A 144,179-nucleotide genomic window follows, 5' to 3' on the forward strand; every position below is an offset into this window, starting at 1 on the left:
TTCTATATCCACCAGCCATCTGCTAAAATGTAATGGCCCCTCCTAGAAATCTTTTGGGGGAATTTGTGGTGGCAAATATTTCTGTGGCTCTTTATTACAGTTTAGTCATTTAGCAGATGCTCTTATCCAGAGTGACTTACAGTAGTGAGTACCTACATTTTTTTCGTACAGGTCCCACGTGGGAATCGAACCCAAAATCCTGGCATTGCAAGTACCAAGTACTACCAACTGAACCACACTACACTGATATTGTAGGCATCATCTAATTTGTCCTTTAAAGACACAGACTGTTAAGTATGATACCCAGTGAAAAGTGTCACCTTGAAAGTAAGGGAGACGGTTTTGCAAATGTGCCTTACTGCAGGCAAGAAGAAGAGATACAGACAGGGGAAACATGCATCCTCTGGTTGATCAGTTATAGAAGATATTGCCATGCATTGTTCACACAGAGTTATTTCTCCAATAGGCTTTAACAATCACAACTACAACCATTTCTCTTTTATCTCATAAAGCACCATGATCTAAAAACAATACTTACATCACTCACCTAATATTCTTTTTCCATTCAATATATATATATCTACCCAGATTTCTCAATTTTGCATCTGCCCAGATTGAATTCTACACTGTAATTGACAATAAAACCAAAGCACTCGTCAATAAATCACATCAAAACTGTAGTAAGCAAAAACGCAAAGATGATCTATTACACAGATGATCCATATCTGAATTGATTACTATGGCCAGCCAACAGGTTTCTTATTTCTCCCATACCTGCAGTTGTGTGTGCTACGGTGAGGCAGTAGAGGGCGTCATATCCATGCTAGTCCACCGCTGTCTTGCTCTCGCTACAGCGGAGACGTCACAAGATACAACACCAACCTATGGTGTCATAAGACACAAGAAAACATAGGTTTTTCATCATGAATACAAGAAAACATCATGAATACTCAACTACCCTGGTCAACACACTATGCATGCTGATTTTTGTGTGAGAAATATAACAATCCAATATTCGGTAATGCTTTACAATAACTTTCACGAATTAGCCATTATAGGCCAAAGTTAAAGTACATGTTACTAATGCTTATGAAATGTAATGCTTTCTATGCTTATAAAAACGTATACATGTTTATAAATGTTTACAAATAATGAAATACTTATTTACTAATAGATTATAAATAGTTTATTAATGCGTAGTCATGAAAGTCGTTATAACATGTTACACTATATTCATTCTTAATTTTTCATATAAAATTAGTGTTTATATTTTTGTATTAGTATTAGTATTGAACAATTGATTAAATCTACAATTGATTAAATCCTAGCCTAAATATGTTGGTATCAGTTTCCATGCACAAGATGCCCAAACAAGAAAGAGATGCTACCAATTCTAGGAGTCATAATTACAGCAGGATTCAGCAGAGAGAGAGAGAATATACAGAGCATATACCTTTTGGTGTGTGTGACATGTTCTAAGAAATGATGTTCTAAGATTAAAGTCCTTCAGTCGTTACATTTTTTTTTTTACATCTATCTTCTAATTGCTATCTGCTATTGAATAACATTGAGTAGTGTGCTACTCATACACAAATCAAGTAGGTAACTGCATAAGTTGTGTTCTCTTTTTTTTTATCACAAAACCCTAAAAGAAATGCAGGCAAAATAAAAATGCTATTCCAGTTGTAAACGTTCAAATATTTATTTCATTTTCAGTCATATATACTTAAGTACATTTCTTCATACAGTAAGTGTTCTTCAAAATATGTTCAAGTTGCTGTGAAAAGGGTAATTATCTCAGTCGACAACATGGTCATACAAATCCATATCTGACTTAACCACAATACCACTTTATATATCTAACACAAAATACAGCCATGGCTGACCACAACTGACTTATCATTAGGACACAGAGAAAGGCAGGTGAAATGGACTGAGTCGTGCCACACCGTTTATGCGGCCTCAAACATCTTCTTTCTGCCGTCCATGCCTGCCTTGTCATCAATGTTCTTACGCCAGTCACCAACTGCATCTTTGTCCTGTAAGGGTAGAGTGGGTGTTACAGCAGAGAGATCCGGTCAAGAGAGAATCTAAGCCATTTGTTTAGGTTATTTAAAATTTGAGCTTTAAGGGTTTTGTAAAAAGGAAAGAAAGTACATTCATAGAGTGATTTTAGTCAATATGGAGTGATATTAGTCAATAAAATAATTTAATATGACAAAAATTATTGACTTCAAATGTAATGTGCTGTACAGTCGTGGCCAAACGTTTTGAGAATGACACAAATATTCATTTTCTCAAAGTCTGCTACCTCAGTTTGTATGATTGCAACTACCTAAGTAGTTTTTTGGGTATCTGTACATTACTCAACTATCTATATTTTTGACAACTTTTACTTTTACTTCACTACATTCCTAAAGAAAAGAATGTACTTTTTACTCCACACATTTTCGCTGACACCCAAAAGTATTCGTTACATTTGGAATGCTTAGCAGGACAGAAAATGTTTCAATTCACACACTTATCAAGAGAACATCCCTGGTCATCCCAACTGCCTCTGATCTGTCGGACTCACTAAACATAAATGCTTCATTTGTAAAATATGTCTGAGTTTTGCCGTTTGGTTTGTAAATATATGAGGAATTTTTTATTATTCATATTTAGATGATTTTTACTTTTGATACTTAAGTATATTTAAAACCAAATACTTTTAGACTTTTACTCAAGTAGAATTTTACTGGGTGACTTTCACTTTTACTTGAGTCATTTTCTATTAAGGTATCTTTACTTTTACTCAAGTTTGACAATTGGGTACTTTATCCACTACTGATATTTGATCAACTCCCAATATTGAGCGAACAGCATTGTTTTACAAAGTATCTTTGAGGGATAGGTTATTGGCACGAGTGCATCTGCCATCACCGCTGAGCGCACATACAGTGCATTTGGAAAGTATTCAGACCCTTTGACTTCTTCCACATTTTGTTACATTACAGCCTTATTCTAAAAAAGATTAAACAAAATAAATTAAACAAAAATATAGATTAAACAAAATAAAATCCTCAGCAATATACACACAATACCCCATAATGACAAAGCGAAAACGGATTTTTAGATTTTTATAAACGTATTAAAAAAAAAAACAGAAATGCCTTATTTACATAAGTATTCAGACCCTTTCCTATGAGACTCAAAATTGGGCTCAGGTGCATCCTGTTTCCATTGATCATCCTTGAGATGTTTCTACAACTTGATTGGAGTCCACCTGTGGTAAATTCAATTGATTGGACATGATGTGGAAAGGTACACACCTGTCTATATAAGGTCCCACAGTTGACAGTGCATATCAGAGCAAAAACCAAGCCATGAGGTTGAAGGAATTGTCCATAGAGCTCCGAGACAGGGTTGTATCGAGGCACAGATTTGGGGAAGGGTACCAAAAAATTTCTGTAACATTGAAGGTCCTCAAGAACACAGTGGCCTCCATCATTCTTAAATGGAAGAAATTCGGAACCACCAAGACTCTTCGTTGAGCTGGCTGCCCAGCCAAACTGAGCAATCAGGGGAGAAGGGCCTTGGTCAGGAAGGTGACCAAAAACCCAATGGTCTCTCTGACAGAGCTCTAGAGTTCCTCTGTGGAGATGGGAGAACATTCCAGAAGGACAACCATCTCTGCAGCACTCCAACAATCAGGCCTTTATGGTAGAGTGGCCAGACAGAAGCCACTCTTCAGTAAAAGGCACTTTCACACCGCTTGAAGTTTGCCAAAAGGCACCCAAAGACTCTCAGACCATGAGAAACAAGATTCTCTGGTCAGATGAAACCAAGATTGAACTCTTTGGACTGAATGCCAAGCGTCACATTTGGAGTAAATCTGGCACCAACCCCACAGTGAAGCATGGTGGTGGCAGAATCATGCTGTGGGGATATTTTTCAGCGGCAGGGACTGAGAGACTTTTTATAGTCCCGTACCCCGTTAAACATTCAACCTCCAGCTGCGTACCTCCTCTAGCACCAGGGTTTGCACACTCTTAAATCTTTTTTTTCTCCCATCGTTGTAAGCCTGCCACACACACATTTATTAAACATTTGTCACAACCCATCTCATGGGAAGTGACAAAGAGCTCTTATAGGACCAGGGAACAAATAACAATATAATAATAATCAATAATTTTGCTCTATATTTAGCCATCTTACATATAAAACCTTATTTGTTCATCAAAAAATGGTGAATAACTCGCCACAGGTTAATGAGAAGGGTATGCGGTTCTGTGAAAATGTAAGGATGCACATAACTCTGCAATGTTGGGTTGTATTGGAGAGAGTCTCAGTCTTTTTCCACACAGTCTGTGCCTGTATTTAGTTTTCATGCTAGTGGGGGCCAAGAATCCACTCTCACATAGGTAAGTGTTTGCAAAGGGAATCAGTGTCTTAACAGAGCGATTTGCCAAGGCAGGATACTCTGAGCGCAGCCCAATCCAAAATCTGGCAGTGGCTTCTGACTAAATTACATTTTCACAGAACCGCTTGTTGCAATTTTGATGAGACTCTCTTGTTCAGATATCAGTAAGTGGACTGGAGGCAGGGCAAGAAAGGGACAACGAATCCAGTTGTTTGTGTCATACATTTCGAGAAAGTACCTGCGTAATTGCACACCCAACTCACTCAGGTGCTTCGCTATATCACATTTGAAATTGTCCGAAAGCTTGAGTTAATTTGCACACAAAAAATCATACAATGATGGAAAGACCTGTGTGTTGTCCTTGTTAATGCAGACAGAGGTGAGCTCCACCTTCTTAATCATAGCCTCAATTTTGTACCCGTACATTGAATATAGTTGCGGAGAGTCCCAGTCATCCTAGATTCAGATCATTCAGGCGAGAAAAAACATCACCCAGATAGGCCAGTCTGTGAGAAACTCGTCACCATGCGGTCAGACAAATGAAAATTATGGTCAGTAAAGAAAACTTTAAGATCGTCTCTCAATTCAAGAAACGTGTCAGTACTTTGCCCCTTGATAACCAGCGCACTTACATGGTTGCTGCGCATATCATTGCACAGTGCAGAAAATACCCAAGTGGGGTCAGGAGCAACTGCTTGCACTCACATTACCACTCCACTATGTTTCCCTGTCATGGATTTTGCACCAATCAGTACAGATACCAGCACATCTTGACCACCAAAGTCCATTTGATGTCACAAAGCTGTCCAGTACTTTAAAAAGTTCCTCTCCTGTTGTCCTGGTTTCCAGAAGAGGATGTCTTCCTTAATGACCACCTATAAACGTAACTGATATTTATCAGGAGCTGTGCCAGGTCCGCCACGTCTGTTGACTCATCCAGCTGTAATGCATAGAATTCATTGGCTTGTATGTGAAGCAGTAATTGTTTCAAGACATCTCCTGCCATGTCACTGATGCGTCGTGAAACAGTGTTGTTTGATGAAGGCATTGTCTGTATAGTTTTTGGAGGCCTTTTCCCCCAGCATTGTCCCAGCCATATCTGCAGCAGCAGGAAGAATTAAGTCCTCCACAATAGCATCGGGCTTGCCTGTCCTAGCCACTCGGTAGCTCACCATATAAGACACTTCTAGCCTGTTCTTATTAATGGAACTATTGCTTTTATACATGTCTTACTACTCGAAAGTCGTCTTAATTCTCGCTCAAAAAACTGTGGCTTATTTTTCAAATTGGCATGTTTTGTTTCTAAATGTCTGCACAAGAGTGAAGGATTCATCGAGTTGTGAGATAGTACTTTTGCACATAACACACTGTGGCTGAGGAAAGGCCCTACTCCCAATATAAGTGAACCCCAAATCAATGTAGTTCTCATCATATTTGCGCCTCTTCGATGGTCCAACGTCCCTGTCTGTTGTTCGGTGCTTTCCCGGGTAAGGGGGCAGTAGCTCTTCGGCTGCATCAGATTCAAAACTGTCAGTGTCCATGCTAGCTAGGCTAACAACAAATGTAGAATTACTGATGCTAGCATTGGATGAATTGAACAACTTGTGTCATCGACAGGTGCAAGTGTAGTACTGCTGATTGTAGCAGTACTACCAGTAGATCTGGTATGTGTCTCCATGGACGCAGGCCTTACTTTCTTTAACCATTTATCAATTTTCGAGCAAACAGAATGAGCAGCAGCTACATCTGACTACTTACGGTCCGTTAGTGGAATTCCCGCAAGAGAGTAACGGTTAATGTGATTGGATGTAAATTATTTGACTAGGCTACCTGTATTTGACATTGTGTTGTTATTATGCTGAACACTAGATGGTTTCATTTCATTTTTGCCAGTGAAACAAGGCTACTCAGGCGAGAAAAAAACCTCACCCAAATGTATAGCCCCGTTGGAAAATATAAATGGACTGTTTGAAAATGTGAAGGAAAAAAATATATACATATATTGATTTTTAAAAATGTTTTTTTTGACGTACCCTCGACGGCATTTCGCGTACCCCAGTTTGGGAATACTTGGCCTAGGCTATTGGTTGCATTCAAGACTAGGTTGTTTCTATTGACCTCAGTTTGTCAGGGTCAGAGTACCCTGTCATTACGGTTGTTTCAAGGTCAGAGTACCCTGTCATTACGGTTGTTTCAGGGTCAGAGTACCCTGTCATTACGATTGTTTCAGGGTCAGAGTACCCTGTCATTACGGTTGTTTCAGGGTCAGAGTACCCTGTCATTACGGTTGTTTCAGGGTCAGAGTACACTGTCATTACGGTTGTTTCAGGGTCAGAGTACACTGTAGTTACGGTTATTTCAGGGTCAGAGTACCCTGTCATTACGGTTGTTTCAGAGTCAGAGTACCCTGTCATTACGATTGTTTCAGGGTCAGAGTACACTGTAGTTACGGTTGTTTCAGGGTCAGAGTACACTGTAGTTACGGTTGTTTCAGGGTCAGAGTACCCTGTCATTACGGTTGTTTCAGGGTCAGAGTACCCTGTCATTACGGTTGTTTCAGGGTCAGAGTATCCTGTCATTACGGTTGTTTCAGGGTCAGAGTACCCTGTCATTACGGTTGTTTCAGGGTCAGAGTATCCTGTCATTACGGTTGTTTCAGGGTCAGAGTACCCTGTCATTTTGGTTATTTGTTTGGTATTAAAAAATATTTTGCAAATGTCTCCCTTCATGTAAAATTATGTAGAATTGCATGAAATGCTTTTGCTAAATCATAAAATGTCTTCTGCTTCTGTCTGCTGCGCCACTATACACAAATTCGATGATAGAGACAGGCAACGCTTTCTTATAAAGGTGACCCCCCCAACTCAAAACATCTTACATCTTCCCATGGGTATGCACTGATATCCTTCCATAGTATTATACCAATTCTCTGCTTTGTAGGTTTCCACACAAATACCCACCTCCTCTTTGACTTCCTTCTTCACTTCTTTCAGGTTGGCTCTAAAATCCATAGACACCTTGTTCTTGGAGCCCAGCAGTGCCTGGAGCATGGAGTCAGCAGACATACGTACTTTCTTCAGAGCTGGCTTCTTCATGCCTTGGAACTCAATCACTTTAATCCTCAAATCCTCAGTCTGTGAAGAGAGGAAGTCAGGAAAAAGACTAGATCTGCACTCTTAACAAGAGAGAAAATCAACAAACATAATCAACCTCAAATGGCTACAATAGGATTTCACTTGACAGATTAATTATGGTTTCTGTACCTCTTTGTCACACTTGCCCACTTTGCCTGCCAGGTCATATCTCTCTTCATCCACTTTATCAGTCTGGTGATGAATTGTCTTGCACAGTTCCTGCAGGAGGTTATTAACAAAAGGAACCTTGAACAACTAAAGATTGAAATTAAGAACTGAATGTAATAAAAACAACCCACCTGCACTGTGGCGCGACGAAAGTGAATTTCCTGACAGTGTAGATTGAACATGTAGTTTAAGCATTTGATACTGTACCTGCAGTTCCGCCAATGACCCAGGCATGTTCAATGCAGCGCAGTTCTCATCCATGTACATTTTCTTCTCTTCCACTGCCTCTATGGCCTCTGCATCTAGCAAGCCCTTAGCAATCTGGAGCATCAAGCTCTGGAGAAGGAGAGAGAAGCAGGAATAGTGACACAACTGGATGAAGGTTAACAGTGGAATACACATCACAACACACAAAGACTTTCAGTATAATGTAATATTATAATATATTGTGCTCAAGATAAAGCTTATTTACAAAAAAGAATTCTTCAATTTTACTTGTGACAAATGACCTTCAGATGATGCTTGCGACTCGATGCCATTTTTTTCCTAAAAGAGTTGATCAAAAGATGTGTGAATTTCCTAGAAATGTTTACATTTTTTATTTAAAAAAAAAATGGGACATGGGGCACTGGAGAGGTAAAGATGAGTTTCCAACCATTAATAAAAAAGGCAATTTATTGATACTGTATACATGGATGTCCAAGATCATAAAGTATACATCATAGAGTGAATGCTATATTTATTTTTCCATATTGAGCATATAGAAAATGTCCCATCTTACCCCACTCGCCCCTAATGGGAGGCTATTCCATTGATGAACACCAATATACACTGCTCAAAAAAATAAAGGGAACACTTAAACAACACAATGTAACTCCAAGTCAATCACACTTCTGTGAAATCAAACTGTCCACTTAGGAAGCAACACTGATTGACAATAAATTTCACATGCTGTTGTGCAAATGGAATAGACAAAAGGTGGAAATTATAGGCAATTAGCAAGACACCCCCCAAAACAGGAGTGATTCTGCAGGTGGTGACCACAGACCACTTCTCAGTTCCTATGCTTCCTGGCTGATGTTTTGGTCACTTTTGAATGCTGGCGGTGCTCTCACTCTAGTGGTAGCATGAGACGGAGTCTACAACCCACACAAGTGGCTCAGGTAGTGCAGTTCATCCAGGATGGCACATCAACGCAAACTGTGGCAAAATTGTTTGCTGTGTCTGTCAGCGTAGTGTCCAGAGCATGCAGGCGCTGCCAGGAGACAGGCCAGTACATCAGGAGACGTGGAGGAGGCCGTAGGAGGGCAACAGCCCAGCAGCAGGACCGCTACCTCCGCCTTTGTGCAAGGAGGTGCACTGCCAGCGCCTGGCAAAATGACCTCCAGCAGGCCACAAATGTGCATGTGTCAGCATATGGTCTCACAAGGGGTCTGAGGATCTCATCTCGGTACCTAATGGCAGTCAGGCTACCTCTGGCGAGCACATGGAGGGCTGTGCGGCCCCACAAAGAAATGCCACCCCACACCATGACTGACCCATCTCCAAACCGGTCATGCTGGAGGATGTTGCAGGCAGCAGAACGTTCTCCACGGCGTCTCCAGACTCTGTCACATGTGCTCATGTGCTCAGTGTGAACCTGCTTTCATCTGTGAAGAGCACAGGGCGCCAGTGGCGAATTTGCCAATCTTGGTGTTCTCTGGCAAATGCCAAATGTCCTGCACGGTGTTGGGCTGTAAGCACAACCCCCACCTGTGGACGTCGGGCCCTCATACCACCCTCATGGAGTCTGTTTCTGACCGTTTGAGCAGACACATGCACATTTGTGGCCTGCTGGAGGTCATTTTGCAGGGCGCTGGCAGTGCACCTCCTTGCACAAAGGCGGAGGTAGCGGTCCTGCTGCTGGGCTTTTGCCCTCCTACGGCCTCCTCCACGTCTCCTGATGTACTGGCCTGTCTCCTGGTAGTGCCTGCATGCTCTGGACACTACGCTGACAGACACAGCAAACAATTTTGCCACAGTTTGCGTTGATGTGCCATCCTGGATGAACTGCACTACCTGAGCCACTTGTGTGGGTTGTAGACTCCGTCTCATGCTACCACTAGAGTGAGAGCACCGCCAGCATTCAAAAGTGACCAAAACATCAGCCAGGAAGCATAGGAACTGAGAAGTGGTCTGTGGTCACCACCTGCAGAATCACTCCTGTTTTGGGGGGTGTCTTGCTAATTGCCTATAATTTCCACCTTTTGTCTATTCCATTTGCACAACAGCATGTGAAATTTATTGTCAATCAGTGTTGCTTCCTAAGTGGACAGTTTGATTTCACAGAAGTGTGATTGACTTGGAGTTACATTGTGTTGTTTAAGTGTTCCCTTTATTTTTTTGAGCAGTGTAGTAGTGAAGTTAATATTATTCACACAGGGCAGACAAATATAGTCACTGATATCATAAGAACATATTGGAACTTACTCAGACATCTTGGCCTCTTGTTTGCTTCAGACCCCTTTGGAAAGAAACGACAATACAACAATGTAATTAACTCAACACAGAGAATATACAATACAATACAAATATTTATGCACTCTGACAACTTTTTTTCATTTGAACAGCATTTGAATACCAATAGCAATACTTTCCCAAACAGAATTGACTTCGATGAATGAGAGGTAACATTGTGCTTCCTCATGTAACAATTTAAAATGTGCCGTAAGCTCACTCCACAGCTAGCTTGAAATGGCGCCAATGGCGCTATCGAATTGGATCCTTTTCTACAGCACAACTGGTTTGGCGGTCACGTGTGTTTGCGACCAGAGGACCACTAGTTCAAGCCCAGCAAGGGGACAGGGACAGCACTGTTAGCAGCACACGCCAGTTTCACTCAGAGGGTTAGGATAGTTATTTCCCTGCTGTGTTCAGGGAAAGGAGCTCATTTCTAAAATTGTGTCTAAGGAAGGAGCCAGCTGTCTTCTTGGGATTCTCTTCTGATACTGTCAGTTGTCATCAGCAGGTCAATTATAACCTAACACTTTCTCATGTGCCTCCAAACCGTACTGTAGCACAGGACACTACAGAGACGGCCAAGGACGATTTGAAGGAGCTTCATCCCCAACATACAGAATAATCAATAGATTCACAAGCACGCAACCTTCTCCCCCTAAAAAACAATGATTGGACAAAATGATGAAACATGCTACATGTACTTTACAATATTTGTAAGAATCTGCCAGTGACTGAGGATGTGGTCTTGAAGGACAGAGGTGATTATCTGTGATGTATGTGACGACCCAAAACATATTCGCATTCCAAATTAAAACGATTTCAAACTAATCTTTGAAGATCCAACAACAATCAAAATGGAAATGCTAGTAATTATAAACTTACAAAAAATCATTCCATTTGTAAACAAAACCAAATGTACTTTGGCATGATGCACATGACATAAATACATGACAACTGACAAAATCGAATTAAATGTATGTCCACTGACGTCAATGGAGACTGACGAGTATAGCTTTCTAAATGAATTGCTCATGTAGGAGTCTGGTTTCAAAATATCAAGTAGCTGGCAATGTTCCCAGGAATTGGCTACACCTCATTGAACATCAACGTTCGCCAGAATTTGCCACGTCTGATTCGGTCACGTCAGTTACAAAATTAGATATATTTAACACTACATTACAGACTATATTGAACTCAAACAAACGTATTAAACAAGATAAACATGTTTACCCTGCACATTCTTATTTCTTGTGATATTAATTTTATGACAATTTTATGACTAAAAGACAAGTGAGCAAAGTTGTTAAATAAGTGATAATGCTCGAGGAGCCGGTGTTTGCGCTTTTAACCAATCAGCATTCAGGATTAGACCGTTGTACAACTGTTGTAAAATGCTCTATAATATGAGTGTTTTGACAGGACTATATCCCCCATCAACATTAAAGGTTTATCACTAGTTTCTTTATCATCAAAGCTTTATCTTAACCAATTTAAACAGTACTTTTGCACACAGAGAGACACCTGGTCTGATCTGACGTGTGCAGCTGATCGCAGGGTTTCCAAACTGAAGGAGGAGTGCTAATCCAGAACAGTAAAGCCAGTGGAGTTGCTGAAATCCTGTGAGGCTTAACCAAGCTGAAAACAGGGAGCAGATAGAGAGTCAGGATAGACAGGTGAGAGGTTCTCACCTGTTAGAGAAAGCTGGCGATTGAGCAGTACACACATTTGGGACTGTGACAGGCAACTGAAATGTTATGAGGGTTTGAATGGCATACTGTGATCGCAAAACTTTGCATTTCTCTTTATGGAATTGGATTGAAGTCCCGCTCCAGACCAATGGTTCAGCAAGCTGCTGTAACTTTAGCCACAACCCAACCTCCATGCTGCCTTCATATAAATAAGCAACTCTTCAAGATTGTTATTCTAGTTGTATTGCTTATTTATTTAACCGCCTGTCAATTGTAAAATGAGTTACAAACGTACAGTGAAGATCAAGACTGTATAGCAGAATTTTTCAGCCTATTTGTCCTTGCGTTGATGCTGGACAATTAGTTCTGGTTTCGGAGGACTCTGCAAGTACTGTCTCCCATTCTCTGTGGTAGGAGATTATGTGGAGATGTAGGATCTTAATTTGAGGCAGTTTGCTACAGCAGGAAAATAATCTTGCAGCAAGCAACAGGAAATGGGAAGTATTGTGTGTATTAAAATTAACGGACATATTTGTAGGGGTTGATACATTTTTCGTAAGGGAAAATCAAGTCTGAAATTTCAAAGTGGGAATTACAAACTTCAGAAGCCTTTTTAAACCTCAAATACACTAGAAGTTTTACATTTCCTGCATTACAGGAAAGTTATCCTGCAACAGGGTGAAGAGTCAGTGGGATGTCTCTATTTTTTGTTATTATCATGCTTGTCCTTTTCTGTACCATGTCCAGTGCAGCTTGCTGATTCTTTGTGGAACCCACCAGCAACACATTGGCGTACTCAAGGCATGGTGGGATCAGTGTGGTGAATATTTCCACAAGGTCATCCGTGGGAAGACTGTTTCTTGCCATCACAGTCAGGAAGGGTAGATGCTTTGAAGCCCTTTTCACTGCCTGGTCAATATGTTGGTTACCCCTGAGTTGGTTGTCCAAGTGGAAGCCAAGGTATTTTGTTCCAACTGGAACAACCTGTCTACACAGGATCATTGGAGCCTGCTGGGGAGGATTTCTAGAGAAACAAATTCTTAGTTGGACAGAAGTATGTTGTTGTCTGCCGCCCATTCATCCAGTTACTTCACCTCCTCTTCCATTGAGGTGTCATTTTCAATGTTTTCTAGCCTTAAAGAACAGGACAAATCAAAGATGACTCTCCGAGTGCACATGTGGAGCAGAAAGAGGTAAGGCGAGACAACCCCACCCTGTGGGACCCCAGATGTTACCTCTATCCATGAGCTGTACATTCCATTTGCCATCCCCCTCTGTGTTCTCCCTGTTGTGTAGCTGTGAAGCCAGGTGAGTAGCCTTGGACACAGACCCAGACTGGCCAGATGCTGGAGGAGTTTAGCATGGTCGACGCGATCAAAAGCTTTTGACATGTCCGCCAGCAGAACCTGAACCACCGTGGATTGCTTTAAGTCTCTGTAAGCCAGGTGTGTGTGACTCTGACCAGCACATTTGCGGTGCTGGTCAGTTTAGCCAAGTATGCAAACTGGCTTTTGCATTATTAAAGAGCAACTAGGTAGAAGCTCTTCACAATGAACTTTTCCTGGAATTTGCCCAGACAGGATAGAGTAGAGATTGGTCTCCAGTCACTTTTCTTTCTAGGACTGGGGACCACACTGAAGGTACATAACCCAATAGGTGTTTACTAAGTGTGTGACCACCAGAGATTGCCACCCCCCAGTCCTCCCTGATACACGTGTACATATTGGACTATAAATTGTGCCTTCATGTATTATACTTATGCTCAAATGCCATTTACTTTATGATCTTATCTTTTATTAATTCTTCTTGTTTTGCATTGTTGAGTAGGAACCTGCAAGTAAGCATTTTGTTGGACTTTGTATACTACGTGTTTTTTTACATACGACTAATAGAACTTGAAACTAAACTGAAACTAGCTAGATCCTCTGCAAATTCCTTTATTAACCGAGGGGGACATCTGGACAAAATGCTTTCTATATAATAAGAATCATTTGGTGGGTGCTTATATTTGTCCTATAGTGTACAAAACATTAAGGACACTTGCTATTTCCATGACACATACTGACCAGGTGAATCAAGGTGAAAGCTATGATCCCTTATTGATGTCACTTGGTAAATCAACTTCAATCGGTGTAGATGAAGGGGAGGAGACAGGTTAAAGAAAGATTTTTAAGTCTTGAGACAATTGAGACATGGATTGTGTATGTGTGCCATTCAGAGGGTGAATCGGCAAGACAAAATATTTAAGTGCCTTAGAAAGAGGTATGTTTGTAGGTACCAGGCAGACCGGTTTGTGTCAAGAACTACAATGCTGCTGGGTTGTTCATTCTCATATCCCGCTGCTGGGTTTTTTGCATATCCCAACACCCCCTTTCACGGTCACTGTGTCTTAAAATAACTTGTTACATTTGTCAGAATATGCATGTAAACTGTGCTACTGGAAGAATAAATACAAAGCCTCAAATCCGCATTCGGAAAGTATTCAGAGCCCTTGACATTTTCCACATTATGTTACAGTATAGCCCTATTTTAAAATTGTTAAATCGTTTTTTCCCCTCATCAATCTACACACATTACCCTATAATGACAAAGCGAAATATCTTATTTACATAAGTATTCAGACCCTTTACTCAGTACTTTGTTGAAGCACATTTGGCAGCGATTACAGTCTTGAGTCTTCTTGGGTATGACGCTATAAGCTTGGCACCTCTATTTGGGGAGTTTCTCCCATTCTTCTCTGCAGATCCTCTCAAGCTCTGTCAGTTTGGATGGGTTGCTGACCAGCTATTTTCAGGTCTCTCCAGAGATGTTAGATTGGGTTCAAGTCCGGGCTCTGGTTGGGCCACTCAAGGACATTCAGAGACTTGTCCCGAAGCCAATCCTGCATTATCTTGGCTGTGTGCTTAGAGTTGTTTTCTTGTTGGAAGGTGAACCTTCACCCCAATCTGAGGTCCTGAGCGCTCTGAAGCAGGTTCTCATCAATGATCTCTCTCTACTTTGCTCATCTTTCCCTCGATCCTGACTAGTCTCCCAGTCCCTGCCGCTGAAAAACATCCCCACAGCATGATGCTGCCACCACCATGCTTCACTGTAGGGATGGTGCTAGGTTTCATCCAGACGTGACGCTTGGCATTCAGGCCAAAGAGTTCAATCTCTGTTTCATCAGACCAGAGAATCTTGTTTCTCATGGTCTGAGAGTCCTTTAGGAGCCTTTTGGCAAACTCCAAGCGGGCTGTCATGTGCCTCTTACTGAAGTGGGGCTCCTGTCTGGCCACTTTACCATAAAGGCCTGATTGGTGGAGTGCTGCAGAGATGGTTGTCCTTCTAGAAGGTTCTCCCATCTCCACAGAGGAATCCTGGAGCTCTGTCAGAGTGACCATCGGGTTCTTGGTCACCTCCCTGACCAAGGCCCTTCTCCCCCCGATTGCTTAGTTTGGCCGCGCAGCCAGCTCCAGGAAGAGCTTGGTGGATTCAAACTTCTTCCATTTAAGAATGATGGAGGCCACTGTGTTCTTCGGGACCTTCAATGCTGCAGACATTTTTTGGTGCTGTTCCCCGGATCTGTGCCTCGACACAATTATGTCTCAGTGCTCTACGGACAATTCCTTCAACCTCATGGCTTGGTTTTTGCTCTGACATGCACTGTCAACTGTGGGACCTTATATAGACAGGAGTGTGTCTTTCCAAATCATGTCCAATCAAAGGAAACAGGATGAACCTGAGATAGATTTTGAGTCTCATAACTAAGGGTCTGAATACTTATGTAAATAAGGTATTTCAGCTTTTTTTATTTGATAAATTTGCACCAAAAAAAATCTGTTTGTCATTATGAGGTATTGTGTGTAGATTGATGAGGGAAGAAATATATTTCATCCATTTTAGAATAAGGCTGTAACATAACAAAATATGGAAAAAGTCAAGGGGTCTGAATACTTTCCGGATGCACTGTAAAGACACTTACCACTGAAGCATCAATAAGATTCCATCTGATGTTTAAGTGAGTATTTATCTGTTGAGAGTAGGAAAATAATAAAATACAGTAAATGCAAATTGTAGACAGGAAACATTTAACTACAATTTTGAAAACATGAAATTGCTTAGTCAATTTGTTTCAATTGTAAGAAGTGAACAATGAAATAATATACTTGCTTTTACTATGTAATACAAAAGGGAAAAATGCAAAATAATGAAGTAACTCACCTTAATTTCAGTGACAATGACAAAGACCTCAAAAAGACTGCAGAAAAAATTGCTGAACCCAATTGTTGACGTTTTTTTTCATTTCATATTAGCCTGAACTGTTGAATGAATAACTCTTAAAAACAAATATAAAATCTATAAAACAAATATCATGATTTTACTTAACATTAAGTTTTCTTTATCCAACAGTTACTGAATAATGTTCCAGATAACGTGGTACATGACAGAAAGCATTGATTTCAAAACCTCAAGAAACGTGTTACTGTACCTGCTGCTCAAATTAGACTAGAAAATCGGAGAGGAGTATTAAAGAGATTGAAAGGGATTTTAAGATTATTCTTTTTTTTTATTTGGAGGATGTAACGTATCATACAAAATGGGTGACGTTGCACACAATTGTGCACTATTTTCAGGAGCCCGTTTTGACTTTTGAGCATTTTAGTTCTCTTTGTGTATCAAAATGACAAAATATAAATAATATAAATTTTGAATGATTTCCTTAAGACAATTTATTTGAAAAGTTTGTCACTGTACAGTAGGCTACTCTACTACAGGGAGTAAAGCAGTAAATCAACAGACAGACCATTACACACATCTTCCGAAGACCTTCTTACTCTCTGTTTCTGTTTCCTCTATTTATTTAGTGTCTTCAAAAGAAACAAAGATGTGTCATATAGTTACAATACTGGTTGTAATGGGTATCAATCAGTATGTGGTTGACAGTAAGACATTACAGGACAGTAGTCAGTCACATCAAACAAACACAGCCCAACGATCTAATTATCTCCCTGAAACATCTTCTTCCTGCCGTCCATACCAGCCTTGTCGTCAATGTTCTTACGCCAGTCACCAACGTCACGCAATTCCTTATCCTGTGATAGTAGAAAGGGTGAGAAGACAATGAAGTGTAGAATATCAAGGCCTAAAGTTCGTTCAACATTGACAATGTCTCCCGATGCGATATCCAACCTAATGGACCCACCTCTTTCTTCTCATCTTTCTTCACTTGTTTCAGGTTGGATCTCAGATCCATGGTCACCTTGTGCTTGGAGCCCAGCAGAGCCTGGAGCATAGCATCAGCAGACATACGCACTTTCTTCAGAGCTGGCTTCTTGAACTTGCCCCTCAGGTCAACTATTTTTATGTTTAGGTCTAAAACCTAGTGGGTGGAATTTTGGAACAGGAAAATCAGTGTTTCAGGTGGGCTCAACAGAGGAACTGTATACATATAAAATATATTTATTATATACCATATATACTGTTATATATATATATTGTATATACAGTGCCTTCAGAAAGTATTCACACCCCTTGACTTTTTCAAAATGTTATTTTGTTACAGCCTGAATTTAACATTCATAAACTTTCTTCTACACACCATACCCCATAATGTCAAAGTGGAATTATTTTTAGAATTTTTTTCAAAGCAATTAGAAAATGAAAAGCTAAAATGTCTCGAGTCAATAAGTATTCAACCCCTTGGTTATGGCAAGCCTTAACAAGTCACATAATAAGTTGCATGGTCTCACTCTGTGTGCAGTAATAGTGTTTAACATGATTTGTGAATGACTACCTCATCTCTATAGCCCTCTGTCGAGCAGTGAATTTCAAACACAAATTCAGCCACAAAGACCCTTTCAAGCAGGACAATAACCTAAAACACAAAGCCAAATCAATACTGGAGTTGCTTACCAAGAAGACAGTGAATATTACTGAGTGGTTGAGTTACAGTTTAGACTTAAATCTACATTAAAATCAATGGCAAGACCTGAAACTGGTTGTCTAGCAATGATCAACTAATTTGACAGAGAATGAAGAATTTTGAAAAGAATAATAGGCAAATGTTTCACAAGACAGGTGTGGAAAGCTCTTAGAGAATTATTCACAAAGACTCACAGCTGTCATCACAGCCAAAGGTTATTTTACTCAGAGATGTCTCTGTATTTCATTTTTAATACATTTGCAAAAATATCTAAAAACATGTTTTCAATTTGTGATTGTGGGGTATTGTGTGTAGATAGGTGAGAATCAAAATCTATTTGAACCATTTTTAATGCAAGCTGTAACACAACAAAATGTGTAATACGTCTTTCTGAAGGCACTGAATATTTATATTGAAACATTAAAAAAAGGAGCAGACAAGACAGTTGCTTACCTCATTGCAAACCATGATCACTTTATATTCTAAGTTGTATCTCTCCTCATCAATCACATTAATTTTGTCGTACAACTTTTTGCAAAGCTCCTAATGAAAGAATGCAACAAAGGAAAATGTGTCGTCATATAATACCTATTTTTACGCTTGAACTTAGTACAGCTGATCCGGATAGAAGCACAATTCATGCAACACACTGTATCAAGCAGGTATGATATGTTTTCATAATGTCTGTCTTTGAATATCTGAATATCATACCATCAAATCATCCTTGGAGTGGGACATCTCCAGAGGAGGGCAGTTCTCTGCCATGTATCTCTCCCTCTCTTTAACTTTCTCTAATGCTTCAGCTTCAAGCCAATCCTTAGCAAGTGCCAGCATACAACTCTGGAGACAAATTATGACAGTTGACAGATAATTTACCTATATCTCACTTTGTTTTACTACTTTTTAAAAGTATGTTATATTATGATTTTTATACATTATTAAATGTTTTATTCTACGTAAAACATTAAAATGGCTGTGTGGGATTCCTTACCTTCAGAGTGTGCTTACGGCTTGAGGACACGTTGCCTTTCTTGCTATTGGACCAAGGAAAGAAAGTCAGGTTAAGTACAACTACCTAAACACTTGAAACACAACATGTAGACAATGTATTGGCCTATACTTACTCAGCCATCTTGGCTGTTTTGTGTCTTCACTTCCTAGAAATACAAAACAACAGTAATCATGAATGATGTACTCATAACAGCCAACATTTTACCAACAATACTGGTATATACTCAGCTATACCAATTACAAAACTACACCAGTAGGATTACTGATACTATTATATAGGATAAGGTACATGGAGAATGCTAGACCGGTCAATACAAAAAGTAGTCAAAGCATGAAAAAAGTATCTATTTTTTAAGCACATTGAATAAGAGTACTCTAGGCTATTTCTAATTTGTGTTATTGACTCTGTCCCTTTTTACAATTATCCCTGTTCAGCCCTACTTCCAACGGGGGCCGTGGCATGCAGCTATGATTTACAACGGTCTTCTTACTTGCTTTTGTAATTGAGACAAGTGATAAGAATACATTCCGAATTCCTTAAACTCAGTCGACTCCAAATCTTTGGTCTGGGCTCTGGGTATCGTTTCCCTGGAGATGGGGAAGTTATCTTGTGTTGAGGAGATCTAAATTGGGCCCAGATCTTGTCTAAAATGGCTCTGTGTTATTGTAGGCTTGTCTCCGAGAGGTCACAGTAACCCAACACCGCAGCTGGTGGTGCCAGCCCTGCCACCAGCCCTGCCATTGCCTTCTAGAACATCCCTTAGATGACCAAGACGTTAGGCCTTGTCTCAAAAATAACTACTGCTGTTCCATCAGGTCAGTTCATTGTACTCACTCAACTGTCTCCATTCTCCATGATTAACTACACTGAATATACACTACCGTTCAAATGTTTGGGGTCACTTGGAAATGTCCTTGTTTTTGAAAGAAAAGCAAATTTCCATTAAAATAACATAAAATTCATCAGAAATAACGTGTAGACATTGATAATGTTGTAAATGACTATTGTAGCTGGAAACAGCTAATTTCTTTATGGAATAGCTACATAGGCGTACAGAGCCCCATTATCAGCAACCATCACTCCTGTGTTCCAATGTCACGTTGTGTTAGTTAATCCAAGTTTATAATTTTAAAAGGATAATTGATCGTTGGAAAACACTTTTGCAATTATTTTAGCACAGCTGAAAACTGTTGTTCTGATTAAAGAAGCAATGAAACAGGGCTTCTTTAGACTAGTTGAGTATCTGGAGCATCGGCATTTGTGGGTTCGATTACAGGCTCAAAATCGCCAGAAACAAAGCACTTTCTTCTGGAACTCGTCAGTCTATGCTTGTTCTGAGAAATGAAGGCTATTCCATGTGAGAAATTGCCAAGAAGCTGAAGATCTCGTACAACGCTGTGTACTACTCCCTTTACAGAACAGCGCAAACTGGCTCTAACCAGAATAGAAAGAGGAGTGGGAGGCCCCGGTGCACTTTCCATTCTGCTTAGAGCCAGTGTGCACTGTTCTGTGAAGGGAGTAGTACACAGCTTTTCTTTCAAAAACAAGGACATTTCTACGTGACCCCAAACTTTAGAACGACAGTGTATGTATTATAAAAATGTGTTTCTTAGCATATCTCTTTTTCTATCCGGGGTAGTTGTTGTTCAGATTCAAATTCAGATTAGTTTATTGTGCAATTAACCAAAGCCATGCATGTCCAATAATACTGTTTAAAGCAGTACCGTTCTGAAAAACTCTCGTCCTTCATACTTGCAGAAGAGAGGGATAGTATCACTCCAGCTTCAATAAGCTCAACTAAACAGGCATATATGTATTTACAGTACAGCAACTCTTGTGAGCTGACATGCAGGGATAGAAATTATGGTTGACGATGGCTAGAACTTTTCACACCGGGTTAGTTGAAAATGTACCCAACTAGCCCGCCGGCTAGTGAAATGTTGTCTTTTCAAACATCACATAGCACAGATTTTGGACCGGGTCTAGTAAAAATGTCAGTCTATTGTAGATGTAGAAAATAATACAAATAATTTTTACTATTTTCTACACTGTAGAATAATAGTGACGACATCAAACCTATGAAATAACACATATGGAATCATACAGTAACGAAAAAAGTGTTAAACAAATCAAAATATATTTTATAATTGAGATTCTTCAAAGTAGCCACCCTTTGCCTATGATGGCAGCTTTGCACACTCTTTGCATTCTCTCAACCAGCTTCATGAGGAATACATGTCAATTAACAGGTGTGCCTAGTTGAAAGTTAAATAGTGGAATTTATTTCCTTCTTAATGCATTTGAACCAAACAGTTGTGTTGTGATAAGGTATAGGTGATATACAGAAGATAACCTATTTGGTAAAAGACCAAGTCCATATTATGGCAAGAACAGCTCAAATAAGCAAAAGGAAACGACAGTCCATCGTTATTTTAAGAAATTAAGGTCAGTCATTACTGAACATTTCAAGAACTTTGAAAGTCTCTTCAAGTGCAGTTGCAAAAACCATCAAGCTCTATGATGAAACTAGCTCTCATGAGGACTGCCACAGGAAAGGAAGACCCAGAGTTACCTCTGCTGCAGAGGATATGTTCATTAGAGTTAACTGCACCTCAGATTGCATCCCAAATAAATTCAAGTTCAAGTAACAGACACTTCTCAACATCAACTGTTCAGAGGAGACTGCGTGAATCAGGCATTCATGGTCTAATTGCTGCAAAGAAACCACTACTAAAGGACACCAATAATAAGAAGAGACTTGCTTGGGCCAAGAAACACGAGCAATGGACATTAGACTGGTGGAATCTGTCCTTTGGTCTGATCAGTCCAAATTTGAGATTTTTGCCTTCAACCGCCGTGTCTTTGTGAGACGCAGAGTAGGCGAACGAATGATCTGTGTGGCTCCCACCGTGAAGCATGGAGGAGGACGTGGGATGGTGTGGGTGTGCTTTGCTGGTGACACTTATTTAGAATTCAAGGCACACTTAACCAGCATGGCTACCACGGCATTCTGCAGCGATATGCCATCCCATCTGGTTTGCGTTTAGTGAGACTATCATTTGTTTTTCCACAGGACAATGACCCAACACACATCCAGGCTGTGTAAGGGCTATTTGACCAAGAAGGAGAGTGATGGAGTGCTGCATCAGATGACCTGGCCTCCACAGTCACCCCACCTCAACCTAATTGAGATGGTTTGGGATGAGCTGGACCGCAGAGTGAAGGATAAGCAGACAACAAGTGCTTAGCATATGTGGGAACTCCTTCCAGACTGTTGGAAAAGCATTCCAGGTGAAGCTGGTTGAGAGAATGCCAAGAGTGTGCAAAGCTGTCATCAAGGCAAAGGGTGGCTACTTTGAAGAATCTAAAATATAACATATATTTTGATATGTTTAACACTTTTTTGGTTACTACATGATTCCATGTGTGTTATTTCATAGTTTTGATGTCTTCACTATTATTATACAATGTAAATAGTCTAAATAAATAAAAACACTTGAATGAGTAGGTGTGTCCAAATTTTTCACTGGTACTGTATATATATATACATATACATATATTTATTTATATATATATTTGTCCAGGTGGCCAATTAGGTGATGTATCAGAGATGTCTATAACGTTGTAACAGGCTGTGTAGGTATGTCTAAAATATGGTGTTGAGAGGAAGGAAAACATTTGACGATCGCTTTCAGATTTATGTCTTGTGGTGGTGTACCATTTCTGCATGTCACATCATCAGTCCATTTACATCTATCATTTACCACCCCATAGATAATTATACGGTCTGCTCACTAAAACACATTCAATACACTACTGGTACCTGAGAACATTTTCTTATGCAAATACAACTATTGAAAGTTTACAAATTAAGATACACCGACAAAATAAATCATGAAATACTGTACAAAACAAATAAAATATCTATAAAATGTATTGAAATAAACCAAGTAATTGAGTAATTGAGTTATGATTTTGAAAACTTTGGTGTCAGTATTTTTCGAATTATATATCATTTGAGTCATTTAAACATTAGTGACAGATATTAAATATATTTGAATAAGAATAAGATGTCATATAGAAAGAGCATTACTACATAAAGCAACAATCCAAACGCATCAGTTTATGACTACAGAAAAGACATTTAACACTCTTGGACTAGAGCCAACAATAACAACCAAATACAAATGAATAATTAGCTACAGTGCAATACAATTGCAATACACAATACAATTCACATTCATTTCACAAACTAAAATGCATTTCACATGCTAAAATCTTTATAAAACAATCTTATTTTCCTCAACCAACAGCCAAGTATTGACATTAAATAGGCATATCACTATAATTCTGCAATTTCTCATTAATAAGTTAGCGCAAAGACCACAATGCTTCTGTATATCATAGCTAGAAAAATGTCGTTTCTCCGAAAACTAAAACCTGAGTAAAATGTTAATAAATCTTCTCTCCTTCAGATAGTGTCTAACTAGTTAGAAGTACTAGAAATACTGTAAGCATTGATTCTCACCTCGGGACTAAAGAGAGCAGCACAGGCTTGTTAAGGGATCCCCAACTGACTGACTGATCGCAGGCAGCTCAAGTGTTAAGAAGGTATATATTGCATTTTCTGATCCCTCGCTATAATCCTCCATTTCTCTTTATGGAAGCGGATTACAGACCAAACCAATGGGCTGACAAGGTCATGAAATACAGTACGGTGTTTCCCTGTTCCTTCCCCTCCCCCAGCGGCTCTAGTATAAATAACACGTCCTTCAAGATGGTTGTTCTTATTTCATCATCTTTTATTTAGCATATGCCATCACCCATAAGGAGCATGCATGGCCAGTACTCAGAACTTTAAAGGCCACTCACACCAACAGTAATAGAGAATGCTATAATTCACACATTATCAGAAGGCCAGACGTGCAACTGGCACCCATGATGTTTATCGTAAAAGGATGCCAAACTATTGAACTGGTCGTACCTCGGAGGCATCATGTGTCTGAGATTTATGTCCGTGGCTTCTGAGGCGCCCAAAGGACCTGATGACAGTTCTGTCACTTTCAGATCTCCCACTGAAAGACAAGTAAGATGGACAAGGATGGTTCATGGATATCTTTTTCTCTACTAACTCATTTTTTCACTGTGGATGAAAGAATGAAACTGGAAACATCTTGAGTGCTACTTGAAACCATCCATCAATGCTACCTAATTACTAACATTTATAATCAGTTCTCACATATTTAATCAATTAACAGAGCCATGGCCAGGCAGTAGACCTGCCTCGCGGCTCGCCTCACTTACCCCACTTCCCAAGAAGAGTTCTTCTCCTCTTCACTCACACCCTCCACAGCTGCACCACCTGATAACATCTCTTTATATCCAGTAAGTGGTTACCCAAGCAACAACCAATAGTGCTCTGCTTGTTTCTTAACTACTGTTTACTATCAACTGATACTGTACCTCTAGCAAACCAGAACATACAATTAGCCAAACTTCTACCCACTGGGCACACACTGGTTGAATCAACAATGTTTCAATGAAATTACGTTGAACCAACGTGGAATAGACGTTGAATTGACGTCCATGCCCAGTGGGTAAGGTCAGAATGTGCTATTACTGAGGGTTTAATATGGTCAGGTCACATTATATCTGTCAGTCAGGTTGTAAATCACTGGCTGGCAATTCCTCTAGAGGACTTGTGAATATGATTCTAGAGTGATAGACATTGGTGGCACTTCACTCCATATCACGTGATAACACTGTGCCTATCATACTGCACAGTCTAGTCAGGCTGTGTACTGTAAGGCAATTGTGTCTGTTGTTACAACAGATGTTACATCAGGAAAAACAAAAGAAGATAAAAACTGGCAGAAAATATGTTTGTCATATATATTTGAACTAACAAACATATCACATGTTCTAGACTAGAGGTACATTTAGACAAGACAGAGACAAAACATAGATCTGATCACACAGGTACAAGAAATTGTGGCAATATGAAAAGCATTTATTAACGCACGTTTCTGTTCCACTCGAAACATTTAATAGTCCTTTCGTTTTACAGACACATACACTGGTTCAAATGATACCATAGTGCTCAATAAGAGAAATGTTCAAACAAGTGAGAGTTTTGTGTTGCTTTGCGGGATCTATACAGGGAAATGATAGACCAAATTAACCCTCGGACTCAAACATCTTCTTCCTCCCGTCCATTCCGGACTTGTCTTCAATGTTCTGACGCCAGTCTCCAACATTACGCAGTTCCTTATCCTGCAATAGCAACATAGTCAAAGGTTCAGGGTTAAAAATTCAGTAAATTATAACCTTGAGATATTTGAGTGCTGAAGCCAAACAACATGTCGTCATGTCGGAGTGGAGCAGTTGTTTGGCAGAAGTTGTACAGCTGTAGATGACCCATGAACCCAATGCTATGAAAATATATCTGACCCTGTATCAGTGGTTTGGCAACTCTATACAACATCAAATCAAACAGCCTTATAACATGGGTGCGCTCTGCTGAGCTTATCTATGTGTGAACTCATTTCAGTATGCTGAACCTCTTAGTGTAGATTAACAAGGCCTCAGGTTGGACAATAACAATGTCTGCCAATGGCTAATCTCGGACACTCAGAACAAAAATCTTGTGAAATTGATGCTCGATTAAGTCCTGGGGGGAGACGTGTTATAAAATGTACTTTGTACTAACGAGACTCGTGAAGTCTCTACCCCTCTAAACAGAAACTCTCAGCCAGTTTTGTACAAGTCTATGGGCCAAATGTCCCCTCCCCTTCTGAAATTTGAAATATGCGAGCACCTGCGAAATTGTGATTTGTCCAGATGATCAATGATGAAAAATTTGAGTCTTGCAACAAAGTTGTTAGTCGTCGCATCCCACAGTCTGTCACCAGATGCTACCACCATTTATGTTACGCGCATCTATCCACGAGAGATTACCCATAGTGACATCTCTACAATATTCTGTTATCTTACTGAACAGTTACCCACCTCCTCTTTGACCTCCTTCTTCACTTGTTTCAGGTTGGATCTCAGATCCATAGACACCTTGTGCTTGGAGCCCAGCAGAGCCTGGAGCATAGCATCAGCAGACATACGCACTTTCCTCAAAGTTGGCTTCTTGAACTTGCCCTTCAAGTCAATAACTTTAATGTTCAAATCTTCAATCTGACCAATGGAAGAAGAGGAGAACAACAACATTGATCTAACTGGCAGCACATAATTACTCATGGAATGCATTCCAAGTTTTAGTAGGTGTGAGGTAAAGTGAATACAGTATACCTCCTTAGTGGCTTTGTTCACTTTGCTCTCCAGGTCATATCTCTCCTCATCTATCACGTCAATCTTATGATGCAGCTCTTTCAAGAACTCCTGAGGTGATATCAACAAAAATCAAGCATTAATAATAATAATCACCATCATCATCATTATACTAATAAAACAAATATATACTACCATCACTACTACTGCTGCTACTACTATTGCAACTACTATTGCTACTACTGCTAGTATTACTGCTACTACTACTACTACTACTGCTACTACTACTACTGCTACTACTACTACTGCTACTACTACTGCTACTACTACTACTACTACTACTACTACTACTACTACTACTACTACTACTACTACTACTACTACTACTACTACTGTTACTACTACTGCAGTACTTCTGCTACTTCTATTAGTTCTACTACTACTGCTACTGGTACTATGACTACTACAACTAGTGCTACTACTACTATTCATAATAATAATCATAATAACAATAGTGAACACTTTATTCAATACATTTGAATACAGTAACTAATTATGTAATCATCTTATATATGAAGGCATATATTTTACATTGATTTGGGGTTTGACCAAATTTTGATTGTTGAGTTTGATTGATTTGATTGATTGTTTGTTTGGTTTACCTGTAACTGTTGAGTACCCCCTGGCAGGGACAGGGGAGGGCAGTTCTCCGCCATCCATCTTATTCTCTCCTGCTCATTCTCCTTTGCCTCGTCTTCCAGTAAGCCTTTAGCGATGGAGAGCATCAAGCTCTGGAGACAATGAGGCATGCAGGTTACACGTATGAAAAGCTCAGCCATACCAGAATTAGGACATTTCGTGTAAAACATGAACCTTGAGATATTGTATACTTGTGTTCCCCTCAATTCTCCTTGTATTGATAGTTGTTGACAAGTATCAAATTCAGATCAGATATTTGAAAGTGTTTACCTTCAGGTAATGCCGCCGACTCGAAGACATCTTTTTCCTGAAGAGATAAAATTATGAAAAGGTGAGAGAAAATATCATGTTCATTTTCGTGTATTACACATCCACATCCAAAAATATGAGATGTGATCAATGTATAAGTTACTCACTCCGACATCTTGGCGTTTGTTTGATTTCACACCCTGTGAAAAAAAATAGGTCATTATTTCATATACATTTCAAACTAATTCAAAGCAATACAATTACTGCATTTCCAGTCACCTGTCATGTCAGTTAAATATATCTGCAAAAATTTGTCAGATTTACAAATTGCAAGTGGAAAACATATTTATTTTTATGTGTACTTTCTGTTATCAACTGCATGGCTTTGTTTAACAGTGGCAAAGAATAAGAATACAATTCACAACTATGTACATTTATGTGATATATACTGTAACTACAATGGTCAAATGTCCTAACTTTGACATGTTCTAATGTTGAGTATGTTGATTATCAAACTATCAAATTGTTGATGTATTTTCAATTTCTTTTTCAGATGAACATTGATGGAATTTAGGTGGAGATAATTAGATATTATTTTGTTCACCTAATCTAAACAGATGTACCAATTAATCTCTCCAGGAATCTCTCAAGGAGGATCAATCAGAAGTCACGCTGAGTTTAATCACTATGGAAGTTCTTTATACAGGGCAGTCATGCATAATTGTTCCACTGAGGGGAAACACTATAGCCTACCAACACAAGTGAGGGCTGAGGGGAAACACTATAGCCTACCAACACAAGTGAGGGCTGAGGGGAAACACTATAGCCCCCCAACACAAGTGAGGGCCATTTGGCCCTGGAAAAGCAGCAGGGTCTAAATTAGTCTAAGAATATGAAGGCCAGCTGTTCTCCTTGAGTAGCTCCATAATGGAAGGCTGGGAGATTATCAACAACCTGATACCACCTCTGTTGATGCCCAGCCTACCCTCTAGAATATCCCTGAGATGGCAGAGATGTTACACCATCACATCTGAAATAAGGGCTCACCTGCCTGGAAAAGTCCACTTGATCCAGCACTTCAATAGAGCTTTGACTGTTTAAAGGGGCAATCGGGGATTCAAACATTAATAAAGTGGCCACCCTAACACTGTTTTGGTAAACAGCGGTAGGATGGGGCTGGAGAAATGTAATCACTTTCAAATTCAAAAACAGCTATATATCTTTAATTTAAAAGTAAAAAAATGGATGTACCAATCACAGATTGCCCTTTTATGGTTAGAAGACCTGTCAAACACCAAAATAAAAGCCTCTGGATAAATCTGCTGAACCTAAATCTCTTGTAAAAAATGTATTGTAAATTGATAATCCCAGTGCTTTCATAAAGGATGAGATGTGGCTTTGAATCTGGATCTTTGGCAGATAGTACCATGGACACTGACTATCCTCAGTAAAAAAAAAAAAACACAGTGTTAAATTGAACACCTTCTTAGTCATTATACGTGGCCCACCAAAATAGTGTTAAACTAACACTTTTCAAAGTGTTGATAAACTAACACCTCAAGAGTTTAGGGTCCCTAACGCTATAGGTATTGCAAATTCCAACTTAAATTAACACTTTATAACAGTTGATGCTTTCTCAGCGTTAGGGAATTAGCACCTGTGGTGTTACAGTAACTGGTTTTTGGGTGTTGTTTTAACACTGTAGGCAGGGTGTATAGTCTTATTTGCATATGTGTTTCCCAGCGTGCCTTTCAAGTAAATTTTAGAGGTACCACCCATGACTATGTTTGCTAGTGACATTTCTGTTAAATCTCTGATTGCAATGGAAGTTAGAGGGGTACTTGTTATCATATTTCCTAACAAGCTTTGTTCCAGATTGATTGTTAGAAATAGTTTGTTTTAATATCTGTGTCTGCATGCACATTGATTAATTTATCTTAAACTTTATCAAAGATAAATGACTTACATTTTCTAAACTAATCCAATCTGTAAAGGGTTGGACTTATTGCACCCGTTACTGAGATGGTAATTCCAGTTTACATGGTTTAGGTAGTGTTGTTTGTCAAGTTGTTCACCATAGCAATCATTCTGAATACAGGTTGTGAGTGATAAAATATTCAAATTGTTGGATTTCCTCCATCTGGCTGGATTACGATAGGAATTACTAATCACTTCACAAACCAGTGTATTGTAAGACTTGCAGGTCTGATGTGCAAAGATTTTCATACCACAATGTCGAGGATAACTAGGCATAACTAAAGGCTTTATGAAATGTATAATATATGGTCATAAAGGGTTTACTTTAAATGTAAACACATTCACTTAGGAGGTCATTTCAGGGCTAAATGTTATTGAATGCAACTACCATGTCTCTGTCACTTACAAACACAGTCATGGGTAGGTATCGCTCACATTCAATTGAAATCAGTAGTTTATGTGTCGGGGGGCTAGGGTCAGCCTGTTATATCTGGAGTATTTCTCCTGTCTTATCCGGTGTCCTGTGTGAATTTAAGTATGCTCTCTCTAATTCTTTCTTTCTCTCTCTCGGAGGACCTGAGCCCTAGGACCATGCCTCAGGACTACCTGGCCTGATGACTCCTTGCTGTCCCCAGTCCACCTGGCCGTGCTGCTGCTCCAGTTTCAACTGTTCTGCCTGCGGCTATTGAACCCTGACCTGTTCACCGGATGTGCTAGCTGTCCCAGACCTGCTGTTTTCAACTCTCTAGAGACAGCAGGAGCGGTAGAGATACTCTGAATGATCGGCTATGAAAAGCCAACTGACATTTACTCCTGAGGTGCTGACCTGTTGCACCCTCGACAACCACTGTGATTATTATTATTTGACCCTGCTCGTCATCTATGAACATTTGAACATCTTGGCCATGTTCTGTTATAATCTCCACCCTGCACAGCCAGAAGAGGACTGGCCACCCCTCATAGCCTGGTTCCTCTCTAGGTTTCTTCCTAGGTTCTGGCCTTTCTAGGGAGTTTTTCCTAGCCACCGTGCTTCTACACCTGCATTGCCTGCTGTTTGGGGTTTTAGGCTGGGTTTCTGTACAGCACTTTGAGATATCAGCTAATGTAAGAAGGGCTATATAAATACATTTGATTTGGAAGGCATGCTGGAAAATATGCAAACATGCCTTTACACCCTTTACACAGTGTTAAAACAACCCCCTCCCCTAAATACTGTAACACTACATGTGTTATTCCCTAACACAGAGAAAGTATAACAGCATCAACTCTAATAAATGGTGTTAGGGAACCAAGTGTTAGTTTTACACTATTTTGGTGGGTCACATATAATTTATAAGTGTTACATTTGACACTGTGAGTATTAAATTCTGATCTAAAATTTAATGTGTAATGCCACACTTCATTCAACATTGATATAAAATGTAAGATTACCTTCAACACACAAAGAAAGACACGTTTAGAAACCCTGACAATCACTTCATCACATTACCCTTGCAGGACGAAGGTAAAAACTGATATTACCTCAGTGATAACCTGGTATAATCTTCTGTGATCTACTTTATTATCCAATTCGGCAACCTGCGTTAGCTTCTTTATGCCTTCCCATCTCCACAACCAACATAACATCCTCCGGGTTTGAGATTATATTCCAGCCAAATCCTCATCTGTGTTATATAGTGAAAAATTGTTTGCGTTGACACCAAGATAAACACTGGGGGTATCGCATTTCACATTCATCAGTTAAAGGTGTCTAGTAATGTCAAACAGCCCACATAAACAGCATCTAGGTCTAGAACAACCTAGACTGTCCTCTTGTAATGTAGAAAGGGCTGGATAATGTCTCCTTCACAAATGTTTGCATTGTACTTCCATAAAAACCTACACTAATCTTCAACGGATTGACAATATCTCATTGAAACTGCATGAAACCAGGCAAAATGCTTTAATAGGCAACACCCACCACAGAAACCACCACATCCAAACAAAGAAGCAATAAGTCCCAAAGCCTTAAAATAGAGCCTGTACATAAACCGGCACAAACTCATTTGAAACCAGATGGACCACTGAATAAATCCAAACAATTCACCAATAGCACAGAGCAGTCAAGCTATAGCCGGCTAAAAGAAGAGCAGTTCTCACCTAGGAGCTGAGCAGGAATAGGAGCGCGACAGATTTTGGAGGAAGGATGGGTGAGACCGGCTAGTGGCTACAGCAGCAGATGGAATCATAAGATGGTATATATTGCAATTCCCAATGGCCAAGGAAATCCCATCTTTCTGTTTATGGAAGTAGATTCATCCACAGACCAATAGGCAAGCACCTGAAATGCTATATCTGACTCCCACCTCCTCCGTTATAAATAACCTTACTCTGATGATATTGTGATTGTTATGTGATAATTCCTTTAGACAACAGCCTTATTTAGTACAGAAGAAAGTGGTGGCTGATGCTTCCTTTCTGATTAGTTGTGGGTAGCTTGGTTTACTGCTGCGAGTCAGATAGTCACTTTAGCTTCAGAAAGTGTGAAGAATTGAGAGACAGGGCTAGGGTTGTTAGTGCGTTTGATAGGGAGATCACCATTCAGAAAGAGTTCTACAGAGAAGTGGCAGTGTGATACCACCACCATCAGTTTGAGCAGGCTGAAGAAAAGGAGGCAATGCTCAGTGATGAAAGTTAAGGAGACAGCAGGTGTGAGAATGGTCCAGGGAATTTGTTTTGGCTGCACAGTGAAGAGTATTCAGGAAGCTGTACATGAAATGACCAATAGACTTGTATAATTAACCAGAAGCAGCAACAGCACAGCGCAAGCTACTTTAGAGAAACAGTGAGCAGTTAATGGTGATGTGTTAGAGGAGAATCAATATATACCAGCATCATGCTTGGGCATTTCTTCCAGAACATACCAGGTTGAGGTGGCGGTCACCATAGCACTGAGAAAAAGTGTTTATACTAAACAGAAGAACGTTTGTTTTAGTAATAATATATGTAATATCTGCCATTGAATATGAATGTTTAATTTAGTGCCATATTCAGTATGGTATGACGTTAGCTGAAGAGCTGTTTCTTCCAGACAGCCGGACTACATTGAATCTAACACTGTGTTACAATGGGCAAAGGGTTGGAATGATATCAAATGCCCGATCGCATGTAAAAAGGCTCTTTGCAGACGTCACATCACTAATGGGTTGGACAGGTGGGTAAGTGAATACAGCAGCCTCAACATGAAGCCTGAGAATGGGGGAGATGGGAGGGGAGGAGAGAGGTAAACTGTGGGGATATATAGCACTTAAGGACCAGTGAGAGCCAGAAGAGGGGCAAGGCGATGGAATAAAGGGAAAGCTGAAGTCGTGCAGGTCATAGAAGTCATGGAGGCTGGTGACAGACAGACCACAGCAGCAGTGTTAGCCCTGTGTGTGGGATAAGGCTAATAATACTGTGATGGGGTCACGGTCAGCAAGCCCCCCTTCACCCTCTGCATGAATGATTGACGTTGTGAAGATGAATTTCTTCAAAAATGTAAATGTTTAAAGCTGATTATTTTAAAACTGGTGCCTGGCTCCTTATTCTGCAGAGGGTATTTTGTGTGTGTGTCTCCTCTTCAGATAGCAGAATAATAGTTTCCTGATGCTCGACCTCAAACCTTGAAGCCCCCATTTTCCTATGATTCTCTACCCTTTCCGCCCTCCTTGAGAGTGCACTTGTTCACATCACGACTGATATTAAATTGGGGGAATACAAGATTAGCCTCGTGTAAATTCACTAGACATCAAACTGAAGAAAACAGAGAGAAATGGGGATGGACTACCTGAACTGATAAGAAACTTGTTTTTGTGGCAAAACGTTTTGCAACATTTGCTATGGTATACACTAATGAATAGAACCCCGAGAACACTAAGACTCAACTTTGTTTACGTTTCTATACAGAATAATCCGGTCAAACAATATACATATGGCTATGATGTAATGTCTTTTTTTAATATGTACACCTACCAAAAACTCGACACAGGAAATGCGTAGCTTCACATATTCTGGTTTCATATACAGTTCAGTCAAAACATTCTGGGCCATTATACAGCTCACCTGAGAAGTTGTAAAACCAAACCAAAGTTGAGAGACGACCCAAAGACACCATCACAAGGGTCAAAAAACCCTTCTATAACCATTTATTTTTTTAAATATAGTATATTCACCATGAAAATGTTAAAACATCCGTCTATGGCCTAAATTGTATGGCGTGCAGAAGTGCACAAAATGTTGAATCATCACATTTAGGGTCACAAAATTCCCAGGTTTTCCAGAAATCCCAGTTGGTAGATTCCAGGAATCAGGTGGAAATACACAGAAAACGCTGAATCCTCCAACCAGGATTTCTGGAACACCTGGGAATTCTGGGAAAGTTAGGGTCATTCTGTAACCCTGATCACATCATGGATGAATGGTCACAGCCACATTTCGCATAGTACATAAGACTGTGCACCCACTGACCACCAAAACATGTTACAGCAATAACCAATTCACATAACTGTATTCTTTCATAAAATCCTTACGTCATGTATTCCAATTAAAAACATTGACAGCATCAATAGGCAACATTTTAAAGTAGAAAAATGTTTATCAACGCCCAACAACTGCATACAAAGTGTGCAAGTGTCACTGTACAGTCGCACAAGACAAATTCAAGCAAAGGCACCATACTCATATACTGAAGCTTCCATTCCACCCATACTGGTCACAGAACAACAAAAATGTACTATAACCACTGACAAAAATAAGCAATTCTAATATTAAATCTGTCAGATAAAAGAATAGTGGTTTATGATCATAATCATACTACAATAACATTGAATCAGTGGCATTTTATGAATATGATAAATTACTGTAGCAAGCCATTTTTTTTTTTTTTTTTACAGAAATGTAACTATTTTCTAAATCATATGAGCCTCTACACAACTCCCTGGAGAGAAAGTTTTGCTTTCCAATGTTATGTTAATTTGAGTTGATTTTGCAATTCAGACAGTTCTAAAGTGGGCAACATTCAACCCTTGTGTTGAGGTAGAGAATGCTAACATTTAGCCTGTTGTGGCTGAAGCAAAGTAATAAAACCCTAATCCTAGACGTAGTCACTACTGGTCTATGACTACTTCCAAGATAAGTCAAATAATGAAAATATTACTTTTGAACAAAATATTGGGATCAAATTAACTAAATCGAACACTAGAGCACAAAGTCTTCAAAACAATAATATTAAAAAGACATTTCCATACCACAGAACAATGATAATAAAAAAGTTATAACTGGTGTTTAAATTCATGTCAGCTTACTAATACCCATCAAACTGTGCATTTCTGGAGAACCTTTTTAGGTAGTGCAATAGAATTTCTCGCAGTACAACACTGAATCACCATTCAGTCGGATTTATAATATACTAATACTGACATTCCAGAGAGATAGATACTGACCATCCATTTTCATTGCATACACAACAGCTGAAATTACAAAGCCACAGTTTCCAAGAAGTACCACAGCAAATGTTTACAACGGTGAGTTAAAGTGATAGGGAACGTCATGTAAGTTAGTTTTCCTCATAGAGGATGATCTATGATAATTCAATGTCTTCCACCTGGTCTTCTGTACCATAGTGGAAAATGTCTGAGGAGGATACCACATTGTTATGTCTGTCTGTCTGTGGCAGGAGGGTCACAGACCAATTGAGGTGTGAGGGAGGGATTTACAACAACAAATCGGCATCCATGTGCAAAGTCCCCTGCATGTCGCTGATATAGTACAGTAATGATCTGCTCCTGTGATTGGCCAATGTAGATCCAAGAGAGCAGTGACGTCCTCCATTATTCACACAGAGCTTTCAGCAGTGTTTGCAGCTATATTGGAATGACATCATCATTACTTCTCCTGAGAACTCCCATTCAAATTCCCCTGAAATAAAAACACAGCCACAATAAAACCAACGTGGCACAGGGCTTATTCAGCCTGAAGTCACAGTCTAGAATGAAACATTTTCCATATCTAGCAGACGTAAAGAGTAAAACATCTAATCGCTTATGGAGAAACATCAAAGTCAAATTCACGGGCTCAGAAGAGGACAAATACATCAACTTGCATTTACATTTTCACAAGCATTTTGATGCGTCGCAAGTACAGTGAGCTTCAAAAGTATTGGGACTGACACATGTTGTTGTTTTGGCTCTGTACTCCAGCACTTTGGATTTGTAATGATACGATGACTGAGGTTAAAGTGCAGACTGTCAGCTTTCATTTTAGGGTAATTTCATCCATATCGGGTGAACCGTTAAGAATGTACACCACTTTTTGCACATACCAAAAATATTGGGACATTCACTTATATTTGTATTAAACTGGTCAAAAGTTTAGTATTTGGTCCCATATTCCTAGCACGCAAAGATTACATCAAGCTTGTGAGACTCTACAAACTTGTTGGAGGCATTTGCTGTTTGTTTTGGTGGTGTTTCAGATTATTTTCTGCCCAATAGAAATTAATGGTAAATAATGTGTAGTGTCATTTTGGAGTCACTTTTATTGTAAATAAGAATAGAATATGGTTTCTATACACTTCTACAATGGTTCACCAGATATGGATGAAAATACCCTAAAATTAAAGCTGACAGTCCGCACTTTAACCTCAGTCATCGTATCATTTCAAATCCAAAGTGCTGGAGTACAGAGCCAAAACATAAAAAATGTGTCACTGTCCCAATACTTTTGAAGCTCACTGTTAGTGGCAACATCTCCATATCCAGTTGATGACAGAAAGTAAAGCTGCCTTTCAAAAATTGTCCATAGAAAAATATCCATTGAATGCCACGGTTAGATTAGAAAAATAAAGAGGGCCAAACTACAGGGGGAGTGGAGGGGGAGGAGCCAGGTCAGGTCCAGGCCACTTTCCTTGAGATGGCCTGCTTGAAGCACTCTGGGTCCACGTTCCCTCCAGGCCGCAGAGCTCTCTCCAGGCTCACCAGCACATTCTGGTGACACTCCCTGATGTTAACGGGGTACTTGGCCCTCAGCAGCTCGTAGGCCGAGATCAGCCGCATATTCTGCTTCACCATGAGGTACTGGATGATACAGGTCGGAGCCAGGGAGTACCCGTCACGGCAGTGGACTAGCACTCGTTTCCTTTTTTCCGTGGAAGCCTCGATGCACTCGTTGATGTCCTCGAAGCAGTGCTGCTTCAGGGCGGGGCTTCCCTCGCCCAGCGCGTCTGGGACATCGCGGATGTCCACCTTGAGGCGGGACCAGCTGTGGCGGGCTCCTCGGGAGCAGGTGCAGGGGATAAGGCTGAGACTTGGGCCGGGGTCCCCCGGCATGCTGCTCATGTCGATGATGCTGTCAATGTTGTTGCGACACAGCGTGCGCCCGTTATACGCTGCGTTCAGGTTGCCCACGAAGATGTAGTCCGTCACCTTGGAGATGACGGGCTCAGAGTACTGGAAGTGTTCCGGGACGTTCTGTTTGGGCGTGTCTGGCGTGTCTGGTGGACCCGCCCTGCCCACTGACCCCACCCCGGCCGGACCTGTGGCAGCTCTCATGCTGTAGTTACGCAGCTTCTTGGAGCCGGAGCGGGAGGGGGGGTTGGAGTCGGACTCTGAGCTGCTGTTCCAGGGAGGGGAAAATAGGGAGAAGCGGCTGGAGGACTTGCTCTTGGTGAGGTTCTCCACGGGGCTAGATAGGCCAGAGCTGGAGGCCGTGGTGGAACCAGAGGCACAAAACAATGAGGCCCTCTCCAGGGAGCCTGTGCTGCTGGCTGCTCCTGCACTGTGGGCCTGCTCCATCTGCAGGGAGACACAAATGACATCAAACACACACACAAAGCATACTGAAGTAGGGCACCATACCAGAAGATCAAATCTGTGTCCTTTCAAAGAAATACATTTTGGGATGTCAGCAATACATTGAAATACTAGTAACAATCAGGGGTTGGAACCAAAACGTTTTGTTTTTTGTTTTTTTAGAGGAACAGAACCAGAACTGACAATGAATGTGATCTATATTGTTCTGGAACAGAGGCATTCTTTTAAAAAGCATGAGAACAGGTTAACGTTATTTTACATTCCGGACATTTTTTTCCAGTCCCACAAAAAATAAAAAAAAATAAAGCGCCTATGCAAAGCCCTCACTGTCAACTCAGAAACTAATTCCAGTGTCTGCCTGCCAGCTGGAAATCTTTGCCAGTGTGTGTGCATGTGTAGGGTATCTGCCCCTCCCCCCGAAGCATAGTCTACTGTAGCTACTAACATTACAGGCGTCATTCAGAAATTAGGGAGAGATTTTACACTGAACAAAAACACAACAATTTCAAAGATTTTACTGAGTTACAGTACATAAGGAAATCAGTCAATTTAAATAAATTCATTAGGCCCTAATCTAAGGATTTCACATGACTGGAATACAGGCACTCTGCCACCATGGGGCACTCTGTTCACAACGTTGTCATCAGCAAACCGCTCGCCAACACGATGCTATATAGACGCTGTCTGCCATCTTCCCAGTACAGTTGAAACCAGAATTGATCTGTGAAGAGCACACTTCTTTAGTGTGCCAGAGGCCATTGAAGGTGAGCATTTGCCCACTGAAGTCGGTTACGACGCCCAACTGCAGTCAGGTCAAGACCTTGGTGAGGACGACGAGCACACAGATGAGTTTCCCTAAGACGGTTTCAGACCGTTTGTGCAGAAATTATTTGATTGTGCAAACCCACAGTTTCATCAGCTGTTCGGATGGCTGGTTTCAGACGATCCTGCAGGTGAAGAAGCCCGATGTGGAGGTCCACGGCTGGCATGGTTACACGTGGGTTATGAGGCCGGTTGGACGTACTGACAAATTCTCTAAAATGACACTATGGTAGAGAAAAGAAAATTATATTCTCTGGCAACAGCTCTGGTGGACATTCCTGCAGTCAGCACGCCAATTATACACTCCCTCAAAACTTGAGACATCTGTGGCATTGTGTTGTCTGACAAAACAGCACATCTTAGAGTGGTCTTTTATTGTCCCCAGCACAAGGTGCACTTGTGTAATGATCATGCTATTTAATCAGCTTCTTGATATGCCACAACTGTCAGGTGGATGGATTACCTTAGCAAAGGAGAAATGCTCACTAAAATGGTTGTAAACAAATTTGTGCACAAAATTTGAGAGAAATAAGCACTGTATGGAACATTTCTGGGATCTTTTATTTCAGCCCATTAAACATGGGACCAACACTTTTCATGTTGGATTTATATGTTTGTTTAGTGTAGAGAACAATGGATTACCTTTTTTAATGCTAGTTAAGGACACTATAGATTTCATATTTCACATTGGATTTATTAGCTAAAAAAATGTAAGATGTGTTTTTATTTTATTTCTGGTTTTGCTCTACACACAAGCTTGTTAGCTACAGTGCATTCGGGAAGTATTCAGACCCATTGACTTTTTCCACATCTTGTTACATTAAAGCCTTGCTCTAAAATTGATTAAATAATAGTTTTTCCTCATCAATCTACACACAATACACCATAAATTCAAAGCGAAAACAGGTTTGTGGAAATTTTTGTAAATGTATTACAAATAAAAAACAGAAATAACTTATTTACATAAGTATTCAGACCCTTTGCTATGAGACTCAAAATTGAGCTCAGCTGCATCCTGTTTCCACTGATCATCCTTGAGATGTTTCTACAACTTGGAGTCCACCTGAGGTACATTCAATTGATTGGAGTCCACCTGAGGTACATTCAATTGATTGGATATAATTTGTAAAGGCACACACCTGTCTATATAAGGTCCATCAGTTGACAGTGCATGTCAAAGCAAAAACCAAGCCATGAGGTCGAAGGAATTGTCCGTAGAGCTCCAAGACAGGATTGTGTCGAGGCACAGATCTGAGGAAGGGTACCAAAACATGTCTGCAGCATTGAAGGTCCCCAAGAACACAGTGGCCTCCATCATTCTTAAATGGAAGAAGTTTGGAGCCACCAAGACTCTTAGAGCTGGCCGCCAAACTTAGCAATCGGGGGAGAAGGGCCTTGGTCAGGGAGATGACCAAGGCCCTTCTGAGGCTCTAGAGTTCCTCTGTGGAGATAGTTGTCCTTCTGGAAGGTTCTCCCATCTCTGCAGCACTCCACCAATCAGGCCTTTATCGTAGAGCCGCCAGACAGAAGCCACTCCTCAGTAAAAGGCAGGACAGACCGCTTGGAGTTTGTCAAAAGGCTAAGAAATGACTCAAGGTGCTCTGGTCAAAGATGGAACTCTTTGGCCTGAATGCCAAGCGTCACATCTGGAGGAAACCTTGCACTCTCCCTACAGTGAAGCATGGTGGTGGCAGCATCATGCTGTGGGGTTGTTTTTCAGTGGCAGGAACTGGGAGACTAGTCATGATCGAGGGAAAGATGAACAGTGCAAAGTACAGAGAGATCCTTGATGAAAACCTGCCCCAGAGTGCTCAGGACCTCAGACTGGGCGAAGGTTCACCTTCCAACAGGACAACTACCCTAAGCACACAGCCAAGACAATGCTGGAGTGGCTTCGGGACAAGTCTCTAAATGTCCTTGAGTGGCCCAGCCAGAGCCCGGACTTTAACCCGATCCAACATCTCTAGAACTGAAAATAGCTGTGCAGCGACACTCCCCATCCAGCCTGACAGAGCTTGAGACGATCTGCAGAGAAGAATGGAAGAAACTCCCCAAATACAGGTGTGCCAAGTTTGTAACGTCATATCCAAGAAGACTCTAGGCTGTAATCGCTGCCAAAGGTGCTTCAACAAAGTACTGACTAAAGGGTCTGAATACTTATGTAAATGTGATATTATTTTCATTATTGTTTTTATTAATTTGCAAAAATGTATAAAAAACTATTTTGCTTTGTCATTATGGGGTATTGTGTGTAGATTGATAAGGGAAAAAAACTATTTACTCATTTTTAGAATAAGGCTGTAACGTAACAAAATGTGGAAAAAGTCAAGGGGTCTGAATACTTTCCGAATGCACTATAGCTAGCTCTGGTCTAGCTCTCTAAAAAACTCATAATCAAGGGCTAACTCTGGTCCAACGTTAGTTAAGCCAACTCTCTGAAGTTCAAAGAAATTCCAATGTCAGTCACATGTCACACCCTTTGCTACACTTGTCTGTCCAATGCCTGTACATAGCTTGCCAGCTCCATAGCAAGCAGCTCTATTCATTGGTGAAGTAATTTGATTTCAGAGGTTTAAAAAGGGAACAAAAAGGAACGATAAACAGTTTATTTTTTGGTGTTCGAACCAGTTCAGGACTTTATTTTGCTAGTCGGAATAGTGGAACAGAAAGAAAGAAATTGTGGCTCTGGGGAAATTGTGGCTCTGGGGACCAGTTTAGGCCTAGTAGACAGACATACCTGGGCTTTGAGATTGTTCTTCCACTCTTGGGTCTCCAGAGCTTTGAAGCGGCCATTGCTATCTGAGGAGACGGAGAGGCAGAGGGGCCGGTGGGCCCTTGGGACAAGCTGGGGGGTGAGGGCAACAGGGACAGGCCGAGGCTCGTGGTGCTCATTCCTACTCATCATCAAATTTGGACAGGAGCCTGAATTACATATACAGGTAGGAAAACATCCAGAGATTAGGCCTTGCCAAGTTCTGTAACTCCGCAGTTCTAATGTTTCTTGAAAACTACGAGAAAGGCCTCAACAGCATAGTGCCTCATACAAGCAAAAGGATAGTCACAGATGCAACATCTGTGGTTTTATAAATAGCTCAACCACTCTGTGAATGTTGCCATTTCTGTTCTACTAGTACAGGGTTTCACAAACCCTGTACTGGTCCCAAACCCTCAGTCCTGGTCCCATTTTGGTTTTTGCACTAGCACTGCACAGCTGATTCAAATAACAAACTCATCATCAAGCTTGGATTATTTGAAGCAGCTGTGTAGTGATCGGGCAAAAACCAAAATGTTTACCCGGGGAGGGGGCCGAGATCGAGTTTGGGAAACCCTGTACTAGACAATGGAGCCTTTTATATTAGACCAATTGTTGCTTGTTGAGGGGCTAAACATTAACACTGAGATATCCCTGATTGACAAAAGCAGTGTGAATATTTACCTGTGTTACAATGTGATTAGTTATGATAAGAATGAACCCTCTGTATATGCTGTATCTAATGCATAGTGCTAAAACAGATTGTTATCAAAAACCCAACCCCAACAATAAGAATGCAATGCTCAAAAAATAGTCAACATTGAAATATTATCAGGATAAAAAAGGGCACTAGGTTTTAGGACAAATATTTTCTTACCAGTGGCACATTCTGAGCGACTGATGGACTGTATCTGCAAACTATGTTGAAGTCTGAATGTGTTGTGAAGATGCTTCACAATCATGCCTGTGAATGAAAGAACATTAATATTTTCAGTTCTGTATTTTCATTTACCATTCATTCATACACGATGACTTGTTAAGCAACATTGTTTTATGTGTACATTACTAAAAGTGCAACCCATGAAGAACAAGTACCTGTCTTGCCATTTTGTTTGGGAAATACTTTTCTATCCAATAACTTAGGTGATATTAGGCATTTGTTCCATTTTTCCACGGTTTCCATTTTCTGCCTCCTGAAACAGACAGATTAATTGAGGATTCTGATGATCAACATTGGTTTCAACATTTTCCAAAGCTATCCGATATCAGTGTTGATAATGGCTGCTGACAATCTGTAACTATCAATCAACACTGCCTAGGTAACTAAATATACCAATTGTCAAAGTAGAGAATCTCCCTCCGCCGCCGTAAAACTGAAATGAATGATAAGTAGCAGCAGCAGCAGAGAGTATTCAAAGAGTCCGACATCTAACGTTAATCTGACTCATGTTGTGGTGGTGGCCGTCGGCTCGCTGCTGCTTTTACCAGCCAGTTAATCAGCTAGCGGTAGGATTCCTGGGGACGTGTGCCAAGCCGTGCATTGACTAACCGAGCCTAATCAAATCATTTTTAGCGTAGCATATTTCTGCTAAATTAATGTATTGCATTATAATATTGTTGCCTGCTATGGTATGCCGTATGCACACAGCTTGCTAACGTTAGTTAGCTAGCTACTGTTAGCAAATGTAGCTAGCTAGAACAGGTTGGTGCAGTGTCGCTGTTTAATGAATGCTCGCCAATCAGCAAGAGACACACACACAATAAATGCGCATTCGAAATAATGTAGACAAACAGTACACTATTGCATAGATGTCCATACAACAAGAATGAAATGGATAGAAATTCCAGTTAGCACAAACCCCCATCCACTCGCTCTTTGCAGCTCTCAGCTGAATGAACAGTACGGAAGCTCACGTGGACAAATCACCTCAATAACGAGATTAGGAATTCTACTGAGGTGTAACCATTACGCCGATTCTGTTGCAAAACGTTTCGTCTGTTATTTTTTTTGTTGCAAAAACCGTCCATTCCAAGAGGAAAAAGCAAACGAGAGTTCCTATTGGACACAATCAGGTAGGTCCTGCCCCATTTCGTTCAATTTTCTCTGTGTTTGTTGTTAAACGGTAAACGGTTTCCGTAATAAATACACCCTCGGTAAATGTGGTCCGTTGTGGCCCCTGTGTTGACAACTCTGTCAAGGAAAAATTGTATTGAATATACAAATAACAAAATTGAACAAAATATTGCCTCCATTAGACGTATCAAATGTCATCAATTGATTTGATGGAATATTAAAATATAAATCTTGACATCTTGGTCTGATAGTGATCCAATCCCATAGGTTTGGTATAAATGGGCTGGGGAAATGCAACTCTCAAATTCTTCTGGGCAATCGATTCAAGGGACTGACAGTCCATGACAGTTTTTTTTAAAGAATTCAGATAACAAAAAAATATTAGAAAACAACCTTATATGTTGTGTAACAATAGAGTAGGCTCATATAATTATTATATTCTTCAATAATCAAATGGTTATATCATTAGATTAAATTACCATTGAACATCATATTATCCCACATTGTTCCTTAATCATTTGTAGGCTAACAATCTGGGATACTAAGCTGCCTATGCCTAATTCACATTCAAAAAGGTTTAAACACTCACCTTGTGTAGTGATAGGCTATGATTTTATTGGATTTTCTCTCGTCGTCTCTCAATTGACAAATAAACCTTCTTTTCATGCCCTGGTTGCAATCTGCATGAAGCAAACCCTCATTGAGAGCAATCACTTAAACTGTATGAGGCAATGGTTTTCAAGACGAGCCTTAATTGGGCAGCTTAGCCGCACTCCAGGTATCCTGGAAACGCTAGTCACATGATGCCACCCTGCTGCATACAGAGCAGCTGAGCACATAGTCCATAGAGATAGAATAGTTTTATCTCTATGACATAGGCCCATAGTAATAGAATAGTTGTATCTCTATGACATAGGCCCATAGTAATAGAATAGTTGTATCTCTATGACATAGGCCCATAGTCATAGAATAGTTTTATCTCTATGACATAGGCCCATAGTGATAGAATAGTTTTATCTCTATGACATAGGCCCATAGTGATATAATAGTTTTATCTCTATGACATAGGCCCATAGTCATAGAATAGTTTTATCTCTATGACATAGGCCCATAGTCATAGAATAGTTGTAACTCTATGACATAGGCCCATAGAGATAGAATAGTTTTATCTCTATGACATAGGCCCATAGTGATAGAATAGTTTTATCTCTATGACATAGGCCCATAGTGATAGAATAGTTGTATCTCTATGACATAGGCCCATAGTGATAGAATAGTTTTTTCTTTATGACATAGGCCCATAGTCATAGAATAGTTGTAACTCTATGACATAGGCCCATAGAGATAGAATAGTTTTATCTCTATGACATAGGCCCATAGTGATAGAATAGTTTTATCTCTATGACATAGGCCCATAGTGATAGAATAGTTGTATCTCTATGACATAGGCCCATAGTGATAGAATAGTTTTTTCTTTATGACATAGGCCCATAGTCATAGAATAGTTGTAACTCTATGACATAGGCCCATAGAGATAGAATAGTTTAATCTCAATGACATAGGCCCATCTGACTATGGAGGACCTAGGGAACTCACTAGATAGGGTGGTGCATAGGGAGATAGTAGGCCAGATGTTGTAACTGTGTCCTTGAAAACATTACAATAGCAATGTCTATATCAGCATTGTAAGCTGCACAAGCCTCTTTCTATTTAATATGCATCATGCAATAGGTAACATCAAAATGTTTATAATTTAAGGTGAATATCTCATAGTCATGATGACATAGGAGTCAGTCCAGCAGTGTGTCAAACTGCACATTTACTGACAAACATCATGACTGAGGTGCCATTGTGAAATGTCCAGGGCATTTGTGGTGTCGGTGTGAATGAAGTGTTGGTGTAGTGTTGGACACTTGCAAATGCATGGATTTACAGACACACAATGTCCAGAGAGTGGGTGGGTAGGTGTGTAGGTGGGGGATAGGTGTGTAGGTGGGGGGTAGATGTGTAGGTGGGTGGGCGTCATTTACATTTCAAAGAACCCCTCAAGCTTCTCAGCTCTTATTTTTCAGGTGCAAGGTATGCTTCGATAAGAACCCCGCGAGACGGCAAGGGAAGGCCCTGCCTGCCTGTTGCCAAGACACCTGCCTCTCCGAGGCCTTTCTCTCTCCTCTGTGCCTATTATTCAACACCTGCTTGTGACGCTTGGGTCTTTACGCAAACAATGACTCCAGAAGCACTTCAAACAATATGCTTAGAGAGAACTAACAACCACATTATGAATTAGATGGAGCCCCATTGACAGATCATCTGCTTGTTTTCTGCCCATTTGCCTCATGCTAAATGACTCTTGGTGTCATGTGATGTGTCTGGTACCAGGGAGTGGGCTTACTAACTTTATCAGGGTGTGGGCATAATTAACTCTACCAGGATGTGGGCTAACTAACTCTACCAGGATGTGGGCTTACTAACTCTACCAGGGAGTGGGCTTACTAACTCTACCAGGGAGTGGGCTTACTAACTTTATCAGGGAGTGGGCTTACTAACTCTACCAGGGAGTGGGCTTACTAACTCTACCAGGGAGTGGGCTTACTAACTCTACCAGGGAGTGGGCTTACTAACTTTATCAGGGAGTGGGCTTACTAACTCTACCAGGGAGTGGGCTTACTAACTCTACCAGGGAGTGGGCTTACTAACTCTACCAGGGAGTGGGCTTACTAACTCTACCAGGGAGTGTGCTTACTAACTCTACCAGGGAGTATGCTATCCGTGGTTTATTGATCAGGCCTGTAGTCAGGATCAGAACAGGCATGTTCCATGGTTCCCAGGGGATCTTTGATGTTACTGTGCCCAGCGTTGGGAGGCTCACCACAGGCCAGGTCACCCAGCGGGAGAGCCTGTGTCACAGGACAGAGTGGGTGGAAAACACAGCAGTGTGAGCCATGACCTTTGGTTTGGCTCTGCTGCTGGATCATCACTCAGATCCTTATGTTCTGGTAACACGCGCAGTTCTGCTCTCACACACACTGGTCATCCATTCATCTCTTTCCAGGAAGTAACAATTCACCAGAATAATGAAGAGGATTCTGAGAAAATCTATTTGATTTCCATTGAAACATTATAATTGGAAATGAGAAAAGGTCTATTTAATTTCCAATACAACCATTTAAAAATACTATTTAATTGGAGATTGAAGAAATGTTCTTTGAATCCTTCTAATTTCCTCTTATAGGCATAGCCCCTTCTTTGAATTTCACTCTATGATAACTGACCTAGCATGGTTAGAACCCAGTTTAATCAAAGTCTAAACCTTTCCAAGTTATACTCAAACGTCCATATTTGTTGCAATATTGCTAAATGTGTTGCAATATTATTGTATTAAGGGTATGTGTGACTCATGCACTCAATCTATGAAAAACTCCTTTACTTATTTCATACCATTCAATATATTACACCTGACCACCTGTGAGAGCAGTAAGCAACATCCCCTATTGTAGTGGCCACAGTGCTTCCAGTGCTCTGTCCAAAACATAGCTCCTCATTAGGTAGCTGTAATGAGCATGTGTACAGTAGGTGCTGACAAGACTCCAAGCCCTGCTTCTGCTGTTTTATCCCTCCCATCGGGATCCATGTTAATCTAAAGGTGTTATAGGCTGACACTGCTGTGGCTCCCTGATTTCCCACTGTACCAACCCTGTGTCAATTGGGAGAGAGGAGGCTGCTGAACTCAGGTTAATTGACCCAAGGTAGAGCACATTATATTATCATCTGAGATTCAATCAGACACATTCAATCAGATGCTTTGGGGAAATTAGAAGCCATACATGGATTTATTGCATATTACCATCAAGTAAGAGATTTAGAATATTTCCATATAGGGGCAGTGTATGTTGAATAACTTGAGGTAGACACTATGATAATTGTTCTACAACTGAGACAAATTGTAATTACTTTTTTATGACCATGCCAGTCATGTGTGCAGTGTTGAAGTTTGCCTGTAAGGTTATTCAATCTGAGGATAAAACCAATAAACAATGGCCTACATAGAAAATAATTGAGCTTCTATAATTGTATTATTCCTAAATTAACATGTGTTTATCATGAAATGTCTATAAAAATGGCAGCATAGACATTGCCTTCAGAAAGTATTCATATCCCTTGACTTATTCCACAGTTTGTTGTGTTACAACCTACATTCAAAAATGGATTACATAGATTTTGTTTTGCAACCATCTACACAAAAACCTCAAAATAACAAAGTGAAAACATGTTTTTAGCAAATTTATTGAAAATGAAATGCAGAAATATCTCATTTACATAAGTATTCACACCCCTGAGTCAATACATGTTATAATCACATTTGGCTGAGATTACAAATGTGAGTCTTTCTGGGGAAATCTCTAAGAGCTTTTCACAGCTGGATTGTACGATATTTGCACATTATTATTTTTTAAATTTTTCAAGCTTTGTCAAGTTTGTTGTTGATCATTGCTAGACAGCCTTTACTTAGATTTTCAAGCCTGATTTAAGTCAAAACAGTAACTAGACCACTCAGGAATATTCAATGTTGGCTTGGTAAGTAACTGTGTTTTAGGTTATTGTGCTGCTGAAAGGTGAATTTGTCTCCCAGTGTCTGTTGGAAAGCAGACTGAACCAGGTTTTCATCTAGGCTTTTGCCTGTGCTTAGCTCTATTCCATTTATTTTTATCCCCCCAAAAACTCCCTAGTCCTTGCCGATGATAAGCATACCCATAACATGATGCAGCCACCACCATGCTTGAAAATATGAAGAGTGGTACTCAGTGATGTGTTATGTTGGATTTGCCCTAAAACGTAACGCTTTTATATTCAGAACATTAAGTTAATTTCTTTGCCACAATTTTTGCAGTTTTACTTTAGTGCCTTATTGCCTTATTTTGTACAGGTTTGCTTATTTTCACTCTGTCATTTAGGTTAGTATTGTGGAGTAACTACAATGTTGTTGATCCATCCTCAGTTTTCTCCTATCACAGCCATTGAACTCTGTAACTGTTTTAAAATCACCATTGTCCTCATGGTGATATCCCAGAGTGTTTTTCTTCCTTAGTTAGGAAGGACGCCTGTATCCTTGTAGTGACTAGGTGTATAGATACACCAACCAAAGTGTAACTTCACCATGCTCAAAAGGATATTCAATGTCTGCTTTTTTTTCTTTTTTTTTACTCATCTACAAATAGGTGCCCTTCTTTGAGAAGAATTGGAAAACCTCCCTGGTCTTTGTGGTTAAATCTGTGTTTGAAATTCACTAATCAACTGAGGGACCTTACAGATAATTGTATGTGTGGGGTACAGTGATGATGTAGTCATTCAAAAATTATGTTAAACACTATAATTGCACAAAGAGTCCATGCAACTTATTATGTGACTTGTTAAGCATATTTTTACTCCTGAACTTATTTAGGCTCGCCATAACAAAGAGGTTCAATACTTATTGACTCAAAACATTTCAGCTTTTCATAAAAATATATTTTTTGTAAATATTTCTAAAAACATAATTCCACTTTGAAATTATAGGGTATTGTGTGTAGGACAGTGACATAAAAATCTCAATATAATCAATTTTAAATTCAGGCTGTAACACAACAAAATGTTGAAAAAGTCAAGGGGTGTGAATACTTTCTGAAGGCACTGTATTTTGCAGCGTTTAAAAGTGCTAGGGCCTCCAAGCTGCTATTAGCTTAGTGAAGTAGAAGGAGGAATCTGGTTATGTCGAGCCATGGAGGAGGATTTTCTCTAACATCTTCCCACAGCCACTTGAGTGCCATGAGTCTGGCAAGTCTAACATTTCTCAAAAGTTCTTATTGATGAAGGGGATCCTGACTGTGTGCTTGAGGTCGAGGGTGGAGTCCACTTGTTCGTTGGAAAGCAGGTTGTGCCACTGAGCCACAGGCCTACGGGGATTGGACAGCATGTCTGCCCAGTGCCTCAGCTGGTTCCCTGCAGCATCACAACCCAGGAAAATCTTCCCTATGGCGTCGTTCCTGGTCAACTTGTCATGGTCCCACACGGAAATCATTAGGTGAACCCTCTATAGGGAGCAACAGCAGAGAACAGTCACTGCAAACTGTGCTTTTACAGAGAATGTTCCATAATCGTTTTGTTTAAATGATTTTGCCAACAAAATAACATTATAATGTAAAGAGATGGCCTATTTTCTGAAGCTCCATAGCATGCAGGCTGTTGAGCTTGTAACTGGCCTCATCTTAGCCATATTCTGAGATAAGATCATACTTACTTGAATTTGTTCAAACGACACATCAAACGTAAAGGATTCGTTGAAGTAGGGATTCAGTGTGCACTTTTTAACAGACGTCTTCTTTCTCTTCCACTTCTTCTTGTCCAGAGCTAGCTGCACTTTTACATAGGGATCTACAGTGTACATGAATACAGTAGAGAGTAGTTTGAGCATCCACTGCCTCACAAATAATGCAGTATTATTTGTGATAATCGAAACTGGCCTCAATAACAACAGAATATTATTTGTTTAATTAATAACTTAGGCTGGAATCCAGACCTGTTTGTAGTAACATTCCTCTCCTTGTTTCTCCATGTTACATGTTTGTTGCATGACACTGACTGAGAACAAGGAGTGGAATGTCAGCACAAAACAGGTCTGGATTCCAGGCTAATCATAACTAGCCTCTTCAGAAAAACAACCACTCAGTCTTCCTCTCAGAGAGCCAGGCTTCCACCTACCTGATGAGCCCCCTTTGTCCATACTCTTTAAGTTCTTGGCTTCCAGGATGACAACAGTCAGCTTGTTAGTGGTGGGGACGTAACGCAACGAGAAGCAGATCTCCCCCAGAATTTCATCCTGTAATCACATGTGGAAATTCAGTATGTGGGCCTATAGATGTCAAGGCAAAGTAGGCCTATGGCTAGATTTGAGAACTTTGTGATATTCAAATGCTGTTTGAAAAAAACCTTTTGACCTGCACTATTTTGTTCCTGAAATCAAGTAAATCTCCTGACCTCAAACTTGGAGGGTTCTCTCAGGTCTTCCCACTCTTCGATCACATGGTTCCAGTCGATGATTCCGAGCTGCAGCCTCAGCTCCCCGATGATGTCGTGTTTGGAGAATCTATCGAAGTCGAACACTTTCATGACTATGGTGGACTCATTGAGCTCAGCCTTGTCAATCTGGACACAAGATAGTCAGGCACGAGTCAAGAGTGGTGCAGAAACACAGACTCACACTGTGTATAGTATGTAAAACAGTTTACAAACCTCTCAAATTGGTATACTGTCTGGTAATATTGCTATAATAACATGTGTATAATACCCTTCAAATACCTTAAATGTGAAGTGTTCATTGAACACAGGGTTGAGGGTTTTCCTGTAGACTTTAGTCTCAAATGTCTTTGACTTGTTGGGAGTGATGTAGACTTTAACATAGGGGTCAGAGGTGCCACTCCGGTCCATGGCTGTCAGAGCTGCAGCCTCTTTGAGCCCCACTGTCAGCTGCAGGGTATGAGAGATGGCAGGATAGTCAAAGATAGTAGGGGAAGATAAGGGTGCCAGAAAAACGCGATATCACTGTATGGTAGAAAAATAAATACACACTGAATTCTACTTCAGTGATATTTTGAAAAAGCAGACATTTCTCTTTATACGTGTGATAATTAATATCTTGTTTAATCTGTGATCAAAGGGGAACTTTAGTTCTATGTCTTGTGGTGGCTACAGTATTTTGATCAAGTTACAAGTTCAAAAGACTAATTAAGTTAATTCTAACCTCTTGTGCCTTGTATTCCAGAGAATAGAGTAGTCTTCCCCGGTTTTTAGCTGAGCCGTAGCCTGCATCATCCGAGCCATGTTGGACCTGCCCATCAAGAACACTGTCATAGCTTGAACCAGCCAATCACATTCATCGGCCAGCCAACCAATCCCTCAATCAGCGGCCCATCCTAACAGACATAAGGAGCTAAAGCTGCACCTCTACCTCACTCCTTCTTCACAACGGCGACCAGTCTAAACAAAAATAAATGGATAGAATGGAGCAGACGCTCTGCGCTAACCCACCAAGATCTAGCTACGACGACTACTACTCCCAGTACTTACTAGCGATGTAGTCGAGGAACCAATCACCCCTTGTAGATTGATTTGATTGTCCGGCTTCTTTTTTGTCTTTTTCTTGCTCTTGCAGCAGCATTTCGCACAGATGCAGATAATACACACCAAAAACATCAAGACAATGACAGCAAAGATGGTGTAAATGGCCCATCTTGGCACTGAGTGAGACAAAAAAAAAGACAGCAGTTTGTCTCATTGTGACACACATCTGAAGCATGAGGCAAGAGCACAGCCAACAGGATTAAGAAGAGATGAACTTGTAACAAGTAGAAATGGAGAGCTATTCGAAAAGACATTTGCCTTGTATTTATGTGAGAGCAGCAGCCCCTAGCTGCCGAGTCTTGAGAGAGTCAGTGTAGTCAACTTGTCTCACTATGACACACATCTGAAGCATGCAGCAAGACCACAGCCAGCAAGATTCAGGAGATATAAACTTGTATAATAAGTGAAAATGGAGAGCTAAGAAATGTGTGTTGGGAGTGGAATTAGATATGACACATGGAGACAGGTGTCCAGGCAAGCAGGCAGCTCTCCCCTGCCATGTCTGTTGAAAGTGGGACAGAAGGGGGGCAGCATAGTGGTGCCCACTCAGGAGAGGGTAGGGGTGGGGGGGGGGCAGAGGGGGGAAGGGAGGGGGGGGTAGAGCAAGAGGCGGGGGGATTTAGAGGGTTACTCACAGGGAATCTTGTTCAGTAGTTGGTCTATAAACCCGGGAGCGGCGGTGGTGTGGCTGGCTGTAGTGTTAGGGGTTACGGTGCCCTTAGCTAATGGGATTTTAGATAACATGGTGTAGCTGTGACCTAGAATCGAGCGCAAACAGCAAACACAGACAATGAGGAAAAGCAATTTGGTTAGTTCATAGCTCAGGTTGCTACTGTGTTTATTGACACCGACTTCTACTTTAACACAGTTACTGTACTGTTGCTCCTCAGCAGTCTACTCTGGTAAGATAAAGCACTAATCATTTTCTTTGCCTTAAACCATTTTTGTTAAGTTTACAGATAATTGTTTGGAGATCATAGCTTTGATGTTGAAACCTAAACCAGTGGTGGAAAAAGTGCCAAATTGTCATACTTGAGTAAAAGTAAAGATACCTTAATAGAAAATGACTCAAGTAAAAGTGAAAGTCACCTAGCAAAATACAACTTGAGTAAAAGTCTAAAAGTATTTGGTTTTAAATATACTTAAGTATATTAAAATTATAAATCATTTCACATTCTTTATATTAAGCAAACCAGATGAAATTATTTTCTTGTTTTTTAAATTTACGGATAGCCAGGTGCACACTCCAACACTCAGACAAAATTTACAAATGAAGCATTTGTGTTTAGTGAGTCCGCCAGATCAGAGGCAGCAGGGATGACCGGGGATGTTCTCTTGATAAGTGTGTGAATTGGACCATTTTCTATCCTGCTAAGCATTAAACATGTAACGAGTACTTTTGGATGTCAGAGAAAATGTATGGTATAAAATGTACATTATTTACTTCAGGAATGTAGTGGAGGAAAAGTAAAACTTGTCAATTTTTTTATAGTAAAGTACAGATACCTAAAGAACTACTTAAGTAGTACTTGAAAGTATTTCTACTTAAGTACTTTACACCACTGGTTTAAACTCAAGTTGTAGCCAACACCCATTCTTTCTTACACACAAAATATTGTGCCTCTGCTTCCAAAAACTTGGTTGCAATGACAGAGGAGAGTGGATACTTAGCCACCACCATTGTTAAACAACTGCATGGTTGAGCGCTGACAGCTCCACACAGGCAAATTAAAACAGGGTGTGCTGTACTCTCTGATAACATCACTTTCTAAATGACCACAGCACGGCGGATTACTTTTCTTTGCTTTACATGACGTAAATACATTCATACATAGGTGCTTTCCAATTGGAATGTGTCGAAAGTAAGGAAAAGTCAATACAAAGAAATTCACACCCAATGGACATTGTCCCTAAAACCCAATACAAGGTGTTTTATACAGTAGCTGCTAGTTCGAAGACACAGTATTTGAGCGTTAGAACAAAGGTAATTAAAAAACAGAGTATCACAAGAGCTTGAAAGAGCTCTTTGTTCACATGAACACAACCAACAACCATACAACAGCCCAAACATTATTTTATTAATAGATACCTATATTCTGAGAGAATCAGGTTTTACTTACAATATAGGGAAACGTATATGTAAAAACTAAAGTAGTACTCACTGTTTCAGTACCAGCGTAGTTTGTATCCTTATTACTGTAGCCTACTTTTATCATTCACCCATGCAGTTCTCCAGAAAAAGGGAGTTACAGGATTATAACAAATGAGGGGAAGGAAGTCACTTGGCCCTGAAAGCCTGAAAGTGGCTGGATCGGGCCATAAACATTCTGTATAAAGTGTTTGATCAAGAAGTGGTCTCATGTGGAAGATAAATACCATTCTTCTGCTTAGACCAATCCATGTATTTCACATAGTTCATTGCTAAGCAAAGAAAGGTAATCTCAGTTAGGGCGTAGCCTTCAATATTGTCCTGCAGTATCACACTTTAATTTACAATAAAATGTATGAGTAAATTATGTTACCGATGCTTTTTACTAGTATTAAACAGCTCAATAAACGGTGTATTCTGGTTTACAATTTTTTTTCTGTAATGGCGATTGAGTGGGTTACTTCTAAATGTGTAAATATCACACTGGTAAATTGATTTACTCACCTTTTCTCCAATGATAATTGACACGTTTGTTTCCAGAAATGTGAAATCCAATGATGTGTCTAGTCTATTTCTTGATCCCAATCATCCCTTCCTTCCATTTTGTTACAACTTGTAGATGATAGGGAGCTCTGATGTATTTCCTCAACACACTATCACGCCTCATGTACACACAGTGACACCACACATGTGTGTGTGTGTGTGTGTGTGTGTGTGTGTGTGTGTGTGTGTGTGTGTGCGTGTGCGTGTGCGTGTGCGTGTGCGTGTGCGTGTGCGTGTGTGTGTGTGTGTGTGTCAGGGAACACGTACAGCATTGGAATGTTTGGCTCCACCTCAGGATTAGAGAAGAGAACAGTAGAACAGTAGAACAGTAGAACAGTAGTCTGGATATGTTGTATAAACATGTGATGAACCAATACTACAGTAAGGTATCATATTTCATCTTGAAAGGAAACCAAGGTTAAAAACACAAACATTTGCATTAACATAGGAAGATGCCTAGACTAAACCGGTTCAGTTACAACAAAGTAACATCGGTCCCTCCATGAGTCAATAGTCAACCCCTCCATCGTCTGTTCATTGAGCAAATAACTATTGATATTTATCTCCAATCATATTCAATCTACATGTGCACTATAGATGGAGCTCTCTGACTTTTATTCATGTTGAAAGTTGTCTTGCATTTATAAAAATACATATTTAAATAATTGCTAACAATAATCATAGCTTCCGCTGTGGCTATATGGTTTCCATAACAAATCCAATCAAATATTAAGAATCTTATCAATAAGGTTTAGCTATAGTTTTTCTTAATATTCATTTTGGAGTACAAATATGACCTTGATTATAATAATATTCGTTTTTAGGGGATAACTTGTGTAGTTTTGTTTGTCCTACTACTCCTGTGCAGCAGATGGCAGTATTGGTTCAGTATCTTTTTCTCTCAGTACGGAAAAACACAACAACAAGGCAGGGCAATCTGATGTGGGATATACAGTGTATAAAGGGATCCAAGCACTGTTCCAAATGATTCCTTACTCTGCATAATTTGTTCCTCACATGTTGAAGTTTGTTATTATAGCCTATTCAAAAAGACCATTGTGCACAAATGCCTATTTGTAAGTCTATTGACATTTTACTTTTGTTTACATAAAAAAACTTGGAGTATGACATTGTTTGGGTTATTTTTTCATTTTTTTTCACTCTCTTCCGCATTATCAAGATGGATGGTTTCAATGGTGTGCAATCCCGATTAGGGTTGAATGGCAGAACCTAGTTACCGAGATTTATCGCCCAAAACCACTCCCTTTTCCCAATATAAATAACTGCAAGAAACCGGTAAATTATCATAAATTATTCATATGAACAGCATGACGTGAAATGAAACTGTTAAATTCCATGTGATGGCTAAATCTGGATTCTCATTGACCAGATGCTTTTCAACTTCATCTGAAAAAATCATACACATAATATTAGGAAATGTGTCGTTATGAAATCATGGAAATAGTGGTCTCAATTTTTGGGGGATTTTTCAACATTGAATAAGACTTTTAAGATAAATTGGGCTAAACATTTCTGTCAGGTTTTGGCCAGGACTATTCAGGTTTTGGTCACTAGATGCCCCCATTGCGCCTTTTTGAACCTTTTGTTTTTCCCTTGTTCTAGTTATTGTTTTCACCTGTGCCTCATTTCATTGTAGGTATTTAAACCCATAGTGTTCCTCAGTTCTTTGCGCTGTGTTTGTATGTTAGCACCCAGCCATGCTGTGACCATTGGTGTCTCTAGTTGGATTTTCCTGAGGTACTCTGGTTTTGTTCTTGTTAATTTTTTATTATTCTTTTGAGGTTTGTTTTTCCCCTGCTGTTCTTACCACTTTGCTCTTTCAAGAAATACATTCCATGCCGTATTAGCCTTATATTTAACTAATGAATGAAGGGCTATGCATAATAAGCTTCTAACTTATAGCCTCTGTGTAACGTCCTGACCAGAGTTCTTATGTGTTTTGCTTGTTTAGTGTTGGTCAGGACGTGAGCTGGGTGGGAATTCTATGTTGTGTGTCTAGTTTGTCTTTTTTTGTGTCCAGCCTAATATGGTTCTCAATCAGAGGCAGCTGTCAATCGTTGTCCCTGATTGAGAATCATATATAGGAGGCTTGTTTTGTGTTGGGATTTTGTGGGTGATTGTTTCCTGTCTCTGTGTTTTGTCTGCACCAGATAGGGCTGTCTCGGTTTTCACATTTGTTATTTTGTTACTTGTATTAGTGTTACCATTTATTCGTCTAATTAACCATGTTGAACACTAGCCGTGCTGCATTTTGGTCCTCTCCTTCACCTATGGAAGAAAACCGTGACAGAATCACCCACCAAACTCGGACCAAGCAGCGTGGAAACAGGCAGCAGCGACAGCAGCAGCGGTACCAGGAGGAATGAACATGAAAGGAAATTCTGGATGGAAAAGGACCCTGGGCAGAGCCAGAGGAGTGGCTCCGCCCCAAAGCGGAGCTGGAGGCAGCAAAAGCGGAGAGGCGGCATTATGAGGCGCTAGCAAGGCAGAGCGGCTGGAAGCCCGAGAGGCTCACCCAAAAATGTATTGGGGGGGGGGGGGGGGTGGCGAAGTCAGGTAGAAGACCTGCGCCAACTTCCCGGGCTTACCGTGGAGTGAGAGGGCGTCGTACTGGTCAGACACCGGGTTATGCGGTGGAGCGCACAGTGTCCCCAGTACGCGTGCTTAGCCCAGTGCGGGCTATTCCACCTCGCCGCACTGGCCGGGCTAGAGTGGGCATCGAGCCAGGTGCCATGAAGCCGGCTCAACACATCTGGCCTCCAGTACGTCTCCTCGGGCCGGTGTACATGGCACCAGCCTTACAAATGGTGTCCCCGGTTCGCCAGCATAGCCCAGTGCGGGCTATTCCACCTCGCCGCACTGGCAAGGCTATGGGGACCATTCAACCAGGTAAGGTTGGGCAGGCTCGGTGCTCAAGGGAGCAAGTACGCCTGCACGGTCCGGTATATCCGGCGCCACCTTTCCGCCCCAGCCCAGTACCATCAGTGCCGACACCACGCACCAGGCTTCCAGCGCGTCTCCAGAGCCCTGTTCCTCCTCCACGCACTCTCCCTATGGTGCGTGTCTCCAGCCCAGTGCCTCCAGTTCCGGCACCACGCACCAAGCCTCCTGTGCGTCTCCAGAGCCTTGTACGCACTGTTCCTTCTCCCCGCACTCGCCCTGAGGTGAGTGCACTCATCCCGGTACCACCAGTGCCGGTACCACGCACCAGGCCTATAGTGCGCTTTGAGAGTCCAGTGTGCCATGTTCCTGCTCCACGCACTCTTCCTATGGTGCGTGTCTCCAGCCCAGTACCTCCAGTTCCGGTACCACGCACCAGGCCTACTGTGCGCCTCAGCAGGTCAGAGTCGGCCGTCTGCCCAACGCCGCCTGCACTGCTCGTCTGCCCAACGCCGCCTGCACTGCTCGTCTGCCCAGTGCCGTCTGAGCCATCCGTCTGCCCAGTGCCGTCTGAGCCGTCCGTCTGCCCAGCGCCGTCTGAGCCGTCCGTCTGCCCAGCGCCGTCTGAGCCGTCTGTCTGCCCAGCGCCGTCTGAGCCGTCCGTCTGCCCAGCGCCGTCTGAGCCGTCCGTCTGCCCAGCGCCGTCTGAGCCGTCCGTCTGCCCAGCTCCGTCTGAGCCGTCCGTCTGCCCAGCTCCGTCTGAGCCGTCCGTCTGCTCAGCTCCGTCTGAGCTGTCCATCTGCCCAGCTCCGTCTGAGCCGTCCGTCTGTCCCAAGCCGTCTGAGCCGCCCGTCAGTCAGGAGCCGCCAGAGCCGCCAGCCAGTCAGGAGCCGCCAGAGCCGCCAGCCAGTCAGGAGCCGCCAGAGCCGCCAGCCAGCCAGGAGCCGCCAGAGCCGCCAGCCAGTCAGGAGCCGCCAGAGTCGCCAGCCAGTCAGGAGCCGCCAGAGCCGCCAACCAGTCAGGAGCCGCCAGAGCCGCCAACCAGTCAGGAGCTGCCAGAGCCGCCAGCCAGTCAGGAGCTGCCAGATCCGCCAGCCAGTCAGGAGCTGCCAGAGCCGCCAGCCAGTCAGGAGCTGCCAGAGCCGCCAGCCAGTCAGGAGCTGCCAGAGCCGCCAGCCAGTCAGGAGCTGCCAGAGCCGCCAGCCAGTCATGAGCTGCCAGAGCCGCCAGTCATGAGCTGCCACTCAGTCATGAGCTGCCACTCAGTCATGAGCTGCCACTCAGTCATGAGCTGCCACTCAGTCCGGAGCTGCCACTCAGTCCGGAGCTGCCACTCAGTCCGGAGCTGCCTCTCTGTCCGGAGCAGCCTCTCTGTCCGGAGCTGCCTCTCTGTCCGGAGCTGCCTCTCTGTCCGGAGCTGCCTCTCTGTCCGGAGTTGCCCCTCTGTCCGGAGTTGCCCCTCTGTCGTGAGCAACCTCTCTGTCGTGAGCTACCTCTCTGTCTTGAGCAACCTCTCTGTCCTGAGCTACCTCTCTGTCCTGAGCTACCTCTCTGTCCTGAGCTACTTCTCTGTCCTGAGCTATCTCCTCTATCTAGGGGGGGCCTTGGTGAAGGTTCCTAGACCAAGGTCGGGGGCGAGAGTCGCCACTCAAAGGACGCTAAGGAGGGGGACAAAGACAGTGGTAGAGTGGTGTCCTCGTCCTGCGCCGGAGCCGCCACCACGGACAGATGCCCACCCAGACCCTCCTCTTGAGTTTTAGGGGTGCGTTCGGAGTCCGCACCTCAGGAGGGGGGTACTGTAACGTCCTGACCAGAGTTTTTATGTGTTTTGCTTGTTTAGTGTTGGTCAGGACGTGAGCTGGGTGGGAATTCTATGTTGTGTGTCTAGTTTGTCTGTTTCGGTGTCCAGCCTAATATGGTTCTCAGTCAGAGGCAGCTGTCAATCGTTGTCCCTGATTGAGAATCATATATAGGAGGCTTGTTTTGTGTTGGGATTTTGTGGGTAATTGTTTCCTGTCTCTGTGTTTTGTCTGCACCAGATAGGGCTGTCTCGGTTTTCATTTGTTATTTTGTTACTTGTATTAGTGTTACCGTTTATTCATCTAATTAAACATGTTGAACACTAACCGCGCTGCATTTTGGTCCTCTCCTTCACCTATGGAAGAAAACCGTGACACTCTGTCTCTTGCGCAATACGCAAGCACCTGTGCTCCGCTGGCCTCTCTCCTTAAAAAATAGCTCCTCAGCTCTGAGTCCCATGCAAGAAAAGCTAGACTAGAATAGCTTGCTGGTCACTTTTTTGTGTGCATTTATTATACCAATAGACTATTCAAAGAGGGATGCAAGCTCTTGTTTGCTGAATGTTCAATAAAGCAGCCAATAGAACTCATGGGTAGTTTGAAAGAAGGGCAAACGCGCGATGGCCCGTAGGCTATAGCATTTATTTATTCAGACCCATAATCATGCAATCTTTGTGAAGAGATGTGGAAGCTGTCTGCATCTAATTTTAGTTTTATATTATGCAAGCATGTCGTTAGAATTATGAAGATAAGGATAACGAAACTTATTTAATTTAACTGTTGAAAGCGAGGAACAAATGAAGCAACAATAGAGAAAGAGGACGTAGGCTATAATATTAGGGGAAATATTGTATATATAATTCAAAATGTAAATCAAATTCGCATGTGCTGCACCAGAATTGCATGTTCTCTCCCAACTTGATCATGGTTTGAACGAGGAGCATAATTCCAGTCCATATAATACAGTATAAAACAATACACTAGGCCTACAGTAATGCAGTTCACACTCAGAAAGATTAGCCTACTGGAGTTTGTGTCATTTATTTACCCAAGAGAGCATATACAGTTGAAGTTGGAAGTTTACATACCCTTAGGTTGGAGTCATTAAAACTCGTTTTTCAACCACTCCACAAATTTCTTCGGTTAGGACATCTACTTTGTGCATGACACAAGTCATTTTTCCAACAATTGTTTACAGACAGATTATTTCACTTAGAATTCACTGTATCACAATTCCAGTGGGTCAGATGTGTATATACTCTAAGTTGTCTGTGCCTTCAAACAGCTTGGAGAATTCCAGAAAAAGTCAAGGCTTTAGAAGCTTCTGATAGGCTCATTTACACAATTTGAGTCAATTGGAGGTGTACCTGTGATGTATTTCAAGGCCTACCTTCAAACTCCGTGCCTCTCTGCTTGACATCATGGGAAAATCAAAATAAATCAGCCAAGACCTCAGAAAAAAATTGTGGACAAGTCTGGTTCATCCTTGGGAGCACTTTCCAAACGCCTGAAGGTACCACGTTCAACTGTACAAACAATAGTATGCAAGTATAAACATCATGGGTCCACGCAGCCGTCATACCGCTCAGGAAGGAGAAGCGTTCTGTCTCCTAGACATGAACATACTTTGGTCTGAAAAGTGCAAATCAATCCCAGAACAACAGCAAAGGACCTGGAGGAAACAGTTAGAAAAGTATCTATATCCACAGTAAAACGAGTCCTATATCGACATAACCTGAAAGGCCGCTCAGCAAGGAAGAAGCCACTTCTCCAAAACCGCCATAAAAAAATCCAGTTTGCAACTGCACATGGGGACAAAGATCGTACATTTTGGAGAAATGTCCTCTGGTCTGATGAAACAAAAATAGAACTGTTTCGCCATAAGGACCATCGTTATGTTTGGAGGAAAAAGGGGAGGCTTGCAAGCTGAAGAACACCATCCCAACCGTGAAGCACTGGGGTGGCAGCATCATGTTGTGGGGGTGCTTTGCTGCAGGAGCAACTGGTGCACTTCACAAAATAGATGGCATGATGAGGTAGGACAATAATGTGGATATATTGAAGCAACATCTCAAGACATCAGTCAGGAAGTTAAAGCTTGGACGCAAATGGGTATTCCAAATGGACAATGACCCCAAGCAGACTTCCAAAGTTGTGGCAAAATGGCTTAAAGACAACAAAGTCAAGGTATACGAGTGGCCATCACAATGCCCTGACCTCAAGCCTATAGAAAATTTGTGAACAGAACTGAAAAAGCGTGTGCGAGCAAGGAGGCCTACAAACCTGACTCAGTTACACCAGCTCTGTCACAGGAGGAATGGAAAACCCCACTTATTGTGTGAAGCTTGTGGAAGGGTACCCGAAACGTTTGACCCAAGTTAAACAATTTAAAAGCAATGCTACCAAATAATAATTTAGTGTATGTAAACTTCTGACCCACTGGGAATGTGATGAAAGAAATAAAAACTGAAATAAACTATACTCTCTACTATTATTCTGACATTTCACATTCTTAAAATAAAGTGGTGATCCTAACTGACCTAAGACAGGGAATTTTTACTAGGATTAAATGTCAGGAATTGTGAAAAACTGAGTTTAAATGTATTTGGCTAAGGTGTATGTAAACTCCCGACTTCAACTGTAGCTAGCTACATCTATGGGCTTTTATGTTTTTATGTAGTCCGTAATGTGCAGTAGCCTGTATACTGTATCATATATGTATTGGATAAAGGCACAATCATTTGGGCTTTTTTGGGCTTGGGCTCATAAAATTTCTTTAATGTATGGCTCATCGGGCTCAGGTAGCATCATGCTTGAATTTTCAATCAAATCTGTAATTTGAATTCCATTTCCGGTTTTGGCGGGAAACACCGAGTTACCCGGGAAAAAAGTGATTTATTCCCGGGTTGGAACATTTGTAAAATACCTGGAAAATATTCAACCCTAATCTGCAAAACTGTCTGGTCGGTGAGACAAAGACAAATATCCTGCGGCAAAACCGTCTAGTTGCAGTTTCTCATAATAGTCAACAGAACAACTACTTGAATGCTATGGGGTATTGTCAATGTTTTAACTATATTATTTCATGTTTATTTCTGTCTCTAGAGAGACTCAACTCAGGCTGTGGTTGTTGGAATCTAATCAGACGCAATTGTTTGCACCAGCAGCTGAAGCTGAGCAAGTCCATGGAGAAACAGAAAGGGAGATGCTTTTTCGTTCATCAAGGTGAACATTCACAATTTTAAGCATCCATTCTGTATGCACAGTTAGTAAAATACACAGATGTAGCAATTCATTTATTCATGAATACATGAATACTTTGAATACATCTTTCTTCAGAAAGGAAGTTTGTTTTGCATGCTTTCATCCTCCTCAGACCATCCAGGTAGTGAATGAAAGACTGCTGACTATGAACCCTGATGATATATTGCTGTTTGATGTGATTCTGCTGGCCAATGACAGTAAAGAAAAACACTCAAAGATAATTGCCAGTGCAAAACATTATGGTATGGCATAAACGTTGAGCTACAATAGGGGTATGGAAGAGAATCACAACAACATATGTAAGACGAATACTTATTTTCAAGAACAGTGTTCTTACTTTATTTTTAGGTAGTCATTTTTAGGTCATCCTTGTGTAGGCCTAGGTAACATGTAATTATCACAAACTGGTTGTTGTATTTCTTGTATTCCCCAAAAGTTGTTGATATTAGCAGATTTTACTTCTGCGACAAGGAGGATTCCATTTAGAGCCTGCAACCAAACAATCTGAAGCTGTACCTGTCAACAGATATCAATGATGATTGCAAAGCCTTACAAAATGTATGGTGATTAAATCCCCCCCACCCCCCACCACTCTCTCTCAATTCAATTTACTGTGAGGGCTTTATTGGCATGAGAAACATATGTTAACATTGTCAAAGCAAGTGAAGTAGATAATAAACAAATGTGAAATAAAATGACAGTAAAATTACACTCACAAACGTTTCAAAAGAATAAAGACATTTCAAATGTCATATTATGTGCAACTAGTTAAAATACAAAAGGGAAAATAAATAAACATAAATATGGGTTGTATTTACAATTGTGTTTGTTCTTCACTGGTTGCCCTTTTCTTGTGGCAATGGGTCACAAATTTTGCTGCTGTGATGGCACACTGGTATTTCACCCAATAGATATGGGAGTTTATCAAAATTGGGTTTGTTTTTGAATTCTTTGTAGGTCTGTGTAATCTCAGGCAGGGGCGAAAATCTGAGATCAACCTTGGAGGGGACAATTACATTAAATTTTCTCAAGAGCAATTCCTGAGGGGGACACCAAAAGTAGTGCTGTAACACATAGCATACGTTGTTAAATGTATATTGAGGAACCATAATTCCTACAACTGGATAATTGATAGGTACAGTAGTTAACTGAAGGGTTTTCCCAACTTGTTCAAATGTTTAAATCATTATAATTCTACTACTAATAATAGTTATAGCAGTGCTCCTTACCAGTCCAGTATGTATGCAGGTATTCGTACTTACAACCAGCAATATCAAGAAAGGTCAGTAGGTGACAATGGTACTGTACACTGTATGGGTGTAGTTTTCATAAATACAATGAACATGGTGTGATCACATCTAAAAGAATCTCCATTGAGAGCCATCACAAAGTTGGTCTCCGTATTGAATTGACCTTTTAATTTGACTTTTTCTGACACATTTATATAGTCATTAAATATGTGCACCTGGCCTGAGTCTACAATATCTTTGCAAGAACAAAAAGCTTAAAATAAGTACAGTTCTAAAAGCAAAATAACTACTTCAATGAAAAACCCAAATAAATCAAACAAAATATCCTTCAGTGTCTCAACTCTTCAAACAGCAGCTATGGACAAGTATGTCGCACAAAGTATGCCATTTTAAATAAAATAACATGAAATAAATCATTTGTAAGTGTACTGAAAACTACTAAACAAAAGAACAACTATCAATTACACCATGGGTTCTCAAACAGGGGTCCATGGACTAATTGCAAGGGGTCCGTGAAATAAAAAAGTGTAATGAATGTAGTCAGTACCACAAGGTTTCCAGTAAGTTTACATATAATATAGAGGGGGTGGAGGTCCCTGAGGACCGCTCAAAACCTTGCCTGCCTTGCCTCAAAATATGCAGGGGTTCCAGTACCCCAAAAAGGTTGAGAACCACTGCTATACACACTACTGAACAAAAGAACCGAGCATATGTTTGCAGGTTTCCTCAACAACACATCAGTTGGCACTTTCGCAATGCCCTCGCCTGTTGTCTCCGACACCCTGTATAGCCCAATAAACTCCTCGTGAGGGACAAGGTCATGGTCAACATAACGCAGACAGACATTCTCCTGTTCAGCACCAGAGACATCTTGAGTACCATCAACAATTAATGAAAATTGTACAATCGGAAGAGACCTAATCTCAGCTGCAATGCCTCGAATGACTATTGGCCATGATGTTCAGAATTTCATTCTGTGCTTTTGGGCCTGTGTACATTGTGGTACGCTCTGTTAACCACTTCAGTAAAATGGGATCATCCTCTTCTGCCCTAAGTTTCAAAATCTGGTATAAATTCCCACTGTCATCCGTGTGGCCTCTAAAGGCTTGTCCCTGTCTTACTACATGCCGCACCGAACTAACAATTTTCATCAAGCAATGCCTTGCGTCATCCTGCTGTTTACCCCACGCGCTGGACATAACTGGACACTGATTGGATTTAGCTGGTGTGCTGTTACAATTACAAAGTGGCGGTGGGTTTGGCAATTTTGATGTGCTGTGAATTTTTCAATGCCTTTTCTCCAGTTCCTAAATCCTGCACTAATGAAGGCAGCATCAGCTCTTTGGCCAAAAGATGGCTGGCTTGAAAACCCTTGGCTACAGTGAAAACACAACACTCCTTTTATTGATGGGTTATAATGTAGCCAGGGGATATCGCGAAACCATCTCTCTTGAAACGTCAACACTCTGTTGGCAAGAGTTTGCGGTTCTATAAATTGTGGGTGTGGCTGATATGGTTTTGTGCCATCACTGTGGTAACTGGACAATGCTGTGCCACTGTCCCCTATACTGGTGCAGCTGGCAACAAGGGTGACACTTGGTCCTGCCGTTGCTGTGACACTGTCCTCTGAAGTCTCTCTCCCTGGCTCTTTCCCTTTCACCACCCTAACTGACTCAGTCTGTCTCCTAGAAAATAAATAAGGTGTTTGCCGTACTCCTAACTACCGGTACCCAAAACTACACAATTAATCACAACAGCAATACCATTGCCGTAAACAAATCTTAGTTTAGTCACCAGTTTAAGTTGAGAGTGGGGGTATCCATGGCATTTTCCAATTATGTCCCTATTTTACAAGTCAAAAAAATTGAGAACCTTTCATAATGTTGCCAAACAAAGACTCAACAAACTTACCTGAGTCTCTGCCAATCTGTCCCTGCATATCTGTCCCCAGCTCTGCTGTCTGTGTGCCATCTGTTGCCTGCTCTGCCTAATGACATCATTGTGAAACATTTCCATTAGCATTTCACTTCTTTCTTATGAACATTTTATCAACTAGTCTTTGAGATATTAGGATACTAGAGTTCTTACTATGCGTTTTGGTGTACTGACAAATACTCTGATGTCCGTCTTCTTACTTTTTTCTGCCATTTTTCTACCTGGCTGGCTGGCTGGCCTAGCTGCACACACACACATTTACACAACACATGCTGCAACCTTTTGTAATTTAAATAGTTTGTTTCATATTGGCTGGCTTCCAACAATAGCTGAATTTGTAAAGCTAGCGAGCACCAATTCCGTTTCTGTGTGTTTGCTATAATCTTTGCTACCTGGTTAAATAAAGGTGAAATAAAATAAAATAAAAAAAGTTCACTAGCGACAATTTATCTTTTGCAACGAGACCATTATATATATTTAAGACAATGGTAGAAGAGAGTGTAGTTCTGTTCTGTTCAGTTTGGACTTCAGTTTATTGCTAACCTTATCACAGGGACGTCGAAGCACTACAGCTGCATGCTGATCTTGGAATAAACTGACGATAGCAAAGATTCCATATTTGACGACGCCACATAAATGGAATAGGTACTAGCTAGCTTGATAGTTAATGTTTGCTTTACTTTGCGCGCTAGCTCTGCAAATTCAACTAGTGTGTGAACCCTGCCAACATAAAAATAAATAAATAACATTGCTATGGACCTGCTATGGATTGACTGAATGAACCTCACGTCAGTTACGTACATGTCCCTTTCGGACAGTAGATACGAACCCTTTATTACCTTGCCAGCTAAAGAACTGGCAGTGGATCAAACCATTGTGAGGCAAAGGGCGGGGGGGGGGGGGTCGCAATCTTTTGAAATTTAAATGCGCTATTAAGTGTCTATAATCAGCACAAGTGCTTTCATTGCGTATTATTAATATTATTGAAATTACATAGTTATGTTTACAGTGATATATTGGGGGGGACAAATCATATTTTTCCCAAGATGGGGGGGTCGTGTCCCCCCCGTCCCCCCTGGGATTTCCGCCTATGATCTCAGGGAAATATGAGTCTCTAATATGGTCATCAATTTGTCAGGAGGTTAGGAAGTGCAGCTCAGTTTCCACCTCATTTTATGGCCAATGTGCACATAGCCTGTCTTCTCTTGAGAGCCAGGTCTGCCTACGGCAGCCTTTCTCAATAGCAAGTCAAAGATTTCCTTAATTTTGGGTCAGTCACAGTGGCAGGTATTCTGCTACTGTGTACTCTCTGTTTAGGGCCAAATAGCATTCTAGTTCTCTCAGTTTTTTTGTAAAACTTTCCAATGTGTCTAGTAATTATCTATGTTTTCTCATGATTTGGTTGGGTCTAACTGTGTTGCTGTCCTGGGGGTCTGTTTGTGTTTGTGAACAGAGCCCCAGGACCAGCTTGCTTATGGAGTTCTTCTCCAGGTTAATCTCTCTGTAGGTGATGGCTTTGTTATGGAAGGTTTGGGAATCGCTTCCTTTTTGGTGGTTGTAGAATTTAACAGCTCTTTCCTGGATTTTGATAATTAGCTGGCATTGGCCTAATTTTGCTCTGCATGCATTATTTGGTGTTTTACATTGTACACAGAGGATATTTTTGCAGAATTCTGCATGCAGAGTCTCAATTCGGTGTTTGTTCCATTTTGTGAATTCTTGGTTGGTGAGCGGACCCCAGACCTCACAACCATGAAGGGCAATGGGTGCTATACCTGATTGAAGTATTTTTTTAGCCAGATCGTAATTGGTATGTGAAATTTTATACTCCTTTTGATGGCATGGAAGCCACTTCTTCCCTTGTCTCTCAGATTGTTCACAGCTTTTTTGGAAGTTACCTGTGGCGCTGATGTTTGGGACGAGGTATGTATAGTTTTTTGTGTGCTCTAGGGCAACGGTGTCTAGATGGAATTTGTATTTGTGGTCCTGGCAACTGGTACTTTTTTGGAACACCATTATTTTTGTCTTACTGAGATTTACTGTCAGGGCCCAGGTGTAACAGAATCTGTGCAGAAGATCTAGGTGCTGCTGTAGGCCCTCCTTGGTTGGGGACAGAAGTGCCAGATCATCAGCAAACAGTAGACATTTGACTTCAGATTCTAGTAGGGTGAGGCCGGGTGCTGCAGACTGTTCTAGTGCCCTTGCCAATTCGTTGATATATATGTTGAAGAGGGTGGGGCTTAGGCTGCCCTGTGTAAAGAAATGTGTGTGTTTTTTGGCAATTTTAACCGCACATTTGTTGTTTGTGTACATGGATTTTATAATGTTGTATTTGTTTTTCCCACAACACCTCTTTCCATATAGAAGACCCTCATGCCAAATTGAGTCGAAAGCTTTTGAAATCAACAAAGCATGAGAAGACTTTGCCTTTGTTTTGGTTTGTTTGTTTGTCAATTAGGGTGTGCAGGGTGACTACGTGGTCTGTTGTATGGTCATTTGGTAAAAAGCCAATACATTTTTTTCTCTGTACATTGTTTTCACTGAGGAAATGTACGAGTCTTCTGTTAATGATAATGCAGATGATTTTCCCAAGGTTGCTGTTGACCCCCGGTAGTTATTGGGGTCAAATTTGTCTCCACTTTTGTGGATTGGGGAGATCAGTCTTTGGTTCCGAATATTGGAGAAGATGCCAGAGCTGAGGATGATGTTAAAGAGTTTAAGTATAGCCAATTGGAATTTGTAGTCTGTATATTTTATCATTTAATTTAAGATACCATCAACCCCACATGCCTTTTTGGGTTGGAGGGTTTGTATTTTGTCCTGTAGTTCACTCAATGTAATTGGAGAATTCAGTGGGTTATGGTAGTCTTTGATAGTTGATTCTAATATTTGTATTTGATCTTGTATATGTTTTTATTGTTTGTTCTTTGTTATAGAGCCAAAAATATTGGAGAAGTGGTTTATCCATACAGCTCCGTTTTGGATAGATAGCTCTTCATGTTGTTGTTTGTTTAGAGTTTTCAAATTGTTCGACGGCCTGTATAACATGGAGGGGGTCACCACGATGTCATGATTGATGGCAGACCGATGGGGAGAAGATACTGCATATTTTGTGATATTTTTCTGTTAGAATTTCAGATCAACTTTTTTTTGCAAGCTTTTTGGATCCAGTTTTACATATTTCACTGGCGCGTTTATCATTCATCATTCATACAACAGCTGCCACCTTCAGTATATCATTGAAGTAACTGCTTAAACAGATTGTACAAATCAAACAATCAAGATTAACATAATATTTCAATATTAATTTACACAACGACAAAATATTGAATAAACTCCAAGAGCAGAAGCACAAAATGCATTCTGAATGACACACATTCTTCCTCAGGTGGAGCGGTGCATGATAATAATTAGGTGGGTGCTTATATTTGTCCAGTTTCACACAAGTGTGTTTTATATGCATGCGTGAATTGGAAATGTGATTTTTGCATATCCCAACTCCCCCTGAGAGTGAGGTCGCAGGGAGGGATCAGCCATTATTGATGGCGACCCTGGAGCAATTAAGGTTAAATGCCTTGCTCAAGGGCACATTGGCAGATGTTTCACCTAGTCTGCTTGGGGATTTGAACCAGCAACATTTTGGTTGCTGTCCCAACACTCTTAACTGCTAGACTGCCTGCAGCCGGCATAGTCTAACATCAATAAGAATTAGCTCAGCTCCAATATTTGAACCTGTGAATTAGCCTCAGGTAGGTGATGCGTTGGATGACAGGAGTGACAAGTACACAGAAACAAGCAAACAATGATTTGTATAAACTGCTCTCAGGAGAGACGCTATCCAGTGTATGGATCCTTACTCTACTGTCCAACGCCACAGCAGTGGTAGAGAAGCCATCAGAATTTGCATTGACAACAACCACAAGAAAGCCTCAAAATGAAGATTTTATATCTCTGTGTGTTAGCAGCATGTGCGTGGACGTCCGAGTCACTCATACGGTATGATACACAGCAGATGTGTTTTTAATAGCATTTCTAGTTCATTTATAAAACTACATTATTAACTGCATTAGTAATGTGTGGTTTGCAACTGGACATTACCTAAATTATGCATTAATTCTATATGAATTATGTAGTGATAAAAATAGATTGCTGCAGATCTATATAAAAGTATACTGCTTAAAACATTATTACCAGTCTGCTTTTTCGTTCATACTTAGTGAAGGCTCGACAAAGGTCCTAGAGGCACTGAAAATATCCTTATGTCCTGTGTACCTTTTTTGTTGTTTTTGCTATCCAGTATACCCCTCACAAAGTGTAACTCCTTGAGACAATCTATGTCTGACTCAGAGAGGGATTTCAGTCGTTTATTCCATGATTCCTACTCCGACAACTTTGACGACGATGACGCCAGTGGGTCCAGCAAAGTGGCTCTGAGGAACTATGTTGATGTAAGTGTCTGCCCGCCTTATGCACAGTATAAGTCATATAAAAGTCCGATTTAATTTGCACAGTAAGTGGCCTTATGCACAGTAACTCAAGTCATACTTCACCGATTATGCATTACTCATTATGCATTGGTTTTGATATGTCTTCTTCATCATTGATGTGATTGTGTCTTCAGGCTCAGTTCTATGGAGAGATTCGTTTAGGAACCCCACCTCAAATGTTCAGGGTGACCTTTGACACTGGATCCAACAATCTCTGGGTGCCTTCTTCCAAGTGTTCCGTCACTGACATCACATGCTGTAAGTCTCTCATCATGTACTGTGCACATGGGTAGCATTTTCTCAGACTATTCCCTGTAGAATATACACTTAAAGTACAAAACATTTTTACTTTAGGAATATCATGTATATCATATGTTTCTGCAATGTAATGTTAGCACAGCCAGAGTATAGGAAAGTTAAAGGCTTATGGAAATATACACTGAGTGTACAAAACATTAAGAACACTGCTCTTTCCATGACAGACTGACCAGGTGTATGCAGGTGAAAACTATGATCCCTTATTGATGTCATATTTTAAAACCACTTCAATCAGTGCAGATGAAGGGGAGGAGACAGGCTAAAGAAGGACTTTTAAGCCTTGAGACAATTTAGATATAGGTTGTGTATGTGTGCCATTCAAATGGTGAATGGGCAAGACAAAATATTTAAGTGCCTTAGAACAGAGCATGGTAGTAGGTGCCAGGTGCATTGGTTTGAGTGTGTCAAGAACTGCAATGCTGCTGGGTTTTTCATGCTCAACAGTTTCCTGTGTGTATCAAAAATGGTCCACCACCCAAAGGACATCCAGCCAACTTGACATAACTATGGGAAGCATTGGCCAGCATCCCTGTGGAATGCTTTCGACAACTTGTAGAGTTCATGCCCTGATGAATTGAGGCTGTTCTGAGGGCAAAAGGGGGTGCAACTCAATAATAGGAAGGTGTTTCTAATGTTTTGCACATTCATTGTAAATTTGAAGTAAATGGATATAAGGTTTAAAAATAAAGATAGAGAGTTAAGAGTTAAAATCCAAGGCTGATTTCATGTCTGAGTGACATCATTTATGTCAATACTAGGAATAAACATGAGAATTGTGACTTCCTGTCTTAGCTAGTTTTTTGTTCAGAAAACACCATATCAAACTGACAATGTATGTTTAACATTGTATTGCAGTGATTCACTGGAAATACAATGATACCCAGTCCAGCACATATGTCAAGGGTGGAAGAAAGTTTTCAATGCATTATGGACTGGGAAGTGTAACTGGGTACCTCAGCCAGGATACGTGCATAGTAAGTTTGGAGAGGGGAAATTAATGGCTGCCACTGACAGATTATATAGTTTTAAATAATCTGCTTTGCTCTTCTGTCAGATTGGAAGTGTATCCGTAAAAGATCAGGTATTTGGTGAGGCCGTCAAGATATATGGAGCGAACTTCGTTGGTGCTAAGTTCGATGGAGTTCTGGGAATGTCTTACCCAACAAATGATGCCATGAGCCCTGTCTTTGACAACATAATGAAAGAGAAGCTGTTGGCGGAGAATGTTTTCTCCTTCTACCTCAACCACAAGTGAGTGGCGATAGTGAAGTGGAACGCAGATCATTATTGTATTTTATACCTATTTATCCAGAAAGTCCCATTGAGAAGAACTCTTTCCCAAGGGAGATCTGAATGAGCTGTAAGTTAACATGACAGTTTTAGAAATCTACTTGTGCCACTGGAAATGTACTGCAGATGCTGTCTTCTGATGGGCGCTACTGTTCTGTGACAGGATCTCCTCCAACCAGCCAGGGGGACAGCTAATGCTGGGAGGGACTGACCCTGCATACTACACCGGGGACTTCCACTATGTCAACATCACCACAAAGGACCTCTGGAACATCCACATGGACGGGTTAGTGCTGCTAACCACTGTATTTATTATAACCAGTGTATTTAATATAGCCAGTGTTTTATTACAGCCCGTGTATTTATTACATCCAGTGTATTTATTACAACCAGTGTATTTTATTTTAAAGTAACTGTCCATTGTTTTCAGATTTCTATGAAATTACAATATGTGTGAAATAGTTTTTTCCCAAAAAATATTTTAATTAACTATGTTAAAAATCTACTTTTCTGTTTAGTAAGGGTATCGGCATATCCCAACAACAGAATAATGTGGGTGTATACCGGTCTGTTGTGTTTAGTAATTTGTGTCGTAGCTCAGTTGTGTATTGAATACTGTTGCTTTAAGAATGTATCAGGCAAATTGTGCGTGTATGGAGGTGTGAGGATAGGATGGGTGAGTTGGTACTAGTTGTTAACATGTTGATCTGAAGTAAAGACGTTCAGTTTAATTGCACAACAAGCCTCCGTGCATTTGTAACATTTGGCGACTAGGATGGCTGAGTTTAGCTTACCTCCACCATCTCTATTTCTCCCGGTCCTTGGAGATCCACCTGTTCCATGGAATCACTGGTTTCAATCCTTTCAGATGTATAGGGTAGCTATCAATCTGCATGGAGCTGCCAACGCACACAAACGGGCGATTCTCCTCCGCTATCTCGGCGCTGAGGGACAATGTGTCTCCTCCACTTTGCAGCCAGTTGAGAACAAGTTTACATCGGCTGCCCAAGCTCTGGAGGAACACTACAGTAGCTCAGTGTGATCATGGATTGTTTTCTCTTCAGACAACGAGCCCAACTGCCGGGTGAGTCTGTAGCACAGTACCTAGTGGGACCATGCAGATTGGGACCACTAGAAAACTAATTTGTACATGATCAGATCATTGAAAAAACGTCATGTTCTCCACTGAGGGAGAAATTGTTGTTAAAGACTGATGATCTGACACTGGAGAAAGCACTTACTGTTGGAAAACAAATGGAAGTTGTTCTCACTGACCTACAGAGTGCATCTCAAGGGGCAGGGCTTCACACACTGGCTGAGGCACCAGTCCAAAATGTGCAGGAAACCACTGGGGGGCGACGTTGTTCTAATTGTGGAACAGTCTACATGTCCAGCAAAAGAGCAACGCTGCAAGAACTGCAAAAATACAATCATTTTGCCCGTTGTTATAATTCAGCAGTGGCAGGACAGCATCGAGAAGATCAATCAATCAATTAAATGTATTCATAAATCCCCTTTTACATCAGCAGATATCACAAAGTGCTGTAGAGAAACCCAGCCTAACAAACAACAAGCAATGCAGATGTCGAAGTTCACCAGTCTCCATTAACTCTGTACATGATGACTCAGTTGCGGCCAAGCAATGTGACTGCTACATCGAGGGTGTTAAAACCTCACTGGTGACTGACACTGAAGCAAATATGTCACTTTTGAACAAAGCCACTTATGACTAATTCTTCTCACATGTTCCACTGCAGAGACCAGCAGTATCCCTCTACAGCTACAACCACACACCGATCTCAATCATTGGAACTGTCTCACTGCCAGTCTGTTACAACAACAAAACCACACCGGCCAGCCAGTTTTACGTTGCCTGCACCAGTGCCTATGGAGTACTCACAACTGTTTGAGGGGCCAGGTCACCTCAGAGGTTTTGTCCACAGTCAACAAAGAGGTCAAGCCAGTAATCCAGCCATTGTGGAGGGTTCCGCTGACCCTTCGGGAGCCCATTGACAAGGGACTTGACAACCTCCTTGACACCTCGCCATGGGTCTCAAACCTGGTCGTTGTGGCCAAGAAAAATGGCGATCTTTGGATCTGTATGTGTAACCGATGTGAAATGGCTAGCTAGTTAGCGGTGGTGCACACTAATAGCGTTTCAATCAATGACGTCACTCGCTCTGAGAACCTTGAAGTAGTTGTTCCCCTCGCTCCACAAAAGCCGCGGCCCTTGCAGAGCAAGGGGAACAACTACTTCAAGGTCCTCATTAGCGAGTGACATCACCGATTGAAACGCTATTAGCGCGCGCCACCGCTAACTAGCTAGCCATTTCACATCGATCACACATGGACCTCAGGGCCGTGAACAACTGCTCCTCTTTGACGGCTTCTGAAAAAAAATGCACCATAGACATGGACTCAGGACTGTCGGGATGCTGTGCAGGAGCTCAAGGTGCAGCTTACATCGACACCAACACTGGCCCACTGTGACACATCAACACAAACGATTGTCCCCTGTAATGCCTCGGCAGTAAATAAAGCAAAGCAGTGCGACACAAACAACAACACATAGTTACACATGGAATAACAAACATACAGTCAATAATACAAAAATACATTAAAAAAAAAGTCTATATGCAGTGTGTGCAAAAGAGGTAGGATAAGGGAGGTAAGACAATGAATAGGCCATAGTGGCTAAAACAATACAAAATAGCAATTAAACTGGAGTGATAAATGTGCAGAAGATGAGTGTGCAAGTAAAGATACTGGAGTGCAAAGGAGCAAAATAAATCAAATAAATACAGTATGGAGATGAGGTAGTTGGATGGGCTTTTTACAGATGGGCTATGTACAGGTGCAGTGATCTGTGAGCTACTCTGACAGCTGGTGCTTGAAGCTAGTGAGGGAGATATGTCTCCGGCTTCAGTGATTTTGCAGTTCGTTCCAGTCATTGGCAGCAGAGAACTGGAAGGAGAGGCTGCCGAAGGGGGAATTGGCTTTGGGGGTGACCAGTGAAATATACCTTCTGGAGCACGTGCTACGGGTGGGTGCTGCTATGGTGACCAGTGAGCTGAGATAAGGCGGGGCTTTACCTAGCAAAGACTTATAGATGACCTGGAGCCAGTGGGTTTGGCGACGAATATGAAGCGAGGGCCAGCCAACCAAAGCGTACAGGTCGCAGTGGTGGGTAGTATATTTTGGTGACAAATCGGTGACAAATCGGATGCCACTGTGATAGACTGCATCCAATTTGTAGAGTAGAGTGTTGGAGGCTATTTTGTAAATGATATTGCCGAAGTCGAGGATCGGTAGGATGGTCAGTTTTACGAGGGTATGTTTGGCAGCATGAGTGAAGGATGCTTTGTTGCAAAATAGGAAGCCGATTCTAGATTTAATTTTGTATTGGAGATGCTTAATGTGAGTCTGGAAGGAGAGTCTAACCAGACACCTAGGTATTTGTAGTTTTCCACATATTCTATGTCAGAACCGTCCAGAGTAGTGATGCTGGATGGGCGGGCAGGTGTGCCTTATACTACTCCACATCAGGGTTACCAAGCACTCCACCACTGGGGTGTCTCCTGCCTCCCTGATGATTGGTAGGGAACTGAAACTCCCTTTGGACTGTCTCTGCCCAAAACAAAAGAACAAGCCTGCTGCAGCAAGGCAAGCCTATGTTGGAGCAGCACAGCAACGGATGAAACAACGTTATGACACGTCTCACAGAGTGATAAAACTAAGCCTGAAGGCCCAGGACTGCGTGCAGATCAGGACTGACAACTATCGGAACAAGCTCTCCTCATTTTGGTCCAAGCCCCTGAAAGTGGAACGACAGCTAGGGCTTGCAACATTCCAACTTCCTGATGGATTCCGCTGGCATGCAAATCACATCAGAACGGTCAACTTGCCTGTGGGGTATACTTTCCTGATCTGTCTGTCCACAACTCACTATGGGCATGAGCAAGATCAAGGGTCTCATGCACCTCCAACCCTACACCAGGCTCAGTTCAGGGCCCTTCCACCAGTCAGGCCTCAAATGCCTGCAGTTCCCCTGCCATCAGCTGCACTTCTGAACACTGGGAGACCCCAACGGGTCATAGCTCCTCCCTCGTAGCTTAATGACTATGTGAACTAGAGTGGGTAGGGTTGGTGGGATGCTGTGTTCAGTAATATGGTTTCGTACCTCAGTTGAGTATTGAATACTGTTGCTTTGAGAATGTGTCAGGCACATTTCGAATGTACGGAGGTGAGGATTGGATGAGTAAGTTTGTGTTGATCTGAAGTAAAGACGTTCAGTTTAATTGCAGAAATCGAAATCAAATCAAATCAAATTGATTTATAAACCCCTTCTTACATCAGCTGATATCTCAAAGTGCTGTACAGAAACCCAGCCTAAAACCCCAAACAGAAAGCAATGCAGGTGTAGAAGCACGGTGGCTAGGAAAAACTCCCTAGAAAGGCCAGAACCTAGGAAGAAACCTAGAGAGGAACCAGGCTGTGAGGGGTGGTCAGTCCTCTTCTGGCTGTGACAGGTGGAGATTATAATAGAACATGGCCAAGATGTTAAAATGTTCATAGATGACCAGCAGGGTCAAATAATAATAATCACAGTGGTTGTCGAGGGTGCAACAGGTCAGCACCTCAGGAGTAAATGTCAGTTGGCTTTCATAGCCAATCATTCAGAGTATCTCTACCGCTCCTGCTGTCTCTAGAGAGTTGAAAACAGCAGGTCTGGGACAGGTAGCACGTCCGGTGAACAGGTCAGGGTTCCATAGAACAGTTGAAACAGTTGAACAGTTGAAACTGGAGCAACAGCACGGCCAGGTGGACTGGGCACAGCAAGGAGTCATCAGGCCAGGTAGTCCTGAGGCATGGTCCTAGGGCTCAGGTCCTCCGAGAGAGAGAAAGAAAGAATTAGAGAGAGCATACTTAAATTCACACAGGACAGTTTCATGAACTGAAATCAGAGGTCCCAGAATTTTTTCACACGCACAAAAAAGCGTATTTCTCAAAAATGTTGGGCACAAATTTGTTTACATCCCTGTTGGTGAAAATGTTACCTTTGCCAAGATAATCCATCCACCTGACAGGTGTGGCATATCAAGAAGCTGATTAAACTGCATGATCATTACTCAGGTGCACCTTGTGTTGGGAACAATGAAAGGCCACTCTAAAATGTGCATTTTTTCCCCACAACACAATGCCACAGATGTCCCAAGTTTTGAGGGAGCATGCCATTGGCATGCTGATTGCAGGAATGTCCACTAGAGCTGTTGCCAGATAATTTAATTTTAATTTCTCTATCATAAGCCGCCTCCAACGTCATTTTATAGAATTTGGCAGTATGTCCAACTGGCCTCACAACCGCAGACCACGTGTAACAATGTCAGCCTAGGACCTCCACATCCGGCTTCTTCACCTGCAGCATCGTCTGAGATCAGCCAACCGGACAGCTGATCAAACTGAGGAGTATTTCTGTCTGTAATAAAGCCCTTTTGTGGGGAAAAACTTATTTTGATTGGCTGGGCCTGGCTCCCCTGTGGGTGGACCTATGCCCTTCCAGGCCCACCCATGGCTGCGTTCCTGTTCAGTCATGTGAAATCCATAGATTAAGGTCTAATTCATTTATTTCAATTGACTGATTTCCTTAAATGAACTGTAACTCAGTAAAATTGTTGAAATTGTTGCATGTTGCGTTTATATTTTTGTTCAGTATATTTCTCTAACTAAATATTTGGGTGTCTTTGGCAGTTTGAGCGTTGGAGAGGATGTCAAGCTGTGTAAAGGTGGCTGTGAGGCCGTGGTGGACACTGGCACCTCCCTGATCCTAGGTCCCTATGATGAGATCAGTGCTCTGCAGAAGGCTGTAGGAGCTGTGCCCTGGAACCGTGGAAAGGTAGAACATGACAGATGACAGAAACTAGAATCTCTTCTCTCTACAGTATCTTCCTCATCCTTTTCTTTAGAAAATGCATACCAACCGACGAGTATATCCTCCTGGTATCTACCAAACCAAAGAGGGTGAATAGAATTGTAATCATGAAGCTAAATAGGTCCTCGAATAGCCATTTCACAACTCTCTAGCGATTCTGTTGACATTGAAGCATGTTAGCTGTGAGAGGGTGGTTTTACTGTTGTTAAACACTATCTGTTACTTGTTTCACAGTACACGGTTGACTGTGAGAAAGTGTCCTCCCTCCCCAGTGTCTCCTTCACTGTCAGTGGAAAGGTCTACCCTCTGACTGGAGAACAGTATATTCTCAGGGTATGTACAGTATATAGCGTATCAGGCAGTTTGTAAAGAACTAAATGCACTATATATTTACTGTATATATATCATGTATATCATATGATACTGCAATGTAATGTTAGCATAGTCAGAGTCTCGGAAAGTAAAAGGCATATGGAAATATACAGTGTAATAATGTAGCATCATTATACAGGCTGTTAGAATAGAAACCGTGTTAGTATATCTGTAGATGTCGCTGGTGCTCCTTCTTACCTTTTTAACTGTGTGTGTGTGTGTGTGTGTGTGTGTGTGTGTGTGTGTGTGTGTGTGTGTGTGTGTGTGTGTGTGTGTGTGTGTGTGTGTGTGTGTGTGTGTGTGTGTGTGTGTGTGTGTGTGTGTGTGTGTGTGTGTGTACGCAGTGGACTACGAAGGGCAAGAAAGTCTGCCTTTTAGGATTTTTCCCCTCAAGCTTCCCTGGCTGGACCCTGGGAGATATCTTCATTGGAGCTTACTACACAGTCTTTGACCGGGACAACGATAGGGTGGGATTTGCCAAAGCAATATAAGAGGAAGGGGAAGTGGATACCTCGTCAGTGGCACAACTGAATACATTCAACCGAAATGTGTCTTCTGCATCCGTCCTTTGCATTTAATCCAAACCTTCTAGATAGCCCTGCCCAGTGAAGTAATGTTGAAAAGAGTGTAATGCTAAAACACCTGTATAAAATACAGTATATACATATGGGATGAGTAATGCTAAAACATCTGATGCTATAAAATACAGTATATACATATGGGATGAGTAATGCTTAAACATCTGATGCTATAAAATACAGTATATACATATGGGATGAGTAATGCAAGATATGTAAACATCATTAATGTGGCATCATTAATGTGACTAGTGATCCATGATTTCAAGTCTGTATGTTGGCAGCAGCCTCTCTGTGTTAGTGATGGCTGTTTAACAGTCTGATGCCCTTGAGATAGAAGCTATTTTTCAGTCTCTCGTGCTTTCATAGATTTAAAATGATTATTTTAGAATAACAAACTTTGTAAAATGATATTTGTCCTTGAAAAGGAGGATAAGCAGACAATTAACTTCTCTCATACTGATAGCATTTGTATCATAAATCATTTTCACAGCATTCAAAGTTTTGTTTGTTTTATGAGTAAGTGGGTGCATTTTCCTGTGTTCATTTCCCTGGTTAATCTCCCTATTTAAACATGACCTCTATTTGATCTTTTTGTGTGTAAAGAGATGAATTAATCAAATAAAGACTTAACTCCCAGTTATTTGGCATTTGTGTGCATGTCGTGTTATTTCAGAGTAATGGCAGCTGATTGGGTGTAGTCGTGAAGTTGCACCAACAGTGATGTTTATCACAATTTGTTATGGTTTTGCTGTTGCCATGAGGAAATGAATGTGCTTTCCTTTGACTTTTGAATCACTTCAGCACATCCCCATCTATATGGACTCAGCATGCCCTCTACATGCTTTTCTTCCTGCGTACATTTATACATGTGTATTATTCAATGTTATGAGGATATTACTTCCTATTCAGATTTGGAATTTGACATTAAGTATTAAGATAATACTGATATTGCTGATACATGAATACGTGTGGGGTCGTTAGGCACAACATTATTTTGGTAATTCGACACAAATACTGCAGTGACAAATAGCTAACATTTTTATTCAGTCCCTGTGATGGATTGGATTGACTTGTTCTCCCCTGGTATGTCATGGGTTAAAATGTACTCACTATCATAAATATAGAACATCTATGATTATTGTACATGGATTATGATTTTATTAGAGTACAAAGTGCACTTGTTTGCATCAGTCTATTGCTCTTTACAGCCCCTGGCTGCTGGTAACCAGGGCCTTATCATAAACAAGCACTAACAATGGAGGACTTGTTGCTATCAGCATCTGTACTGCCACGTTCTTACATTCAAGTGTCTGTATCATCAAACTCATGTGAGACATGATTATTCGATATTTGGTTTGTCAAATCATACTTGAGTTCTTTATTATTACATAAATAATTTTATTTTTAACATCCATTATTTACAAAGATACAAGAAAGTTGAAGCTTAAGTTCAAGCCATGAATGATCTGACCCGAACAACGGGAAAACAAAATGAGTAAACATTGCACTTTATGTTATTTTTTTCTGTTTGTTTTTGTGTATGATAACACATTTTCTAATAGTACTGTATCAAGCAATAAAGTGAGTTACTGATTAGTGAACAGCAGAGTTTCGGTAAGCAACAAGGAAGCATGACTCCGATGTATACCAGGGTCAAAGCTCCACATGATTAATAATGGCTTCTACTGTAGAGCATAGAGCAAGTATGGCAGGACTAAATGTTTCCAGGATTGATGAGAAGCAGCAGAAGTTTTAACATGTTGTCCAATAAAATAGTAGTCTAAAACCTCATTCCTGCAGTCATATGACTAGTGGCCTCATGGGTGAAATGTTATTCATATTTTTCAAAATGTCATAATTAATAAACATAATTTTAAAAAACCTGTTGAAAATACAGTGTTTCTATGTCAACCGGTTTTGTTATATTTCAATCTGCTGTGATGTATATAAAGTGTAATATTGGGATGCTCAAAATGGAATACATTTCAACTCTATATCTGACATGGTACAAGTGTCTTCTTTTTTTAAGCCCATAACCATGTGTGTGAAGTGTATACTTTGTTTCAAAGTAGATTTGTTTAAGACTACCAAGAAACACTCTGTGTGACCCTGATTCAGCCCACTGCAGTAAAAGGTTGATGTGATGCTTCAGACAGGTGGGATCCTGGTGCAGAAAAAAGCATTTCTTTCTTTCACATACAGTACAGTACTTCAGAGGCCTCATTTATAAATGTTGCGTAGATACAAAATATACCCCGTAACTTGAGAATGTCCCTCCACGCAAACTTTACGCCATGCGCACGCACACACATTGTCTAGTGGTTGAAGTATTGTATTGCAAGCAGACCAGTAATGCCATGTCCATGTGCTCATTGGAACTAGGAAACTCAGAAATGTCTGACTTGCTAACAGGTTGAACGCGACACGTGTATAACTACAACCAGTTAGCAAGTCAAAAATGTGCTAGTTTTCTAGTTCTGACTAGCATGTGAACACGGCATAAGTATTTTGTGCAAATGGTTGCTATTATGACACACCTATTCAAAAAAACATCATAACAAGATGAAGCCATTTCTGTTAATATTTGTTGAATGATTAGACATAGGAATCTATTCCTATTTATTTTATTTTCATAACCATTGCAGAATAAATGCCTCGCCTTCCCGGGCAGTCCAGCATATTAGGTTGGGGGGAAAGTCAATGTTAAACATTGTTGAAATCAAACGTTCTGCTGACTGGTCCACAACAATTTACCATTGTTTTCTTGTTCAGAAATTGTCACAGTCCTTTGCTAAATACAGCATAAGTTACTGCAAAAGATTAAAACAGGCTGCCAACACAGTAAATAGACCAGTAGTTTTAAGTAAAATGCTACAGCCCACAGTTTTATGCAAAAGACTAATTGTTGTTCAATATCTTGTGTATCAATCGATTATTGTGTTTCTATCTCCTGTTTTGGTATAGGCTTAAATAGGCTATGATGTCACGCTCCTATTGCACAGCAATACTGTAGCCTATACCCATACTGTCAAAGTAAAATTGTTTTGAATATACAATCAATAAAGTGTTTGGCACTCACTATAGGCAGCATGAATGTTAAGTTTGAAAAAGTCACTGTAAAAGACTAAAATATTCTGCTCACACCTCTACAAAATGTGATCAAATTTGCCATTACTCTTTGTTTCAGAAACCTACATGGCCTAATTCCAACAGTTCCAAATTATACAGCAAATAAAGGGCGTTATTGTCACTATAAAAGGTGAATGAAGGGACTTTTTCTGACAGAGTTAGAATGCTTGTTCATGTGTGCACAGTTTAACGACAGGTCTGAATTATAACGGTAAAAATGTGTATGTAGGGCATGTGCCAAGTTTAGAAATCTCAATATTTTTAGACGTACGTATTATTTTCAGAAATGGCGCACACAGATATTTAGTGTGGAATTTACACAACAATTACAGTATAAATGGGGCCCCAGTTGCGCAAGATTTAGCTTACCCGGCACAACTGAACGAAAAAAGAAAACCTCACCCACCCAAACAGACAAGGCAAGCTAAATCCAGTGCAGGCCTACCCCCATACTCCTCACAGGTCAGACGTCTGGATTTTTTCATTCTCAGAATCCTCAAACCTCACCCCACGGCCATCATCCATATCAGCATCAGAGAACAACACCTTTGGGGTCTGTGGTGACGAGTTGTCATATTCTTCTTCTTCCTCCTCTCTAAACCCCTCCTCCTCTTCCTCATCATCATCATCATCATCATCGTCATCACCTTCCCGCTCCCCATTGTCAGGTATGATGACCACTTCCTCCTTGGCATTGGGGTCGATGTCCTCTTTGAACCAGACTGACTTGTAGCCCTCCTCCACGCGCCTCTCCTTGGTCAGGATGGGCTTCACCTCCTTCTCGCTGTCAGCCTTGTCAGACCCTGCAAGGCTGCCGGTGTCAAGCAGGAGGTTGGAGTACAGTGGAGCCGAGACCTTCATGACAGTCTCCTCCACAGCTCTGGAGGTTACTCCATTCCCGATGGACCGTTTCCCATCCATCTCCTCTGGGCCTTTGGATCCCACGCTGTTAGTGTCCCCATCATTCTGGAAGCCCTCGTTGGTGTACTGCACCCCGTTCTTGAGTCCCCCGGGACCTTTCCCAAGCTGTAAAAAAGCAATGTACCAGTCAGAACAGACTGCATTTAGGGAGGCAGAGCAAAAATCTTTAACACAAATATATATTTTTTTGCCATCAATTGATTACTACACTTCAAAATGGTTTTTAGCTGTCCACATAGGATGACCCTTTTTGTTTCCAGGTAAAACTATTTTTGTTTCCAGATAGAACCCTTTTAGTTTCCATGTAGAACCCTCTGTGGTAAGGGTTCTACATGGAACTCAAAAGGGTTCTACCTGGACCCAAAAAGGGTTCTTCAAAGGGTTATCATATGGGGACAGTTGAATAACCCTTTTAGGTTCAAGATAGCACCTTTTTTTCTGAGTGTTGCTTTTAAAAGCTTTGCATTGCTATTTCTTCTTGCAGTGTAGAATGAACTCACAGAGCTACGGAAGATGTTGGCCTCTGACAGCTTCCTCCAATCTGTCTTGCCCTTCTGGATGCGGAAGATGAGCAGGCCGATGACGACCATAGAGATGACCAGTAACACAGCCAGGCTAGCACCCAGGGCAGCCATGTCCCCAGGACCATACCCACTTGGGGCCCCAAGAACCCCTTCTGTAGGGCCAAGGTCAAACACAATATTTAAAACATGCCGACCCTCACAGAAATAAATAGAACACAAGAATGGACATTGGCATCCAGCCAACATGTCTACAGGACAGCCATCTTGGTCGGGGAAAACGTTCTTTCTAGAGACTAATCAAATATGGTAAAATATTGTATAATATTGTATATATGCATCTCTATGGCCCACTCCCCCCTAAAACACCTTCAAAAGGGGGGTTAGGGAAGGGGTTTAACAATAACCACAGGAATGTCCAAAGAAATACCTCTAACGTTATGTGTGAGTATAATTTCAGCAAGCTTGGGTAAGCGCAGGTTTGCACCCTTTGGACATTGGTTTACAATCAGTGAATGGCTTTTGGGAGGTGTTGACAAGCCAAGCGAAAGGACTGTGTGTGACCTTGTTAAAGAAGCATAGGCAGCAGCAATAGGCATTATCAGTGAGGTTGTGTTTGGAGTCTCCTGAGAGAAAAAGAAGGGTGGTTAGGGGATACCCACATGAAAAAATACTATAGTATATTATGGTATAAGTACTGTAGTATTGCTATATTTATATACTATAGTATTCACTGTAGTAATTACTGTAGTGTTTTTGCAGACATTATTGTAGTATACTGTAATAATTACTGTAGTGTTCTTGAGGACATTATTGTAGTATACTGTAGTAATTACTGTAGTGTTCTTGAGGACATTATTGTAGTATACTGTAGTAATTACTGTAGTGTTCTTGAGGACATTATTGTAGTATACTGTAGTAATTACTGTAGTGTTCTTGAGGACATTATTGTGGTATACTGTAGTAATTACTGTAGTGTTCTTGAGGACATTTCTGTAGTATTTACTACAGCATTTTTATTTGATTATCTTTGACATAGAAGTGGGGGCTTTCTCCATGAGAAAACCTACTGGACAAATACAAAAAGAGGATTTTTCCATTACATGTAGGTAGGTAGGACTGGAGGAGTCTGAATGGATAGTTCAGAGTTTCTGCTCTTTTCTATAACCTGTAAGTAGGTAGGGAGGACTGGAGCCTGATTGGATAGTTCAGAGATTCTAGTCTTTTCTATCCATGTCATTTCATGGGATGAGAGGGGGAGGCAAGGCAGTCAGAGGGCAAGGAGGGAGGATGTGTTTAACTCAAGGCTTGTTATTAAGGGTGCATTGGGTGGGTAGAGGGGAGTTTATTAGGTACACCAATTTAGTTCTGGGTCAGACCCACCTTTTCCTCCAGAACAGCTTGACATGGAATCGTTACTCAATTGGTATCAAGGGACCTAATGTGTGCCAGGGAAACGTTCCCCACACCATTACAACACCGCCACCAGCCTGTACCGTTGACACCAGGCAGGGTGGGGCCGTGGACTCATGCTTCTTACGCTAAATCCTGACTCTCAAAATAAATACAAATAAAATTTTCTTTGTCACATTCGCTGAAAACCTTAACATGAAATGCTTACTTACAAGCCGTTAACCAACAATGCAGTTTTAAGAAAAATACGAGTTAAGAAAAATATTTACTAAATAAACGAAAGTAAAAAATCAAAGAGCAACAATAAATAGGGCTCCCGAGTGGCGCAGCAGTCTAAGGCTAGAGGCGTCATTACAGACACCCTGGTTCTACTGGCAGTGATTGGGAGTCCCATAGGGCGGTGCACAATTGGCCCAGCGTCTTCCAGGTTTGGCCGGTGTAGGCAGTCATTGTAAAATAGAAATTTGTTCTTAACTGACTTGGTTATTTTATTTTATTTTTTATTTTACCGTTATTTTACCAGGTAAGTTGACTGAGAACACGTTCTCATTTGCAGCAACGACCTGGGGAATAGTTACAGGGGAGAGGAGGGGGATGAATGAGCCAATTGTAAACTGGGGATTATTAGGTGACCATGATGGTTTGAGGGCCAGATTGGGAATTTAGTTAAATAAAGGTTAAGGTTACCAGTACCGAGTCAATGTGCGGTACTAGGGGGGGGGGGGGTCAATGCAAATAGTCCGGGTAGCCATTTGATTAGCTGTTCAGTAGTCTCATGGCTTGGTGGTAGAAGCTGTTAAGCAGTTGCCATACCAGGCGGCGATGCAACCAGTCAGGATGCTCTCGATGGTGCAGCTGTATAACTTTTTGAGGATTTGATGCCAAATATTTTCAGTCAGGAATAGGCTGATGACTCTGCCATAATCATGCCACAACAGGAACCAGGATTTGTCGGACCAGGCAAAGTTTTTCCGCTCTTCAGTTGTCCAGTGTTGGTGATCGCGTGTCCACTGGAGCCGCTTCTTCTTGTTTTTAGCTGATGGAAGTGAAACCCGGTGTGGTTGTCTGCTGCAATAGCCCATCCGTGACAAGGACCGACAAGTTGTGCATTCCCGAGATGACGTTCTGCACACTCCTGTTGTACTGCGCCGTTATTTGCTAGTTTGTGACCCGCCTGTTAGCTTGTACAATTTTTGCCATTCTTCTTTGACCTCTCATCAACGAGCTGTTTTTGCGCCCACAGGACTGCCGCTGACTGGATGTTTTTTGTTTGTCACACCATTCTCGGTAAACCCTAGACACTGTTGTGTGTGAAAAGCCCAGGAGGCTGGCCGTTTCTTAGATGCTGGATCCGGTGCGCCTGGCACAGACGATCATACCAAGCTCAAAGTCGCTTAGGTCACTCATTTTTCCTATTCTAACTTTCAATCGAACAGTAACTGAATGCCTCGATGCCCGTCTGCCACGTGACTCGCTGTCTGTAGGAGTGAACCATTTTAATGAACGGGGAGGTGTACCTAATAAACTGGCCACTGAATGCATATCGTTTTGCAAAAAAAACATTTAATTAATATATAAATTCAAACATTTTTTATTGTATTTATATATTATATATTTATTTATTTTTGTTAATAAAGGAAAGAAGAGTGCCAATGAGATGAGTTAAAAGTAGTTTGTGGGAGAAGAGTTAAAATAGTAGCAGAGTTTAGAAAGGTAAAAGTGTAAAGAACTGTTTGTAGATGCCAATAGTCAGTAATGTTTAGTAAGTGGGAGGGGAGGGGGAGGATCCGAACCCGGATTAGGGTAAGGGTTGGGGATAGGGCACATGTTAATCAGGGTTATGTTGTGTGTATAAGTGAGGTATGTTGCTGTTGTGTGGAATGTGAGGTTGAGTTTATATCAGTCTGACATCTGGAGCATGATGGACAGAGGTGTTTCAGTGTAACCTGTAGGGAACACAATATGTGGCATGTTGGTTTCTCACTCATGGGGGGCACAAATTGGGATATGGTGGATAGGAATGAGTGGGGTGTATGCAAATTAAATACTGTAGTATTGCTAAAGTTAAAAACGATAGTGTTTTTTCAGACACTGTAGTGATTTTGCATTATTTACTTGACTTTAGTACTACAGTGTTTAAATATGGATAATACTGTAGTATTTACTATAGCATTCTCCAATATACTACTAAATTATAAAGTAAGCGCTACACAATCAAGGGGGATACTACAGTGTGTAGTATAATATTCTACAGTATACTACAAGATTCTAAAGTAAGTACTAGACATGATCGAGGGATACTACAGTGTGGAGTATAGTATTCTACAGTATACTACCATTTACTACAGTTTACTAGAGAATTCTATTGTAAATACTATAATATTCTACAGTAAACTGTAGTATTTTTCCATGTGGGTACCTGTTGTGGAGTTGATGGCGGCATGGGTGGCAGTAGCCATGTCAGTGGTGGCCATGTCAGTTGTGGCCATAACAGTGGTGGCCATGTCAGTTGTGGCCATAACAGTGGTGGCCATGTCAGTTGTGGCCATGTCAGTGGTGGCCATGTCAGTTGTGGCCATAACAGTGGTGGCCATGTCAGTGGTGGTTGGGGCCACGGTTGTAATCCCTGGGAGGAGAGCAGTGTCAGCAGCTGTTCAGCATGGACCCCCTCCCCATCCCTGTCCCTCACCAGGGTTATTAATAGCACAGCATGGAGAATGACATAGGGCACGCAATAGCACGTGATTTGCGTGTAATTAATGGAGAGCAGGGAGGGTAATGGGCAACCAGCGTTATTTATAACTATGTAAGTATATTAGCTACATTAATGTGTTTTACCTGGCATGACCTCCACCTTGAGAGATGCTGTTGTTGATTCTGCATTGGATGAGTCGATGGCATGCAACTGAGCAAACAAACAAAAAGTTACACATTGAAAGTCTAAGTACAAGATAAACAAAAAAAATCCTCAAAAAGTTATACAGATAAACTACCTACAGTAGAGTTTACTCCAGTTTATTTGTAGGTTGTTGTTTTGGCTTAAAGGGAACAGAACACACTCACATTCAAGGAAACAGTGCCTGGCATAACGTTTTTAGTCATGAGGATGAAGCCTTGCTGGGTAATGGAGAATTCATTGCTTCCCTGAACCTCATATCTCACATCAGGGTTGACGCCCTGTAGAGAAGGATTGGTTAGCCATAATGTTAGATAGGGGAACCATGCAATAAGGTTCCTGAAATGGGAAATGTAAGATAACTAAAGATCATATTTAGAGTTAGTGTGATCAATATCAATATCATCTGTAGCATATTTGGGGTCTCTATAAAAAATAATAAAAATAATAATAATAATAATAAATATCTCCAATAAATATCAAAGTCACACATTAATTGCAACCTTTTGTCAGAGATCTGTACTTTACATGTGCAATATGTTTTCACTGCTACCGACACAAGGAAATAGACCGATAGACCTTACATCAGCAAAGTCTGTGTCCTTGGCCTGGACCCTGAGTGGCCTGTTGGAGGCTTTGCTCTCCAGAACCATGCTGTCTACGCCCGCGTCTGCAGAGATGAAGCCCTCATACTCCATCCTCTCAAACTGCGGCGGGTTCACACTCTTTTTCACAACAACGATAGTGACCGTTGTGGTCGCGTACTGGTCTTTGTTGGACGTCTGTAAAGCCTGAGAATAAAAACCGCGTTAACATTTGCTATCAATGATTGTATCTGTGCCGCAAAAACATAATCTTGTGATGTCAACTGCATAATTATATTAATTGCAATAAGAGGTTATTAACTACACTCTTAGGAAAAAAGGGTTCCAAAAGGGTTCTGCTTCTGTCCCCATAGGAGAACCCTTTTAGGTTTGAGGTAGAACTATTTTGGGTTCCATGTAGAACCCTCTGTGAAATGGGTTCTACAGGGAATCCAAAAGGGTTCCACCTGGAACCAAAAGGAGTTCTTCAAAGGGTTCTCCTATGGGGACAACTGAAAAACCCTTTTCAATTCTAGATGGCACCTTTTTTTCTATGCGTGTATAGACTATATGATTGGCAGAGGTCTATATGGACATTATGGATTCACTTTTAATTACCAAAACTGTTAAGGTCAGTGGACCCGCTACATCCGCCGCTTTCGACATGGTGATGTCCCCAGTGTTTTGATTGATCTGAAAAAAGCCAGATTCAGACCCTTAAAAAGAGAAAAAAAGAAACGTGAGAGCCCTGTTAGTAGAGGTATTTTCATTGGAGAAGAAATGTGTTGTTGGCCAGGCCTATAGGTGAGATAGTTGCTCTGTGAATGATAGCCGAGTCTGTCAGTATCAATGATCGTGATATTTCTGAGAGTACTTACATGTAAAATTTTGAATATTCATGATGCTTACCGGTTGGAAATCTGTAAATTATCGGCACATTTAAGCCTTTGTCACCATCAATGGCATGCACCGGACCTGGCAGCAATGGCAATGCACCAACCTGGGACGTAAATGAGACTTTGCATTACTTACTGTGGATACTGTTAATAATATTTAAATCATGGGCTAAGCTAAACACATAATGATGGCTAGCTGTACTGAGTAGATTGTGAATATTAGTCAGATGTATTATAAGATTCTAACAACGTTGTTGTTTTGTGAGAGGAGAGGATGGTGGACGCACCTCTTGCTCTGTTAGGTTGACTGTTCCTGTATATCCAGAGCTGAGGCAGATTTTGGACTTGTCAACTGTGGTTTCTGTGCAGGGCTGGAACCATGGTGGACGGTTGTCAATGTCCAAGATGTTGACCTGGATAGTGGCTGTGGCAGTGAATGAAGGTGGTGTGGATGTGGGGGTATCCTAAAAAAAACACAACAAAGGACTCGGTGAAGATCTAAAGCTTGGATGCCGTCAAATAGATGATGGTTTCAACCAATACAGTTTATTATTCCACGGCCCCAAACAATCAATCACTTTCATTACAAGAACTATAAAAACAGAACAAGCACTCACCTGAGCAGATAATATAAGTGTCACACTTTTCACTGCGTCATAGTCAAGAACTTGTTGCACTAGTATATTTGGGCTGTTTTCTTGTAGTTTAAAACCCTCCTGTGAGAATTTAAAAGGACGTTATTTTACTTAAGATAAGTTATGTATGGCTGGGAGGAGCATTTTTTCTTTTAGTATTCGCTCTCATATTTAGACAGGATGAGGATGGAGACTTACTGTATCTGGCACTAGGCTGTAATAGAGTCGATCCTTATCTGCATCTGTTGCTACAATTGCACCGACACTTTTGCCTATAGGTGACAACTGGTCCAAAGAAAATAGCACATACAGTATTTATTTCTGTCACTGTCCTATGAGTATTTTTTTACATATTTTTTATATATAGAATAGAGTAAATGGAATCAGACTTTCTACCATGAAACCTTAACAGGATTCTAGAAATATGGTAAAGCACTCATGGCTAGTATACCAACTGCTAGACTGTTTATCTGCTTCACTGTTTGACTGACTAGCTAAAAACGTGATCTAACTGCCCTATGACTGATAATGAGGTACACTAACTGAGAAAGAAATATGCACTCACCTCATCGACATTGAGAGTGTACTGGCTTTTTTCAAATACTGGCGTGTTGTCATTCACATTCTCAATAAGTACCACTACTATTAGAGTAAGCTGGAATGAAGATCAGATTTGAATTACTGACTCCATAGAGGTATACAAGTAAAACTAGGTTTAACTCAGGTTTAATATTGCATGCCATCTGTTATAAATCTAACAATATTTAAGCGTTTTACCTCAAAAAAGGTCACAGTAGCTTTGAATATATCTTTTATAAGTAATTTTGCTCTAAAGGAGTGTTGTCCCTTGAGCACTACAGGTATACTGTATAATCGGAATCAAGTGCTATTTACACGTGAAAATGTCATGGAATGCAGTTTGGAATATTTCTCCATTTACACTTTGATAGTAAACTAAATGTACAGTTGATATGTATGTCTACTCCATAAAATGACCATACACAAGTGTGTAGCCAAAACCCCCAGTTATGACTGAATGACTCTCAAATCCAAATTATTTTTATTATAATGCTGATCATTGTATTATGGGCACTACTTTTTATTGTAATTACTTTTCTAAATTATTTATTTATTGGTCCAGCTTGCCCATACTGTAGCCACTCCCATAACATATCGATGATTAAAAGTACAAGAAAGTGCACTTACAAATTGGTCACCTTTTTTACAAAGAAGGTCAACGGTGAAAGACGTTTTAGTCTGTGAAATAAACAAAATTACACATCAACGTCTCATCTGTATTATACAATTGACTATATGCATAATCAACTGCAAGAAAGGGGCTAATTAATGTGGAAAAGGCACCAGCAGAGCCAAGGGAATTAAGTGTACCCAACAACGCATGTGCCTTTCTTAGCTTAATCTAGATCCAAGAATGAAAACATATTTATGCTAAATAGTGAGAACATACCTCATAGTCCAAAACTTTTACCGCTGTAAGATCATTGCCACTCAGACCGAAAGAGTCTGCAGGATTACTGGCAATAGTTAGGGTCACTCCTTCTTCTGTGGTGATTGTGGTCACAACAGCCCCAACAGCGTTGTTCTCTTTAATAGTGGGAGGCGTAGCCCCAGGCCTGGAGCATACTGCAATGGAAGAGAGAAAACACACATAACAATGAATGAACACTACCCAAATGATGTAACATAAAATAAAATAATTGTCTGTTTTCAATGAAAGTATCATTCAAGCAAAATGTGTTTGAACTCTATGGATATTATCCCACTGTCTCAATGTGTTATCACAGCACTTTCAACCATTTAAAAGCACAACAAAGTTCAAATGGTAATGCAATGTCAGATCTTTTGTATTCATAAAACAACTTAATGTGTTACATTAAAGTACATATTGTAAGTGATCAATGCTGTTCGAGATTCTGTGCAGGTTATTACAGCAATTGTGAAGATTTCCACAGACCTGCGACCCTGAACAAGCATGCTTTCTATGATTACATAGGAAGACATTTATAGTTACATTACGGTAACCTCAACATGTGGCCATGGACGTGTTACTCATTTTAAGGTTGAATAAATACTATTACATTAGTTTGTGAGATATCCTTAACATTAGGCTATTTACTGCCTTACAAAAGTAATATTGAATTGTGTTTGGTTGACAACGCAACCAAAAATCAACATTTAAAGGAGATTTATCTACTGCTTGGATAGTTAGATCTGGGCCACTGGCTTAATCCTATTATTTTATGTATTTAACTTTTATTTTAGGTTGAGATGGAGACATGAATCCAACATATAATTTGTTAACCTGTAGAAAAGTTAAAAGGCTATTTAATGTATTGCAAAAATCCTGAATCCAAGATGACGTAGCAGTAAAACCTCTAAACCTCAACCTCAAAACACTCTCCTGCAACCCGCCTCACCCAATATGGTGCGGATCTGTTTTTTTGTAAAGTATTTTTATTCACCTCGAACCCGGAATCCCCCAACAGAAGCTAGCCAGCTCACTAGCTTCTAGCTAGTAGTCAGCTAACCACTGCTAGCGGTCATCAGCTAACCTTTAGCTCAGAAAGTTCTTGCCAGTTTGTACAACCCGACTCAAACCAGAGCATACCGGACCTATTTTCTCTCCATATCCCCGGATTCCTACCGTAAGCTCTGAACATGGATCATCGCTAGCTAGCTGCTATCTGAGTGACTACTGGCTAACGTCGGTCCCGGAACAAGCACCAATTAGCCTGGAGCTAGCCCATGCTAGGCCCCTTCTCCCGGCTAGCTAAAGAGGCCCATCAGCCACTAGTGGGCTACAATAACCGGACACCTTCTACTGCCGGTACGGGGCACGGAACCCCGCCGATCCTTCACGACTGGACAATGACGTAATCTGCTCGAGGGGGTACTCAACTGGCCTCTACATCGCGACGTCCCCTGAATGCCCATCCGCTAGCCGCGGTCCACTAGCTGCTAGCCGCAGCCTGCTGGCTGTCTAGAGCATATTTGACTGTTAGCTGTATAGATCCATCGGACAATTTCTTGGGCAACTATACCTATTTTGCCAATTGGACTTGGACCCCTCTGCTACTCGGAACCCTACTAATCCATCCACGACTGGTCTATCGACGTCACCGCACGCGGAGGCTAAAACAGACTTTCCTCCATCAAGACGTCCCTCTAAGACCCTTCTGCTAGCTTGCTAGCCCCAGTCTGCTAGCTTGCTAGCCCCGGCCTGCTAGCTGTCTGAATCGCCGTGTCTCTAGCCAGCCCAACCACTCACTGGACCCCTATTGATCACCCGGCTACGCATGCCTCTCCCTAATATCAATATGCCTTGTCCATTACTGTCCTGGTTAGTGATTATTGCTTTATTTCACTGTAGAGCCTCTAGCCCTGCTCAATATGCCTTAACCTACCATTTAGTTCCACCTCCCACATATGCAGTGACATCACCTGGTTTAAACATCTCTAGAGACAATATCTCTCTCATCATTACTCAATGCCTAGGTTTACCTCCAATATACTCACATCCTACCATACCTCTGTCTGTACATTATGCCTTGAATCTATTCTCTCACGCCCAGAAACCTGCTCCTTTTACTCTCTGCTCTGAACGCACTAGACGACCAGTCCTGATAGCCTTTAGCCGTACCCTCATCCTACTCCTCCTCTGTTCCTCTGGTGATGTAGAGGTTAATCCAGGCCTTGCAGTGCCTAGCTCCACTCCTACTCACCAGGTGCTCTCAGTTGTTGACTTCTGTAACTGTAAAAGCCTTGGTTTCATGCATGTTAACAGTAGAAGCCTCCTCCCTAAGTTTGTTTTATTCACTGCTTTAGCAAACTCTGCCAACCCGGATATCCTAGCTGTGTCTTAATCCTGGCTTAGGAAGTCCACCAAAAACCCTGAACTCGCCATCCCTAACTATAACATTTTCCGACAAGATAGAACTGCCAAAGGGGGCGGGGTTGCAATCTACTGCAGAGATAGCCCGCAGAGTTCTGTCATACTATCCAGGTCTGTACACAAACAATTCGAACTTCTACTTTTAAAAATCCATCTTTCCAGAAACAAGTCTCTCACCGTTGCCGCTTGCTATAAACCACCCTCTGCCCCCAGCTATGCCCTGGACTCCATATGTGAATTGATTGCCCCCCATCTATCTTCAGAGCTCGTGCTGCTAGGTGACCTAAACTGGGACATGTTAACACCCCGGCCATCCTGTAACCTAAGCTTGATGCCCTCAATCTCACACAAATTATCAATGAACCCATCAGGTACAACCGCAAATCCGTAAACACAGGCACCCTCATAGATATCATCCTAACCAACTTGCCCTCCAAATACACCTCTGCTGTTTTCAACCAAGATCTCAGCGATCACTGCCTCTGCCTGAATCCGTAATGGGTCTGTGGTCAAACAACCACCCCTCATCACTGTCAAACGCTCCCTAAAACACTTCGACCTGGCCCGGGTATCCTAGAAGGATATTGACCTCATCCTGTCAGTAGAGGATGCCTGGTTATTCTTTAAAAGTGCCCTCCTCACCATCTTAAATAAGCATGCCCCATTAAAAAAAAAAAAAAAACAGGAACAGATATAGCCCTTGGTTCTCTCCAGACTTGACTGCCCTTGACCAGCACAAAAACATCCTATGGCATTCTGCATTAGCATCGAACAGCCCCCAAGATATGCAACTTTTCAGGTTATTAAGAACAAATATACACAGGCAGTTATGAAAGCTAAGGCTAGCTTTTTCAAGCTGAAATTTACATCCTGTAGCACAACTCAAAAAAGTTCTGGGACACTGTAAAGTCCATGGAGAATAGGGGCACCTCCTCCCAGCTGCCCACTGCACTGAGGCTAGGAAACACTGTCACCACCGATAAATCCACTATAATTGAGAATTTCAATAAGCATTTTTCTACGGCTGGCCATGCTTTCCACCTGGCTACCACTACCCCAATCAACAGCCCTCCACCCCCCGACAGTAACTCACCCAAACCTCCCCCACTTCTCCTTCACCTAAATCCAGATAGCTGATGTTCTGAAAGAGCTGCAAAATCTGGACCCCTACAAATCAGCCGGGCTAGACAATCTGGACACTCTCTTCCTAAAATTATCTGCCGAAATTGTTGCAACCCCTATTACTAGCCTGTTCAACCTCTTTCGTATCGTCTGAGATTCCCAAATATTGGAAAGCTACCACGGTCACCCCCCTCTTCAAAGGGGGAGACACTCTAGACCCAAACTGCTACAGACCTATATCTATTCTATCCTGCCTTTCTAAGGTATTCGAATGCCAGGTTAACAAACAGATTACCGACCATTTCGAATCCCACCGTACCTTCTCCGCTATGCAATCTGGTTTCAGAGCTGGTCATGGGTGCAACTCAGCCACGCCCAAGGTCCTAAACAATATCATAACCGCCATCGATAAGAGACATTACTGTGCAGCCGTATTCATTGACCTGGTTAAGGCTTTTGACTCTGTCAATCACAACATTCTTATTGGCAGACTCAACAGCCTTGGTTTCTCAAATGATTGCCTCGCCTGGTTCACCAACTACTTCTCTGACAGAGTTCAGTGTGTCAAATCGGAGGGCCTGTTGTCCGGACCTCTGGCAGTCTCTATGGGGGTGCCACAGGGTTCAATTCTTGGGCCGACTCGCTTCTCTGTATACATCAATGATGTTGCTCTTGCTGCTGGTGATTCTTTGATCCACCTCTACGCAGACGACACCATTCTGTATACCTCTGGCCCTTCTTTGGACACTGTGTTAACTAACCTCTAGACTAGCTTCAATGCCATACAACACTCCTTCCGTGGCCTACAACTGATCTGTAATGTAAGTAAAACTAAATGCATGCTCTTCAACCGATCGCTGCCCGCACCTGCCCGCCCGTCCAGCATCACTACTCTGGACGGTTCTGACATAGAATATGTGGACAACTACAAATTCCTAGGTGTCTGGTTAGACTGTAAACTTTCCTTCCAGACTCACATTAAGCATCTCCAATCCAAAATTAAATCTAGAATCGGCTTCCTATTTTGCAACAAAACATCCTTTCACTCATGCTGCCAAACGTACCCTCGTAAAACTGACCATCTTACCGATCCTCGACTTTGACGATGTCATTTACAAAATAGCCTCCAACACTCTACTCAACAAATTGGATACAGTCTATCACAGTGCCATCCGTTTTGTCACCAAAGCCCATATACTACCCACCACTGCGACCTGTACGCTCTCGTTGGCTGGCCCTCGCTTCATATTCGTCGCCAAACCCACTGGCTCCAGGTCATCTACAAGTCTCTGCTAGGTAAAGCCCCGCCTTATCTCAGCTCACTGGTCACCATAGCAGCACCCACCCGTAGCACGCGCTCCAGCAGGTATATCTCACTGGTCACCCCCAAAGCCAGTTCTCTCCTTCCAGTTCTCTGCTGCCAATAACTGGAACGAACTGCAAAAATCACTGAAGCTGGAGACTCTTACCTCCATCACTAGCTTTAAGCACCAGCTGTCAGAGCAGCTCACATATCACTGCACCTGTACATAGCTCATCTTTAAACAGCCCATCCAACTACCTCATCCCCATACTGTATTTATTTATTTATCTTTCTCCTTTGCACCCCAGTATCTTTACTTGCACATTCATCTTCTGCACATTCTACCATTTCAGTGTTTAATTGCTATATTGTAATTACTTCGCCACCATGGCCTATTTATTGCCTTGCCTCTCTTATCCTACCTCATTTGCACATGCTGTATATAGACTTTTCTACTGTACTATTGATTGTATGTTTGTTTATTCCATTTGTAACTCTGTGTTGTTGAATGTGTCGAACTGCTTTGCTTTATCTTGGCCAGGTCACAGTTGCAAATGAGAACTTGTTCTCAACTAGCCTACCTGGTTAAATTAAGGTGAAATAAATACTTTTAAAAAAGTGATACTGAATTGTGTTTGGTTGTCAATGCAACCAAATATCAACATTTGAAGGAGTTGTTTCTTCTGCTTGGATAGCTCTCTCTGTGACACTGTCTGCCTTTTATTCCAGTTTGTCTACAAGATAATAACTGAAATGTTGTCTTCATTTTAACCAAAAATATAAGTTAAAGAATAGGACTACATCAAATCAAACTTTAAATGTACTTTAAATACAGTTGGATTGATTTAATTATATTCTTTAACATACATTTTTGGTTGAGATGGAGATCCAACATATTTATTATGAAATCAACCAATGCTTGACACCAATATGCATTGTCTATTTTTAGTTTAATCCTGGGCTGAATTTAAACAATAGCTGTTGATGACTTCCCAAATACTGTATGTGATTGATAAAGTATGGTTACACTTCATCTGCTCTGTTCAAAATCAAATGCGCCAAATACGACAAGTGTAGACTTTACTGTGAAATGCTTACGTACAAGCCCTTTCCCAACAATGCAGTTAAAAAATAGAAAATGTACAAACAGATAAAAAGAAAACATTAACACAATAAAAGAACAATAATGAGGCTATATACAGGCTATACACAAGGAGTATCGGTACTGAGTCAGTGTACTGGGGTACGAGGTAGTTGGGGTGATTCATGAAAGTTAAAATGTACATGTAGGTTTGGTTAAGTGATTGAAGTACTATGTACATGTAGGTAGGGGTGAAAAGCAGAAAGTCTGGGTAGCCGTTTAATTAACTGTTCAAAAGTCTTATGGCTTTGGGGTAGAAACTGTTCAGGAGTCTTTTGGTCCCAGACTTGACGCTCCAGTACGGCTTGCCGTGCGGTAGCAGAGAGAACAGACTGTGACTTGGGTGATGGAGTATTTGACCATTTTTTGGGCCTTCCTCTGACACCACCTGGTATAGAGGTCCTGGATGGCAGGGAGCTCAGTCCCTCTGTTGAATCTAGCCTTTGGAATGACTTTGATAGCAACAGTGAATCTATTAAGTTAAGATTTCTCAACAATCATTCTCATGATAGCACGTTGGTTATAGTCAGTAACAAATATCAAAGCTAAGCCGTGCTTGGCTACAACTCTGGATGGGTTAAAACTTGGTTAAAACTCGGGATAGCTGTAGATAGATCAACTACAGTGGATATTGTGTTGAAGATCAGATGTTGTTTCCAATGTACAAATTCAACATATTTTATACAAGGTTTGTCTATGTTGAAAATTCGTTACCGGGATGACATAATCCTGTGGTTGAAATTTTACCCTCAAAACACCAGTTTACGTTGATAACTTTTTTCAAATCCAATGTATTTCCCACGTAGATTCCACGTCACAATTGGCAAATTACGTTGAAACAACCAGTTTGTGCCAAGTGGATAGCCTTACGGTTTGTGTAATTAAATAACAAGAAAATACAGGTAATACATATATAGTCTTAGTTTCATTGGTTTAAGGACTGAGAAAATGCTATATTTTTATCAGAACTGTTTATTTGGAACAAATTCCAATTCCAAAATTAGAATTCCAAATTCGAAGTGTAAAAAAGTCATTGGACAACCAATCTTTAACATATTTCAAAAGCTGCAGACCCTGAAGCTGTGTCCCTGTCAATGTCCAATAATAATTTCAGTTTCGAAATACTTACTCTGTTGCGCTTCAGTTGATCTGTGAAGCAAAAACACAAGCAGAAAGCTCAACAAGGTCCTCAAAGTAAAGTGTGGATATTTCTTCTCCATTGCCCTGTTCAATTGTCCGATCAATCCTAATGAAATAAGGTAGGAATAGCAGGGCTTTTGTACCGACTTGTACTTGTCCGCATAAAGCAGTGACTATATGGCCTGAGGAGAGAGGACTGACTTTAGTCTCCACCTTTGTGACTATAAGGCGTATCTGCTGTTTTATGATCAGAGGAGAGGAGCATGTCTCTGGTGGACTTTCCACCCTCATAAAGATACAAATCTGTTGTGGAGAAATCATACAATAATAAGAGCCACACGACTCGTGTTTCACTCCTACATGAAAGCGGATCTGTTTTTGAGGTTGAGATGAGATCTATTTGTCTGATCATTATATGAGAAATTGCACGTTATCTGTTTTGAGGGCAGTATGGGAGAAAGGGATGGACCTTTTTGTCCTATAAGCTATAGTGTCCAGAGAATAGAACACAGCTGTTGTAAAGTATAGTGAATAACCTGTAAGAAGAAATCATGTGAGGCATGATGACCTCCCTAAACTTGGAGGCTTAAGCCCATGTAAAAATGATTTGATATATTTGTCATATTTTCTATTATGGAACTACTCGGCCACCGGGTCTGAATGACAATGAAAACAGGAATGTGTGGTGGCCTTTTGTCACTAGCAACAAACTTCATGACTGTATGCTGTAAATGTACAACAACCATCCACATGAGGACAACAAATATCAGGAGTTACAAAGGCCTATATTACTGACTATCCAAATATCAATGTTACCTACTGCAGACACTACTTTAATGATTTGGGGAGAATTAGATCCATGTGACATCCATAAATGTATTTAAGACTTGGGCCAAACACCGTAAGGCAGAATTCAAGACGGCATCATATTAATTATCAGGTTTCAACAGGGGCAGGCAAACGACAGGTCAAGGCAGGCAGGGGTCGATAATCCAGAGTAGCGGAAAAGGTACAGGACGGCAGGCAGGCTCAGGCTCAGAGTCAGGACAGGCAAAGGTCAAAACCAGGAGAGCGAGAAAAAGAGAGACGGGGAAAAACAGGAGCTGAGAAAACCACTGGTTGACTTGAACAAACAAGACGAACTGGCACAGACTGATTGAAAATACAGGTATAAATACCCAGGGGATAAGTGGGGAAGATGGGCAACACCTGGCGGGGGGTGGAGGCAAGCACAAGGACTGGTGGAACATATCAGGGCATGACAATAATAAGGAAATGATTAGGAGAAGATTGTTTCATCGTTTCGATGAAAAATGCTGGAGGACCTTTGAACGGGTGGAACACAAGGGCGTTTACTATAGGATATAACCTAGTTTCAGAGATCATTTTACTCCTGTTCAGTCTCACTGTGCTCATCTGTGACTACACCACAAGACTATTCAACTCCACCCACTAAGTGCCACTGTCATACTTGGATGATTTTCATTATTTGTTTTTATGTCGTTTTATGTAGTTATGTAGGTCGGGTGTGTGGACTGACTTTGACCAGATAGTGGCAAAAAGAAAGCCAGTATGCCTATACTAGCGGCGGTCGGTGCCGTTTAAGATGAGGAAGGACAATTTGTTTTCTTCTCAAGAGCATGGCCTTTTTTTCTATTACAGCATTTTGGATGTCATTAATATTCCATTCGCCTGTTTCTATGTAACAGTGACAGGTTTAGGCTACAACATGATTCTCAAATTTTCCCAATACCTATCATGAGGTTGCTACAGCCTATAAATGAAAGTTTACACAATAGGTGCACACAGCTCGAGAGAAAAATTTGAGGTGATGGACAGTAACACATGGTCAGACAGTGACATATACTGCCTTGCTCACTCTTGCCTGCATCTAGCTGATCTAGGGTGTAAGAATTAGTCCAACAGTTGCAAACGAGAGTTTCTATTGGACAAATTCAAGCATGTTTATCTCCATTTCTTTTTCAATTGAATCGGCGTAATAAATACACCCCTGATCACACGTAAACACAGTTCACGTTCATAGCAGCTACGTTGTATTCCTTCTTGCATCTACATGCTCTCCTCCTCTTACCTTTTCCCTTCACTTGTGGACTTCAATGCACAACACATCAGCTGTATGTGACCAGGTCCAAAAAATCTTTCCATGCCAAACCATATCATAACCGCTACACACAGCCTATATCATTGTCACAATACTAGGTAAAAGGCTTACCTTGACTTGGAAGAGTTCCAGTGTTGTGTTGGATAATCGTAGCCAGCTAGCTAATATAGCATCCCTCTGTTTGAGCCAGGTGTTTGAGTAGGCTAAACTAGATAGCTGCATTTGCTAGATAAGTGAAAGAAAACATTTTAAAAAGTATATCTCTTCTCTCTCTTGCTTCTCCTTAATTTTTGAAGAAATTAATTTGTTCAAAACTGTTCAACTATTGTCTGTCTCTCTCTTTGAGTCAACTACTCACCACATTTTATGCACTGCAGTGCTAGCTAACTGAAGCTTTTGCTTTCAGTACCAGATTCATTCTCTGATCCTCTGATTGGATGGACAACATGTCAGTTCATGCTGCAAGAGCTCTGATAGGTTGGAGGACATCCTCCAGAAGTTGTCATAATTACTGTGTAAGTCTATGAAAGGGGGCGAGGACCATAAGCCTCCTAGGTTTTGTATTGAAGTCAATGTACCCAGAGGAGAATGGAAGCTAGCTGTTGTCTGGCTACACCATGATGCAACCCTACAGAGTGCTGGTGAGGCATCTGTAGACTTTCATTTCAAAACTGTGTTTTAATCAATTACTTGGTGACGTGAATATATTTCGTATAGTTTTATCTAAAAAGGATAACTTTTTAAATGTTTCAGGATTTCTATTTTTATGAAATTCACTGAGCAGGATAGTCCTCCCCTTCCTCCTCTGAGGAGTATTCACTGGCCTATATACAAAGTACTCAGAGTACAGGTGAGACCTCTGATAACCAACTCTGTGTTATGCATGTCAGGATGTCTGTATGTCTGTTGCTTCAAGTACACGTTTAATTCATAAGTCCTTTCGCAGTTCTGCGCATTATTGTCACGTTCCTGACCTGTTTTCTGTTGTTTTGTATGTGTTTAGTTGGTCAGGACGTGAGCTGGGTGGGAATTCTATGATGTGTGTCTAGTTTGTCTGTTTCTATGTCAGCCTAGTGTGGGTTCTCAATCAGAGACAGATGGTAGTCGTTGTCTCTGATTGAGACTCATAAATAGGAGGCTTGTTTTGTGTTGGGATTTTGTGGGTGTTTGTTACCTGTCTCTGTGTTTGTGTTCTGCACCAGATAGGTCTGTATCGGTTTTGCACATTTGTTATTTTGTATGTTGTTTGTAGTGTTTCACTTGTTCTTGTATTAAACATGTTGAACACTAGCCGCGCTGCACTTTGGTCCTCTCCTTCACCCCTGGAAGAAAACCATTACAATTATGTTCATGTTCATTATATGCATTGTGTAGATTCGTTGACCCTGGTCATTTGGCCTGAGGAAGACTGTTGTCACCAAGCACATTGATTCACAACAATAAAAAAGAACCTGCAGCTCATTGATGGATGACTGGAAAAATAACCATTGAGACACTTTGAACCAACACTTAAAGCAGGAAACTTGTTATCAGATCAATGTGCAAAGAAAAGAGGTTAGTCCATGACAGTCTTTATATAGTATCAGTCCATGACAGTCTTTATATAGTATCAGGTATCAGTCCATGACAGTCTTTATATGGTATCAGGTATCAGTCCATGACAGTCTTTATATGGTATCAGGTATCAGTCCATGACAGTCTTTATATAGTATCAGGTATCAGTCCATGACAGTCTTTATATGGTATCAGGTATCAGTCCATGACAGTCTTTATATAGTATCAGGTATCATTTTACACACCCAGTCTACAGATACTCAGTGGTGGAAAAAGTACTCAATTCTCATACTTGAGTAAAAGTAACTATACCTTCATAGAAAAGGACTCAAGTAAAAGTGAAAGTCCAGTGAAATACAACTTGAGTAAAAGTCTAAAAGTATTTGGTTTTAAATACACTTAAGTATCAAAGAAAATGTAATCGCTAAAATATACTAAAGTATCAAAAGTAAAAAATAAAAGTATGATTAATTAAAAATTCCTTACATTAAGCAAACCAGACGGCACAATTTTCTTGTTTGTTTTGTTTACAGATAGCCAACAAAGCATTTGTGTTTAGGCGGTCCGCCAGATCAGAGGCTGTTGGGATGACCAGGGATGTTCTCTTGATAAGTGTGCGAATTGGACCCTTTTCTGTCCTGCTAAGCATTCAAAATGTAACGAGTACTTTTGGGTGTCAGGAAAAAAGTATGCAGTAAAAAGTACATCATTTTCTTTAGGAATGCAGTGAAGTAAAAGTAATAGTTTAAAAAATATGAATAGTAATGTAAGTACAAATACCACAAAAAACGACTTAAGTAGTACTTTAAAGTATTTTTACTTAAGTACTTTACACCACTGCAGATACTTGGGTAACACTTTCTAATAACGTTAATAAACTGGCCATTACTTAAGATTTTATAAATGCTCATTACTTGTAATGTTTATAAATGTTTTTAAATGTACATATTGATAAATAGTTTGTTAATGCTTAATCATGAAAGTTACTGTGCTATTGTAAAGTGGTACAGACACTGGTGATACAGGTGGGAAACTAGATATCTAAATCACTATGACAACTTATAAATAACTACAGATTAGCCTAATTCATACTCACAAAATATATTTATTACACCCTGAGACCTCTAAATAGCATATGATTGATTAAACATCACATCTAATAGAATAGTATCTTAAAATGTCTAAACAATCCATTGTTTACTACTGTAACATTAGGTAGTCAGTCTTCCATGGTAGTCCAGTTGGAGAGACGTCAGTCGTTTCCCGCATTTCCATCCCTGTTGTCCTCCAGTTACAACTCAGTTATAACTCAGTCTGCCCAATGGTAGACATTGGGACACATGTACTGCTTTAACAGCAGGTTGACCTCTGTATCTGCTCCTAACCCACTGTGGACAAGCATGCAGTGATACATTGATATATGAAATTATTATGAGTTTTGACACGTACAGCAGGAAACACCAACACATATGGAAATGAATATGTTTGTTTACTCTGTTCATGTTCTGTTACAGGCAGAGAGAGAGAGAGAGAGAGAGATGGAGAGAAAGAGAGAGAGAGAGAGAGAGAGAGAGAGAGAGAGAGAGGTAGATAGGTAGATAGGTAGATAGATAGATAGATATAAATGAGAAAGCAAATGAGAAAGAGAGAGAGAGAGAAAGTAAGAGAGAGAGAGAGAGAGAGAGAGAGAGAGAGAGAGAGAGAGAGAGAGATGGAGAGAAAGAGAGAGAGAGAGAGAGAGAGAGAGAGAGAGAGAGAGAGAGAGAGAGAGAGAGAGAGAGAGAGAGGTAGATAGGTAGATAGGTAGATAGGTAGATAGATGGATAGATATAAATGAGAAAGCAAATGAGAAAGAGAGAGAGAGAGAAAGTAAGAGAGAGAGAGAGAGAGAGAGAGAGAGAGAGAGAGAGAGAGAGAGAGAGAGAGAGAGAGAGAGAGAGAGAGAGAGAGAGAGAGAATATGATGACCCTGATGATGTCATAAAAAATAGAGCTGTATAAAACAGACATCCACATTCAAGTCAACGTTACGTGATAGTAATTATATTTCTATGAGTGACATTACCTTTTCTTAACACTCTGCATGCGTTGGAGGAAGGCGCAGATTGAGCTGTGCTTTGCTTTGGACCTCAGGTACTCAGCGTATCGGTTGGAGAACTCGATATCCCCCAACTGTCTCGTCTGTGGGCCTGATCTTCTAGATTGACTGGAATAGTAGGCAGATCAATGAAGTGGTAGAAACATTAGTACTAGTGCTTATCTTGATATGGTCTCATTAGAATATTTAACCAATGCAGTTACAGTGGCATGCAAAAGTATTCACCCCCTTGGCATTTTTCCTATTTTGTTGCCTTACAACCTGGAATTAAAATAGATTTTGGGGGGGGGGTATGTATCATTTGATTTACACAACATGCCTACTACTTTGAAGATGCAAAATATGATTTATTGTGAAACAAACAAGAAATAAGACAAAAAGCATATCTATTCACCCCCTAAGTCAATACTTTGTAGAGACACCTTTTGCAGCAATTACAGCTGCAAGTCTCTTGGGGTATCTCTATAAGCTTGGCACATCTAGCCACTGGGATTTTCGCCCATTTTTCAAGGCAAAACTGCTCTAGCTCCTTCAAGTTGGATGGGTTCCGCTGGTGTACAGCAATCTTTAAGTCATACCTGTCACGTTCCTGACTTGTTTTCTGTTAGTTTTTGTATGTGTTAGTTGGTCAGGACGTGAGTTTGGGTGGGCAGTCTATGTTTTCTGTTTCTATGTTGGTTTAAAGGGTGACCTAATATGGCTCTCAATTAGAGGCAGGTGTTCTTCATTTCCTCTGATTGAGAGTCATATTAAGGTAGGTGTTTTCACACTGTTTGTTTGTGGGTGGTTGTCTCCTGTGTCAGTGTTTGTCGCACCATACGGGACTGTTCGGTTTGGTTGTACATCGTTCTTTTTGTGTAGTCTATTTTCCCTGTTCGTGCGTTCTTCGTGTTATATGTAAGTTCATATAGTTCAGGTCTGTCTACGTTTTCGTTTTGTTATTTTGTAATATTCCAAGTGTTTTTCCCGTGTTTCGTCGTTGTCCTAAATAAATATTATGTATTCACAATCTGCTGCATCTTGGTTCAATCCCTGCTCCTCCTCTTCGGATGAAGACTACTGATGAGGACTACCGTTACAATACCACAGATTCTCAATTGGATTGTGGTCTTGGCTTTGATTAAGCCATTCCAAGACATTTAAACGTTTCCCCTTAAACCCCTCGAGTGTTGCTTTAGCAGTATGCTTAGGGTCATTGTCCTGCTGGAAAGCGGTCTCAAATCTCTGGAAGACTGAACAGGTTTCCCTCAAGAATTTCTCTGTATTTAGCGCCATCCATCATTCCTTCAATTCTGACCAGTTTCCCAGTCCCTGCCGATGAAAAACATCCCCACAGCATGATACTGGTTGGGATGTTGTTCTCGGGGTGATGAGAGGTGTTGGGTTTGCGCCAGACATAGCGTTTTCCTTGATGGCCAAAAAGTAAACTTTTTGTCTCATCTGACAAGAGTTCCTTCGTCCATATGTTTGGGGAGTCTCCCACATACCTTTTGGCGAACACCAAACCTGTTTGCTCATTGTTTTCTTTAAGCAATGGCTTTTTTCTGGCCACTCTTCCATAAAGCCCAGCTCTGCTCTGTGCACGGCTTAAAGTGGTTATATGGACAGATACTCCAATCTCCGCTGTGGAGCTTTGCAGCTCCTTCAGGGTAACCTTTGGTCTCTTTGTTGCCTCTCTATTTAATGCCGTCCTTGCCTGGTCCGTGAGTTTTGGTGGGTGGCTGTCTCTTGGCAGGTTTGTTGTGATGCCATATGTTTTACATTTTTTAATAATGGATTTAATGGTGTTCCATGGGATGTTCAAAGTTTTTGATATTTTTTTCTAACCCAACCCTGATCTGTACTTCTCCACAACTTTGTCCCTGACCTGTTTGGAGAGCTCCTTGGTCTTCATGGTGCCGCTTGCTTGGTGTTTGCCCCTTGCTTAGTGGTGTTGAAGACTCTGGGGCCTTTCAGAACAGGTGTATATATACTGAGATCATGTGACAGATCATGTGACACTTAGATTGTACACAGGTGGACTTTATTTAACTAATTATGTGACTTCTGAAGGTAATTGGCTGCACCAGATTATATTTAGGGGCTTCAAAGCAAAGGGGGTGAATACATATGCACACACCACTTTTCCGTTTTTGATTTTTTAGCATTTTTTGAAATAAGTAATTTTTTTGCATTTCACGTTTGCTATTTTGTGTATGTCCATTACATGAAATCCAAATAAAAATCAATTTAAATTACAGGTTGTAATGCAACAACAATAGGAAAAACGCACAGGGGGATGAATACTTTTGCAAGGCACTGTATATGTAACACATATATATAAGCCCCCATAGTGAGATAAATTGTTTTTTAAGAGGAGCATGGATGGGGCTTCTGTGTAACCTACCTCAGTCTGGCCTCAACTAGGGCATCCACATAGTTCCTGGCGAACAGGGACTGGGTGTTTAAATGACTGATCTCCCTCCTGATGATCCCCTCCAGATCCCCCTGGTTACTGTGGTAATGATATGATATTACGTTTGTGGAATAACACACACCAGCTAGCAACACTGGCTACACATATACATATGTATGAAATTACGTATTTGCAGGGGACCAAAGGTATTGAAATCCAGATCAGGCAAGGTGAGCTATAAATGAGTGGACAAGAAAATCGTACCTCTCCCACAGAGGAAGGGATGCTGTATGGTGGAAGAGAATGGTTGTGAGCAGTATCATCTGTCCCATACTGATGAGAAAGGCCATGATGTTACCCTGGAAAAATACTTCAATAGTTTGGAACTAACAAGACAGATGTTCTATAGTAGGTCTAGTATTCAAGTCACATAATCTGACCACCCAAAAATATATTTTAAATAATAATACTGTGCATGATACATTTTCCAAGATCTGAGCACAAACACAATAGTGATACACTAACAATCCTAACAGTAGCAGCGACTCAACCACTTAGGTTGTGTTTAGACAGGCAACCCAAATATTATATGTTTTCCACTAATTGGTCTTTCTTGACCAATCACATCAGCTCTGAAAAAGATCTGATGTGAAAAGGTCTGATGTGATTTTTCAAAAAAACAATTAGTGGAAATAATATCAGAACTGGGCTGCCTGTCTAAATACAGCCTTAGAAGCCCCTGCAATTGCTCCACAGATCTAATAGAGAGGAACAAGGAAAGTACTCACCTTGGTCTGGAGTGGCATGAAGCAGAAGAGTGACCGGCACCTCAGAGAAAATGTAGGGTCCCTCTGTGTGGTCGTCTTATGTATCCCTGGACGTTATTGACCCCCTTCACAGAACCGACGCCAGTGATGTCAACCGCCCGCTTCACATTCAGACTGACCCCCTTTGCCCGTCTGACACATACTATTTATTGTCGTTCATATTTGCTGATGTAATTAAATCTCTGTTATTCGTGTTCTAATCAGGGCATGATGGTCCTGTTTGTGTACTTTGTTTAATAGAGATCAATCACATTGCCGGTCTTCACTTCCTTAATTGGTTTGAACTGCTGCAGATTGCTACTATTGGTCATGTCACATGGGTGTTTTCACATGATGAAATCAGAGAAAAAAATCTATGTCATTGATTGCTTGACATACATTAGACACCTAGGAGTGAATCCCAGATTAACACGTGTTTAGTTTGCTTCATTGGCACTGAAAACGGACACGTCAATGTGGCAGATGTATCAATTACAAGTACTGTGTAAGAGTCTCTGACCAGTCAAGTCAGTTTTGACAGCCATCATTTAAGATTCAACAGCAAATGCCTCTATGAGTGTGATGGTGTGTGATTGCCTACATATATCTGGAGGTCCATCAGTCCACAACCTGATCATGCTGGATCTGTTGCATTATTTCTATATTGTATCTGGCAACAATGTAATACTGTTGGGAACAAAAACAACCGTAGATGGCAGCACGGAGCCACCATAGCCAGAATCATCCATGCAGGCTGAACATATACAGTACCAGTTAAAAGTTTGGGCAAACCAAACCAAACATTCAAGGGTTTTTCTTTATTTTTACTATTTTCTACATTGTAGAATAATAGTGAAGACATCATGTCTGGAATCATGTAGTAACCAAAAAAGTGTGAAACAAATCAAAATATATTTTATATTTGAGATTCTTCAAAGTAGCCACCGTTTGCCTTGATGACAGTTTTCCACTCTTGGCATTCTCTCAACCAGTTTCATGAGGTAGTCACCTGGAATGCATTTCCAACAGTCTTAAAGGAGTTCCCACATATGCTGAGCACTTGTTGCCTGCTTTTACTTCACTCTGCGGTCCAACTCATCCCAAACCATCTCAATTGGGTTGAGGTTATGTGATTGTGGAGGCCAGGTCATCTGATGCAGCACTCCATCACTCTCCTTCTTGGTCAAATAGCTCTTACACAGCCTGGAGGTGGTGTTTGGCTCATTGTCCTGTTGAAAAACAAATGATAGTCCCACTAAGCGCAAACCAGATGGGACGGCGTATTGCTGCAGAATGCTGTGGTAGCCATGCTGCTTAAGTGTGCCTTGAATTCTAAATAAATCACAGTCAGTGTCACCAGCAAAGCAAAGGGTCTGGGAAGCCATTTGATTAGATGTTCAGGAGTCTTATGGCTTGGGAGCAGGGGGAACTCCGTGCGGTAGCAGAGAGAACGGTCTATGACTAGGGTGGCTGGAGTCTTTGACAAATTTTAGGGCCTTCCTCTGACACCGCCTGGTATAGAGGTCCTGGATGGCAGGAAGCTTGGCCGCAGTGATGTCCTGGGCCGTACGCACTACCCTTTGTAGTGCCTTGCTGTCGGAGGCCGAGCAATTGCCATACAAGGCAGTGATGGAACCAGTCAGGATGCTCTCGATGGTGCAGATGTAGGATCTTTTGAGGATCTGAGGACCCATGCCAAATCTTTTCAGTGTCCTGAGGGGGAATAGGTTTTGTCGTGCCCTCTTCACGAATGTCTTGGTGTGCTTGGACCACGTTAGTGTGTTGGTGATGTGGACACCAAGGAACTTTAAACTCTCAATATATGGCTGATCTAGACGTTATTGCCTCTGTAACCATCCAAGACAGACAGAGTAATTATAAGGTATTTAGAGCTGCTTCCAGTAACATCTCTCTCTCTCTCTGTGTATGTTAAGGCTGTCGCTCTCCTCATCCTCGGATGAGGTGAGGAGAGAAGGATCTTCAGACCAAAATGCGGTTTGCGGGAAATAAGCCATCTTTTATTTTATAACAACGAAAAACTGATGATGATGGCAACACGAACACAAACACTATAACAAACTTACAAAATAACAAAACGACGTAGAACGACACCTGAACATAAACTCACATCAATAAACGTAAACTCACGGACAGGAACGTTACATCAAAACACACGAACAGCCCAAACAGTCCCGTATGTGAAAATACATCGACAACGACGAAGACATCACAGGAGACAATCACCCACCAACAAACAGTGAGAATGCCCTACCTAAATATGACTCTTGATTAGAGGAAAACGCAAACCACCTGCCTCTAATCAAGAGCCATACCAGGCAAACCAAAACCAACATAGAAACAAATAACATAGACTGCCCACCCAAAACTAACACCCTGACCATAAACACATAAAAACAACATAAAACAGGTCAGGACTGTTACAGTACCCCCCCCTCAAGGTGCGAACGCCGGGCGCACCAGCACAAAGTCCAGGGGAGGGTCCGGGTGGGCAGTTGACCACGGTGGTGGTTCCGGCTCAGGACGCTGTCCCCACACCACCATAGTCACTCCCCTCTTCTGTCTACCCCTTCCACTGACCACCCTAAAACTACTTTCCCCTAAATAAACAGCCAGCACCGGGACAAGGGGCAGCACCGGGACAAGGGGTAGCACCGGGACAAGGGGCAGCACCGGAACAAGGGGCAGCACCAGGATAAGGACCAGCACCGGGACAAGGGGCAGCACCGGGACAAGGGGCAGCACCGGGACAAGGGGCAGCACCGGGACAAGGGGCAGCACCGGGACAAGGGGCAGCACCGGGACAAGGGGCAGCACCGGGACAAGGGGCAGCACCGGGACAAGGGGCAGCACCGGGACAAGGGGCAACACCGGGACAAGGGGCAGATCCCGGCTGAAGGACTCTGGCAGGTCCTGTTTGGACGGCTCTGGCAGGTCCTGGCTGGACGGCTCTGGCAGGTCCATGCAGGCTGACGGCTCTCGACACTCATGGCAGACTGACGGCTCTCTACGCTCATGGCAGGCTGACGGCTCTCGACACTCATGGCAGGCTGACGGCTCTCGACGCTCATGGCAGGCTGACGGCTCTCGACGCTCATGGCTCTCTGACGGCTCTGGCTGCTCATGGCTCTCTGACGGCTCTGGCTGCTCATGGCTCTCTGACGGCTCTGGCTGCTCATGGCTCTCTGACGGCTCTGGCTGCTCATGGCTCTCTGACGGCTCTGGCTGCTCATGGCTCTCTGACGGCTCTGGCTGCTCATGGCTCGCTGGCGGCTCTGGCTGCTCATGGCTCGCTGGCGGCTCTGGCAGATCCTGTCTGGTTGGCGGCTCTGGCAGATCCTGTCTGGTTGGCGGCTCTGGCAGATCCTGTCTGGTTGGTGGCTCTGGCAGATCCTGTCTGGCGGGCGGCTCCTGTCTGGCTGACGGCTCTAGCGGCTCCTGTCTGGCGGATGGCTCTGTAGGCTCATGGCAGACGGGCGGCTTTGCAGGCTCATGGCAGACGGGCGGCTTTGCAGGCTCCTGGCAGACGGATGACTCAGATGGCGCTGGGGAGACGGATGGCTCAGATGGCGCTGGGGAGACGGATGGCTCAGATGGCGCTGGGGAGACGGATGGCTCAGATGGCGCTGGGGAGATGGATGGCTCTGTAGGAAGGAGAAGGAGAGACAGCCTGGTGCGTGGTCTAGGCACTGGCTGCGCTGGAGAGGAGGAAACAGCAGGAGAGAGAACCCGGAGAGACAGCCTGGTACGGGGGGCTGCCACCGGAGGACTGGTACATGGAGGTGGCACCGGGTCTACCGGACCGTGAAGGAGGACTCGTGCTCTTGAGCACCGAGCCTCCCCAACCTTACCAGGTTGAATTGACCCCGTAGCCCTGCCAGTGCGGCGAGGTGGAATAGCCCGCACTGGGCTATGCAGGCGAACCGGGGACACCACCTGTAAGGCTGGTGCCATGTACACCGGCCCGAGGAGACGTACTGGAGACCAGATACGTTGGGCCGGCTTCATGGCACTCGGCTCGATGCCCAACCTAGCCCTCCCAGTGCGGCAAGGTGGAATAGCCCGCACTGGGCTAAGCACGCGTACTGGGGACACCGTGCGCTTTACCGCATAACACGGTGTCTTACCAGTACGACGCCTTCTACCTCCACGGTAAGCACGGGGAGTTGGCTCGGGTATCCTACCCGGCTTTGCCACACTCCTCGTGTGCCCCCCCCCAAGAAATTTTTTGGTCTGACTCACGGGCTCCCAACCGCGTCGTCGCGCTGCCTCCTCATACCAGCGCCGCTCAGCCTTCGCTGCTTCCAATTCCTCCTTTGGACGGCGATATTCCCCTGGTTGAGCCCAAGGTCCTCTACCGTCCAGGATCTCCTCCCAAGTCCAGAAGTTCTTGTTGCTCCGTCGAGCATTCCCATACCGCTTGGTCTTAGCGAGGTGGGTGATTCTGTTAAGGCTGTCGCTCTCCTCATCCTCGGATGAGGTGAGGAGAGAAGGATCTTCAGACCAAAATGCGGTTTGCGGGAAATAAGCCATCTTTTATTTTATAACAACGAAAAACTGATGATGATGGCAACACGAACACAAACACTATAACAAACTTACAAAAATAACAAAACGACGTAGAACGACACCTGAACATAAACTCACATCAATAAACGTAAACTCACGGACAGGAACGTTACATCAAAACACACGAACAGCCCAAACAGTCCCGTATGTGAAAATACATCGACAACGACGAAGACATCACAGGAGACAATCACCCACCAACAAACAGTGAGAATGCCCTACCTAAATATGACTCTTGATTAGAGGAAAACGCAAACCACCTGCCTCTAATCAAGAGCCATACCAGGCAAACCAAAACCAACATAGAAACAAATAACATAGACTGCCCACCCAAAACTAACACCCTGACCATAAACACATAAAAACAACATAAAACAGGTCAGGACTGTTACAGTGTATGTACACTACAGTTCAAAAGTTTGGTGTCATTTAGAAATGTCCTTGTTTTCCATGAAAACATACATGAAATTATTTGCAAAATGAATAGGAAATATAGTCAAGACATTGACATGGTTATAAATAATGATTTTTATTGAAATAATAATTGTGTCCTTCAAACTTTGCTTTCGTCAAAGAATCCTCCATTTGCCGCAATTACAGCCTTGCAGACCTTTGACATTCTAGTAGTCAATTTGTTGAGGTAATCTGAAGAGATTTCACCCCTTGCTTTCTGAAGCACCTCCCACAAATTAGATTGACTTGATGGACACTTCTTATGTACCATATGGTCAAGCTGCTCCCACAACAGCTCAATAGGGTTGAGATCCGGTGACTGTGCTGGCCACTCCGTTATAGACAGAATACCAGCTGACTGCTTCTTCCCTAAATAGTTCTTGCATAGTTTGGAGCTGTGCTTTGGGTCATTGTCCTGTTGTAGGAGGAAATTGGCTCCAATTAAGCACCGTCCACAGGGTATGGCATGGCGTTGCAAAATGGATAGCCTTCCTTCTTCAAGATCCCTTTTACCCTGTACAAATCTCCCCCTTTTCCACCACCTAAGCCCCCTCAGACCATCACATTGCCTGCAACATGCTTGACAGATGGCGTTTAGCACTCCTCCAGCATCTTTACATTTTTTCTGCGTCTCACGAATGTTCTTCTTTGTGATCCGAACACCTCAAACTTAGATTTGTCTGTCCATAACACTTTTTTTCCAACCTTCTCTGTCCACTGTCTGTGTTCTTTTGCCCACATTAATCTTTTATTTTTATTGGCCAGTCTGAGATAAGGCTTTTTCTTTGCAACTCTGCCAAGAAGGCCAGCATCCCGGAGTTGCCTCTTCACTGTTGATGTTGAGACTGGTGTTTTGGGGGTACTATTTAATGAAGCTACCAGTAGAGGACTTGTGAGGTGTCTGTTTTTCAAACTATACACTCTAATGTACTTGTCATCTTGCTCAGTTGTACACCGAGGCCTCCAACTCTTTCTATTCAGGTTAGAGCTAGTCTGTTCTGTGAAGGCAGTAGCACACAGCGTTGTACGAGATCTTCAGTTTCTTGGCAATTTCTCGCATGGAGTAGCCTTCATTTCTCAGAACAAGAATAGACTGATGAGTTTCAGAAGAAAGTTATTTGTTTCTGGCCATTTTAAGACTGTAATCGAACCCACAAATGCTGATGCTCCAAATACTCAACTAGTCTAAAGAAGGCCAGTTTTATTGCCTCTTTAACTACCACAACAGTTTTCTGCTGTGCTAACATAATTACAAAAGTGTTTTCTAATGATCAATTAGCCTTTTAAAATAATAAACTTGGATTAGATAACAACGTGCCATTCGAACACAGGAGTGATGGTTGCTGCTAATGGGCCTCTGTACGCATACGTAGATGTTACATAAAGAATCTGCCGTTTCCAGCTACAATAGTTATTTACAACATTAACCATGTCTACACTGTATGTCTGATCAATTTGATGTCATTTTAATGGACAAAAAATATGCTTGTCTTTCAAAAACAAGGACATTACTAAGTGACCTCAAACTTTTGAACATTAGTGTATGTATATACAGTTGAAGTCGGAAGTTTACATACACCTTAGCCAAATACATTTAGATTCAGTTTTTCACAATTCCTGACATTTAATCCTAGTAAATATTCACTGTCTTAGGTCAGTTAGGATAAAAACTTTATTTTAAGAATGTGAAATGTCAGAATAATTGTAGGGAGAATTATTTATTTAGCTTTTAGCTAAATATTTAGCTTTTAGCTTTTAGCTCTTTATTTCATTCATCACATTCCCAGTGGGTCAGAAGTTTACATACACTCAATTAATATTTGGTAGCATTGCCTTTCAATTGTTTAACTTGGGTCAAATGTTTCGGGTAACCTTCCGCAAGCTTCCCACAATAAGTTGGGTGAATTTTGGCCCATTCCTCCTGACAGAGCTGGTGTAACTGAGTCAGGTTTATAGGCCTCCTTGCTCTCACACGCTTTTTCAGTTCTGCCCACCTATTTTCTATAGGTTGAGGTCAGGGCTTTGTGATGGCCACTCCAATACCTTGACTTTGTTGTGCTTAAGCCATTTTGTCACAACTTTGGAAGTCTGCTTGGGGTCCTTGTCCATTTGGAAGACCCATTTGCGACCAAGCTTTAACTTCCTGACTTGTCTTGAGATGTTGCTTCAATATATCCACATACATTTCCTACCTGATTATGCCATCTATTTTGTGAAGTGCACCAGTCCCCTCTGCAGCAAAGCACCCCCACAACATAATGATGCCACGCCTGTGCTTCACGGTTGGGATGGTGTTCTTCGGCTTGCAAGCCTCCCCCTTTTTCCTCCAAACATAACGATGGTCATTATGGACAAACAGTTTTATTTTTGTTTTATCAGACCAGAGGATATTTCTCCAAAAAGTACAATCTTTGTCCCCATGTGCAGTTGCAAACTGTAGTCTGGCTTTTTTTATGGGGGTTTTGGAGCAGTGGCTTCTTCCTTGCTGAGAGGCCTTTCAGGTTATGTCGATATAGGACTTGTTTTACTGTTGACATAGATACTTTTGTACCTGTTTCCTCCAGCATCTTCACAAGGTCCTTTGCTGTTGTTCTGGGATTGATTTGCACTTTTCGCACCAAAGTATGTTCATCTCTAGGAGACAGAACACGTCTCCTTCCTGAGCGGTATGAAGGCTGCATGATGTTTAAACTTGCATACTATTGTTTGTACAAATGAACGTGGTACCTTCAGGCGTTTGGAAATTGCTCCCAAGGATGAACCAGACTTGAGGTCTTGGCTGATTTATTTTGATTTTCCCATGATGTCAAGCAAAGATGCATTGAGTTTGAAGGTAGGCCTTGAAATACATCCACAGGTACACCTCCAATTGACTCAAATTATGTCAATTAGCCTATCAGAAGCGTCTAAAACCATGACAACATTTTCTGGATTTTTCCAAGCTGTTTAAAGGCACAGTCAACTTAGCGTATGAAAACTTCTGATGCACTGGAATTATGATACAGTGAATTATAAGTGAAATAATCTGTCTGTAAACAATTGTTGGAAAAATGACTTGTGTCATGCACAAAGTAGATGTCCTAACCGACTTGCCAAAATTATAGTTTGTTAACAAGAAATGTGTGGAGTGGTTGAAAAACAAGTTTTATTGACTCCAACCTAAATATATGTAAACTTCCAACTTCAACTGTATATATACACTGCTCAAAAAAATAAAGGGAACACTTAAACAACACAATGTAACTCCAAGTCAATCACACTTCTGTGAAATCAAACTGTCCACTTAGGAAGCAACACTGATTGACAATAAATTTCACATGCTGTTGTGCAAATGGAATAGACAAAATGTGGAAATTATAGGCAATTAGCAAGACACCCCCAATAAAGGAGTGGTTCTGCAGGTGGTGACCACAGACCACTTCTCAGTTCCTATGCTTCCTGGCTGATGTTTTGGTCACTTTTGAATGCTGGCGGTGCTTTCACTCTAGTGGTAGCATGAGACGGAGTCTACAACCCACACAAGTGGCTCAGGTAGTGCAGCTCATCCAGGATGGCACATCAATGCGAGCTGTGGCAAGAAGGTTTGCTTTGTCTGTCAGCTTAGTGTCCAAAGCATGGAGGTGCTACCAGGAGACAGGCCAGTACATCAGGAGACGTGGAGGAGGCCGTAGGAGGGCAACAACCCAGCAGCAGGACCGCTACCTCCGCCTTTGTGCAAGGAGGAGAAGGTGGAGCACTGCCAGAGCCCTGCAAAATGACCTCCAGCAGGCCACAAATGTGCATGTGTCTGCTCAAACGGTCAGAAACAGACTCCATGAGGGTGGTATGAGGGCCCGACATCCACAGGTGGGGGTTGTGCTTACAGCCCAACACCGTGCAGGACGTTTGGCATTTGCCAGAGAACACCAAGATTGGCAAATTCGCCACTGACGCCCTGTGCTCTTCACAGATGAAAGCAGGTTCACACTGAGCACATGTGACAGACGTGACAGAGTCTGGAGACGCCATGGAGAACGTTCTGCTGCCTGCAACATCCTCCAGCATGACCGGTTTGGCGGTGGGTCAGTCATGGTGTGGGGTGGCATTTCCTTGGGAGGCCGCACAGCCCTCCATGTGCTCGCCAGAGGTAGCCTGACTGCCATTAGGTACCGAGATGAGATCCTCAGACCCCTTGTGAGACCATATGCTGGTGCGGTTGGCCCTGGGTTCCTCCTAATGCAAGACAATGCTAGACCTCATGTGGCTGGAGTGTGTCAGCAGTTCCTGCAAGAGGAAGGCATTGATGCTATGGACTGGCCCACCCGTTCCCCAGACCTGAATCCAATTGAGCTTATCTGGGACATCATGTCTCACTCCATCCACCAACGCCACGTTGCACCACAGACTGTCCAGGAGTTGGCGGATGCTTTAGTCCAGGTCTGGGAGGAGATCCCTCAGGAGACCATCCGCCACCTCATCAGGAGCATGCCCAGGCGTTGTAGGGAGGTCACACAGGCACGTGGAGGCCACACACACTACTGAGCCTCATTTTGACTTGTTTTAAGGACATTACATCAAAGTTGGATCAGCCTGTGGTGTGGTTTTCCACTTTAATTTAGAGTTCCACTTTAATTTTGACTCCAAATCCAGACCTCCATGGGTTGATAAATTTGATTTCCAATGATCATTTTTGTGTGATTTTGTTGTCAGCACATTCAACTATGTAAAGAAAAAAGTATTTAATAAGAATATTTCATTCATTCAGATCTAGGATGTGTTATTTTAGTGTTCCCTTTATTTTTTTGAGCAGTGTATATATATATATACACTGCTCAAAAAAATAAAGGGAACACTTAAACAACACAATGTAACTCCAAGTCAATCACACTTCTGTGAAATCAAACTGTCCACTTAGGAAGCAAAACTGAGTGACAATAAATTTGACATGCTGAATGCGCAAATGCAATAGACAAAAGGTGGAAATTATATCCAATTAGCAAGACACCCCAAAAAAAGGAGTGATTCTGCAGGTGGTGACCACAGACCACTTCTCAGGTCCTATGCTTCATGGCTGATGTTTTGGTCACTTTTGAATGCTGGCGGTGCTCTCACTCTAGTGGTAGCATGAGACGGAGTCTACAACCCACACAAGTGGCTCAGGTAGTGCAGTTCATCCAGGATGGCACATCAATGCGAGCTGTGGCAAAAAGGTTTGCTGTGTCTGTCAGCGTAGTGTCCAGAGCATGGAGGCGCTACCAGGAGACAGGCCAGTACATCAGGAGAAGTGGAGGAGGCCGTAGGAGGGCAACAACCCAGCAGCAGGACCGCTACCTCCGCCTTTGTGCAAGGAGGTGCACTGCCAGAGCCCTGCAAAATGACCTCCAGCAGGCCACAAATGTGCACTTACATTTGACGGAGGCAGCTATAGCAGGGCAGAAACTTTACAAACTGACTTGGCATCCTATGACGTTGCCACATTGAAAATCACTGAGCTCTTCAGTACAAGCAATTCTACTGCCAATGATTGTCTATGGAGATTGCACGGCTGTGTGCTCGGTTTTATACACCTGTCATTAGTGGTTGTGGCTGAAATAGCCAAATCAACTCATTTGAAGGTATGTCCACATACTTTTGGTCATGTAGTGTGTGTATTCCGGTTGATGTATTTTCAGACAGAGAGGGTCAAAGTCGTCTCTTGGGCTGTCCGCTTATCAGATGAGAAAAGTCCTAGGAACGTGATAATTGGATTAGTATCCACGTGTGATGTCCTTCCTTTTTGTCAGGAAAGTGCAAAGTAATGTTAATTCAGGATGGGGTTTTTGCGCCCTGCATCCTGAGAGTTTAAATAATCGCTAACCTCGCAATGGAACACTAATCAAATCAAAATCAAATCAAATGTTATTTTTAACATGCGCCAAATACAACAGGTGTAGACCTTACCGTGAAATGCTTACTTACAGGCCCTTATCCAACAATGCAGTTCAAGAAATAGAGTTGAGAAAATATTTACTAAATAAACTAAAGTAACACAATAAAATAACAATACCAAGGCTATATACGGGGGTACCGGTACCGAGTCAATGTGCAGGGGTACAAGTTAGTTAAGGTAATTTGTACATGTACAGTGGCAAGAGAAAATATGTGAACCCTTTGGAATTACCTGGATTTCTGCATAAATTGGTCATAAAATTCGATTTGATTGTAACGAATGTCGTACTCCTCCTCCTCCTCGGACGAGGAGAGGAGAGAGGGATCGGAAGACCAATGTGCAGCGAGGTATGTAGACATAATTAATTTATTTACAGACACGACGAACACTGACACGAACTATACTTGAAATATTTACAAAATAACAAACAACGTAGACTGACCTGAACATGCAAACTACATATAACGAAGCATGCAATGAACAGGGAAAAAACGAACGAGACGAGACAGTACCGTGTGGTGCAATAAACACAGACACAGCGACAATCACCCACAAACAAACAGTGAGAACAACCTACCTTAGTATGACTCTCAATCAGAGGAAACGCCAAACACCTGCCTCTAATTGAGAGCCATACCAGGCAACCCATTTACCCAACATAGAAACACAACACATAGAAATGCCCACCCAGCTCACGTCCTGACCAACAAAACAAAGGATTAACACAATAACTAGGGGCAGGACGTGACAGTACCCCCCCCCCAAGGTGCGGACTGCGACCGCACCACCTAAACCTATAGGGGAGAGTTTGGGTGGGCATCTGTCCGCGGCGGCGGCTCTGGCGCAGGACGTGGACCCCACTTCACCCTTGTCTTTGTCCGCTTCTGTGGCCTCCTCAAAGTGGCGACCCTTACCACCGACCTTGGACTGGGAACCCTAGACATGGGTCCCGCTGGACTTAGGGGCAGCCCCGGACTGAGGGACCAATCCGGACTGGCTGGCTCTGGCGGATCCTGGCTGGCTGGCTCTGGCGGATCCTGGCTGTCTGGCGGATCCTGGCTGGCTGACGGCTCTGGCGGATCCTGGCTGGCTGACGGCTCTGGCTGGTCATGGCTGGCTGACGGCTCTGGCTGGTCATGGCTGGCTGACGGCTCTGGCTGGTTATGGCTGGCTGACGGCTCTGGCTGGTCATGGCTGGCTGACGGCTCTGGCTGGTCATGGCTGGCTGACGGATCTGGCTGGTCATGGCTGGCTGACGGCTCTGGCTGGTCATGGCTGGCTGGCTCTGGCTGGACGGCTCTGGCTGGTCCTGGCCGTGTGGTGCAATAAACACAGACACAGCGACAATCACCCACAAACAAACAGTGAGAACAACCTACCTTAGTATGACTCTCAATCAGAGGAAACACCAAACACCTGCCTCTAATTGAGAGCCATACCAGGCAACCCATTTACCCAACATAGAAACACAACACATAGAAATGCCCACCCAGCTCACGTCCTGACCAACAAAACAAAGGATTAACACAATAACTAGGGTCAAAACGTGACATTGATATTCATCTAAGTCACAACAATAGACAAACACAGTCTGCTTAAACTAATAACACACAAACAATTATACGTTTTCATGTCTTTATTGAACACACCGTGTAAACATTCACAACGCAGGGTGGGAAAAGTATGTGAACCCTTGGATTTAATAACTAGTTGACCCTCCTTTGGCAGCAATAACCTCAACCAAACGTTTTCTGTAGTTGCGTATCAGACCTTGTAACGGTGCTCTAGCTCTTCCTCCTCCTCGGACGAGGAGAGGAGAGAGGGATCGGAAGACCAATGTGCAGCGAGGTATGAAGACATAATATTTATTAAAGTAAAGACGAAAAAACACGAAAACACTTTAACAAACTACAAAACAACAAACGACGTAGACGCACCTGAACATAAGAACTTACATATAACGAAGAACGCATGAAACAGGAACAGACTACATAAACCGAAAAAAACAAACAAACCGAAAACAGTCCTGTGTGGGGCAAGTACATAGACACAGACACAGGAGACAACCACCCACAACAAACAGTGTGAAAACACCTACCTTAATATGACTCTCAATTAGAGGAAACGCCAAACACCTGCCTCTAATTGAGAGCCATACCAGGCAACCCTTAAACAAACATAGAAACAGAAAACATAGACTGCCCACCCAAACTCACGTCCTGACCAACTAACACATGCAAAACTAACAGAAACAGGTCAGAAACGTGACAGACCTGCACAACGTCAGGAGGAATTTTGAACCATTCTTCTTTACAAAACTGTTTCAGTTCAGCAGTATTCTTGCGATGTCTGGTGTGAACTGCTCTCGTGGTCATGCCACAGCATCTCAATCAGGTTGAGGTCAGGACTCTGACTGGGCCACTCCAGAAGGCGTATTTTCTTCTGTTGAAGCCATTCTGTTGTTGATTTACTTCTGTGTTTTGGGTCGTTGTCCTGTTGCATCCCCCAACTTCTGTTGAGCTTCAATTGGTGGACAGATAGCCTTAGATTCTCCTGCAAAATGTCTTGATAAACATGTGAATTCATTTTTCAGTCTATGATAGGAAGCTGTCCAGGCCCAAACCATGATGCTCCCTCCACCATATTTAACAGTTGGGATGAGGTTTTGATGTTAGTTTGCTGTGCCTTTTTTTCTCCACACATAGTGTTGTGTGTTCCTTCCAAACAACTCAACTTTAGTTTCATCTGTCCACAGAATATTTTGCCAGTAGTGTTGTGGAACACCCAGGTGCTCTTTTGCGAACTTCAATGTTTTTTTTTAGACAGCAGTGGCTTCTTCTGTGGTGTCCTCCCATGAATACCATTCTTGTTTAGTGTTTTACGAATCGTAGACTCGTCAATAGAGAGGTTAGCACCTTCCAGAGATTTCTGTAAGTCTTCAGCTGACACTCTAGGATTCTTCTTCACCTCATTGAGCATTCTGCCCTGTGCTCTTGCAGTCATTTGCAGGATGGCCACTCCTAGGGAGAGTAGCAATACTGCTGAACTTTCTCCATTTATAGACAATTTGTCTTACCATGGACTGATGAACATCAAGGCTTTTAGAGATACTTTTGTGACCCTTTCCAGCTTTATGCAAGTCAATAATTATTGATCTTAGGTCTTCTGAGTTCGCTTTTGTTCAAGGCATGGTTCACATCATGCAATGCTTCATGTGAATAGCAAACTCACATTTTGTGAGTGTTTTTTATATTGCAGGGCAGCTCTAACCAACATCTCCAATCTCGTCTCATTGATTGGACGCCAGATTAGTCCTGACTCCAATTAGCTTTTGGAGAAGTCATTAGCCTAGGGGTTCACATACTTTTCCCAACCTACACTGTGAATGTTTAAATGATGTATTCAATATAGACAGAAACATACAATAATTTGTGTGTTATTAGTTTATGCACACTGTGTTGGTCTATTGTTGTGACTTAGAGGAAGATCAGATCACATTTTCTGACCATTTTATGTGGAAATCCAGGTAATTCCAAAAGGTTCACATACTTTTTCTTGCAACTGTAGGTAGGGGTAAAGTGATTATGCATAGATAATAAACAGTGAGTAGCAGCAGTGTCTAGTCACTTTAATGTGTACATACTGTTTTATTCATTTCATATGTATATACTGTATTCTACTGTATTCTAGTCAATGCCACTCTGACATTGCTCATCCTAATATTTATATATTTCTTAACTCTATTATTTCACTTTTACATTTGTATGTGTTGTTGTGAATTGTTAGATACTACAGCACTGTTGGAGCTAGAAACACAAGCATTTCGCTACACCCGAAATTACATCTGCTAAATATTGGGGTGACCAATAACATTTAATGTGATATAAAGGGACTGAGTATTCTCTGGTCCGTTGAGCAATTGCCAACCAATCTCCTAATGTACATGTTGTATGTCATAGACTTAGATCATTTTGTATCTTTTTACATGAAAGACTTCTGGTATGTACTTCTTGATAACTGTATTCGTATTGCATAACTGTAATAAACTTGATTACTTTTAAATGGTTACGTATGGGAGTCCTCATATTTCAGAGTAATATTAATTGATTTATTATTTGAAGTAATAGTGTAGTGGTAAATGTTATTACACTATATATCGCATATGAATTGGGTTCTAACTGTGGATCCCTGCGATAAGAATAACTCAATTAAACAATACTGGAACTCTGATTGAAAGGATTACTGTAGCTCAAATATCTGGTTGGTTTTCTTAGACACGTAACTTATAGTATTCCGAGACTGTGATGCAAAGACTCAATATCTTGCTAGAACTAGTCGGATACGTTTAACTTCAGGCCTATAGAATTGTATTCTCACATGGTTGTTGGAGTCAGATTGATGAATGTAGTTTAATATTCAACATAATTATAACTTCAAAGCTTCCACTGAAATGTAGATCATCACTGCAGTTGCAATTTGCCCTCTCTGCCTATAAGCACATAGTCTGGCTGACACGACTCACGTGGTACACAGCGGAAGTCAGGAGGACTTGGTATCAGCCAGACTAATAAGTACCTGATTACAAATCATTAATACTGCACTGTCATCATGATAGTGTGGCTGTGAATAAGGAGAATAGGGGATTATCTCGTCATTTATAATTTGATGGTTCAATAAGCTACATCTTCATCTGACGACAAAGTAATGAGAGAATAAAAAACTCTGTCGTGTTGGAGTTTATTACAGTATATACTCCACACAGTTATGAGCTAGGAGACAAAGTGACCTAGACTCTCACATCCATATGCGCAAGTATTACTAGGGCCGGCAGTCGGACATGAAGCTGTGTGTGTGTGTGTGTTCGGTGCTTTGCAAAGTACAACTCATAAAGTCTGGCTAGATGGACTAATCACCAAAAACTGCATAAACTACATACTGTATGTAGAATTTCTTTATCATTTATCACTGATTTAAGTATCAGTGTAAAAGAGTGAAAAAGATTGATACATAAATCAAATCAAATTTTATTGGTCGCATACACATATTTTGCAGATGTTATCGCAGGTGCAGCGAAATGCTTAGGTTCTTAGCTCCAATAGTGCAGAAATACCTAACAATACACACAAATCACAAAAATTCGAAGAAAGAAATGTCAGAGTCCGGAATATCAATATATATGTATATGGTGGTGTGTATAGACAGTGTGGACAGTATATGAATAGGAAAGGTGTGTACAGCAGTAGTTATATATGATGAGCCTTACTAGAAAACATTATATAAATACAAAGTGGCTAAAACAGTATGTAAACATTATTAAAGTGGCCAGTGTTAAATGATTATGTCCATTGGGCAGCAGTTTCTAAGGTGCAGGGTAGAGTACCGGGTAGTAGCCGGCTAGTAACAGTGACTAAGCTCAGGGCAGGGTACTGGGTGGAGGCCGGCTAGTGGTGACTATTTAACATATGTAAGATGTGCTTAAATATGCTAAAACTGCTTTTCTAGACCACATGAAAGTAAAACTATGCAAAAGTAACTATTGTATTACCTTAAGTTCCATTTTTATGCTAGACTCCAAGACTCCCACATCATTTCAGTAGATCTAGTCCTTCGACAATGAAATGTCACCTTGAGCAGCACTTCTACTCGGAAATGGCAATAATCAAACATGGCACTAAACGGTATGAATTAAACATACGTTTAGATATTCTACTGCATTAGGCTACAGGAAGAGTTCCAATAAAGAACATAAATAAAGTTTTGTTTCAATGTCAGCATTTACATCTAAATCACGCTAGCAATATACTGTAAATGCAAATTCTGTACAGCAAAAACAACCCAGACACAATAGATAGCAATGGAGACAAAGATGATCAATGGACAAAATAAGTACACTGGGACAGTAACCTCTGTTACCATAGGACAAAAACACAATATTTTATCTGTACAGGGAAACTAGAGTGTGGTCATTCTGCAACAGATTCACAACTATTTGGGAAGTCTTTTTAACTTGGGATAAACAAACTTTTTACCCCAATAATGAATGGAACGTGATATGACCTGGATTATGTTTGCATCACCTGCAGGTTCCTCCCTGCTGTCTAACCCGCAGTATTCTTTTTTCTAACATAGGAGCTATATGAATGTCAACATAGGAGAGCAGGGGTCCATGAAAGGATTCCCTCCAGGTCATCGATGCTGCACGCCCTCATCTCCCTCGTCAGTTCAGAGGCTTCACTTCCATCCAGAGCATACCTGTACCCAGCATAGGTGACCTGTAAATGCATTGGCCATTTCTACTACAGTGCACTCTGAAAGTATTCAGACCCCTTGACTTTTACCACCTCTTGTTACGCTACAGCCTTATTCTAAAATTGATTACATAGTTTTTTCCCCCCTTAACAAACTACACACAACACCCCACAATGACAAAGCAAAACAGGTTTTAGACATTTCAGCTAATTAAAAATACAAAAATTATATATTGCATTTACATAGATATACATTTACTCAGTACTTGGTTGAAGCACCTTTGGCAGCGATTAAAACCTCAAGCCTTCTTGGGTATTACGCTACAAGCTTGGCACACCTTTATTTGGGGAGTTTCTCACATTCTTCTCTGCAGATCGGAGCCCGTAATACGGCAGCCATCCCTTCCGGCGCCATTATATACTAACCAGAGAATATTGTTTCTCGTGGTCTGAGAGTCTTTAGGTGCCTTTTGGTAAACTCCAGCGGGCTGTAATGTGCCTTTTACTGAAGAGTGGCTTTCATCTGGCCACTCTACCATAAAGGCCTGATTGGTGGAGAGCTACAGAGATGGTTGTCCTATCTCCACAGAGGAACTCTGGAGCTCTGTCAGAGTGATCAATGGGTTCTTGGCCACCTCCCTGACCAAGGCCCTTCTCCCCCAATTGCTCAGTTTGGCCCGGGCGACCAGCTCTAGGAAGTCTTGGTGGTTCCAAACTTCTTCCATTTAATGGAAATTTAATGGGGACCTTCAATTCTGCAGAAATGTTTTGGTACCCTTCTCCAGATCTGTGCCTCGACACAATCCTGTCTACGGACAATTCCTTCAACCTTGGTTTTTGCTCTGACATGCACTGTAAACTGATGAACCTTATATAGACATGTGTGTGCCTTTCCAAATTATGTCCAATCAATTGAATTTACCACAGGTGGACTCAAATCAAGTTGTAGAAACATCTCCAGAATGATCAATGAAAAAAGGATGCACCCGAGTTCAATTTCGAGTCTCATAGCAAAGGGTTTGAATACTTATGTAAATAAAGTATTTATGTTTTTTATATTGAATAAATTAGCAAACATTTCTGAAAACCTGCTTTCACTTTGTCATTATGGGGTATTGTGTGAAGATTAATTAGGATTTGTCACGACTTCTACCGAAGTCGTTGCCTCTCCTTGTTCGGGCGGTGTTCGGCGGTCGACGTCACCGGTCTTCTAGCCACCATCGATCCATTTTTCATTTTCCATTGCTTTTGTCTTGTCTTCCCACACACCTGTTTTCAATCCCATCCATTACCTGTTGTGTATTTAACCCTCTGTTTCCCATCATGTCTTTGTCAGGGGTGTTTTTATGTCAACTGTTGTTTATTGATGTATAGGTGCGCGACGGGTCCTCGTACCCATGTTTATTTTATGTATGTACATTTTCGTGTTTGGAGCATTGTTAAGTGGACATTTATTAAAAGTCTCCATTTACACTCAGTTTAACTCTCCTGCGCCTGACTTCCCTGCCACCTATACACACGGCTCTGACAGGATTTTTAAAATCAATTTTAGAAGGCTGCAACGTAACAAAATGTGGAAAAACGTCAACATTTTGTTGTGTTACAGCTTGAATTTAAAATGGATTATGATGAGATATTTTGTCATTGGCCTAAACACAATAACCCGTAATGTCAAAGTAAATTTTTTGAAATGAAAAAAAAAAAAACTGTCTTGAGTCAACAAGAATTCAACCCCTACGTTATGACAAGTGTAAATAAATTCAGGAGTGAACATTTGCTGAACAAGTTACATAATAAATTGGATGGACTCACTCTCTGTGCAATAATAGTTAACATGATTTTTCAATAACTACCTCATCGTTTTGAATGACAACAATTATTGTATCTGTAAGGTCCCTCAGTTGAGCAGTGAATTTCAAACACAGATTCAACCACAAAGACCAGGGAGGTTTTCCAAACACTCGCAAAGGGCACCTATTGGTAGATGGGTAAAAATCTAAAACACAAACATTGAATATTTCTTTGAGCATGGTGAAGTTATTAATTACACTTTGGAGGGTGTATCAATACACCCAATCACTACAAAGATACAGGTATCCTTCCTAACTCAGTTGCCAGAGAAGAAGGAAACAGTTCAAGAATTTCAACATGAGGCCAATTGTGACTTTAAAACAGTTACAGAGTTTAATGGCTATGATATGAGAAAACTGAGGATATCAACAACATTGAAGTTACTTCACAATACTAACCTAACTGACAGAGTGAAAAGGAAGGCTGTACACATTAAACATATTCCAAAATATGCATCCTGTTTGCAACAAGGCACTAAAGTGATAATGCTTTGCCACATTATTTGCAGTAAATTTTTTGCAGTTTTTGCCCTGAATACAAAGTGTTACGTTTGGGGCAAATCCAATACAAAACATTACTGAGTACCACTTTCCATATTTTCCATCATAGTGGTGGCTGCATCATGTTATGGGTATGCTTACAGACTGGGGAGTTTTTCAGGATAAAAAAGAAACAGAATGGAGCTAAGCACAGGCAAAATCCTAGAGTGAAACCTGGTTCAGCCTGATTTCCACTGGGAGATGAATTCTCCTTTCATAAGGACAATATCTTAAAACCCAAAGCCAAATGTAAACTTGAGTTTCTTGACAAGAAGACAGTGAATGTTCCTGAGTGGCCGAGTTTTGGCTTAAATCTGCTTGAAAATCTATGGCAAGACCTGAAAATGGTTGTCTAGGGATGATCGACAAACAATTTGACAGAGCTTGAAGAATTTTGAAAAGAATGATCGGCAAATGCCTTACATCCAGGTGAGGATAGCTCTGAGAGACTTACCCAGAAAGACTAGCAGCTGTAATCACTGCCAAAGGTGCTTCTACAATGTATTGACTCAGGCGTGTGAATACGTATGTAAATGAGATATTTCTGTATTTCAATTCCAATACATCTGCAAAAAATTCTAAAAACATGTTTTCACTTTGTCATTATGGGTATTGTGTACTTTCAGAAGGTACTCTAGATTGTCTTTTGACTCAAAAGCTCAAAATTCCTGAATATGGCCAATAAAATGAAACGAACTGAACTAAACTGAACAATACTAAAGAAACTCCACTCAAAAACTATATTTTGGTATTTTTTTCAATACTTTTAATAAAGTCCCACAATGTTTTGCATGATAGCAGTCAAGTTTTCAAAAAGCAAAGTGTCACTTGCCACATCATCATGATGAAGCAAAATGCATCATATGAAGCAAAACACATCATTATAATGATGTGGCAAGTAACACTTTGGACTCTTGAAAAAAATAACAGAATATTGTTTATAGTGGTTGCTCTATATAAAAGGAAAAATCCACTCAAAAACAATCTGTAAACTATGAAATACAACTGACTGTGTTTTCACAATGAGATACATGGAAGAGAGGAATGGCATCAGAACCCAAAGAGGATGTATGACCCACTGTATTTAACACTCCAACGGCCCCACCTCTAACAGCACTGACACTGAAAAAATCTGACCATAACTCTATCCTCCTGATTACTGCTTATAAGTGTCGTGGAAATTCTTACACAGGGACACTCGAAGTCAATCTTATGTGAGCGGACCAAGTATTTTTAGGTTGCTCCAAAACGGAAAGGTGGAATAAATGAGTCGAGAGCAGATTTTCTTACATTGACCAAAGTTCTCTTTTGAGGTATTTTCTCTTCTCAAACACTCCCACACAATCAAGGATGATCTCACAAGGATAACACAAATCCTCTTCTTTGCAGGAATAAGTAACACAAGGTGAGTAACTTTTAACTATAAACATAAATCACGGGTGTGTCACCGCCTTAACTATCAGTTCGATGAGAGCTCCTTTCAGGTGGTGGTGTGGATCCGTGGGTGCCATTCCCAAGAGGTAGTTTGTCCTCTTCCTCTCCAAATCATCCGTTAGATCCTCCCCTTTGGAGAATCAATCACTCTTTTTTTCATCCAGTCTCCCCCTCTGCCAGTTCCCTCCTCTCTCTTGTAGGGGGAAGAAAATAGGTGATTAGTACCATCAGCTGTGCTTAACTGCCTCTGATCACCTTTACTCATGTGTAGTGCTGGGCTACTATCCGTGGAACCAGCCTGCCCCCTGGTGGTCCACACTTAAATTAAGCATTGTTGATTTGTCAGCGCGCCGGAGAGGTTCCAACAACTCAATGCACCATAGTACATGTCAATCCAAAGCTCTTCCTGGGTAGTCCCAGCAGTTGTCTTATATACGACTATACAGAGACAAGTAATATTTGCATGATTTAGCATAATTATTTCATCATTACTGTTTTGTTTCATCCATGAGGCCGACCAATACTGGCTCATAACATGTGACAGACCAGTACCTCACGCGGCTTCTTCTCTCTAAGCCGAGACCTTGAAACTGAGATATCTTTTGTTTCTCAAAACAAGGTCTGGGCATACTGCCAAATTGCAGCTACTGATAGTAAGGATTTGTTCAGTCAGCCACTTGTTTGAACACAAAAATTGGTTATTAGAACAGCACATGAATAAAACACAGAAATTAGTTATACGAAAAGCACAAACATTAAAATTCATTAAATAAGCAAAAACTCAAACAGGAAGTACCAGTAACATGGAAGTGGTCCGATGAAGCGGATGCTAAGCTACAGGACTGTTTCGCTAGCACAGACTGGAATATGTTCCGAGATTCATTGAGGAGTTTAACACATCAGTCACCGGCTTCATTAATAAGTGCATGGACGACGTCGTCCTAATAGTAGCCATATGTGCATATCCCAACCAGAAGACATGGATTACAGGCAACATCCACACTGCGCTAAAGGCTAGAGCTGCCGCTTTCAGGGAGCGAGAAACTGGATGTGGCAGGGCTTGCAAACTATAATTTATTACAAAGGGAAACCCAGCCGTGAGCTGCCCAGTGACGCGAGCCTACCAGACGACCTAAATGCCTTCTATGCTCGCTTTGAGGCAAGCAACACTGAACCATGCATGAGAGCACTAGCTGTTCCGGACGATTATGTGATCTCACTCTTCGTAGCCGATGTAAGGCCTTTAAACAGGTCAACATTTAGAAGGCCACAGGGTGGAAACGGAGGGCTGAGCATGCCCCCATTCACATCGACAGGGCTGTAGTGGAGCGAGTCGAGTGCTTTAAGTTCCTTGTTTTCCACATCCCTATGGAATTAACATGGTCCGCACATACCATTACAGTCATGAAATAGGCACGATAATGCCTTTTCCCCCTCAGGAGACTGAAAAGATTTGGCATGGGCCCTCAGATCCACAAAACGTTTTACAGCTGCACCATTGAGCGCATCTTGATTGTCTGCATCCGACCACAAGGCTCTACAGAGGGTAGTGCGTACGGCTCAGTACGGCCTTGGATGGCATGGGGCCGAGCTCCCTGCCATCCAGGACTTCAATACCAGGCGGTGTCAGAGGAAGGCCCTAAAAATTGTCTGACTCCCGCCACCCAAGTCATAGACTGTTCTCTCTGCTACTGCACGGCAAGCAGTACTGATGCACCAAGTCTGGAACCAACAGGACTCAGCTTCTACCCCCACAAGATTGCTAAATAGTTAACCAAATAGCTACACAGATGATCTGCATTGACCCTTTTTGCCTCATCACATATGCTGCTGCTACTGTTTATTATCTATCCTGTTGCCTAGTCAATTTACCCCTGCCTATATGTACATATTTATCTCAATTACCTCATACCCCTGCACATCGACTTGGTTCTGGTACCCCTTTTATAAAGCCAAGTTCTCGTTACTCATTGTGTATTTATTCCTCATTTTTTCTATTATTTTTCATTTTTTTTCTCTCTGCATTGTTGGGAAGGGCCAGTGAGTAAGCATCTCACTGTTAGTCTACACCTGTTGTTTACGAAGCATGTGACAAATACAATTTGATTTGATTTGAGTTCCTAGCTAGCAGGGTGGTACCAGACCAGTGCCATCGATGTGACAAGTTGACCCATCACAGCAGGCTGTGGCGCTTCCCAAATCCTACTGGCACCCATATGCAGAAACTAAATTACATTGGAAGGAGGTGATGGCTGCACGGATGTTAGTCTGGGTGCCAGTCTGTTTCTGCTCTCTTGGAGTTGGCAAGGGTACAAACAGATCTGGGACCAGGCTACATTCATATGACCTCGGCAGGCAGAACCAATCTCAGTAAATAGAAGGCATTGCAGCCCAGGCCAAATGGAGGTGGAGGAGGAGAAGGAGCGGGAGGAAGGGGAGGAGGAGAAGCAGCGGGAGAAAGGGGAGGAGGAGGATGAGGACTGGGAGGAGGAGGAGGAGCAGGAGGAGGAAGAGCAGGAGGCCAAGGTGAGCTGGTCCCCTTGATTCTGTACCATGAGGTGACTCCCAAATCTGTCCTGTTTCAAATCACGGTCTCGCTCTACCGCTTTCCTAACTGCAGCCATCTGTCTCCGCATCCCCAAATTATGTCAACGAGCGGGTAGCAATGAGCCATGTCTACGGACACCCTACTCTGGAGAGATGGAGATGATGGATAACTCCAACATTTGATGAGCTGGAGAGAAGGGGGGATGGTTGGGATTGACTCCCACGATGCTGTCAAACAACTGTTGAACAACCCCAAATCATCAGCTCATGCACCATCGTCACACGTTATCTGTTAGTGAGCATTTCTCCTTTACCAAGATAATTCATCCACCTAACCGGTGTGGCATATCAAGAAGCTGATTAAACAGCATGATCATTACATAGGTGCTCCTTGTGCTGGGGACAATAAAAGGCCACTCTAAAATGTGCAGTTTTGTCACATAACACAATGTCACAGATGTCTCAACTTTTGAGGGAGGATAAAATTGGCATACTGACTGCGGGAATGTCCCCCAGAGCTGTCTCCAGACAATGTAATGTTAATTTCTCTGCCATAAGCCACCTCCAATGTCGTTTTAGAGAATTTGGCAGTACTTCCAGCCGTCTGACACCAGCCATCCGGACAGCTGATGAAACTGTGGGTTTGCACAACCAAAGAATTTCTGCACAAACTGTCAGAAACTGTCTCAGGGAAGCTCATCTGCATGCTCGTCATCCTACCCAGGGTCTTGACCTGACTGCAGTTCGGCGTCGTAACTGACTTCAGTGTGCAAATACTCACCTTCGATGGCCACTGGCATGCTACAGAAGTGTGCTTTTCACGGATAAATCTTAGTTTCAACTGTACCGGGCAGATGGCAGACAGTGTGGATGGCGTTGTGTGGGTGAGCGGTTTGCTGACGTCAGCATTGTGAACAGAGTGCCCTATGGTGGCAGTGGGGTTATGGTATGGGCAGGCATAAGCAACGAACACAATTGCATTTTATCGATGGCAATTTGAATGCACAGAGATACCTTGGCGAGATCCTGAGGACCATTGTCGTACCATTCATCCGCTGCCATCACCTCATGTTTCAGCATGATAATGCACGGCCCGATTTCGCAAGGATCTCTACACAATTCCTGGAAGTTGAAAATGGCCCAGTTCTTCCATTGCCTGCAGACTCACCAGACAAGTCACCCATTGAGCATGTTTGGGATGCTCTGGATCGACAGATGTTCCATTTCCCTCCAATGTCCAGCAACTTCGCACAGGCCACAATTAAAAGCCTGATAAACTCTAGGTGAAGGAGATGTCGCGATTCATGAGGCAAATGGTGGTCACCAGATACTGACTGGTTTTCTGATCCATGGTATTTAAGTTATCTGTGACCAATAGATGCATATCTTTATTCCCAATCCTGTGAAATCCATATCACAACCTTGCAACCTTAGCACAGACAATGCGTTAACACACTGCTAATCCTAATTCCTAACCCTAACTTTAAATTAAGACCAAAAAGCACACATTTGTTTTCCTCAATTTTTACAATAGCCAATTATGACTTTGCAGATGGCCCATCTAGAGGAAATCTCTCAGTTCTGCCTCAAGGACAAGACTCCTTCAAATAAACGCCAACCTGCTTAAGAGGCATTAGAAGAAGACAAAAATGTATATTACCAACTGAACTACATCTATTGCAGGATAAATCAAAGTTAGAGTTTACATAGAGGGCCATAAATGGATGTTGCATTTGACTTTATGGATTGGTTGTGTAGGCTTCTTCTAACAACCCCTTGCTTTCTACAACAGATAATAATACAATTAGACTATATCCTTACATAAAAAATTGTCTGTCAGATTTCCAGTCTTTCAAATTAATTTCTTACATGGAAATATAGATTAGCCTAATTGTTTTAGGCCTGCCCGAGCATAAGCCAAAAACTAAGGACTAATTACCCTACTCTGTTGTTTTTGATTATTTTGTTGTCATGGAGGACTGATTGGGCTCTTTGCTTCAGTTGAAAAATAAATGCTGCTCTCAGAATGGCATGGTTTGAGCAGTACCAAAAAAGTGCTATTTGCATGTTAAAAACTAGATGGTAATTTTCAATTAAGAAAATAAAAGCCCCTCTCAAGGTCTTCTTAAATAAAATCTTATTTTGACAGTATGGAGTACAATACCACAGGGAAGTTTAGAAGGGAGGAACTAAAACGTTTATTCTATAGGCTGAGATCTGCACTAGGCCTATGCAAGCTGTTGCAAGAGAACATTTTTCACTGGCTGTCCACTGGCTCCGATTCTGTTGCAAAACGTTTGTTTCTTAAACGGAAGCAAATGGAACGAAATGGGGAGGGATTTAAATTTGTCCAACGAAAATTCGCGTTTTGCTTTGTTTGCTTCCATTTGGTTCTTAAACGGTAAATGGTTTCCGTAATGAATACACCACTGGTCGTAAAAACAATTATTGATATTGTCATGACGTTGGCCTGGGAGTAGGTTTATGACAGTCATAAATACCTCTTTCCCCCTCCACCGTTCCTCTTCCCTACTCTACTGATGTGACATTAGAAAGCCCCTTTGGTTAACATAGAGATTCTGGGAACATCAGAAGTTGGGGGGAAATGAACTATATTCTGGTAATTCGACCAACTGAACATATGCGGTGGTACTTAAGGTATATTATGTCAGTTCGGTTGCCCTCTGACACATTCTCATCAATGATAGAATGACATAAACTCTACTGTGGAAAGTCTAAACATCAGAGGTATCGGATTCACATGGAATTGTTGTTTAATTCAAATGTTTGAATATTAAATTATTTGTGAAGAGATGAAATGTAATTTTAGATTCCAAATGAGAGATTTGGGTTTTCATAAGTTTGGGCCTCTGCTCAACCAGTGGCCCGCCCCTGTGAAGAGACATGGGTTACAAACTTTTCAGACACACCCCTCTCCCTCCACTATATAAAGCCATTGACAAAAATATAACCTGCTGTTCCGAGGATATGAGGGTGACGATCCCATGTCAGAATGGTTCAGATAAAACTACAGGACGAAGCCAACATCAGCATGAGCTTTGGTTGTGACTGGTATGAACTTTGAAATCTTATTCACTACAGAAGTGATACCTCCTAGCCGTTGAGTTAGCAACAGCTGCTACAAACGAAGGTTAGGAAGGACAGTCAGAGTATCCCGTCTACTACACAACGACGTTACTACACAACGACGTTACTACAACGTATCCAGTGACCACCAGAGACATTCTTCAAAGGACAGAGGACTCGGTTTGGCAACACGGTCTTCCATCTACCACCAACCTACTGAAGCGCAGCTCAGAGTAAATATTTATTGCATTTTCCTATTCCAAATGGGCGGTAATTTAGAATGCACAAGATACTGTATTTACGATAGCACAGCTTCGCCCTTTGTCCCTCAGTCTTCCCGCTCTTTCACTCAAATCCAGCCCCTTTTCTTTTGTGTAACAAGCTGTCATATCTGTTCCGCCTGCTAGGGACGTTTTCCTTTATGACGTAATTTGTAATCAAGGTAGGATTTATTCTGTGTATATGTACTTTTGTGTGATTAGTTAGGTATTTAGTAAATAAATAATTAAACCCAATTTTGTATTGCTGATTCAACTTGTTAGCCAGGGTTCGTGAAGATAACCAAGAATTTACAACTTTCAGATGAGACTGAATAAGATGACGATTAATGTTGACTGCTATTGATGTAAAATATTACTAAATCTTTAACAGTTTATTCGGAAGATAACAGCTCTATAAATATTCTTTTGTGGTGTCCCTCCTCTCTAGTTAATTACATTTACATGATTAGTTCAATCAGGTGATATTAATTACGGAGAAATTATTTTATAGAATAGCATGTCATAACACTTAATCCGGCATAGCCAAAGACACGACAATAGGTTGCTTAAACTATTTCAATTCAGCCATTATTGGGTTAAAATATACTGTACGTATACATTTGTGAACAGCCATCCACAACAACCACAATCCGTAGGGGGGAAATAAATGAGAGAGCAGCAGTGTGATTCACATCAGTGCGCTATGTAACCAAGATATCAATAATAAGTGGTATCAGTATCGCTCATCTCTAAGGCTATGTACAACTGCTGTCGTCCTTACCTCCAAGCATTTATTTAAATTGAATAATATGTGGATGCCGACAGCAGTCACTCCATTAGAAGACATAGATTGGACTGTAGCCTACAAAAGCCTGTTCCTGCTCTTTTCCTGCGATCCATCAAACGCATTTGGTGTGTCATCATAGTTGCCTCTGATTTGTGGTCAGACTCGCTCAGACAGAACAAACTTAAACTTTGTTCTGGAATTGAATGTCATTGAAATCAGAAAAGTGTCAAATATTTTTTGCTCAAACATCTTTCTGAATTTAAAAGTAATCATAGAAATCATCTATTTTTCCAAAAATATCTGTAATCTCATTACAATATTTTTGCTGTTAATTTAACAGATTACAGTAATAGTTTTTTTGTAATCTATTACATGTAATCGTTACTCCCCAACCCTGGCTGCTACCCATAAATACCTTCTATTCTTTCTAAATGAATTCATACCAAACACACTACAACACTCAACTGCCAGTATTTCAAAACAGACTCATTGTCATCATCAACAGACATTAACCAAACCCAACATCACACATTAACAAAAGGACCAGTGTCAACAAAGACAATAACACAATGAATATCAGAGAAAATAAAGCATGATGAATGTTTTGGAATAAAAGGCACCATTATCATTCTTTCCATGCAGCTAGAATAACAATAGCATTACTGTAAAGCCGGGGATGCCCTGCTGTATTGAAACAATTGCAACAAGACAGAGATATATACACACACACACACGCTATTCTTTCTGCATGACCAGAACCAGAGAGGCATGTCTACTGTTTCACTCTCTACAGTATTTAACACTGGAGCAATCTATCCCATGGAGGACTGACTGGAGCCATGTAGGAAAATGGTCAGTCACACACATTAGAAGAGGTCTGCCCTCCCAGCACTGAAAAAGAGTTCAACCTCCAAAAGTGCCTGGAACCCCCATTCCCCGTCCCCGGTCCCCACTAACCCTTGGCAACAAACTTTTTGATTAACTATACCAGATACGAAAGTGTCTGCATTGAAGTGATGCGTGATGACCATATAAGGAGAACAATAAAGCTTACTGTGGGGAGTACGGACACAACGGAGCCATCTCCTTAATGGCCCTGAACTGCTTGTGACAGGCGGAATCCTCCTCTGTTGTGGACTGGTCAATTAAAGAACTGTTAGTTCCACTGGGGATGAACTATGACTGACTCACCAAATGAATCAGACAGGGGCTACGTCCCAAATGGCACCCTATTCGCTTTATAGTGCACTAATTTTGACCAGAGCTCTATCCCTGCAAACAATAATGTGTCGTTGTTAGGACGTACATCGGACGTTACGAAATTGTCGCCTAAAGTCGTCAGGGCGTTGTGTCATGGTCCCCTGGAGGTTTTGTCTAGTTCCCCTGGTGGTTGCAAAGAAAATGTTCTTCCCCTAAAAAATCTTATACCCAGGGCACACCACCCTAGTTTCATTACACATCACCCTGTATTACTGTTGCCAAGCCCATCAAGGACCTGATTGGTGAACTGCTCAAGTCGCAGCTCTTTTGGAAACACTAGGGACAACCACACAAACAGTGCTTTTAACATAGTGTTTTTCAATTGACATACATGATTACATTATGTATGTGTATTCATACAGTAATGATAATTTCCTGAGATTGAAACTCACAACCTCCTGGTTCACAGCATTCTGAACTTCCTGCTACGCCATCATGTCTGTATTAATGACTGATTTTACCTATAGGCCTATTCCTACACTTTTCACTTCAAAATAAATCTCAGCTCTGTTAAAAATACACTGAATAAAAAACGATTCTATTTTTCACAGTAATTCAGTAACATTAAAACAGAATAATATGCCCCACCAACATTAGACAACTATACTGAAAACCCAAACTCAAATTGCTGAAATAAGTCAATGAAATCAATGAGAGAATTGATGAACTGATAATTAAGTACGCAGGCACTATTTTGCTAAGTGCAGAGATGTATTTTAGGTAATGAATGTGTAGGGGACTTATGAAATACTACAGAGTTTGTGGCGCAGCACAAAGATTAGCATACCCCAAAACCAGAGGTTGTGAGTTCAAATCCAAAAGGTCATGGGATGGCAGGGTAGCTTAGTGGCTAGAGCGTTGGACTTGCAACCGAAAGGTTGCAAGTTTAACTACCGGAGCTGACAAGGTAAAAAATCTATTGTTCTGCCCACTGTACCTAGGCCCTCATTGAAAATAAGAATTTGTACTTTACACCACTGCTTAGTAGGAGTGTGACTTTAGGATATATCTTTTTTTGGCCAGCCGTTAGAGTAAAGGTTGAGCACTGACAGTTTTGTAGCTTCAATGAGGCTAACAGAAGTGTATGAGTTCCTCAAGGGCCAAAATGAACCCCTGCCATCACAAAAAGGTTCCTCAAAGACCCTTTTCAGAGTGGTTCCTCTAGGAACCTTTTTCAACTGGAAAGGTTCCGCCGGTGTGGCAACACAAAAAGCTCTTCCAGTGTGTACTGCATCTATAACTTTGACCATTACTCCAACAGCCTGTTAGTCAAACAATTTCTTGGTCACCCCAATCCTAGAATAACCACGATATCTGCTACCGATTGTGATCATTTAACTTCATCTTACTATATTAGAATCTTAAACAAAAGTACTCCCTGTCTTCAAGGCGACTCTACAGATGACAATGAAAGCAGTATATTTAAATAAAATCACATCTAGCATGAGCTATAAATGCAATATGATTCTTTCTGATTCTCTATAAGGTGTTCTTAGTGCATTTATAGTCTAATGTTTCAAAACAGTGGTTAAGTTAATTATTCCCTAGGGGCGAATAGAGGTGTGTGGTTGTCTTTTAGAATCCAGCCCAGTAACAGCTGCTGAAGAATTTCCTAGCAGAGCCCATTACAATGAAGTTGAATCTTATGCTTGCGTCCCAAATGGCACCCTTTCCCCTATATAGTGCACTACTTTTGGTAAGTGCACTACTGTATGTAGGGAATAGGCTGCCATTTGGGACACAACCTGTGTATTGTAATTCTATTCCCAAGGGGGGATTTACCAGCCTTCTATGTACTCCTTCTCACAACTGTCTCCAAGGACTGTTTTAAAAATATATAGACCCTGGCCCCGCTCCTCCTCATAGCCAGACTACATTACAGTTACCCTTGGGGGAGGTTATGCATCTCATTTACTGAGACAAAGACCCAGCTACTGCATACGTGCACTATGATAACCGTTTGTTAAGTTGATGTGTTGGCTCAGGGATTTAATATCGGCAATGATGTTACAATGTGTTATTTATAGTCCACCGGCTGTGCTGGATGTCAGAGCAGATGAATTTGTAGGAACTTAGTCTCCTGGTCAAACTGTTATTTCGGATGAGACTCATTATATTAAGAAGTCTGGGGTGTCTCAGGGGAAAAAAATATTTGAAGGAAGCTAATGTTAGATTGTTTGACAGTGACCTCAGTCATGTGTGTTGTCCTAGGGGTATTACATGTGTATGTTTTTCCAGTGGTTGCTGGGATTGTTGATCCTGACCTGGCTTCAATTTGGTAATACCAGAAGATGTAATGCTGTCTATAACAGATTGTCTTTGCTATGGCCGAGGATGCAGGCTGACTGGCTGAGGCGCTGAAGGTCTACAGGCTGCTGTCCATGAAGGTGAGGCCAGGTCACAGTGTATAGTACAGCACCGCCACAGCATTGGGAAGGTGTTATCAGTTCAATGAAGTCTCCCCTGGAGCACATATTATGCAATGTCAGAGTGGTGCGTGGGTAGGTAATTAAACAATTTCGTCCACGGTGTTCAGTGGCCTGAGGCATTACACGTGACATCCTGCATTGATGCTGATACAGGGACGCAGGTCCGGGTGCCTTGTGAGAATTTGTCGATGAGTGTTCAACCCGCCTCTACCATCCGTCCTATTGGACAACGTGCAATCATTGGAGAATAAACTGGATGAGCTCCATTCAAGACTTTCCTACCAACGGGACATTAAAAACTATAATATCTTGTGTTTCACCAAGTCGTGGTTGAACGACGACATGGATAATATACAGTTGGCTGGGTTTTCTGTTCATCGGCAAGTCAGAACAGCTGCCTCTGGTAAGAGAAGTAGTGGCGGTCTGTGTTTACAAAATATAATATTAAGGAAGTCTCTAGGTTTTGCTCGCCTGAGGTAAAGTATCTCATGATGAGCTGTAGACCACACTATTTACCAAGAGCGTTTTCATCTATCTTTTTCATAGCTGTTTATTTACCACCACAAATCGATGCTGGCACTAAGACCCCACTCAACGAGCTGTATAAGGTCCTAAGCAAACAAGAAAATGCTCATCCAGAGGTGGTGCTCCTAGTGGCCGGAGACTTTTATGCAGGGAAATTTAAATCTGTTTTACCTCATTTCTGCCAGCTTGTTACATGTGCAAACATAGGAAAAAATCTCAAGACCACCTTTACTCCACACACAGAGACGCCTCTCAAAGCTCCCTCTCATCCTCCATTTGGCAAATCTGACCATAATTCTATCCTACTGATTCCTGCTTACAAGCAAAAACTAAATCAGGAAGTACCAGTGATTCGCTCAATACGGAAGTGGTCAGATTACACAGATGCTAAGCTACAGGACTGTCTTGCTAGCACAGACTGGAATATGTTCATATGACATTGAGGAGTACACCACATCAGTCACTGGCTTCATCAATAAGTGCATCGACGACGTCCCCCCCACAGTGACTGTACTTACATACCCCAACCAGAAGACATGGATTACAGGCAACATCCGCACTGAGCTAAAGCGTAGAGCTGCCGCTTTCAAGGAGTGGGAATCTAAGCCAGACACTTATAAGAAATCCCGCTATGCCCTCCGACAAACCATCAAACAAGCAAAGTGTCAATACAGGACTAAGATTGAATCCTACTACACCAGCTCCAACACTCGCGGATGTGGCAGGGCTTGGAAACTATTACGGACTACAGAGGGATGCCTAGCTGCGAGCTGCCCAGTGACTCGAGCCTACCAGACAAGCTAAATGACTTCTATCTGCACCAGCTGTTCCTGACGACTGTGTGATCACGCTCACCGTAGCCAATGTGAGCAAGACCTTTAAACAGGTCAACATTTACAAGGCTGCAGGGCCAGACAGATTACCAGGATGTGTACTGTGAAGACGCGCTGACCAAGTGTCTTCACTGACATTTTTAACCTGTCCCTGGCCAAGTCTGTAATGCCTACATGTTTCAAGCAGACCAACATAGTCCCTGTGCCCAAGAACACCAAGGTAACCTGCCAAAATGACTACCCGTAGCAGTCACGTCTGTAGCCATGAAGTGCTTTGAAAGGCTGGCCATGGTGCACATTAACACCATCATCCCAGAAACCCTAGACCCACTCCAATTTGCATACCGCCCCAACAGATCCAAAGATGACGCAATCTCTATTCATCTCCACACTGTCCTTTCCCACCTGGACAAAAGGAACACCTACATGAAAATGCTGTTCATTGACTACAGCTCAACGTTCAACACCATCATGCCCTCAAAGCTCATCACTAAGCCAATGACCCTGGGACTAAACACCTCCCTCTGCAACTGGATCCTGGACTTCCTGACGGGCCGCCCCCATGTGGTAAGGGTAGGCAACAACACATCTGCCACACTGATTCTCAACACAGGGGCCCCTCAGGGGTCCGTGCTTAGTCCCCTCCTGTACTTGCTGTTCACCCATGACTGCGTGGCCAAGCACGACTCCAACACCATCATTAAGTTTGCTAATGACACAACAGTGGTAGGCCTGATAACTGACAACGATGACACAGACTACAGGGAGGAGGTCAGAGACCTGGCAGAGTGGTGCCAGGACAACAACCTCTCCCTCAATGTGATCAAGACAAAGAAGCTGATCGTGGACTACAGGAAAAGGAGGGCCGAGCATGCCCCCATTCTCATCGACGGGACTCTAGCGGAGCAGGTCGAGAGGTTCAAGTTCCTTGGTGTCCTCATCACCAACAAACTATCATGGTGCAAACACGCCAAGACAGTCGTGAAGAGTGCATGACAAAGCCTATCCCGCCTCAGGAGATTTGGCATTGATCCTCAGAAAGTTCTACAGCTGCTCCATCGAAAGTATCCTGACTGGTTGCATCACCGCCTAGTATGGCAACTGCTCGCCCTCTGACCACAAGGCGCTACAGAGGGTAGTGCGTACAGCCCAGTACATCACTGTGGCCAAGCTTCCTGCCATCCAGGACCTCTATACCAGACAGTGTCAGAGGAAGGCCCAAATAATTGCCAAAGACTCCAGCAACCCAAGTCATAGACTGTTCTCTCTGCTACCGCACGATAAGCAGTACCGGAGCGCCACGTCTAGGTCCAAGAGGGTTCTTAACAGCTTCTATCCCCAAGCCACAAGACTGCTGAACAGGTAATCAATGGCTACCTGAACTATTTGCATTGACCGCTCTTTTCTTTACGCTGCTGCTACTAGCTATTTATTATCTATGCACTTTACCCCTATCACTTTACCCCTACCTACATGTACATATTACCTCAATGACCTCGACTAACCTATACCCCCGCACATTGACCCGGTACCGTTACCCCCTGTATAGAGCCTCGTTATTGTTATTTTATTGTTGCTCTTTTATTTGATTTTTTTAAACTTTAGTTAATTTAGTAAATACTTTTATTTTTCTTGAAACAGCATTGTAGGTTAAGCATTTCACGGTAAGGACCTGTTGTATTCGGCGCATGTGACAAATAACATTTGATTTGATCTGTAGAGTATTTATATTTATTATGGATCCCCATTACTCTTCCTGGGGTCTATATTCTATATTTACTATATTCTTTATCAGATTTTACTGCTTGCATGATTTACTTGATTTGGAATAGAGTTCCATGTAGTGATGGCACTATGTAGTACTGTGCGCCTCCCATAGTCTATTCTGGACTTGTGGCATGTGTTGTGGGGTATGCATGGGTGTCTGAGCTGTGTGTTAGTTGTTTAAAAAGACAGCTCGGTGCATTCAATATGTCAACACTTTTCACAAATACAAGTAGTGAAGAAATCAATCTCTTCTCCACTTTGAGCCAGGAGAAATTGACATGCATATTATTAATGTTAGTTCTGTGTACATTTAAGGGCCATTGTAATTTTCCTTTGTGGCACCTGACCACATGACTGGACAGTAGTCCAGCTGCGACAAAACTAGGGCTTGTAGGACCTGCCTTCATGACAGCCTTGTAAAGAAGGCAGAGCAGCCCTTTATTATGTGCAGATCTCTCCCCATCATAGCTACTGTTGCATCAACATGTTTTGACCATGACAGTTTACAATCCAGGGTTACTCTAAGCGGTTTAGTCACCTCAACTTGCTTTTAGTTTTGCTTTTAGTTTTTGAAATACTTAGGACTAAATTATGTATTGCCACCCCTTCTAAAACCGACTGCAGATCTTTTTTAAGTGTTGCAGTGATTTCACTTGCTGTGGTAGGTGACGTGAAGTCAGAAGTTGACATACACTTAGGTTGGAGTCATTAAAACTCGTTTTTCAACCACTCCACAAATTTCTTGTTAACAATCTATAGTTTTGGCAAGTCGGTTAGGACATCTACTTTGCGCAGGACACAAGTAATGTTTCCAACAATTGTTTACAGACAGATTATTTCACTTATAATTCACTGTATCACAATTCCAGTGGGTCAGAAGTTTACATACACTGAGTTGACTGTGCCTTTAAACAGCTTGGAAAATTTCAGAAAATTATGTCATTGCTTTAGAAGATTCTGATAGGCTAATTGACAATTGGAGGTGTATCAATTGGAGGTGTACCAGTGGATGTATTTAAAGGCCTACCTTCAAACTCAGTGCCTCTTTGCTTGACATTATGCGAAAATCTAAATAAATCAGAAATAAGACCTCCACAAGTCTGGTTCATCCTTGGGAGCAATTTCCAAACGCCTGAAGGTACCACGTTCATCTGTACAAACAATAGTACGCAAGTATAAACACCATGGGACCACAACACCATTGGACCACGCAGCCGTCATACTGCTCAGGAAGGAGACGCGTTCTGTCTCCTAGACATGAACGTACTTTGGTGCGAAAAGTACAAATCAATCCCAAAACAACAGCAAAGGACCTTGTGAAGATGCTGGAGGAAACTGGTGGAAAACCTCCCTGGTCTTTGAGTTTGAATCTGTGTTTGAAATTCACTGCTCGACTGAGGGACCTTACAGATAATTGTATGTGTGGGGTACAGAAATTAGGTCGTCATTAAAAAATGATGTTAAACACTATTATTGCACACAGAGTCAATGCAACTTATTTTGTGACTTGTTAAGCACATCTTTACTCCTGAACTTATTTAGGCTTGCCATAACAAAGGGGTTGAATACTTATTGACTCAAGACATTTCAGCTTTTCATTTTGAATTCATTTATAAAAATTTCGAAAAACAGGGCATCCCGGGTGGAGCAGAGGTTTAGGGCACTGAATCGCAGTGCTAGCTGCACTACCAGAGTCTCTGGGTTCGCGCCCAGGCTCTGTCGCAGCCGGCCGCGACCGGGAGGTCCGTGGGGCGACGCACAATTGGGCTAGCATCGTCCGGGTTAGGGAGGGTTTGGCCGGTAGGGATATCCTTGTCTCATCGCGCTCCAGCGACTCCTGTGGCGGGCCGGGCGCAGTGTGCGCTAACCAAGGGGGCCAGGTGCACGGTGTTTCCTCCGACACATTGGTGCGGCTGGCTTCCGGGTTGGAGGCACGCTGTGTTAAGAAGCAGTGCGGCTTGGTTGGGTTGTGCTTCGGAGGACGCGTGGCTTTCGACCTTCGTCTCTCCCGAGCCCGTACGGGAGTTGTAGCGATGAGACAAGATAGTAATTACTAGCGATTGGATACCACGAAAATTGGGGAGAAAAGGGGATCAAATTTAAATAAATAAATAAATAAATAAACAATTTTTTCCGAAAAACATAATTCCACTTTGACATTATGGGCTATTGTGTGTAGGCCAGTGACACAAATAGCAATTTAATCCATTTTACATTCAGGCTGTAACACAACAAAATGTAGAGAAAGTCAGGGGGTGTGAATACTTTCTGAAGGCATTGTATATGTAAATACATTTTCATTATTTCTGTCAATGGTGAAATTGGTTAATTTGTCATGGCACTGCATATTCTATTTTTATCTCTTATGTAAATATCTTGGGACAAAGTCAAAAATGACTGGATTGCTGTGTGAATAGAGAAACAAAGAGGCCAGACCTTATCCAATCTTCTCCCTAGTATGAATACATTTGTTTATTGTAATAATAGTAGCTACTCTAGTCAAGCCAACCTCGCTGGCAACCGATTATTAGGACGTTGGCTCAATGTTATTACCAGTATAATAATTGTTTTGTCTTTTACATTATACATTGTTTTCTTTGTCAATGAAAAGGAGCAATGTGAGCAATGCAAGGATATATTTTTAATTAGTTCACTAGACATGACATTACATTTTGTAAATAGATCTTGCAAAATGCAAAACACAAAGATAAATGGTACGGATGTATAATTACTTAGCGGAACAAATAAATAAATATATTTTTAAATAAGACAAAGGGAGACAATTATGTTGTAAACTCTTGGAACAGTTGACAAGTACAGTTAACCAGTGTATTTGTTATGTCATTATCCAGCACCTGCAAAGCTTCCTTTGGCACTAATAACCCTGGTTGCACCTCAAATTGCACCCTATTCCCTGTAGTGCACTAATTTTGACCAGGGCCCATCCCAGCAAACAGGTGATGTTATGAGGATGTTTGGTTATGTTCCCATTAGGTCCCTTAAGGTTTTTGGTGCGATGTTATTCCACTGAATTCTGAGAACGTTTGAAGAACGTCCCCGGGACAAACCGGGAACTATAAAATGGTCCCCAAGGGAATGTTTTCTTTGGTACCTCTGTATAGTTCCTTGTAAGTTACCAGGATGTCACTGAAGACCATGTCTGGAACATGTCAGGTCCTTTTTAGGACATTCTCAGGACTTTCATTTTAATTGTCCTTAGGACATTGCATGATGGTCCCAAGGGAACGTTCTCTCGGGGACCATTTTATAGTTCCCAGTTTGTCCCGGGGAAGTTTTTAGTACATTGTTGCATGGTCCCCTGAAGGTCCCCTGAACGTTCTTGGGATGCTGTGTCATGGTCCCCTGGAGGTTTTGTGTAGTTCCCGGTTTGTCCCAGGGACGTTTTTAGGATGTTGTGTCATGGTCCCCTGAACGTTCTTGAGACATTCTGTAATGGTACCCTGGAGGTTTTTGTCATGTGATTTTCCAAGGTGTTCCAAACCATTATAAGTAAAGTAATTACATTGTATGGGGGTTTTAAGGTAAGTGGAACGCTGTTCAGCTAAAATTGTGTAAAAATCTTCAATCAATGGGCTTACATAACTTCAAAATGACCCCCCCT

The 144,179-nt window shown here is 41.7% G+C and overlaps 7 protein-coding genes and 1 pseudogene across 13 annotated transcripts; 1 reads left to right on the top strand and 7 right to left on the bottom strand.

Moving 5' to 3' along the window:
- Window positions 1–1,677: 1,677 nt before the first annotated feature.
- Window positions 1,678–16,314, bottom strand: LOC129855070 (troponin I, fast skeletal muscle-like). 2 transcript variants are annotated; one of them, XM_055922360.1, is made up of 7 exons: window positions 15,853–16,314; window positions 10,174–10,207; window positions 8,200–8,250; window positions 7,912–8,040; window positions 7,666–7,755; window positions 7,363–7,536; window positions 1,678–2,039 (listed from the first exon to the last, which is right to left on the bottom strand). In XM_055922360.1, exons 4-7 carry the CDS (start codon window positions 8,032–8,034, stop codon window positions 1,953–1,955), a joined length of 474 nt encoding a protein of 157 aa, XP_055778335.1. In that variant the 5' UTR covers window positions 8,035–8,040; window positions 8,200–8,250; window positions 10,174–10,207; window positions 15,853–16,314; the 3' UTR covers window positions 1,678–1,952. The 2 variants fall into 2 exon arrangements, with proteins under 2 accessions (XP_055778335.1, XP_055778334.1); XM_055922359.1 differs by lacking the exons at window positions 8,200–8,250; window positions 10,174–10,207; window positions 15,853–16,314 and having other exon boundaries at window positions 7,912–8,116.
- A 264-nt stretch (window positions 16,315–16,578) lies between these two features.
- Window positions 16,579–23,411, bottom strand: LOC129855071 (troponin I, fast skeletal muscle-like). Its single transcript, XM_055922361.1, has 7 exons — window positions 23,334–23,411; window positions 18,918–18,950; window positions 18,785–18,827; window positions 18,505–18,633; window positions 18,247–18,336; window positions 17,074–17,250; window positions 16,579–16,963 (listed from the first exon to the last, which is right to left on the bottom strand). Exons 2-7 carry the CDS (start codon window positions 18,923–18,925, stop codon window positions 16,868–16,870), a joined length of 543 nt encoding a protein of 180 aa, XP_055778336.1. The 5' UTR covers window positions 18,926–18,950; window positions 23,334–23,411; the 3' UTR covers window positions 16,579–16,867.
- A 1,383-nt stretch (window positions 23,412–24,794) lies between these two features.
- On the bottom strand, window positions 24,795–31,328 carry LOC129855072 (troponin I, fast skeletal muscle-like). The gene is made up of 7 exons (XM_055922362.1): window positions 31,148–31,328; window positions 27,199–27,231; window positions 27,053–27,089; window positions 26,746–26,874; window positions 26,105–26,194; window positions 25,814–25,990; window positions 24,795–25,078 (listed from the first exon to the last, which is right to left on the bottom strand). The coding sequence occupies exons 2-7, from the start codon at window positions 27,204–27,206 to the stop codon at window positions 24,983–24,985; spliced, it is 537 nt and encodes a 178-aa protein (XP_055778337.1). The 5' UTR covers window positions 27,207–27,231; window positions 31,148–31,328; the 3' UTR covers window positions 24,795–24,982.
- A 1,635-nt stretch (window positions 31,329–32,963) lies between these two features.
- Window positions 32,964–43,190, bottom strand: LOC129855065 (uncharacterized). Of its 2 annotated transcripts, none has more exons than XM_055922349.1 (5): window positions 43,072–43,190; window positions 41,504–41,601; window positions 41,286–41,372; window positions 40,394–40,578; window positions 32,964–36,816 (listed from the first exon to the last, which is right to left on the bottom strand). In XM_055922349.1, exons 1-5 carry the CDS (start codon window positions 43,146–43,148, stop codon window positions 35,911–35,913), a joined length of 1,353 nt encoding a protein of 450 aa, XP_055778324.1. In that variant the 5' UTR covers window positions 43,149–43,190; the 3' UTR covers window positions 32,964–35,910. The 2 variants fall into 2 exon arrangements, with proteins under 2 accessions (XP_055778324.1, XP_055778325.1); XM_055922350.1 differs by lacking the exon at window positions 43,072–43,190 and adding an exon at window positions 42,268–42,372.
- On the top strand, window positions 42,399–78,101 carry LOC129855069 (cathepsin D-like). Of its 3 annotated transcripts, none has more exons than XM_055922356.1 (9): window positions 42,399–42,481; window positions 68,775–68,925; window positions 69,099–69,222; window positions 70,138–70,256; window positions 70,337–70,533; window positions 70,736–70,858; window positions 76,321–76,465; window positions 76,736–76,834; window positions 77,218–78,101. In XM_055922356.1, exons 2-9 carry the CDS (start codon window positions 68,812–68,814, stop codon window positions 77,362–77,364), a joined length of 1,068 nt encoding a protein of 355 aa, XP_055778331.1. In that variant the 5' UTR covers window positions 42,399–42,481; window positions 68,775–68,811; the 3' UTR covers window positions 77,365–78,101. The 3 variants fall into 3 exon arrangements, with proteins under 3 accessions (XP_055778331.1, XP_055778330.1, XP_055778332.1); XM_055922355.1 differs by lacking the exon at window positions 42,399–42,481 and adding an exon at window positions 51,455–51,538; XM_055922357.1 differs by lacking the exon at window positions 42,399–42,481 and adding an exon at window positions 66,364–68,473.
- On the bottom strand, window positions 46,283–53,438 carry syt8 (synaptotagmin VIII). 2 transcript variants are annotated; one of them, XM_055922353.1, is made up of 9 exons: window positions 53,290–53,438; window positions 51,272–51,394; window positions 50,583–50,752; window positions 50,257–50,343; window positions 49,815–49,982; window positions 49,494–49,661; window positions 49,218–49,335; window positions 48,757–48,890; window positions 46,283–48,549 (listed from the first exon to the last, which is right to left on the bottom strand). In XM_055922353.1, the coding sequence occupies exons 2-9, from the start codon at window positions 51,378–51,380 to the stop codon at window positions 48,310–48,312; spliced, it is 1,194 nt and encodes a 397-aa protein (XP_055778328.1). In that variant the 5' UTR covers window positions 51,381–51,394; window positions 53,290–53,438; the 3' UTR covers window positions 46,283–48,309. The 2 variants fall into 2 exon arrangements, with proteins under 2 accessions (XP_055778328.1, XP_055778329.1); XM_055922354.1 differs by lacking the exon at window positions 53,290–53,438 and adding an exon at window positions 52,799–53,276.
- A 686-nt stretch (window positions 78,102–78,787) lies between the features above and the next one.
- cdhr5b (cadherin-related family member 5b) lies at window positions 78,788–97,287 on the bottom strand. 2 transcript variants are annotated; one of them, XM_055922347.1, is made up of 15 exons: window positions 97,058–97,287; window positions 89,918–90,093; window positions 89,656–89,706; window positions 89,015–89,104; window positions 88,648–88,734; window positions 88,432–88,530; window positions 88,102–88,278; window positions 87,828–87,918; window positions 87,537–87,634; window positions 86,919–87,125; window positions 86,502–86,615; window positions 86,277–86,343; window positions 85,858–86,064; window positions 82,005–82,180; window positions 78,788–81,609 (listed from the first exon to the last, which is right to left on the bottom strand). In XM_055922347.1, exons 1-15 carry the CDS (start codon window positions 97,146–97,148, stop codon window positions 81,040–81,042), a joined length of 2,301 nt encoding a protein of 766 aa, XP_055778322.1. In that variant the 5' UTR covers window positions 97,149–97,287; the 3' UTR covers window positions 78,788–81,039. The 2 variants fall into 2 exon arrangements, with proteins under 2 accessions (XP_055778322.1, XP_055778323.1); XM_055922348.1 differs by lacking the exon at window positions 85,858–86,064 and having other exon boundaries at window positions 78,789–81,609; window positions 97,058–97,286.
- Window positions 83,069–83,127, bottom strand: LOC129856314 (U7 small nuclear RNA; annotated as a pseudogene).
- Window positions 97,288–144,179: the final 46,892 nt, after the last annotated feature.

This window comes from Salvelinus fontinalis, chromosome 5 (assembly GCF_029448725.1).
Source record: "Salvelinus fontinalis isolate EN_2023a chromosome 5, ASM2944872v1, whole genome shotgun sequence".
NCBI classification, from domain to species: Eukaryota; Metazoa; Chordata; class Actinopteri; order Salmoniformes; family Salmonidae; genus Salvelinus; species Salvelinus fontinalis.

Excerpts from the sequence above, each read along its gene's own strand:
- LOC129855065 (XM_055922349.1), bottom strand. The coding sequence starts at position 43,148 with ATGAAAAGAAGGTTTATTTGTCAATTGAGAGACGACGAGAGAAAATCC. Across the intron at positions 41,602-43,071 it reads ATAGCCTATCACTACACAAG|GAGGCAGAAAATGGAAACCG; the intron begins GTGAGTGTTTAA and ends TGTCTGTTTCAG. Across the intron at positions 40,579-41,285 it reads TCGCTCAGAATGTGCCACTG|GCTCCTGTCCAAATTTGATG; the intron begins GTAAGAAAATAT and ends TATGTAATTCAG.
- LOC129855072 (XM_055922362.1), bottom strand. Across the intron at positions 26,875-27,052 it reads GTCGGCGGCATTACCTGAAG|AGCTTGATGCTCTCCATCGC; the intron begins GTAAACACTTTC and ends CATTGTCTCCAG. Across the intron at positions 26,195-26,745 it reads GGGGTACTCAACAGTTACAG|GAGTTCTTGAAAGAGCTGCA; the intron begins GTAAACCAAACA and ends ATATCACCTCAG.
- LOC129855071 (XM_055922361.1), bottom strand. Across the intron at positions 18,337-18,504 it reads ACTCCAAGGATGATTTGATG|GAGCTTTGCAAAAAGTTGTA; the intron begins GTATGATATTCA and ends TTCTTTCATTAG. Across the intron at positions 17,251-18,246 it reads TGATCATGGTTTGCAATGAG|GTTTTAGACCTAAACATAAA; the intron begins GTAAGCAACTGT and ends TCCACCCACTAG.
- LOC129855069 (XM_055922357.1), top strand. The coding sequence starts at position 68,412 with ATGAAGATTTTATATCTCTGTGTGTTAGCAGCATGTGCGTGGACGTCC. Across the intron at positions 68,926-69,098 it reads CTCTGAGGAACTATGTTGAT|GCTCAGTTCTATGGAGAGAT; the intron begins GTAAGTGTCTGC and ends TTGTGTCTTCAG. Across the intron at positions 70,859-76,320 it reads TGGAACATCCACATGGACGG|TTTGAGCGTTGGAGAGGATG; the intron begins GTTAGTGCTGCT and ends TGTCTTTGGCAG.
- LOC129855070 (XM_055922359.1), bottom strand. The coding sequence starts at position 8,106 with ATGTGTATTCCACTGTTAACCTTCATCCAGTTGTGTCACTATTCCTGC. Across the intron at positions 7,756-7,911 it reads GGTCATTGGCGGAACTGCAG|GAACTGTGCAAGACAATTCA; the intron begins GTACAGTATCAA and ends AACCTCCTGCAG. Across the intron at positions 7,537-7,665 it reads TGGGCAAGTGTGACAAAGAG|ACTGAGGATTTGAGGATTAA; the intron begins GTACAGAAACCA and ends CTCTCTTCACAG.
- syt8 (XM_055922353.1), bottom strand. The coding sequence starts at position 51,380 with ATGTTATCTAAAATCCCATTAGCTAAGGGCACCGTAACCCCTAACACT. Across the intron at positions 50,344-50,582 it reads GTTCCTCGACTACATCGCTA|GTCCAACATGGCTCGGATGA; the intron begins GTAAGTACTGGG and ends CTTGATGGGCAG. Across the intron at positions 49,983-50,256 it reads TGGAATACAAGGCACAAGAG|CTGACAGTGGGGCTCAAAGA; the intron begins GTTAGAATTAAC and ends CATACCCTGCAG.
- cdhr5b (XM_055922347.1), bottom strand. The coding sequence starts at position 97,148 with ATGGAGAAGAAATATCCACACTTTACTTTGAGGACCTTGTTGAGCTTT. Across the intron at positions 88,735-89,014 it reads ACACTCTCAATGTCGATGAG|TTGTCACCTATAGGCAAAAG; the intron begins GTGAGTGCATAT and ends TCTTTGGACCAG. Across the intron at positions 82,181-85,857 it reads CGCCATCAACTCCACAACAG|AAGGGGTTCTTGGGGCCCCA; the intron begins GTACCCACATGG and ends TTGGCCCTACAG.